The sequence below is a fragment of the Bufo bufo genome, chromosome 6 (genome assembly GCF_905171765.1).
Source record: "Bufo bufo chromosome 6, aBufBuf1.1, whole genome shotgun sequence".
NCBI lineage: Eukaryota > Metazoa > Chordata > Amphibia > Anura > Bufonidae > Bufo > Bufo bufo.
Window position 1 is genome coordinate 63,253,152 of NC_053394.1, and position 110,365 is coordinate 63,363,516.

At 44.3% G+C, this 110,365-nt stretch overlaps 1 protein-coding gene across 1 annotated transcript; it reads left to right on the forward strand.

The window, feature by feature from the left end:
• The first annotated feature begins 294 nt into the window (after positions 1-294).
• LGI1 (leucine rich glioma inactivated 1) lies at positions 295-98,404 on the forward strand. Its single transcript, XM_040437710.1, has 8 exons — positions 295-494; positions 733-804; positions 33,184-33,255; positions 33,988-34,059; positions 68,646-68,717; positions 87,384-87,553; positions 97,324-97,488; positions 97,584-98,404. Exons 1-8 carry the CDS (start codon positions 295-297, stop codon positions 98,402-98,404), a joined length of 1,644 nt encoding a protein of 547 aa, XP_040293644.1.
• Positions 98,405-110,365: the final 11,961 nt, after the last annotated feature.

Sequence of the window (110,365 nt, forward strand, 5' to 3'; positions counted from 1 at the left end):
GAGCTTGATATTTACATGGCAATGCATGTATCCCTTGTTCTCTCCCTTATTGCCGGGCAGTTGGATATTCCCCATCTCGCAGCACAGCACTAGTCTCTCCTCTGCACACACTACACACACACACAGCATACAGATAAAGCTGCAGGTTCCTCCAAGCCAACCCAGCGGCTGAGAAGAAGAAGACAGCCTAGGGGACAAGCCGAGACCCTTGTGTTGGCCTTACAAAAGACCACAGCTGCTGTTCATGGTTTGGGATATCCGTCTTACTGGCTGCAGTCAGAAATTACCTGGAGGATGGGGAATGGCACCAGGCTACATAGAAGATTTGCTCTATTCTATTGCATTTCGGTTGGTCTCCTATTGATAAATGAGATTGAAGGGAGAAGACCGAGCAAGTCAAAATGCCCAACCTGGTGCACCTGTACCAAAGACAATGCCTTATGCGAAAACGCCAAGACTATTCCTCGCACCTTCCTTCCTGATGTTATCTCACTGTAAGGGCTGTAAGCATTTTTTTCTTCCTGTACAGGGTTTCTGTATGAGGTGCTATAGGCACGCAGCGATGTGTCATGCATGCTGCCTTGCACATTGTATTAGAAGCTGGTTTTAGGTTATTGTTGGCTTTTTCGTGATGCATTTTGAATCTAGATTGTGCTACTGCTATTGTTTATTGCTATGGTCTTTTTGCGCCTTTTTTTTTACATGACATGTCTACCTATGTGTTTTTTGCAGGTCCTTTGTCAGGTCTGAATTTACAGAAATCCCAGAGGGGAGCTTTTCACATATTCCATCTCTGCAGCTCCTGTAAGCAAGGTTTATTTCCTATATCCCAAGGCTACTTGTGTGTGTTGTATATGATGATGTGAATGCGGTCACCTGTTTAATGGGCGCTCGTTTTGTTTTGTAGAGAAAATTGCCCTACTGCAAAGCGACCGAGACCTTGTCTTTTCCTTTAATTGAAGGCACATATAATTACATTGAGTGCATTGACTACACAGCGTTCTGCAGATCTCTAGGCTGGGAAGGAGGTGCTGGGAGGCTGAGTATTTAAGTCTGAGCAATGCAGCAAACATACATGCTATCGAGACTCTCTGCATGTCCATTTGTCTTCTCTATATGCTGTCCTTATAGACCTCTATTGAGAGTCTTTGTGCATTTGTCATATAGTTTTTATTTGGCCGTGATCATTTAAACAATTTTTCATACTTCCCGTAGATTCAGGTAGTCAGATGTAGACAAGTCAGGACTACATCATGTATCATTGTACAATTTTTGTTAGTTTTGTCGTAAGTGCCAATTTTGTATATTGTATATATTTTTCTGCACAATCCTATTGAAGTGAAGAGACATGATCGCCACATATGTGGTTACTGGGTCACAATGCATAGGTGCCCATGCCACGTGGCAATTCAGCCTGACCTATAATATAGGTTTAGGTGTCGCACGCCGGCCCACAGCTGGAGAGGATGGCAGTGATGGCTGCAGCAATGAGGGTGGTTGTAGTTCTCACAGTGGCTAAATACCCTCCTCCAGCACTTCTGTAGGCTGGAGGGGCGCAATGCCTCTTCCCCTTGGGGGAACACCCTGCTTGTTGGTGGCTAGGGTGCCCTTAATGTTAGGTGGACAGGAAGCTGGGTGCAAGACAGGAGAGAAGGTGTAGGGCCGGTGGATGGTTATAATGAAAAAAATCTCTGTTGAATAGATGATGGAGGTTGTAGTACAAACACTAGCAGTATGAGCAGTTCTAAAGTATATAACACAGCGGGTTTCTCCCAAAGGCTGTATATAGGAGATAGCAGCAATGATGGTCTACCCCTGAGTATCTTTCTATATACCATGCAATCTTCCTAAGTTGACCAATGTGTGAGGTTCACTTCCTAGAACAGGTGGCCATTTTGCCAAGAAGGGAGGAAAATTTATATTTTCAGAAAGTTGAGGACCAATTTAAGGTCATGCCGAACTGAGACAGTAAGGTAAATGCACGTTTATGGCAATAGACTTTACTGCTTGTGGTAAAGGTTAAAGGAGTTGGCCAGTTTATATTACCAGCTGCACATATGCTGGGAACAGAACATGCGTTATTAAACTATCGGCCCTGAATATCTATGTTTATCTGTTGCGCTGTGAACATGGCTGCAGATGGAGGATCTATCCCCTGTATAAATGAATGGAGGCCGCTGATGGATGAGAACCTCCATTGTCAGCTATGTTCCCTGTGCAGCGCCAATACGCAGGTTACTAGCTGCATGCATGTGCTTTTCCCAGAATATGTACACCTAGCAATATAAACTGGCCAACCCCTTTAACCTTAACCACAAGCAGTAAAGTCTATTGCCATAAATGTGCGTTTACCTTACTGTCTCAGTTCGGTATAGCCTTAAATTGGTCCTCAACTTTATGGAAATATTTGTTTTCTTGTCTCCTTGGTAAAGTTGTTTTTCTGGCAACTTTCCACTCATAGAAATGGTGTTTTCCTGGAAAAGGCTTCTGTTTCGGTCTACTTTTCAACATCACATACAAGCAGGTCTTGTCTATTGCCTGTTCAGAAGCAGGCCCTCAACTAACTAACCAGGGGATCATAGGACCAGCCGACTACTAATGACTGCCAATTAATGTCTTTGTAACCATATATAACCTTTTGGGATACATAGTGCACTACACATCTCATTAAACACATTAACAGCTTGTAGAGTGTGACATTAAGCCTTTAGCGGTGATCCAGTGAGTCACTGCATAGTCATTAGGCAACCATATTACAGACGGTATTAGTTATCGTTACAGAGGTTGTCTGATTTGCATGCAAACCTCTCCATTGCCCACAAATGTGGTGAAATAATAAAATAACATATACTCATAAAATTTCCCCTTTATGCCATTGTGTTAATGGAAAATACAAAACACACATGCAGTAATATGTTGTATGAAGAAAACTACATTGACGCAAACCATAGTACTAAAGCTGTTGCATCTTGCATATTCCTTTCAGAACTGGCTGGTTGGATTTAGGGCCTGTTCACATAATGATTATCCTTTTTAAATAACCCTCGATCATTTTTTGGAATGTATCTGTCAATAAATCCATAGGTTTTCCATAGTGTGGCTACTACAATCACGGTTAAAAGCCTCCGTCCATCCCCACTGAAAAGTTTCCGTCACAATACTTTTTTTCAACAGGGTAGAAAGAATGAGACTGCCTCATTTTTCGGTCCAGAAGGATCAATTTTTAATGGCAAAGTTTCAAAACACTGGAAAAACTTTGGGGGGGTGTTTATTATTTTTGGTCTGTTTGGAGTTAGGTTTAAGACTGTTTTTGGATTTCTTTCATGCTCCAAATAATAGGTTTGGCGCATGGTGGTATTCATTTTTACGCAATTAGAAAAGTGGTTGATGACATATTGATGTTGTGTACGCTAGGCGTATGAAATTACGCCGGGGGGACTGGTGTGGCGATGCAATGTTTTTGTGACGTTTTAAAATTGTTGCACTAAATATATTAAACTGTTGTATATTTAAACATAATCTAAATCCCACGTCACATTTGAAACCGGCACAGGATACCAAATGTTGCAAATTTTTTAGCAAAACCAAGCATACGCCAAAATGCGCGTCAAATTTCCCCAAAAAAACAGACGTACCACATTTGCTAAATGTCCCTACTGGACTCCTAAACACAGAAAGAGCTGGGATTTAAATTAAATAATTTTGAGTCATACTGAATGTCCACACATGAACACCATTTTTTGTATTCTAATTAGGTCCAGTATTCTGTGCATATTAAATTTATCATTCATTTTTATTGGAACCCATTTTTTTCTGATACACTGTTCCAAAATCCCTGTACAGCCACAGATTTAAAGGAGTTTTCTGGGTCTTACATATGGGTTTCCTATCCTGTAGATAGTTTACCAACATCCCAGTGCTAACCACTGAGCTACCATGCAGCCCCCATAGATCATCAATATGTAAGTCCCAGAAAACCCCTTTAAATGATGAAATTCTGCTGTCTGTCACAAGAGTATGTAGGAAGCACCTAAACTCCACATACTGGTGGCTGAAGGTAGCCATTTTTTTTATATTTAAAGGGAACCTGTCACCGGGATTTTGTGTATAGAGCTGAGGACATGGATTGCTAGATCACCGCTAGCACATCTGCAATACCCAGTCCCCATAGCTCTGCGTGCTTTTATTGTGTAAAAAAACGATTTGATACATATGCAAATTAACCAGAGATGAGTCCTGTACATGAGATGAGTCGGGGACAGGACTCATCTGAGGTTAATTTGCATATGTATCAAATCATTTATTTTTTACACAATAAAAGCACACAGAGCTATGGGGACTGGGTATTGCGGATGTGCTAGCGGCCATCTAGCAACCCATGTCCTCAGCTCTATACACAAAATACCGGTGACAGGTTCCCTTTAAATCTATATGAATGAAGGGAATGTGAAGTGTGAAATATATTGAGACCCATGCCTAATATAGATCCTCTCAAAATCAGAAACATTAGCAGAAATAGAAGGTGAATGATCAGGTCACCAATGTAAAATGGAGTCTTAGGCCCCTTGCAGACGAGCGTGTCCGGATTAGATCCGGATGCATCCCGGTGCATTGCGGCAAACCCGCGCGAGTAGGAACGCAATTGCAGTCAGTTTTGACTGCGATTGCGTTCCGATGTTCAGTTTTTTTTTTTCAGTGTTTTGCACGCGCGTGATAAAAAACTGACTGTGGTACCCAGACCCGAACTTCTTCACAGAAGTTCAGGTTTGGGTTAGTTGTAGTGTAGATTGTACTATTTCCCCTTATAACATGGTTATAAGGGAAAATAATAGCATTCTTAATACAGAATGCATAGTACAATAGGGCTGGAGGGGTTAAAAAAATAATAATAATAATTTAACTCCCCTTAATCCACTTGTTCGCGCAGCCGGCATCTCTTCTGTCTTGTTCTGTGAGGAATAGGACCTTTGATGACGTCACTACGCTCATCACATGGTCAGTCACATGATCCATCACTATGGTGATGGATCATGTGACGGACCATGTGATGAACGCAGTGACGTCATCAAAGGTCCTATTGCTCACAGATGAAGACAGAAGAGATGCCGGCTGCGCGAACAAGTGGATTAAGGTGAGTTAAATTATTATTTCTTTTTTTTTAACCCCTCCAACGCTGTTTTACTTAGCATTCTGTATTCAGAATGCTATTATTTTCCCTTATAACCATGTTATAAGAGAAAATAATAATGATCGGGTCTCCATCCCGATCGTCACCTAGCAATCGTGCGTGAAAATCGCACCGCATCCGCACATTCATTTCTATGGGGCCTGCGTTCTGTGAAAAACGCACAAAGAGGAGCATGCTGGGATTTTCACGCAACGCACAAGTGATGCGTGAAAATCACCGCTCATGTGCACAGCCCCATAGAAATGAATGGGTCCGGATTCAGTGCGGGTGCAATGCGTTCACCTCACGCATTGCACCTGCGCGGAAAACTCGCCCGTGTGAAAGGGGCCTTAGTGATTCTACCCTCTGATAGTGAAGCTTTAGATGGGTCTTTAATGGAAAACTCTTTATATTTCCTTATGTGCGGGTCCTAATCATATAGTGTCCAAAGAATGAAGACGAGCAATAATGTCTATCTCAGAGAGTTTTTACTACTTCCCTTTAGAAAACCTGCATTATGGTTGAATAGGGTCTCCGAACAGGCTCTGAGCTTTGGCTTAGGGCCCTTCGCTGTACCCCTATCTGCCTCTGATTTCATACAGAGACATATGTAGTTTTTTGTTGTTGTGTTCATGCTCCTGTTTGGAAGCTCAAAAAAGAAAAAAAGTAGCAGCACTTACGAATCTATAGCAAAAAGTCTCTATGGTGGTGGTGCCCGCAGTGTTGGATACCAGTCTGCAGTATCCCCAAATCATCCAGAATAAATCAAAAATAAAACTGCAGCACTCGTCGGTCTTCCATTCATGCTAGTTTATTCATCAAAAATTGCGACTTTTCGACCTCCCGGTCCTACTCAAGCAAACCTGGTTTGCTTGAGAAAGACCAGGAGGTCGAAACGTCGCAATTTCTGGTGAATAAACCAGCATGAATTGAAGACCGACGAGTGCTGCAGTTTTATTTTTGATTTATCCTGTTTGGAAGCACTACATAATAACGCTGTGCCATATGGTGGCTCCACATGGTGTTCCTGTGGCTTTGTGTGTCGTTGTACAGGCTAATTGCACATGGCACTGATATGTACAGTACAGACCAAAAGTTTGGACACACCTTCTCATTCAAAGAGTTTTCTTTATTTTCAAGACTATGAAGGCATCAAAACTATGAATTATATACATAACAAACAAGTGTGAAACAACTGAATATATGTCATATTCTAGGTTCTTCAAAGTAGCCACCTTTTGCTTTGATTACTGCTTTGCACACTCTTGGCATTCTCTTGATGAGCTTCAAGAGGTAGTCCCCTGAAATGGTCTTCCAACAGTCTTGAAGGAGTTCCCAGAGATGCTTAGCACTTGTTGGCCCTTTTGCCTTCACTCTGCGGTCCAGCTCACCCCAAACCATCTCGATTGGGTTCAGGTCCGGTGACTGTGGAGGCCAGGTCATCTGGCGCAGCACCCCATCACTCTCCTTCATGGTCAAATAGCCCTTATTTTCAAAGTTTTCCCAATTTTTCGGCTGACTGACTGACCTTCATTTCTTAAAGTAATGATGGCCACTCGTTTTTCTTTACTTAGCTGCTTTTTTCTTGCCATAATACAAATTCTAACAGTCTATGGCCTCATGCACACGACCGTTGTGTGCATCCGTGGCTGTTGTTCCGTTTTCCGTGATTTTCGGCGGACCCATTGAGTTTCAATGGGTCCGTTGAAAACTCGGAAAATGCACTGTTGTTCATCCGTGGCCGTGATCCGTGTTTCCTGTCCGTCAAAAAAATAAGACCTGTCCTATTTTTTTGACGGACAACGGTTCCTGGACCCATTCAAGTCAATGGGTCCGTGAAAAAACATGGATGCACACAAGATTGGCATCCGCGTCCGTGATCATTGGCAACTTTCACACAGACGGATCCGCAGATCCGTCTGCATAAAAGCTTTTTCAGATATGAGTTTTCACTTCGTGAAAACTCATATCTGACAGTATATTCTAACACAGAGGCGTTCCCATAGTGATGGGGACGCTTCAAGTTAGAATATACTGAGAACTGTGTACAGGACTGCCCCCTGCTGCCTGGCAGAACCCGATCTTTTACAGGGGGCTGTGATCCGCACAATTAACCCCTCAGGTGCCGCACCTAAAGGGTTAATTGTGCGTATCATAGCCCCCTGTAAGAGATCAGGTCCTGCCAGGCAGGAGGGGGCAGACCCCCTCCCTCCCCAATATTATATTCATTGGTGGCCAGTGCGGCCTCCCCTCTCCCACCCCCCCTAGTTAAAATCACGTTCCGAATCCGCCATCATTGGTGGCCAGTGCGGCCTCACATCTCCCCCCCCTAGTTAAAATCACGTTCCGAATCCGCCATCATTGGTGGCCAGTGCGGCCTCACCTCTCCCCCTTCCTAGTTAAAATCATGTTCCCCCATCATTGGTGGCAGTGGAGAGTTCTGATCGGAGTCCCAGTTTAATTGCTGGGGCTCCGATCGGTAACCATGGCAACCAGGACGCTACTGCAGTCCTGGTTGCCATGGTTACTTAGCAATTTTTAGAAGCATTATACTTACCTGCGAGCTGCGATGTCTGTGACCGGCCGGGCGCTCCTCCTACTGGTAAGTGACAGGTCTGTGCTATAGGCAATGCGCCGCACACACCTTTCACTTACCAGTAGGAGGAGCGCCCGGCCAGTCACAGACATCGCAGCTCGCAGGTAAGTATAATGCTTCTAAAAATTGCTAAGTAACCATGGCAAACCAGGACTGCAGTAGCGTCCTGGTTGCCATGGTTACCGATCGGAGCCCCAACGATTAAACTGGGACTCCGATCGGAACTCTCCACTGCCACCAATGATGGGGGAACGTGATTTTAACTAGGGGGGGGGAGATGTGAGGCCGCACTGGCCACCAATGATGGGGGATTCGGAACGTGATTTTAACTAGGGGAGGGGGAGATGTGAGGCCGCACTGGCCACCAATGATGGGGGATTCGGAACGTGATTTTAACTGGGGGGGGGGATGTGAGGCCGCACTGGCCACCAATGAATATAATATTGGGGAGGGAGGGGTCTGCCCCCTCCTGCCTGGCAGGACCTGATCTCTTACAGGGGCTATGATACGCACAATTAACCCTTTAGGTGCGGCACCTGAGGGGTTAATTGTGCAGATCACAGCCCCCTGTAAAAGATCGGGTGCTGCCAGGCAGCAGGGGGCAGTCCTGTACACAGTTCTTTTAGTATATTCTAACCTGAAGCGTCCCCATCACTATGGGAACGCCTCTGTGTTAGAATATACTGTCGGATATGAGTTTCACGATCTAACTCAAATCCGATGGTATATTCTAACATAGAGGCGTTCCCATGGTGATGGGGACGCTTCAAGTTAAAATATACCATCGGATTGGAGAAAACTCCGATCCTATGGTATATTAACTCCTGACTTTACATTGAAAGTCAATGGGGGACGGATCCGTTTGCAATTGCGCCATATTGTGTCAACGTCAAACGGATCCGTCCACATTGACTTGCATTGATCCGTATGGCTTCGCACGGCCAGGCGGACACCAAAACGACCTTTTTTTCATGTCCGTGGATCCTCCAAAAATTAAGGAAGACCCACGGATGAAAAAACGGTCACGGAATACGGACCAACGGAACCCCGTTTTGCGGACCGTGAAAAAATACTGTCGTGTGCATGAGGCCTATTTAGTAGGACTATTAGCTGTGTATCCACCTGACTTCTCCACAACGCAACTGATGGTCCCAACCCCATTTATAAGGCAAGAAATCCCACTTATTAAACCTGACAGGGCACACCTGTGAAGTGAAAACCATTTCAGGGGACTACCTCTTGAAGCTCATTAAGAGAATGCCAAGAGTGTGCAAAGCAGTAATCAAAGCAAAAGGTGGCTACTTTGAAGAACCTAGAATATGACATAATTTCAGTTGTTTCACACTTGTTTGGTATGTATATAATTCCACATGTGTTAATTCATAGTTTTGATGCCTTCAGTGTGAATCTACAATTTTCATAGTCATGAAAATAAAGAAAACTCTTTGAATGAGAAGGTGTGTCCAAACTTTTGGTCTGTACTGTATATGAGCACTGATATAATGGACAACATCTGCATGGTTTCTCTTCCAATGTCTTTTATCCCCCAGTCTTTTATAACCTCTATAACTACAATACTAGGAAGTACAGCAGACTGTACCTAAGGAACTTATGCTGATGGCAGCCTTTTATCCCATCTGTAAAAGGCACATGGAACCAATTGGAAAGAGATAATGCATTTTAAGTGGATGAGTAAAATGGAAGGATCTAGAAGATACACTAACATCACTTTACAGCAATTATAGGCTGATACTTGAGGAATAATATTAAGATCAATTAAAGAAAAAATCCTTTCAGTTCTTCATAACTCTATATCCGGTCTTCCTAACTTTTCTGCACTGGAGCCTCAGCAAAGAGAACAGAGTGATGTCTAGTTCTCACCATGGTTGAAGTCTGTATAACATTAAACACTGCTTTTGGCCACACTGCACATGTGAATACACAATAAAAAAAAAGATGATAAAAAGTTTGTAAATGGTTGGTTGGTTTATAGAGTTCATAAAAAAAAGTTGTTGAGTTCAAAGCAGGAAAAATGGGCAAGCGTAAGCATCTCATAGATCGGAGAAGGACCAAATTGTGATGGCTAGATGACTGGGTCAGAGCTTCTCCAAAACTGCAGGTCTTGTGGAGTGATTCTGCTATGCTGTGGTTGTAGATGTTCAAGGAAGGACAACTGGTGAACTCGCGACATGGTCATGGGCCCCTGAGTCTCATTGATGCTTGTGGCTAGTGAAGGTTAGCTTGTCTGGTCTGATTCCACAGAAGTTGGCCATGATAGAAAGGTGTCGCAAGACAGCTTGGGCTGCTTTAAAGTCATGGCTGATTGGTATACAATCCACTGAGTCCCTGAATTATCAACAGAGGATAATCTGAAGTTTGTCTTCAAATTTGACTATTTGGGTAAAGGTAACTGTCTATTAGCCAAATTTATAAAAGTACACAGCACTTGTAAAGTTCAGCAAAGGACAAACTATTATAATGTGACTTATTTTCATCCATCACAGCTACAGCAGGTCGGGCGTGGAGTCCAATTTTTGATAAACAAGGCGAAAAAGCAATGTACTCCACAGGAACACCCACAAAGCTGGATTTCTGAAGTTGACTTAGCAGGAGCAACAAATAACTTTGTCCTGTCACAGACTATTGATAAATTTCTCTTCCAAGTAAAGCGACAGAAGAGTTGCCACTGGTGGCATGTGTGCCATGACCGAGACCCCTGAATTGCTGCTGGATTTTTTTGCCATTCACAGATTGCAGTCATGGCACATGTGCAATTCTTGCTGCGACCCCATTTATTTCTATGGGATCACCACTACACTGCGATGCCCCTGCAATCTTTGGTGCGATAGTTGTCACATGACCAGTGTCGCCGTGTAGCCGTACCCTGGGTCCATACACATGATTTTGGTCTAGCTTGTTTTGTGCAGTAAAAAGCCATGCATCGAAACCGCTTGCATTTTTTTTTCAGTTCACATGTGTTTTTTATAGCTTCCCCCCCCTCAACTGTTTGCAGGGACACGTAGCTGTAGGAAGCTCCATTCCCGAGTTATGATAATTGTTCTTGATATGCAAATTAGACCTTTGGCCCATCGAGGACGTCGGCATTGTTTTTGTTGCACCCGAGCTCCACTCCCTTCTGTTGCCAGTCCACAGAAATGAGTGGAACCTGGGTGTAATATGAGGAATGTGGATGCCCTCAATGCACCAAAGGTCTAATTTGCATAATAAATATAACTAATTATCAAATTATCATAACTTGGGAACGGATCCTCCGATCAACAATAGAAAAACAGTGTTTCAATCAGGCGAACCACAGCTATGTGTCTATGCAAAGAGTTTGTTAGGGAGGTCTCTGTGAGACAGATTTGCTGTAAGGTCCATCTAGGTGTCACCAGTTAGGGGGGTGTCCCTACACTGTATGACACTGGCAGCACTGATTGGATAGTGTCAGACTATGCTCACTCCCCCAACTGGTAACACCCAGATGGACCTTAAAGGGGTTTTCTGGGAGAAAAATATTGATGACCTATTTTCAGTATAGCTCATCAATATTATATCAGTCATGGGGTTCAACTCCTAACCATCTCCCATGATTACTTGTTAGAGAGCTGTAGCTTCTTCCTAAGCTACTGACATCACGCTCATTGATCACATGGCATAGGTGCAGCTCAGTCCCATTCAAGTGAATGGGTCTGATCTGCAATACCAAGCACAGTGCTGTCCATTGTATAGTGGCTGTGCTTTGTATTGCAGGTATGTCTGTGAAGGTTCTCATTTATCCAGGTCATGGTATATCTGTAAAGAATAAATCAAGGCAACTCGACGTACTGTAGATTTCTTGAAAACGTTTCACTCGTTCTTCCAACGAGCTTTCTCAATTCAGAGTGACTGTACAAAGAATTATACCATGCTGGGTATAATTACCAGATGTTGATTCAGTTACATATTTATTCTCAGAGAATTCTTGTCCAGTCACTCAGAATTGAGAAAGCTCATTGGAAGAACGAGTGAAACGTTTTCAAGAAATCTACAGTAAGTCCAGTTGCCTTGATTTATTCTTTACAGATATTGCAGGTATGGTATGCTGTGACTAGGGATGAACGAATCGACTTTGGATGAAACATCCGAAGTCGATTCGCATAAAACTTTGGTCCAATACTGTACGGAGCAAGCACACCGTACAGTATTAGAATGTATTGGCTCAGATGAGCCAGAGTTATTACTTCACAAAGTCTCGCATCACTTCGAGTAATAACTTCATAGATTAATTTTTACTGCAAAAAAACTATTTCCCGAACTCTGGTTCGGTTCCAAGTGGTACATGCACACTCATGCACATTTCAAAAATGAACATGAATTAACACAGACAGATGTTTTCAAGTTTTGCCTACAGTTGGGGTTAAAAAATAAAAAAATCACTAGAAAACTATGATAACCAGAGTCCAGATCACTTCATAGTCTGCCATGAACTACGTCCATCTGCCACGGCAATGCACCCTCAGGACTTGAAAAATATTCTTCAAAGAGGTCCATGAAGGGTCTGGTCCAATCCTCCAGATGAAGAATATGTACCAGGTTCTAATAAATCAAGTTCTGAGGGAGCATCATGAATCCTGACAAATCCTGCTTGAATAACCCGGGTGCCATCTCTAAGGATGACAGTAATACTCTCCACTTGTGTGTAAGTATTCCAAACGCACACTCAACATACCGACGGGCTCTACTCAGCCGATAGTTGAAGATACGCCTGCTGTCATCCAGGTTGCGTCTGGGGAAGGGGCGCATGACATGTGGTGCCAAAGCAAACCCTTCATCAGCCACAATTACAAATGGAGCCGGTGGTCCCGCAGAACCTGGCAGTCTTCTGGGTTCTGGGAGGGCTAGTTGGTTGGCTTGAAGTCTCTCACACATTTTAGAAGAACTGAAAATGCGCATATCTGCAGTGCTTCCATAGGCCCCGATATCAACAATTATAAATCTTGTAAGTACTGTCAGCCAAGGCCAAAAGCACTAAAGAAAAATATTGTTTATAATTGTAGTACCGGGACCCTGAGTGAGGCGGCTTCTTAGCACGTATGTGTTTGCCATCCAGTGCCCCGAAGCAGTTTGGAAACTGCGCTTCAACGTAAAAACCCACAGCTATTCGGATCCAATCCTCATGCTTGGGCACTGGCATCACCGCTTCCCGGAGTCACTGTCAAATCACATCACAGGTTTGATGAACTATGAGAAATAGTTGAGACTCCCAGCAGGAACTCAAAATGCAGAGATGCAAATGAATTTCCAGTTGCCAAAAATCTGGAAAAAAATGAAAATCTGGAAAAAAATAAAATAAAAAAAATTACTGCTACACAGAAATACTCTCACACCAAAAATACACACCAAATCTAAATATGCACATTATTACATTGTAGCTACACTATCACACATATTGCAATTAGCAAAAATAGTAAAATTTAATAATTTGCACACTCGCCAAAAAGAAAATAATTTACAAAATACATACTTCAATGTCACGATGAGCCGTTCCTCAGGAGAAACGCAGCGCCTCATATTTGGGTCCTGGTATGTGAGGACAGGGCGCAGAGTCGCTAACAAAAAGTCGAAGCTGTTCACAGACATACGACAAAACCCATGAAATTTCTCAGGATGCTGTCGCAAATCCATGTACAGCGTGTGGAAATGACCCTTCCTGCGCTGCTGAGAAACAATTGGGTGAACCCAATGCCTCCTCCTCGGTTCCACGTTCAGCATAGTTGGCTGCTGCAACTGTTGCCGAGAAAGCAGCCAGCACAAGAGAACCATTTCCTCCGAATCGTCAGCCATGATACAACAGATAACAGTAGCCAGAAACCAATGTCGGACAAACAGAGGATTCCAACTAAGCTCTCAATGCTGCATAAAATGGAGTAACAACAATCACATGACCAAGTTATATAGGGGGAGTGAAAAAGGGGATGTGTCCAAAAATTATTACCAAGTTCCTGTTTCCGATCTGCAAAAAACAGATGGCATACCGAAACCGTACGGAGATTTTTTAGCGGAAATATGGAACGGAAACGCTATGGATACAAAAAAACAGAACAACGGATCCGTGAAGTATGGACCGCAAAATACATACGGTCGTGTGCTTGAGGCCTGAAGAGGTTTACTAATGATCATATAAAACGTTTTATCTCTTGATATTTTGTGAAAATCTTGAATATGGGATTTAGTTTTGGGCGCCACATACTATAAAGGATTTAGGAGAGCTAGGAAGGGTTCAGAGATGGACGACCAGATTAATAAATAGGATGGAAGGTCTTTTTCAGACCTCCTGCACATGACTGCATCCATTTTGCAGTCTGCAAAAATGTGGATCAAACACAACAAAAAGCATGGTTGTGTGCATGAGTGGCTTAAAATGTTAGATTTGTTCTGCATGGAAAAATGATGCCTTTGAGGTACCCTTTTTATACGTATAAATACATGTGTGGTCAGTACAAAGAACTGGTACATGATTTATTAATTCCAAGGACCAAGAAACATTCTTTACATGTGGAGGAAAGCCGATCTACACATCAATTTCGGAAAGCAATCTTAAGGCCTCTTTCACATGGGCGTCGCGTGTGAGGGCCGGATATGATGCGGGTGCGTCGCGGGAAAATCGTGCGATTTTGCCTGCGAGTGGGGTGAGTTTTATGTGATTGCGTTGCGTTATTCAGTTTTTTTTTGAGAACAAAGTAAATAAGGGATGGAGGGGTTAAAAAAATAAATAATTTAAACTCCCCTCATCCACTTGTTCGCGCAGCCCGGCTTGTCTTCTTTCTTCTTCTTTGAGGACCTGGGAGAAAAGGACCTTTGGTGACGTCACTGCGCTCACCACATGGCCCCTCACCATGGTGATGGACCATGTGACAGACCATGTGATGAGCGTAGTGACGTCACCAAAGGTCCTTTTCTCCCAGGTCCTCAAAGAAGAAGAAAGAAGACAAGCCGGGCTGCGCGAACAAGTGGATGAGGCGAGTTTAATTTATTTATTTATTTATTTTTTAACCCCTCCATCCCTAATTTACTTAGCATAACCATGTTATAAGGGAAAATAATAAAGATCGGGTCCCCATCCCGATCGTCTCCTAGCAACCATGAGTGAAAATCGCACCGCATCCGCACTTGCTTGCGATTTTCACTCAGCCCTATTCATTTCTTTGGGGCATGCGTTGCGTGAAAAATGCACAATATAGAGCATGCTTCAATTTTCACGCAACGCACAAGTTATGCGTGAAAATCACCGCTCATGTGCACAGCCCCATAGAAATGAATGGGTCCGGATTCAGTGCGGGTGCAATGCGTTCACCTCACGCATTACACCCGCACGGAAAACTCGCCCGTATGAAAGGGGCCTTACAGTTAGAGTAGTCAAACTATGGATCATCCTACCCCAAGAGGCAGTAATGGCAGGTTCTATGTCAGAGATTCTTATCTAACAGAAAATGGCATTAAAAGTTTTAATTAATCTAATTTGTGCCGTATAACTGATCTGAGGTTGAACTTGATGGACATGTAAAATACATATTGAGCAATGGTCATCTCCTAAAGTTTGCATTAGGAGACCATATTTATTGTGGGGTCTGCAAATTGTAGATCCACAAAATACGAATACCATCCGTGTCATATCTGTATTTGACTTCAGTGGGTCTATGGTTTGCATTGCATTTTGCAGCCAATTAAAGGACATGTTCTATCGCTTTGTGGAACGGACATATGGATGCGGGAAAGCACTGATCACCTGTGTGCTTTCCGCATCCGTTTGTCCTATCCGCAAAAGGATAGACTATGGGGGGCATTTACAAACAGATACATGCCACTTCTTTGGAGTATATCTGTCGCAGATTGCGGTCCAAAGGTTATTTGCGCTGCAATCTGCAACTTTTTCCGCTTTTCTGCTGCTCACGTGAGGTCTAAGAAAGGGGGAGTGGGTGGGTGGGTAAAAGGGTGGGCCGGCAGCCCCATCTCATTTATCATTTTCTACGCCTGTTTTAGGCATAAAAAAATGGTTTAAATCTTCTCCAGCAAATGAGTCAATGAAGACACTGGGGAACATTTATCAATAATGGCGTAATTTGCGCAATTTTTTTTTCTAACTTCACAAGACAAAAGTGGTGATTTATTTCACCTCATATCAAAAGGTGCACGCCACTTGTAAAATGTGACTTTAAGTATCAACTTGATTATCCGCCTATTTCTCTTGATTTGTGACTTGATTTTAAAACCAATACCACTAAAATGAGACTTTTTTTTAACTGAAATGCGCCATTTCAGCCACCCCTGTCCAGGCCACACTTGGGACTTTTGAAACATATTTGCGACATTTCCAGTGGTAAATTGCGACTTTTGTCTCAGACTCGGGCCTTTTTTATTATTGTTTTGTTGAATGACAATTTACTGACAGAATCCTGCTCCTTCGCTCATTTATATCGCACTGTTTTAATTCCTACGTTTCACTTGTTCCCACTACAGGTTGGTTTTTGTTTTCATAAATGCGATATTCTGACAAAAAGTCGCATATTTATGTCATTAATGCGACTTTTTACACAAACCACCACCACATAAGCTGGCTTAATTGTCCGGAACGATTTGAGCCATTTCTGCCCATAAGAGGATGATAAATGAGGCGTAATATGCGCCAATTTGATAGCCCCGCCTGCTTTGACATTTATAACTAATTTCTGATGCGGTGCATTCTTTATGGTGAAAATTGTGGAGTAAACAGCTTATATATCTGGCAAAACGCCATTCTTTTTGGTGCCTTTTATTCCATAATTCTGGTGCAACATGCTTAATAAATGCCCCCCAATGGGTCTGCAAAAAAGTGTGGACGGTACATGGGTCGCATCTGCTGTGTGCATGAGGCCATATATGTATATTTTGCAATCATGTACTGACACAGGAAGGTCCCTAGCCATATATATAGCCATATATATTGTGGCACTGAGCTGTTTATTATGTTGTCCATGGATACAATGGTGTCCAATGCAGAGGTCGGGGCAAAGGGCTATGAGGTCACATAGCAACAATCTGTCTGATGCTATGTATAGAGAGAGACTTTAGAAGAAACACACCACAAAAACAAAAAAAAACCTAATAACTGATCTGTATGATTACAGTGGTAATATCAGGGGCAGTCATAGAAGAAAACAAAGACGTTACATTGAAATGCGATCCATACATTACAATATATTGGCAAAGCATACTTCAAACTAGAAAAGCTACAATTTCTGGGGAAATTGTGTGAAGTGTTCTTGCCTCCACCAGTAGTCTACAACTGGAGTGGCTGGAGTAACTGGGTGGAGTGGCTGGAGTAACTGTGGAAAAGTTGGACTGGGCAGAGTAACTTTATGGAGTGGGCAGAGTAACTGTGTAGAGTGTTTGGAGTGAGTAAAGATAGTAAGCATTACACTAACCAATTGATTGATCAAATTTAAAAAGTGCACATGACAAGCTTGATAGAGTGAGAAATGCATTTAAACTTCAATTTATTTATATAGCACATTTAATTGCAATGTTGTTGCCCAAAGTGCTTCACAGTTACATTAAAACATACATTTATAAAAACAGCAGCCGATTTGTGTAGGTGGGCTTGAAAATGAGGGAGTGGTGGCAGTTTGGAAATCATGTCCTGATTTTTCAGCTCACACTCTAGCTTTTGTCACTCTGCTGACTGCTCACACACCTGGGTTCCTATGGCAACTCACTCTACAGCAAGGGCAGAGAAGAGCGGTTAAAAACAAACTGCTCCAACTTGCTCACTTCACTGGCGGTTGCCATCTTTAAACGGTTGTAGTTTAAAAATTATAAATCCTACAGCGAAGAGCTTTATATTGTGAAAATCACAACACCCAGACCTACATTTTGATGCATAGTATGTCTCTGAAATATAAAAAATGAAGGCACAGTCGCAGTTTAGAAATTGCCCTTCAAATTTGAGGTGACTAGAGTGGAGATTCAATGAATGTCAATGGGCGGCATGAGTTGCAAACAAATGGTCATATTGTGAAAACTATCAGGACTATTGCTTAGCCGTGTCAGCAGGGATAGCTGAACGTTTTGATATAAGATTTGTGTAGGTGGGCTTGAAAATGAGGGAGTGGTGGCAGTTTAGAAATCATGTCCTGATTTTTCAGCTCACACTCTAGCTTTTGTCAGCTCCGACTGTTTTGAACATTCCGCCATTCATTCCTATGGGACCAATTCCACCACAAAAACACTGATATTTTGTGAACCATTCGGCGAAACGTTCCATAAAGTAATAGCACACCAATCGGGAACAATCTGCACGTTTCGGTATATTACTGTCTATGTAGTGTAAAAACTGTGGGAGGAGTTAGGGTGGTAAATTTGGCTATAATAATAAGAATATATATGTGAGATAACAGTAAGTGGTCTTGCCATGCAAGAACACTTAATTAGGGAGGGGAGTTTGGGAGTTAGGGTGTGACCCTACGGTATGGCTGATCGCATGCATGCAAATTATGCCCACCTGCAGCAATCGATGGCCACAGAAATTTGTAGCAAACTTGTGCCACCAATGGCTGCCATGGGGCGTGGCTCGACTACATTCAGTCAGCCGCACTGTGGGGGTCACACCCTTATGAAAAGAGGTTAAAGGGGTTGTGAAAGAATAGAAGAGATGGAAAAAAATGACTTACAGTATCTGCTTCCTGGCATCAACTCCACGCTCCTTCTCCTCCAGGCTTGCGATGCCCCATTGGGCTCCCTCGATGTCAACATCCAGTTTGACAGGCAATCACTGGCCACGGCAGTGACCGGCTCCTCTTATGTCCGTGCTCTCCAACCTGTGGCTCTCCAGCTGTTGCAAAACTAAAACTCCCATCATGCCCTGATAGACACAGGCTCATGATGGGAGCCCTTCAGATGAACATGTATTACAAACAAAAATAGATAAAAATGGTAAAATCAGCCCATATTCTGCTCATAAAACATTACTGCACCCCTGCTGGTAGCCTCTTCCGATCAGCTGTTATAAAGCTGCTCTCAGCTCCTGGGAATAGACCATCAATATTAAAATCTCAAAAAACCCTTTAAGGCATGGGATCTAATATGCTTACCGGCATAGTAAAACTCTGCCAAGCAATCACTTGGTCCGCAGCTGTTTTTCTGACTAACATAGGTTATCTGAATGACTTGTAGTTATATGGTAAGAGGAAATAAGTGGCGCTTAGCCAACTCTGTTGCCACCTATTGTGGTGGAATAGAAAGCGATGGGTTAAAATATAACCTGCAGAATTGCTCCAAAGGACAGTTTTACACGAGCATATACAGTCTGTGAAATACACTCCATGTGACAGCAATGGGGCTAATCCATGGGCAAAAACCATGCCCAGTTTCCGGTGGTGTCCACGAGGAAACCACTCCAAGTCCGAGCCTGTCCTTTCTTAGTGTGGACTGGAAATCCATATGAAAATAACCCATGGTGGTATGGGAAAAGTGTTGAGTCCCACGGACAACTATAGCACATCTGTTACATGTGCACTTGGCAGCTGAAGGTATCTGTGTTAGTCCCATGTTCATATGTGCCCGCATTGCTGTAAAATCGATGTGTTAATATATGTAAATGAGCCTCTAGGAGCAACGGGGGCGTTGCCGTTACTCCTAGAGGATCTGCTCTCTGCAACTGCAATGCCCTCTGCACTTTGACAGGTCCAGGTGTGATAATGTTTTCACTGCCTGGCTCTGCCAATCAAAGTGCAGAGGGCACAGCGGTTGCAGAGAGAGCAGAGCTGCTAGGTGTAATGGCAACCCCCCATTGCTCCTAGAGGCTCATTTGCATATATTAATATTAAAACATCATATTTCTCAGCAATGCGGACACATATGAACATGGGGCCAACACAGATGCCTTCTGCTGCCAAGTGCACATGTAACAGGTCAGACAGTGTCATAGGTACAAACCTTTTAAGTCATCATACGTCCTGGAAAACCCCTTTAAATTCCAGTTAATTCCTTTGATTTACCGTTTAATTTTTATTTTTGTGATGTAAAACCATTGGAAAACATTGCCAATAAAAGATGCCGCCATATCAGACCAACGTGCCATCTCATGTATCGAATGAATAATCTTTTTTCATAAAGCTGAATCATGTTCTTTGAAATACTGAGCTCCTGGGGTTCAACAATTGTATTAGGACACAGAAAACACGCAGCTCCGGCCATGTGGAGAAGTAAATCTCCGCGTGCCTCATGTTGTGCCTTAAGGATAACATCCCGATTGTGCTGTAAATTTCCTAACATTTCGAGACGGTTGCTAGGCAGCTGCCGAGGTGATTAGAAAGCCCAGCATGAAAGAGCGGGAAGAAACTCTACATCGGCGAGAACAAGGGACTACTTCAGATGTGTCCTAGATCTGTAGAAATATACATTACCGGGTGCATGTTCCTCCAATGTTTAATAGAATAAATTTAGCAGGCGGACTAGTTTCTAGGGGAAGAGATGTCTAGCAACACCTAGAAAAAGCTGTAGTTGCCAACAAGTATCCATAGCAACCAATCTTCTTTTAAAGTATGTTTTTAATAACTGTTAAAGGGGTTGTCTGGATTAGAAAACAAATAAAAAATCTGATTTAGATACACTATTAGGGAATATAGGATCTCCTCTATACAGGATCCTCATCTTTTTAACCAGAGTGGAGAGTGGCGATGAGGAGCATCACTCTCTCTGGAGGACCTAACACATCCATGCTTAAAGAGGTTTTCTGAGATCTTTTTTTTCTGATGACCTACCCTCTGGATCTGATTGGTGGGGGTCCGACTCCCAACACCCCCGCCGATTAGCTGTTTGAGAAAGCATCAGCGCCGCCACCTTCTAGCAGCTTTTCCTAGGCCATGTGACATCATGTTCATCGACCACATGGCCTAGTCACAGCTCAGCCCCATTGAAATGAATGGGGCTGAGCGGGATACCAACCACAGCCGCTATACGAGTGATGACTAACCTCCAGCACTCCAACTGTGGTGAAACTACGACTCCCAGCATGCTCCATTCATTTCTTGGGGATTGTAGTTTTATCACAGCTGGGGTGCCGGAGGTTAGCCATCACAGCGCTATACAATGTACTGCTTGGTGAGCAGGTAAAACCACCACGGAGCTAATGTGAGAACTGGTGCCTTCTCAAACAGCTGATGTACAGGGGTCCCGGGTGTCGGACCCCACTGATCAGATACTGATGACATATTTAGAGCATAGTTCATCAGTAAAAAGATCTCAGAAAACCTTTTAAAGTTGCTGTGCAATGCTTGGATATTGATGACTTATCCTTGGGATTGGTCAACAGTATCAGATTGGCAGAGGGTTCAAACAACCGGCACCTGGCCGTGAGGAGGGTGTAATTACACTGCACCACTGCTACGATCTAGACAGCAAGCAGGTTAGAGGACATGTGTGAAGAAGTGTGCCAGGTGTCAGACCCCCGATGATCTGAAGTTGATGGCCTGGCCTGAGGATAGGCTATCAATATTAGGATCCAGGGTAACCCTTTAAAGTCAAATCTTTCCATCTATGTCGTTTTTTTCTTATGAAGCATGACATCCCTTCAGATGAACATGTATTACAAACAAAAATAGATAAAAAAAATTTAAATCAGCACACATTCTGCTCATAAAACATTACTGCCTGATATGAATATGTTGGATCTGAATGAAAGAAGCTGAGATCTGTTTAATATGATCTGTTCTATACACAGCAGTCTGCTGAGCGTGCAGCTGGATAACATCTGTTTACAGGGTAACAAGGATTGTAAAGTTCAGTAGTGATAGCACAGGTAGGCCAGAGTAAACTTCTGCCTCTACATAGCAACGGTCCACAAGCCAAACATTAGCCACCGTCCATATATATTCTACTACGTCATGTTAACCACCTCAGCCCCCTTAGCTTAAACACCCTTAATGACCAGGCCACTTTTTACACTTCTGCACTACACTACTTTGACCGTTTATTGCTCGGTCATACAACTTACCACCCAAATGAATTTTACCTCCTTTTCTTCTCACTAATAGAGCTTTCATTTGGTGGTATTTCATTGCTGCTGACATTTTTACTTTTTTTGTTATTAATCGAAATTTAACGATTTTTTTTGCAAAAAAATGACATTTTTCACTTTCAGTTGTAAAATTTTGCAAAAAAAACCACATCCATATATAAATTTTTCTCTAAATTTATTGTTCTACATGTCTTTGATAAAAAAAAAATGTTTGGGTAAAAAAAAAAATGGTTTGGGTAAAAGTTATAGCGTTTACAAACTATGGTACAAAAATGTGAATTTCCGCTTTTTGAAGCAGCTCTGACTTTCTGAGCACCTGTCATGTTTCCTGAGGTTCTACAATGGCCAGACAGTACAAACACCCCACAAATTACCCCATTTCAGAAAGTAGACACCCTAAGGTATTCGCTGATGGGCATAGTGAGTTCATAGAACTTTTTTTATTTTTTGTCACAAGTTAGCGGAAAATGATGATCAAATGGGGTCACTTGTTGGGTAGTTATACTGCCCTGGCATTCTAGGGGCCCAAATGTGTGGTAAGTAGTTTGAAATCAAAATCCGTAAAAAATGGCCGGTGAAATCCGAAAGGTGCTCTTTGGAATGTGGGCCCCTTTGCCCAACTAGGCTGCAAAAAAGTGTCACACATGTGGTATCTCCGTACTCAGGAGAAGTTGGGCAATGTGTTTTGGGGTGTCATTTTACATATACCCATGCTGGGTGAGATAAATATCTCGGTCAAATGCCAACTTTGTATAAAAAAAATGGGAAAAGTTGTCTTTTGCCAAGAAATTTCTCTCACCCAGCATGGTTATATGTAAAATGACACCCCAAAACACATTGCCCAACTTCTCCTGAGTACGGAGATACCACATGTGTGACACTTTTTTGCAGCCTAGGTGGGCAAAGGGGCCCACATTCCAAAGAGCACCTTTCGGATTTCACCGGCCATTTTTTTACAGATTTTGATTTCAAACTACTTACAAAAACATTAGGGCCCCTAGAATGCCATGGCAGTATAACTACCCCACAAGTGACCCCATTTTGGAAAGAAGACACCCCAAGGTATTCCGTGAGGGGCATGGCGAGTTCCTAGAATTTGTAATTTTTTGTCACAAGTTAGCGGAAAATTATGATTTTTTTTTTCTTACAAAGTCTCATATTCCACTAACTTGTGACAAAAAATAAAAACTTCCATGAACTCACTATGCCCATCACGAAATACCTTGGGGTGTCTTCTTTCCAAAATGGGGTCACTTGTGCGGTAGTTATACTGCCCTGGCATTTTAGGGGCCCAAATGCGTGCAAAGTAGTTTGAAATCAAAATCTGTAAAAAATGGCCGGTGAAATCCGAAAGGTGCTCTTTGGAATGTGGGCCCCTTTGCCCACCTAGGCTGCAAAAAAGTGTCACACATCTGGTATTGCCGTACTCAGGAGAAGTTGGGCAATGTGTTTTGGGGTGTCTTTTTACATATACCCATGCTGGGTGAGATAAATATCTCGGCAAGTGAATACCTTGGGGTGTCTTCTTTCCAAAATGGGGTCACATGGGGGGTATTTATACTGCCCTGGCATTCTAGGGGCCCTAAAGCGTGAGAAGAAGTCTGGAATCTAAATGTCTAAAAATTTTTACGCATTTGGATTCCGTGAGGGGTATGGTGAGTTCATGTGAGATTTTATTTTTTGACACAAGTTAGTGGAATATAAGACTTTGTAAGAAAAAAATAATAATTTCCGCTAACTTGGGCCAAAAAAATGTCTGAATGGAGCCTTACAGGGGGGTGATCAATGACAGGGGGGTGATCAATGACAGGGGGGTGATCAGGGAGTCTATATGGGGTGATCACCCCCCTGTCATTGATCACCCCCCTATAACGCTCCATTCAGATGTCCGTATGTGTTTTGCGGATCCGATCCATGTATCCGTGGATCCGTAAAAAACATACGGACATCTAAATGTAGCCTTACAGGGGGTGATCAATGGCAGGGGGGTGATCAGGGAGTCTATATGGGGTGATCACCCCCCTATAAGGCTCCATTCAGATGTCCGTATGTGTTTTGCGGATCCGATCCATGTATCAATGGATCCTTAAAAAACCATACGGACGTCTGAATCTGAATGGAGCCTTACAGGGGGGTGATCAATGACAGGGGGGTGATCAATGACAGGGGGGTGATTAGGGAGTCTATATGGGGTGATCACCTCCGTCATTGATCACCCCCCTGTAAGGCTCCATTCAGATGTCCGTACGTGTTTTGCGGATCCGATCCATGTATCAGTGGATCCGTAAAAATCATACGGACCTCTGAATAGAGCCTTACAGGGGGGTGATCAATGACAGGGGGGTGATCAGGGAGTCTATATGGGGTGATCAGGGGTGATCAGTGGTTCATAAGGGGTTATTAAGTGACGGGGGGGGGGTGTAGTGTAGTGTAGTGGTGTTTGGTGCTACTTTACTGAGCTGCCTGTGTCCTCTGGTGGTCGATCCAAACAAAAGGGACCACCAGAGGACCAGGTAGCAGGTATATTAGACGCTGTTATCCGCTGTTATCCGCTGTTATCCGCTGGCAGGCTGGAGATCCACTCGCTTACCTTCCGTTCCTGTGAACGCGCACGCCTGTGTGCGCGCGTTTGCAGGAAATCTTGCGTCCCGCGAGATGACGCACGGATGCGTCCAGGAGGAATGAATCAACCACCTTCCGGACGCATCCGTGCGTTAGGCGGTGGTTAAACAGACACTCATTGAAAATTTTTTAATAAATAATGCACCAGAAGGAGTTGTTGGAATCTAATGAAACCTTGTATGTGTGAATGTAATTATGATAGATGTAAGTTATGTAGGAAGGTACAAGGGGTTGTCATTGATGGTAGGTATGTGTCACCGAGGTTCCTGGCCGGTATTTTCATGTGTCAGATGCAGATAAGGCTGATTGACACTTTTGCTATTTAGTATGGCTGTAAATAGCTGATCCTTGACGGCTCTTATTGGGAGTAATCAAAGTGCTGGGTGGGTGACTACTCCCCACGTTCCAGGCCGGGTTTTGACAGCACCTGGCTATCCTTAAAAAGGCAGCTGGGCTCAGTAGCAGGGAACGCCCTGTGTGTTGCGATCTGAGCCCTGTGCTAGGCTGAAAAGCTGAGACGTGTGTGTTGGGAGAGCAGGCCACCTAAAGCCTGCATTTAGACTGCTGGAGGCAGAACTGCCGACAAGGTGACGTTTTTGTTATGCATGAACTTTCTCCTCGGTGTGAACAAATACCAACCCTGCAAAGAATGTTTTTTGTTTGACCTTATGTGTGAATAAACACGGACATTTGAATTACGAACTTGTACTTTGCCTCTGTACTGCAACCGCTTATCCCAACTACCAGAGCGAATCCCACAGTTATTACAGTATTAGAGCAAAAGGTGAAGTTGTTGGGGAAAACTGTACAATTGAAAGGAGGCTCTAGGACCCTATTGGGCACCTCTAGCCTGGATACAAGATGAGGTATGGTTGGACATGGAGGCATACAGGTTCTGTATGGTAATCTGCGGCACATTTGCCCACAGACGTTACAGCTGGGCCTGTAGATCCTATGCACTCAAATTGACGAAGCTGGAGTCCCAGCTGCTCTCATAGATTCTTGATTGGAGATAAATCTAGAGACCGGGCAGCCAAGGAGGTGTTGTGGATTAGACATTTCTGGGAAATCCTTGCTGTGTGTGGTAGAACATTAGCCTACTATTTATGCCTTTTAATCCTACATGATGTGTCTAAGGGTCCATTCACACGTCCACACGGACACCGGCAATGTGCGTTCCGCATTTTGCGGACAGCACATTGCTGGCACTCTCATAGAAAATGCCTTTTCTTGTCCGCAATTGTGGACAAGAATAGGACATGTTCTATTTTTTTGCGGATCCGGAAGTGCAGACAGCACATTCCAGCCCCATTAAAAATGAATGGGTCCGCACTTGTTCCGCAAAATTGCGGAACGGGTGCAGACTCCATTTTGCGGACGTGTGAATGGACCCTAAATGTAATACTGATACATTGTAATGTATTATTGATAAAACTAATAAAAAAAAAGTTTTGTAAAGAAATTTACCCGGTGGAAGCCCTGCCATGAGAGGCAACACATGTTGCCGCAGGTTGTCCTGCACATATCACTGAGCTGTTAGTGTCCCTTGTATCACTACTAGGGGTGACTGACTGTCCTAAGTGATGACTCCCCAGATCATCACATCAGCAGTTGGGTCAGTGTGTCGCTCCACAGCAAAGGTAGGATTGAGGTGTTCACCATGAGGTCTGCTAAGCCCATGGAAATGGTCCGGGCAGGAACAGAGATGTATAATGAAGAAGCCACCTGTGTCTGAATGGTGGACAACAAAACTGTGGAAGCTGCTCATGCTTGTCGGTGGATCAAACGATCTGCTCCACTAGTGGTCTTCTGAGCCCTCATGTAAACACTGCTCCTAACACCTCCTAAGAGGTAGGACAGAATGGCCTAGATGGGGGGAAATTAATTGAAATAACCATTGTCCTTCCTTCAGTCCAATAATGTGCCCCCTCTCAAAGTCTTCCAGTTGGACAAAATGTCTCTGTATGTCATAGCGGCATGTCTAACAGTCAACTATTTCTCACCGAGGTACAATACCTAAAAGTAACCCCTGAGAGTCTTTTTATAGGTCAGTGGTAGAAGCACTTTTACACCCTCCTGTGGAAAGACCCAGTGTCTAATCAGACCTCACCTGTAATCATTTACACATCTGCCTGAGACAACTGCATGCCGTTTTGCAGCAATCTGACACTTCTATCTGTGTGCATTATATTTTGGTCAATGAGTGTAAATCTCCTAAAATTTTAAAGAGTATTTCTTCCTAAATTTTTAAAAAAAAAGTACCACCAGGGTTGATTTTAGCACTATCTCATGGATTATCTCCCAGCTTACCTATACTTCTGAATGGCATGAATAGGTAGTGGGAATGGTCGAGGGATCAAGTCACATCTTGGAAGGACTCTCTTAAATGTGCATCTTTCTCTGGTGTTGATTTGACTGATGATTTTCCCTATCACTGATGGCATATTCAACCGTTTTTAAGATCTTCCAGATTAGCAAGAAAATGTAGATGTTACAGACGTTGTTGCAGCCTCAACCACACAGCATTGTCTGGGGACCTCATACCACCCTTTTGAATGTAAAGTAGTGAGCCTGTATGTTCTACCAAACATTGGGAAAAGCAAACCACTTCCAACACATTTCACAGTACCTGCGGGCTGTAATATACCCTTGAATTATGGACCCTGTCCATGTCAGTTTTTCTTCTGGAGTGTTACTAGCTTTTATGCTGCAATGTGTTTGTAAAATGGGTCATTTCTGGCCTGAACCTTTCTGGCTACATGACATGATGCTAAAGTCCATCAACATTGTGTGAAAGAAGGATAGGAAGGGGCGCATCCATGATTCGTCCGCTACCTCTCGGTATTGCAATAGATAGAAACAAAAAAGTAACTAAATACAGTGGTATTAATTGGTTCCAGAATGACCATTATCTGCATTTCCGGAGAGCGCCGCCGATCTTCTGGTCCACAGCTCCGGAAAAAAATAGAGCATGTCCTATTCTTGACTGCAATTGCGGACAAGAATAGGCATTTCTATGGGGGTGCCGGGCGGGTGTATTGCGGATCCGCAATGCACTACGGACGTGTGAATGGACCCTAAATAGTATTACTACCCAGAGTGATTAGAAGCCCCTTCTGAGACATTATTTTGTTGGAGGAGCTGTGTACAGAAAGTAAGGCTACTTTCACATTAGCGTTTTCAATTCCGCTATTAAGATCTATCATAGGATCTCAATAGCGGAAGAAAACGGTTAAGTTCATTGTCAATAGGGACAAAATTGAACTGAACGAATGCATTCTGTTCCAATTGGTTGTGCTCCCATCGCGGACAGAATAACGCTGATAGCAGCGTTTTTCTGTCCGCGATGTAGTGTGGAGCAAGACGGATCTGTCCTGGCACAATGTAAGTCAATGGGGACAGATCAGTTTTCTCTGACAATAGAAAATGGATCCTTACCCCATTGACTTTCAATGGTGTTCATGACGGATCCGTCATGGCCATAGAAGATATAATACAACAGGATCCGTTCATGACGGATGCATGCGGTTGTATTATGGTAACGGAAGCGTTTTGGCAGATCCATGACGGATCCGCAAAAAACACTAATGTGAAAGTAGCCTAACACTCCTACATATGTGGTGGGATTGTTGTAGGGTAAGAAAATTTGACCTAGCCCCTGACACTAGCTTTGTTAGATATGGGAATGTATAAAGTAATTGGGTGGGAGAGTTGGATAGTTGCAAGTATCTGAACAGTGGCCATTAAAGGAATGGAAAAATGATAAAAGAAGATGCACCATTAGTGACGTAGTAAGATTAGTAAATACCTTTCTGCTATACGAATTTTGGCTACAGGGAAACGGTAAAGATACTAAAATTGTTAAGTTCCAAGAGAGGTGGAGCGAGTAGAGCAACTGATAAAACCTACTTAAATAGGTGGTCTCAGTTATTAAATATGGGCAATATAGAAAAAAATATAGGTGAAATGAGATGGAGGGAAGGTTTACAATTTTCTTCTCTATTCTTTATCTATTCTTTCTTTTTGTGTTTTTTTCTTTTTTTGTCTCTCTTGTTCTATTTCTCTAAGTTGAATACGGTTGATATGATATCAATTGACAGTGTAAATATACAACATAATATAAAAAAAAAAAAAAAAGGTGTATGGCCAGCTTTAGAAAGACCCACTGCAAGAAGATGTTGTCAGTTGAGACAATGTTAAAGCAGCAGATCCTTCTTCTAGGTTGGTTTCACTTAGGGCTCATTCAGACATGTGTTTTGTGGTCCTCAAATCGCGGATCCGCAAAACATGGATACCGGCCGTGTGCGTTCTGCATTTCTGCTGGATCTGAACAAACAGGTGTAGATCTTTACCTTATTATACCTTATGTCTGTGGAGGCTCCAATCCTGGTTTTGGCTCCCAATCACTGATGGAAATCTCTGAACAAAACATTGATGTGAGAATAACACATGACAGACACATTGCAACTCATCCGTTTGATATTCTACTTTATTAACTTAAGAATAGAGGATGATTTTTTTGGAGAATTAAGCATGGCGGGAGTTTGCAATGTACTCTAAATCGAAATTTTAAGATCCCAGTGCAGTGGTGGCGAACCTATGGCACGGGTGGCAGAGGTGGCACTCAGAGCCCTCTCTGTGGGCACCCGCACCCTGGAAAAAGTCTATGGTCTACCAATATGCCTTAGACTTTTCCTGCCATTCATCAGCGCAGGGCGCACTATGAACTGCACAGGTAGCTTACTGAATGTAGGCAGACTTTATAGCTTAATGATAAAATACATGGAGGATATACTATATTGGACTGTTGTATTCAGGGTAAATTGCCGTGTTGGCACTTTGCGATAAATAAGTGGGTTTTGGGTTGCATTTTGGGCACTCGGGCTCTGAAAGCCATCACTGTCCTAGTGCAATTTGTGCTTTAGAGAGTTACTGGAAAGGTTCTTTGTACATCAATAGCAACGGCGCCACCTTAAGACAAATCAAACAATACAATAGTGGAGAGTAGAGTCATAATACTAGCTGTTTTTTAAATACATTATTTATAGTGATAACGTATGTTATGAGTCACTAATATCTGAAGGACTCATATTGGCCCCCACCCTTACTGCAGCCACAATTTATGCATCCCTCCTAAAGCATACACATGCATGCTATAGCCAATTTATAGGGTTACTCTAGCAAAAGGAGAACTTTCCAACTCCATGTGGATGGATTACTGCAAGTAAGCATAAGGGCACAATATGCTGGCTCATTGAGTGCCAATATCTTCATATTGTATAATGGCTACCCATTGTCTCTACCCATTGATTGCTCATAGTTTAAAGGGGGTTATCCAGGACTCAGGTGTCTTCTTAGGCCAGTGATGTCATGTTTATCGGTCACATGTCCTATCTGCAGCTCAGTCTCATTCAAGTGAATGGGCCTGGGTTGCAATTCCAAGCACAGCCGCTATACAATGTACCGCCTTGTGCTCATCCGAATGCTGCAGCCACTTGAAACAGTGCATTGATGGGAATGCCGAAAGCTGGACCCCCACGATCAGATATTGATGACTTTCTGAGTAAGGATGAGCGAATTAGTTCTACTTGTTCGGAATTCATTCCGATTTCTTCTAAAAGTTTGGATTCAGACGCAAATCGCATATTTTAATTCGACTGGCATGAGAAAAGATTAGCATTCTTTTCTTTTTTGGAATAAAAGTTAATTTTAATATCTTTCCCAGAAAGCCAAATGTATGCAAATTAGTTTGCCTGGCAAAAAAAGAAAAGAGGGGATCCTATCTAATGCCAGAAGAATTAAGATATGCAATTTGCACATACTCTTCCTAAAAACCAAGATTAGTATCACCTGGCATACAATACTCATGCATATTTTTAGTCTCCCTAATGACAAAGAGCACCCCCACAAAGCCAGTCAACCAAGTAAGGCACATTTTTCTTGAGACATTCTGGTTCTCTTATCCTTCTAGAAAGAGGACTAGTTTGTATGTTTCATTGTGAGAAGCGTAAGTTTTGTGGAATGTTCTAGTTCTCTTGTTTCAGTTGAATATTATTTTGGAGGTGTCTGGTTCGTCTGAAGTTAATTGTGTGAAAAATTGCGAAATTCAATTGCTCATTCTTAAAGGGGTTGTGTACATTTGCTATACTGATGATATATGCTCAGGTAAGGAGGAAGGAGCAGTCTCATTGACATGAATTAGGACACTTGCTTGCTGCTGCACGGCAAGTAGGAAAACAGTAAGGAGAGCACAGCACCCGTAGCTGCGTTTGGTTATCTTCACACAGCCGATTGGCAGGGGTGCTTTCTAGCCTTTTAAAAATGTTTATGTAGCAAAGCTAGGAAAATAGCTAAGGTCGCCTCCTATCTTCAACTAGGTCAAAAACCTTTTATCAGAGCAAATCAGATGGGAACAGCTTTTCTATTTGCAAGGCCTTAGGGGGAACCTCTGGGTGGGTACTATTTCCATTATGAAAACCAGATGATATATACGTGATGACTAGGGATGAGCGAATTGACTTCCAAGGTACCACTTGGAACCGAACTAGAGTTCGGGAAATGTTTTTTTACAGTAGAAATTGATTTATGAAATTATGCGAAGTCTCGAGAGACTTCGCAAAGTAATAACTTCGGCTCATAGGAGACAATACATTCTAATACTGTACGGAGCGCTTGCTCCGTACAGTATTCAAACAAAGTATTATGCGAATCGACTTCGGATGTTTCATTCACTCATCCCTAGTGATGACTATTGTAGGCTAGACAACTCTCCTCTTGATGTCTAGGGGAAAATATATGCAAATTATCATGGCTAACATCAGATAGACTTAGGAATGCTTATTTAAATATATTTCCCAGAAACTTAGAGGGGCATTGCCTGGCCTACTGTACTCCACATACTAGGGGTTCTTCATCATGAGAAAGAGTACCCCTTAGATAATGCATATATATGGTCAAGAAACACAGTTTAGTAAACTTAGAATCATTACTGCAGTCCCCGCTTCTATGCAAGTCCTGTGCTGTCTTGACACAACAGAAAACACTAGGAAAGTCCTGCTCAGCCAATGTATTTCATGCCAAACCTATGAAGTTCAGTATCCATATTTCACTATTGTATTCCATTTCTCAGAGACCATGCAGAACAAAATAAATTGTTACATGCAAAACATATATGTCACCTGAATATGTATGACGGTTCTTATCACTAACCCAATGGCAGATGTTAAGGGGGGAAAAAAAAGTGTCAGGCAGTGGGATTTCACCTGAGGCGGCTTTCTCTCCATTCTCATTCGCAGCACAGACATGATTAGCGGATCTGACCGTGCATGTGTATGGGGAGAGCGGGAGAGAATGAGCGTTTGTCCGACAGTTATCTCATGTGGACGACTCGCTTAAAGATGGCTATATTAGATTAATGTCCGCTGAACCTGCCTATTTCGGTGGACTTGTCAACCGTCTAATGGGTATGGGGGCCTCCCCACTCTCTCTCAACAGCCAATGTCTGCGAAATAAGGGTCAGTGTATTTCAACATGTCTGATCCTTTTTCTCTTAGGCAGCTAGGCTGTCATCAGAGGTGTCTGACAGTGGCTTACTTCCCTCTTCCTATTCAGGAGAGTGCTCAAATGCATGTCTGACCGCTATCTGAAATGTATGGCCAGCTTAAAGTGTAACGGTCGTTTCAGTTTATTTTTAGTAATGTGTAGGGACAGGGATGTTAAACAATTTTTGCAATATACTTTATTAAGGAAAGATTTTTTTGTTCTACAAAACAGGGTGTAAAGAGTCTTTTTAGCAAAGCTCTAACAGTATTACTAAGAAGAGTCTGTCTTCAGTTCTGTCGGTGTGTAACATACAGGAGCTCCCAGCCGCCTCTTGTGATTACCCCAGCCCTGACTGTGTACATGTGCTCCAGTGGCATAGCTAGAACTGACTGGGCTTCACAGCAAATTTTTGAACACGGCCCCCCGAATGCACACCTCAAACTGGACCCCCCCCCCCCAAAAAAAAATATATATTTTAAATTGCCTCTCTTCTCGTCCTGTGGCGCTTTCGCTCTTCGTGCAGCACTGTGTCTAGGCATGCACTACACTGTGACCTGACATCGCACAGTGTTAGGTCATAGACCGCTCCTGCGCACACTACGTCCCTTTCTGAAACTGTGCGCTGCCAGGACTTAGTGCAGCACAGGTACCTGTGAGTGGTGAGTAATACCAGTGCTAGGACTAGGAGCACTATACTCGCCACTCCCTGGGCCCTGAAAATAAATCCATATGTTCTCCACCTGGGACCCTTTCTAAATTTTGGCCCCGTAACAGCCGCTTACCCAGCTTCCATGGTAGCTACACCCCTGATGCGCCCCATCACTGCCGATCATCCTGCTTATCTGACTTGATACACACAAGCATCTTTAGCGCTCAATAAAATACTGACGACTGAAGAGAGACTCCCTTTATTAGCGCTGTTAGAGCTTTACTAGGAAGACTCCTTCTTAAACTGAAATGCCAGTTACACTTCAAAGCCCAGCAACAGCTATAGTCTAGGCCGATTACAACAGTGGCATTCCCAGCAATGCGATGTATTAGCTAAAAATCTAAATTTCTGAAAGATGTAACAAATACTCTAATACCTGCTATTAACACAACCTTCCCTTTTTAACTCATTTGTGTGACGATCTAATCCTACTTTTCTGCAAATTAATTTTGATTTTATTATTAAACCACTGTCTCTTCCTTGTCCTAATTGTATGTGTTATACTTACGCAGACTGTTCACCTCAAACACTTTTGATGCAATCAGTGATGATGCATTTACTGGTCTTCCTCACCTAGAGTACTTGTAAGTATCAGCACCAACCCATTGCTGTCATTACCACTCACGGAACAGCATTATTTGCCGAGAATGAGCAGGACTGCATTCAGTCTTCATGTCTTATTTATTACCGCTCTTTAAATTTTCATGCGCAGCAGAATCTGTAACTTATAATAAAAAAATCTAAACTTTTGCATAGAATGAGCCATTGAGCATGTGTTCCTGCTAATTCTATATCCTGTCTATGTCATACCTTATATACACGAGTTATTTTGTGTTGATTTTAGGGAATTTCTGTTATGATGCATGGTTCCTGTCTGAATCCTTGTTCTTTGCATCGCCCTATACCCCATGACGGTACCCTTGTGATTGATTTGTATGTTTACCCCTGGAACCTCTATAACACTCACAAACGTCTTATTTCTAACATGCAAATAGGGTGTTAATATCAAAAGACTTTACATCCATATGTTCTGAATTCATACAAGGTTGAGTGCTCAGGCTGAGGGATGGTAATGGGCTGGGGGAAGGGTGGCTATTGATTGGACCTAGAGGGTAAATGTTCCCCGGGCTTTTCCTATTATCCTTTAGTGCTGCAATTAATGAATCATCAATTCATAAAGCCATTACTGTAAATGTCTTTGCGTGCAAGGAACATTACTAGACCACATGTTCCCTATGGGTTTCAGGCAAAAAAGATGCCATGGCTTCCCTGATAAAGTCTCGCCACATAACCAATCTTCTGATTTGTTTTTGCAGGTTCATAGAAAACAACAAAATAAAATCAATTTCAAGAAATGCTTTTCGCGGATTGAAGTCTTTGATTCACTTGTAAGTACTGAACTAATAGGTCGGGGGTTATTCAGATATCCAGTTTTAACATGTTTTCAGATCTTTTATTTGATTTCCTCAAATAATAATCCACATGTGTTTTAATAAAAAATTGGACATTAAGGCCTCTTTCACACGAGCGTGTCCGGATAAGGTCCGGTAGCGTTGCGGCAAACCCGCACGAGTAGGTACGCAATTGCAGTCAGTTTTGACTGCGATTGCGTTCCGTTGTTCAGTTTTTATCGCGCGGGTGCAATGCATTTTGCACGCGCGTGATAAAAAACAGACTGTGGTACCCAGACCCGAACTTCTTCACAGAAGTTCAGGTTTGGGTTCAAGGTTGTGTAGATTCTATTATTTTCCCGTATAACATGGTTATAAGGGAAAATAATAGCATTCTGAATACAGAATGCATAGTACGATAGGACTGGAGGGGTTAAAAACAAAATAAAAAAATATGTAACTCACCTTAATTCACTTGTTTGCGCAGCCGGCATCTCTTCTGTCTTGTTTTGTGAGGAATAGGACCTTTGATGACGTCACTACCCTCATCACATGGTCCGTCACATGATCTTTTACCATGGTGATGGATCATGTGACGGACCATGTGATGAACGTAGTGACGTCATCAAAGGTCCTATTCCTCACAAAACAAGACAGAAGAGATGCCGGCTGTGCGAACAAGTGAATTAAGGTGAGTTAAAAAATTTTTTTTTTTTTTTTTTATTGTACTATGTATTCTGTATTCAGAATGCTATTATTTTCCCTTGTAACCATGTTATGAGGGAAAATAATGAAGATCGAGTCCCCATCCCGATCATCTCCTAGCAACCGTGCGTTAAAATCGCACCGCATCCGCACTTGCTTGCGATTTTCACGCAGCCCCATTCACTTCTATGGGGCCTGCGTTGCGTGAAAAACGCACAAAATAGAGCATGCTGTGATTTTCACGCAACGCACAAGTGATGCGTGAAAATCACCGCTCATGTGCACAGCCCCATAGAATGAATGGGTCCGGATTCAGTGCGGGTGCAATGCATTCAACTCACGCATTGCACCCGCGCGGAAAACTCGCCCGTGTGAAAGGGGCCTAAAGGGGTTATCCAATATCAATAACTGCCGCCCCACCTCCACAGGTAATATACTCACCTGGGTCCCCGTACCGCTGCCACCGATTCTCCCCGTGCACGGATGAAAACATCCGGTGTCCAGGGGAGCAGCCAATAGCAGGCGGGGACGAGCCTCCCTAGCATTGCGGGTGACGCTAGGGAGGCTCGTCCCCGCCTGCCATTGGCTGCTGTAAAACGGCTAGGGCAGCGCTAAAGCCCCCCCATCAGAGCTGGTGACATCACCGGGAACACTGCTAGGCAGAAGCCTCCGCCTAGCACTGTAATAACAAACAAAAAAGCTGGGTTGCGCAGGGCAAGGGCTTTTTTTGTTTATATTATTACACTGCTAGGTGGAGGCTTCTGCCTAGCAGTGTTCCCGGTGATGTCACCAGCTCTGATGGGGGGGCTTTAGCGCTGCCCTAGCTGTTCAACGCAATTCAGTGCAGGGCAAAGGAGAGCATCGGAGCATGAAATGCTCTGATACTCATATCAGAGGGGCCGGAGGAGTGAAGATGGGGCTATGTCCAGGTTCAGCTCTGAACCTGGACAACCCCTTTAAATAAAAACTCTATTACAAAAGAAGCAATAAACTATAACTACTATAAACAGTGATTAAACTAGAAAAAAAAAAAAGAGATTTATCAAAAATGGAGCAAAGGAAAACTGTCTTTGTTGCCCATAGCAACCAGATTCCAGCTTTCATTTTCCAAATGAGCTCTGAAAAAATGAAAGGTGGAGTCTGAGTGGCTGTTATGTCAACTAAGCCAGTTTCTCTTTACACCCGTTTTGATAAATCTCCCCCAAAAGACTTTGTCAAACTTTAAGTGAAAGTAAAGCCCCCACACTCTTGGAGCAATATGATTTCTCTCTAGTTTCTGGTAAATCTCCTTTTCAAAATTAAAGTGGGTTTTATCTGATTAAAATAAAAAGTCCCTTTTTTTTTTTTTTTACAGAATTAGTGCTGCACCTTACCATGGACTGTTTCTAGTAATGCCACTTAGCTCCATTAAAGTGAATTAGGCTAAACTGCAATGCCACATACAACCTGCGTACAGGTGTGGCACTGTTTTTTGCAGAAAGCAGCCATCTCTATGTATATAACTTCTCATGTTATCAAGGATGCTGAGATATTCTTTAAGGGGTTTTCCAACATGACACTATTGATTGCGTATCCTTAGGACAGGCCATCAATATCACATCTGTGGGGGTGTGACCCTCAGCACCCCTATTGATAAGCTGTTTGAAGCAGCAGCTTCAAAGACAAAAGACAGGCCATTCATGTTGTCTCATAATCCCTTTAAAGGGAGCCTGTCACCACGTACCTCCCTATCAAACTAAATAGTAACATAGCTGAAGTTCACCTGATTAAAAAACTGTTTTTCTTTTGTTGATCTGAGGCTTCGCTCCCAAGTTAATATACTTTTTCTAAATATGCAAATTAGACATTTGGTGCAATGACGACATCACCATTGCTCTTCTTGCACTCAAGCTCCACCCCTTTGTGGCCTGCCACTCCCTCGCTGCTATGATTGACAGGGACAGGCAGTGCCAAAGCAGCGAGAGAGTGAAAGGAGTGGAGCTTGGGTGCAACAAGAGCAATGGTGATGTCGTCATTGCACCAAATGTCTAATTTGCATATTAAGAAAAAAAGTATCATAACTTAAGAACGGAGACTCAGATCAACAAAAGAAAAACAGGTGAACTAGAGCGAGGTGTCTAGTTAGATAGTGGTCTACTTATAAGTTAAAGGGGTTATCAGTGACAAAAAAATGCCTCCATATGCCCTGGCCCCTCACACCGAATCTATTTACCTGGCTCCGTGCACCGCTCATGGTCCCCGCCACAACTGCTTCCCCCTATGTGCGAAAACATCCGGTGTCGGGGGGGCGGGGGACAGCCAATGGCAGGCGGCGACGAACAGCCCCCCCTGCTTCTGCTTTCAGTGCATCTCCTCTCCTATTGCTGAAATCTCACACTGTTCAGTGCAAACTACATCTTATCTTTATCCTTATGCTGGGTTGGTGGAGACTAAGGGGGTCATTTATTAAGACCGGCGTTTTAGACGCCAGTCTTAATACCTCTTTAACTGGTGGTGGATGCGCCAAATTTATGTAGAGGCTCCGACCATTACATAACTTTGGCGTATCCACACCACCTGTCTAAATCTACGCCAGCTCCCTTGCTGGCATAGGTTTAGGCTGGGTTCACACCTGAGCGTTTTAAAGCGCGTTCCTACACGCTGTAAAACGCTCAACAGGCAAAAACCAATGTTTCCCTATGGGCATGGTTCTCACCTTCATCTTTACGAACCCGCTGTAAAACGCCCTACGCCCCAAGAAGTACAGGAGCTTCTTTGGGGTGTATTGTCGCGCGTAACACCTCTGTTTTTCATTGTACGCCTCTGTGGTCAATAGCAAGAACGCGCGTACGACGCGCGTTTTCAAAATACAAAAACTCCCCACAATACGCCAGATAAAAAATATCAATATCAAATACGCTCAGGTCTGAACCCAGCCTTAGACCATTTTCTACATTTATGGCTACTTTCACACCAGCGGCAGCCTTCTCCGGCAGGTGAACAGCCTGCCGGATCCGTGCTGCCGCTAGTGCACGTGTGCCGCCGGAGGTCCACTCCAGCCCCATTGACTATAGAGAGGCGGCCAGAATACAACTGCGACATGTCGTAGCTTTATTCCGGCCACCTATCGTCATGTTTGCCGTGCTGCTGCCGGAACTCCGGCCCGCCCCCATTATAGTCAATGGCGCCGAAGCGGACCTCCGGCGGCACGCGTGCCCTAGCCGTTCACCCGCCGGAACAGCCTGCCGCTAGTGTGAAACTAGCCTTAAACAGGCATACAAAATGATAAATGATACAGGCCTGATGTCCACCCCGCCTTCCCCACCCACGCCTTCTTTTTTTATACCTGGCGCGAGCATTGAAGACTTGCAAATATATGGCATATATCTGTTAGTAAATGCCCCCCTAAGTTTTGCTTATGAATACAGCACAGTCTTAGGCCTCCTGCACACGACAGTTTTTTTTCTTCTTCTGTTTACGGGCCATTTTTTGCGTTTCGTATACGAAACCATTCATTTCAATGGTTCCACAAAAAAAACGGAATGTACTCCGTATGCATTTTGTTTCCTTATTTCCATTCCATTGAAATATATAACATGTCCTATTATTGCCCGCAAATCACGTTCTGTGGCTCCATTCAAGTCAATGGGTCCGCAAAGAAAAAAGGAACACATATGGAAACGCATCCAAATGTCTTTCGTATCCGCTCCGTTTTTGCGGAACCATCTATTGAAAATGTTATGCCCAGCCCAAAATGTAATTACTGTATATGCCATACGGAAAAACGGAACAGAAACAAAAAAAAATGAACGGATCCGTGAAAAACGGACCGCAAAACACTGAAAAAGCCATACGGTCGTGTGCAATAGGTCTTAAATACATTTAGATTTTTAAAATGCTCCTTTTAATAGCTGGCTTGAAAACTTTTGAAAAGTATTATACAGCCATTCTAACATGAATTTTCATAGTAAGTTCACCAGCCTCAGCAGGTCTAAGTGATCTGTTTAATAATGTATGCAGTCTGAATTGTGAAACCTGGTGACAGATCTTTAACTTCTTCAACTAGAAGGCCTCTTGCACACGAACGTTTTTTTTTCCGTTTACATCCTGTCTTTTGCGTTCCGTATACGGAACCATTAATTTCAATGGGTCCAGAAAAAAAAAAAAAAGAAGGAAGGTATTCATTCCGTTTTTCCGTTCAAAGATAGAACATGTCCTATTATTGTCCACATAACGGACAAGGATAGTACTGTTCTATCAGGGGCCAGCTGTTCCGTTCCGCAAAAAACAATGCACACGAACGTCATCCGTATTTATTGCGGATCCATTTTTTTGCGGACCTCAAAATACTGAAAAAGCCATACGGTCGTGTGCAATAGGCCGAAGTAGTAGTGCTTTTCTAGGCTGAGGCCTCTTGCACACGAACTTGAATGGGTTCGCAATCACAGAGATATGGAACGGAAGCATGGATCGGAACCTGATGGAAGAACTACGGAGTGCTTCCGTGGTGTTTGCCCGTGCCTCCACACCACAAAAAATAAATAAAATATAGAACTTGTTCTATTTTTTTGGGGTGCGGACGGATCATGGACCCATTCAAGTAGAATGGGTCTCGATCTGTCCTGGCCGCCGCACAGACGTTGCCCGTGCATTGGGGACCTCACATTGCGGTTCCCATTGCACCGAACGGATGCACAACGTTCGCATGCAAGAGGCCCGAGTATGAGGTCTCCCAAGAACATGCTGATGAGGAGTCATGTGCCAGCTGGTTAAGGTCATAAATGGGGGAATCACAGCAAGTCTTTAAGGGTCAAGAGAATAAAATGATAACCTTTTCATGTATAAAGCATACAAAATACTCTGTAAGAACTTTGAAAGACTTTGGTGGTCATGTATTAAGACCGGTGTTTTAGACGCCGGCCTTAATATCCCCCATAGCTGGCGGTGGATCCGTCAGAGTTACGTAGATGTGCTGGCCTCAACACAACTTCAGCGGATCCAACTCCGCTTCTAAATGTAAGACCGCTTCCTTGTTGTATTACATTTAGACAATTTCTACGCCTAAAACAGGCATAGAAAATGATGACAGGGGCCTGACACTTTTTTAGACCTGGCGTGAGAGGTGAAAAGTTGCAGATTGCGACGCCAAGGATCTTTGTGCCGCAATCTGCCCAATATAGGCCTCATGCACACGGCCGTTGTTTTGGTCCGCATCCGAGCTGCAGTTTTGGCGGCTCGGGTGTGGACCCATTCACTTCAATAGGGCCCACAAAAGATGTGGACAGCACTCCGTGGGCTGTCTGCATCCGTTGCTCCGTTCCGTAGTCTGCAAAAAAAAGATATAACATGTCCTTTTCCTGTCCGCGCTTTGCGGACAAGAATAGTCAGTTATATTAAAGGCTGTCCGTGCCGTTCCGCAAAATTGTGGAATGCACATGGACGCCATCCGTGTTTTGCGGATCCGCGGACCGCAAAACACACAACGGTCGTGTGCATGAGGCCATAGGCGCATTTCTGGTTAGTAAATTACCTCCTTAAGGTCTGGGCCATACCAACATCAGCCACCTGTGTGACGTCACACAGCAATGATGCATCTTATTAACTTAAAGGGGTTCTCCAGGATTTTGATATTGCTGGCCTATCCTGGGGACAGGTCATCAAAATTAGATCAGCAGGAGTCTGATGCTTTTGAAGAGGCCATGGTGCTCTGTGAGAACTCAGGTCTCTTCCTACGCCATGAGACGTCACCGCACATCAGTTACGTGGCCTAGGCGCAGCTCAGTCCCATTCAAGTGAATGGGTCTGAGCTGCAATACCAAGCACAGACACTATACAATGTATGGCGCTGTGCTTGGTAAGCTGCGAGGAGGCCGCAGTACTCAGAGCTCTGGTGAGTGCAGCATCCTCTTCAAACCGCTGACCGGTGGGGGTACTGGGAGTCGGACCCCTGGCCAATTTGATATTGATGACCTATCCTGAGGATAGACTATCAATATGAAAATCCCAGATATCCTGTTTTTAAAGGAAAATTCTCGGAAAAGGGATATACTACCTATGGTAGAGCCTTAAAGGGGTTTTCCCCATCTCAGGCAATGGGAACATACCGCAAGGCCCAGTTGTCTAATAGGTGCAGGTCCCAGCGCAACCAGAGCCCCTAAAGTTGTGGAGGACGCACAGTGCAGGCCCAGCCGCCATCCATTAATTTCTATGGATCCAGAGCACTGGGAGCTGTGACCGTGTAAGCGTGGTGTGCTCCCATTCAATACTATGGGGAGAGCGCTTGGTGGTGGCTGGACCTGGGGGAACCTGGGGTCCTCTGGCCAGCACCTTCCCCGCTCCGTTCAGGTGCGGGTCCCAGAGGTGGGACCCGCATCTACCAGAAAATGGGAGCATATCCATAGCGAACCTGGGAATACCCCTTTAAGAGATGGTGTATACCATACTGCAATAAAATCTGTATCATCTGCAAACTGTCATAAAGGCCCGTCGAGCAGCTTCATGTCTGTGATATACGACGGCTGGAAGAAAAACAATGGCATTTTGTATTGGTTGCGAATACGTCTGACTCCAGGAAGGACTGCTCCACTAGAATCCCAGATTTATTTCAAGGTGACTTGTCCAATAGGATTGCTCTCATTATCTGGCTGCAGCTGCAGGAGAAAAAACATTTGGTTGTATTTAGCATTGTTGGAATTTTGCATTTTTTTCCCCCCCTAAAGATCCAAAAAGTTCATTAATTTTCAAAACAAATCCACATAGAGCGCAACTCTTGGCTGAACTGTGCAACACATTGTCCGGCTCCATGTATATTTAGTTACGATGACACTGACATCTCTCATGATCCAAGGATATTTCAACAAAGGCAGCGCGATCTCGTGGAAGGCGGAGAACTATGCATGTGGGAGAATAATACAGTAGTTTATTTTGTGACATTTGCCCACTTAGAAGGAAAAAAAATCCAGCAAAGCAATAAGTGGGTGATAGAATGCGTTTCACTTCTCAGAGCCTTGAGGTGATAGAAACAAGATGCATAGGGACAAGATACTCTGTCCTCATAAGGGGGCATTCACATGACTGTGTGCGCTTTGCGGACTGCAAACCGCGGATACGATAAGACGCAGACATCGGCCATGTGCATCCAGCATTTTCCCCTTCTTCAGGTTGGGCCCTATGTTCCAAATGTCTATTAGGCCTCATGCACATGACCGTTGTTGTGTTCCGTGTCCGTTGTTCCGTTTTCCGTGATTTTCTGCGGACCCATTAACTTTCAATGGGTCCGTTGAAAACTCGGATAATGCACCGTTTGTCATCCGCGTCCGTGATCCGTGTTTCCAGTCCGTCAAAAAAATAGGACCTGTCCTATTTTTTTCACGGACAACGGTTCGCGGACCCATTCAAGTCAATGGGTCCGTGAAAAAGCACGGAGGCACACAAGATTGTCATCCGTGTCCGTTTTTTTCCTATCATTTGCAAGGCAACCTTGACTTAGATTTTTTTTTCACTTTTCATGTCTGGTGATCCTCCAAAAATCAAGGAAGACACACGGAAACAAAAACGGAAACGGATCACGGAACAACGGAACAACTTTTTGCGGACCGCAAAAAAATACTGTCGTGTGCATGAGGCCTTAATGTCAGCAAAATGGACAAGAAAAGGCATTTTGTATATATTTTTTTTAATGTATTGATCTGGACACAGTAGTGTGAATGGGCCCTGAGGGCTCATGCAAACAACCATGTGCCGGCTGGACTCGTAATGTGGCCCGCAAACAGCGGGTCTGCAGTATTCAGGCCCCAGCCCTTTTTGCACCCATTACTTGATGGGCAGTGGCGTCGCTACAGGGGGGCAAGGGGGGGCAATTGCCCCCCCTATGTTATTCTTTGCCCCCCGGGTGCACCCCCGCTGATTCCCCAAAGCAGCTGCTCTGCCTCTTGAGCCCCAATGGCCGGTGAATACCAATGAGCGCTTCCATTATGGAAGCGCTCATTAATACCGAAGGACCAGGAAGCGGTAAACACTCTGTACTTACCGCTTCCTGGTCCTCGGCTGTCGGCTGTGAGGGCGCTCTGTGACTTCACACTGTGTGTGCCAGTTCAGAGCACAGTCGACTGAGGAGAAAGAAAATTGCAGGCGGCGTCCAGGAGCAGGAGAGGTAAGTGTTTTTTATTTTATAAAAAAATTAGGCTGCTGGGGGCATAATAGGGGCTAATGAGAGGCATAATGGGGGCTAATTAGAGACATATTGGGGGCTAATTAGACTCATAATGGGGACTAATTAGACTATTAGAGGCATAATGGGGCTAATGAGGCATATGGGAGCTAATGAGGCATATGGGGGCTAATGAGGCATATGGGGGCTAATGAGGCATATGGGGGCTAATGAGGCATATGGGGGCTAATGAGGCATATGGGGGCTAATGAGAGGCACAATGGGGGCTAATGAGAGGCACAATGGGGGCTAATGAGAGGCACAATGGGGGCTAATTAGACTATTAGAGGCATAATGGGAGCAAATGAGGCATATGGGAGCTAATGAGGCATATGGGAGCTAATGAGGCATATGGGAGCTAATGAGGCATATGGGGGCTAATGAGAGGCATAATAGGGGCTAATGAGAGGCATATGGGAGCTAATGAGGCATATGGGAGCTAATGAGGCATATGGGAGCTAATGAGGCATAATGGCTTATAATGGGGGCTAATGAGGCATAAGGGCTGATATGGGGGTGATGAGAGGCATAATGGGGGATAATAAGAGGCATAATGGGGCTAATGAGGCATAAGGGCTGATATGTGAGCTAATGAGAGGCATGGGGGCTGACATGGGGGTGATGAGAGGCATAATGGGGGCTAATAAGAGGAATAATGGGGGCTAATAAGGCATAAGGGCTTATAATGCGGGCTAATGAGGCATAAGGGCTAATATGGGGGCTAATGAGAGGCATGGGGGCTGATATGGGGGTGATGAGAGGCATAATGGGGGCTAATAAGAGGCATAATGGGGGCTAATGAGGCATAAGGGATAATATGGGGGCTAATGAGAGGCATTGGGGCTGATATGGGGGCTAATGAGAGGCATTGGGGCTGATATGGGGGCTAATAAGAGGAATAATGGGGGCTAATGAGGCATAAGGGCTAATATGGGGGTGATAAGAGGCATAATTGGGGCTAATAAGAGGCATAATGGGGGCTAATAAGAGGCATAATGGGGGCTAATGAGGCATAAGGGATAATATGGGGGCTAATGAGAGGCATTGGGGCTGATATGGGGGCTAATGAGAGGCATAATGGGGGCTAATAAGAGGAATAATGGGGGCTAATAAGAAATAAGGGCTTATAATGCGGGCTAATGAGGCATAATTGGGGCTAATAAGAGGCATAATGGGGGCTAATGAGGAATAAGGGCTTATAATGGGGGCTAATGAGGCATAAGGGCTGATATGGGAGTGATGAGAGGCATAATGGGGGCTAATAAGAGGCATAATGGGGGCTAATGAGGAATAAGGGCTTATAATGGGGCTAATGAGAGGCATAATAACAGTATCATCCACAGATGCCCCCATAACAGTGTGTCTTCCACAGATCCACCATAACAGTACGCCTGCGCACTGACGAGAGACAGAAATAAGGGGAAAGAATCAGCGGAAGCAAGCAGAGGACGGCACAGCAGACGACTGAATAGCTTCTTTTGTAAGTAAATTGTTTTATTATAAATGTATCCCTGCATACCGCAATTCTCTCGTATTTTGTAATCTTATTTATATATACTTATTTTGTTTTTGCCCCCCCATTTTTGACTGTGGTATCTTTGTGCCCCCTATATATTGTTCCTAGAGTCGCCACTGTTGATGGGCCCACAATCCAGAAGGTCTGGTGCGGAATGGAGGCATGAGACCCCATGGAAGCACTACGGAGTGCTTCATTGGGTTTTCTCTCTGTACCGCGAAAAAATAGTGAATGCACTACTTTTTTGTGGTGCAGACGGATCACAGACCCATTCAAGTTGAATGGGTCTGGATCCGTCTGTGGAATCCACACAGATGTTGCCCGTGCATTGGGGACAGCAAATTGCAGTCCCCAATACATGGAACAGCCATGTGCATGAGGCCTAAGGCTGAAGTTAAACTATTGCAGTATGACAGCCATAGTCTATAGGAATACATGCATCTTCCTGTGAGGTTTTGTGGCCTGAAAAAAAAAAAAAAAAAAAAAAAAAAAAAAAAAATTATAATTCAAGAACAAATGTTAGCAGTCGAGCCCAAAAGTCCGGGTTGTCCCCCAAGATTAATAAATCAGATGATTTCTGATTGTAATGCTAATGTAATGAAAAGCCAAACTAACATCCAGAAAATGCGGCGTACTACACACACTTTGTGCAAGCCGTCACACTCTGAACACCCTTGAAGGCCGGGGTACTCTTCACCCGCTTCCAGCAGGACAGGGGACTTTGGCAGAGCCCTTCCCTGGTGTCAGTAGCAGGGCGGCTGGTGGCTGGGCACACCGGCCGCAGTTGGGCAAAAAAACCCAAAGTAAATACCGTGACACTGAAGCAATGGTCATTGGTCAATAGAGTCAATAACCAGAGAAACCACTCACCAGATAGCTTCAGATCCAGAGCCAGGAAGTGACTGAATAATCAGCAGTGAGTGGGGGGAAAAGACCAGGTTCAAATATCCCTCCACAGACCACCTGACACTGCTGAGGTCACACCCAATTTCCACCCTCAGCCCAGGGAAGCACAGGTGAGGGCTGAGAGTGTGCAGAGGAAGGAACCTCCCACCACATGTCCAAGTCAGGAGACATGACGTCACCGAAAGAGAAGACATCATCGGCGCAGGCGCACTGAGGGAGTTCTGAGGAGGCGAGCCTCCTTATCTCAGAGCGCCTGCGCCGAATCAACACAGGCGCGCGATTTTTGAAATGCTGACAGGGCTGGCCGGAGGAGGAGATCGCGGCTGGCCCTGTCAATCAACAGAAGGAGGGGGCGGTTTTCTGCAGCTGCTACCAGCAAGTAGACGCCCTACTTGCTGGTAGAAAGGTAATTAACATATCATAAAAGTTAGTTTTTTGCAAAATCTACTGAACGAAAATTATTAATAACATAAGGTATAGCAATATCGCATGATAGGGATTCTAAGTACAAAAAAAATCTGTTTAGTGGGGTGACAGAAGCCCTTTAACCGCCTCCGGACCGCCTAACGCAGGATCGCGTTCCGGAGGCGGCAGCCCTGCGCAGAGTCACGCATATACGCGTCATCTCGCGAGACGCGAGATTTCGCTCAAAGCCGGCCCGTGCATGCGCATCGCGGGCCGGCAAAAGTTAGAGGGGGGTCGCGTCATCAGCTTGCCAGCCAATGATCGTCGCTGGCAGGCTGATGATTTTTAAAAAATCTAATCAAAAGCCAGATAACACATTATATTTGTAAATATGATGTGTTAAATGGCTTCTCTGCTCCTCTGCTGGTCCTTTTCATCGGTTGGTTCCAGCAGAGGAGCAGACATCACAGTGAGTAGCACCAAACACTACACCTTAGCCCCAGATCACCCCCATCACCCGAATTAACCCCTTGATCACCCCTTGATCGCCCCTGTCAATCACCTAGTGAAAGGAAAAAAGTGATCAGTGTAAACTGTCACATTTTTTTCCCACTAGTATTGACTGATAGGTTTTAGGATAGTTTAGGCCCCTTGGTTAGGTAGTTAGCGTCAGTTAGCGCCCAGCCCACCGCACCGCAGTCACTTATTCGCTAGCGTATCGCTAATCAGCATTTGTTCTTTTATAGTATCTGTAAGTGATCAAAACTGATCACAGTCAGATCTATAATTGTATTTGTGGTCAAGGCTACGGCCGAGCTCGTGCCTGAACGTGCCGAACCTGACAGAGGAAAACCACCATGCCTACCTGATATGGCTGGAGAGGTGCCCTTAGCCATGCCGCGGGTAAGCCTAAAAGGGGGCATATCCTGATGAGTATAAAAGAGAAAAGGGGAGGGTGGGTGGGGCACCAGAAACGCACGCAAATGGGGAGAGGGCATGCCTCCTTTTAAGGGCGCCTACGCCCCTCCCACAAATGCAGGCTGACATGTCAGCCTTAACCTACTTGTGGTCAAGGCTACGGCCGAGCTCGTGCCTGAACGTGCCGAACCTGACAGAGGAAAACCACCATGCCTACCTGATATGGCTGGAGAGGTGCCCTTAGCCATGCCGCGGGTAAGCCTAAAAGGGGGCAAAAAGACAAACAGGTAGGGAGGAAAAACTTTTATTGGCAGTGAACCGAATTACAAAACCAACTTGTGGAAAGCCTGGGATATCTCGACCTGGGGGTTAGGTATGTATCGTGTGAAGCATGAGGAGCGCCAGCGACCCATTTTTCGGATGATGTGGCCGGGGACATTGTGTTTTGAAGCTGCGGATGCAGCTCCAATGCGGAATGAGTGCCCTGAAATGGCCTTGGGGTCGAAACCCCAACCCATAGCCAGAGTGCGGACGTGTGAGATAAATTGCGAAGCGGTGAGGGCTGCGGCCTGAAACGGGAGCAATGGTTGGTCAGGGGCGGAGTCCCCCAGAGCCGACAGCAGATGCTTGAGTACCTGGACCGGGCACCATGCGTTGGCAGAAGGGAAGAAATCCACCTCCACTGGTGGACCTACCTGCGAGGTTTTGGAAGTAAGGAGGTGCAGGGAGAAATGGTCGTGGTGCCAGACTAGTTGACCCCTGGTGAGGCCTTTGGACCTAGCTGAAGTGCGGGTGACTTCGCCGGGTCTTAAGAACCCATAGAAACTAAGGTACATGGCAGCCTTGATGACTGTGCTGGGAAGGAGCCCAAAAGGAAGACTATCTAGGGAGGTTGAAAGTTTCCTAAATAGTTCCCCAGATACGGGCTGCCTGCTCGGGATGGCTGTGATACTACTTTTCTGAACCCCCCTAAGGGTTGCCCTGACTGCTTGTGATAGAAAAACCGACCTGCTTTCGGGGTCTTCCAACATGGAAAAATGTTGGACTCCGGCCAAATACAACTTAATGGTGTTGAAGGACAGCTTGAGATCGAAATGACAGAAGGCTATGAAAGCTGTGATGTACGTGGTTTTGTTGGTGTCTTGACTTGGGTGTAGGCCCCTGAACCTGTTGAAGGTGTTCCAGGCGGTCCTGTAGTTCCTGGCAGTGTTGTGAGACAAAGACTTCTGCATCAATGTTTTTGCTGAATTAATAAAAAGGTTTAATCCAACACTAGCAATTGGTACGTCGGAGGAGGAAGCCCCACACGGTCTGCCTCTGGCATGACCTGGAAGAAAGTTTCGTAATTAAAACGAGATAGGGCATCTGCGGCCACATTGTGAACCCCCTGGATGTGCTTGCATGCTACGTGGAAATTGTACACCAGCGAGAGCCAGACCAGCCTGCGGACGAATGACATGATCTGGGGTGACTGAGACCTGCCCTTGGTGATGATGTCCACCACTGTTTGATTATCAGTGATGAACGCCACAGAAGAGTTGGCCCACTGGCTGCCCCACACCTGGGCTGCCGCCACGACTGGGTAGAACTCCAGCAAAGGGGATGACTGCAAAGCGCCTCTGGCTGTTGATACCTCGGGTGGCCAAGGGCCCGCGAACCATTGGTTCCCACAGATCGCCGCGAACCTCCCGGAGGCGGCGGCGTCCGAGAAAATCAAGGTGGACTCTGGTCCTAGCCGAGGAACAAACAACGAGACTCCGTTCCAAGAGGCCAGGAAGTTCTCCCACATGGACAGGTCGGCCATGGCTTGGGCGTCTAAGGTGACGAGGCTGTCCTGCTCTGGGGCTGAGGGGAGCAATTGGAGAAGCCTGGACATGAAGGCCCTGCCCTGGGGCATGACTTTGGTGGCAAAGTTGAGCATGCCTAAAAGGGACTGCAACTCGACCTTGGTGCAGGTCCTGCAGCCCGCCGCAGTTGAAATGGCTGCCTTGATCTTTGCCAATTTCTCGGCTGGAAGCCTGGCCTCCATCTTCCCTGTATCTAGCGTTATGCCTAGGAAGGTGATTACCGTGGCGGGCCCTTCGGTTTTTGAAGCTGCCACCGGAACGTTGAGTCGGCCGAACAGTTGCAGCAGAGCCTGGAGTTTGCAAGGCTGGCGGTCTGGGCTTTCGATGATGAGAAAATCATCCAGGTAGTGGATGGTCATAGGGCAATCGCAGTGGTTGACCAGGATCCAATGCAATGCCTGAGCGAACTGGTCGAACAGCCAGGGACTGCTCTTGGACCCGAACGTCAGGCGATTGGCAAAGAAGTACTGATCTTGCCACTTGATGCCATAGAACCCCCAGAGCCGTGGATGAATGGGCAGCAGCTTGAAGGCGTCGGCGATATCTGCCTTTGCCAACCACGCCCCCCGACCTACTTGGAGGATCAGCTGTATGGCCTCGTCTATGGTGGCGTAGCTCATGGAGAACTCCTCAGAAGGCACTAAGGAGTTAAGACTGGGTACACTGGAGCCATGAGGCGCCGACAAGTCATAGATTAAACGTTTTTTATTTGTGAACTGCTTGGTCACAATACCGATAGGGTTGATCCTCCAGAGGTCGAACGGAATGAAGGGGAAGGGGCCGATGAGAAACCCCTTCTCCAACTCTGATTTGATCAGGGTCCCCACCGGCTTAGGGTCCCTGCTTGCTGACAGTAGATTGGGCCCTTCCCAGGAAGTTTGTGGGAGAGCTACTAGCCCCGTGTGGAACCCGGTGGTGAACCCGGAGACCAGGAACTGCACCCAATGCGGCCTGTGGTGCTCGCGCAACAGGGACTCTAACAAGACCACGTTGACCCCGCTTAGTCAGGATGGCCTTGTTCTTTGAGGACACGCCGTCTGCGGGTGAGCCCTGAAACAGCCTGCGCAGACGTGGAGAGCCCTGCACTTGTTGTAATAACAAGCCTCCTGGTTAAAATTATTGCAGACCTGGCTGTTGCCCAGGAAAACTATTGGCCGGCCTAACTTATCCGTGGTAGCGCCAGGTCGTTGGAGGGACCCGGTGCTACTACGGAGGGATCTGCCCTGGGATGTGGAGGGACCTGAGTTGGGGCACCAATCCGACGAGTGAGTAATGGACTGGCATGACGTACATGCCGGTGCCCTGAGGCACGCGAAATGTCGACAAAAAAGCTCCATGTCCATAACCGCCCAGTTCGTGAGGTGCTGGAATTGGACCAGCGAGGCGGCGGCTTTAGCTGAGAACGAACGATGATAATCGTAAAAAGCCTGCCCACCGTACTTGTGGCCCAAATCCGTGACCCTGTATAGGTAAGTGTCCAACTCTTCCCGCCTCTCAGGGTGGACGGAGCAGATGACGTCCCTGTATAAGCTAAACGCCAGGACGAACTCCGTGGGGGTTAGCTTCCTGTTGAGGCGGGGGTCCCTTGCTTTGAGGACGATGGACATGTCGCCGCAAGCAATGGTCTTGCTCTCTACTGTGTCATGGGTTGCTATCAAGATAGACGCCAGGTTGACGTCCTTGCCCTCTAAAATGTCCTTCTTGATGTTGCTGGGGATAAAGTGGGCCGGAGCTACCTCGGGTGCGCCAAGAACCCTACCTGGGGGAACCAACCCTGCCGCGGGGGCAACCGGCAATGGAGAGGCGACACGCTCGGATGACAGTCCCTGGTGAGACTCAACTGCCAGGAGTCTGGACTGCACGTCTGAGACTGAGGAGGCAATAGTGTTCATCATGGCGTGCAGTTGTGTCAGAGACACTTGCAGAGTGGACATGGAGACTTGCTCCAAGTCCTGGGCTGCTGGCTCCGCCGTGAGTAGCCTGAATAGTTCGGCTTTCCGGGCGGAAGCGGGGTGTTGGATCCCTCTTCTGTTAAGCTCCGCGATTAACTTAGCGATCGTCCAACTCCTCAGTGATGAGGAGCTGGGCCGCTCGGATGCGGGTGTCTCCGGGATGGACAGGGCTTCCTCGATATTGGAAATCTGCGACATATCGTGGCTGTGAGATGATAAACAAAAAGTTAACATCTGAGCTGGAGACCCCACGTGACAGAACGACGACACCCGAGCCGTGAATGGTGATGAAGAGCGAACTGGGGCGGCCGAGTGCCTAGAGCTATGAAGGGGGTACTACTGTGGAAGACCTTACCAACCTAAAAGTGAAAACAAGACGTAAGCGCTACGAGGACGTGGCCATTGACAGGGGAGTAAACACATGGAAAGAACACCAAACCTGGGGTCGTACCGTAGAAAATAATATCGATCGAACCTGAAAAACAATGATAGCGACAAAGAATAGTGATTAACCGCATGATCCTGACCTGTAACCGGTAATGGAAAACGTAAAACCGGCAGCGTGACGGGGAATAAAAACATGGGAGAAACGTAAGCCTGACGACGTGACAGGCAACAGACGGGGTACAGTAGATACGTAAGCCTGAAGCGTAACAGGCGACAATTGGAAAAACGTAAGCCTGAAGCGTGACAGGCAGCATGACATATATTAAAACGTGAACCGGAGAGGAACCGGCAAGAGAAAAGGAAAAACGTAAGCCCGCAGACGTGGCGGGCAACAGACATGAAATAACAAGTGAGCCTGCAAACGGAAAACAGACAGCAAACATGAGAATAAGCCCCTTTTTTTTTTTTTTTTTTTTATCTGATTGTCCCTGACCCCGGCTCTGACGAAACTGAAACGTGAGCCTGAAGCGCGACCGGGAACCGGTATGGTATGGGAGAAAAACGTAAGCCCGTAGCGCCAAGGGCAATGAGATGACAAGTAATACGTAAACCTAACACAAAATAGGCCCCAAACATGGCGGAGCATGATATGACATGGAACAAATAAGTATTTACCGAACAACGTCCGTAGATGCGGCAGAGCAGAATGGCGGTGTTCGCAGCGGGTGGAATTTGTTGAGAACCTTGGCAGACGATGGATGGCAAGCACGGCAGAGTAACCAGAGTCTGCAACAATAACCAGTAGCGTGAGGGGGGCGGGGGGGGGGGGGTGGCCCCTGCTACGCCATTGTACGACCCTGAACCAGGGAACTGCGTGTCCCTGTGAACTGATGAGACTGTGTTTGTGGGAGCTGAGGTGTGAGGTAGCGGAACCGCTGCCGTGGGGTGTGGAGGGTTGACTGGTCTGCTGCTTAGCAAGACAGAGGAGGGCACGTGGGAGCTAGCGGTGTGCCATGACCCTGGCAAGCAGCTATAATATGTGTGTGCTGGCGAGGGCCTGTGATGGGGCTTATTGTGTAGAACCAGTGTGTGTAAACCAAGCTTTTTTTTTTTTTTTTTTAAATAACTTTATTGCTGGTGAACAGCAGCCGGCCGCCGGCCAGTGGCTGCGTGGAAAGAAGCGGCACCCCTGGGTCTAGACAGACCCGCCCGTGGGGAGAGCGCCAGGACCAGCCAGACGAGGGGGGTTTGAGCTGCTGTGGCGGCCGGAGCCAGGACGAGAGCCCGACAGCAGAGGCCGGCCGGGACGCAAGCTCCGTTGTCAAGGCAACGGAAGCGCTGCCGGCGTCCCGCGAGATCTGCTCAGGGCGGCACCTGAGCAAGGACGAGCCGGGCGTACCAACCGGGATGTGAGGTGAGTGGCGAGCGGAGCGGACCGGACCGGACCGGGGGGGGTCGGGGGGGGGGGGTCGGTGGGAGGTTGATTGGACACGCCGGAGAGGGGTGCGGCGGAGCGTGAAACTTACCCCGACAGCTGAGCGGGAAGCGATGGAGGGGAACCCTCGGCAAACTTACCTGCACAGCAGCACAGCAGGACGGGGCGTGACGTCAGGCGGGAAAAGGCACCAGAAACGCACGCAAATGGGGAGAGGGCATGCCTCCTTTTAAGGGCGCCTACGCCCCTCCCACAAATGCAGGCTGACATGTCAGCCTTAACCTACTAGTGTCACCTTAGCTCGCCCTCCACCCAAAATGCAGTGTTTGCCCGATCAGGCCTGATCGGTCGCCCACACGTGCGTTCACCCACGCCCGCCCCGCCGCAGTGACAAAAAATTAATTTTTTTTGATCACTGCACAATCACTTTACAAGCGCTGCGGCGATAAAAAAATATGTTTTGATATTTTTTATCAATCGCAGCGGCCTCCGGTACTTCGCTAGCCTCCCCTTTGTAAGACAGGCTTGCTTTTTTTCTTGGGTAGTCTCAGGGAATACCCCTAAATTTAGTAGTCCAAAATGTCAAACGGGGTATTCTTCTGAAGAGGCCTACAGGATTCTGACCCAGTCGGATGAGGAATGGGAACCCTCATCTGACGAATCTAGCGGGTCAGAATATGAACCTGTAGAAAGCAGTGGCAGTCTGACCCAAAGTTCGGACGAGGAGGTTGAGGTCTCTGATAGCACCAGGCGTACCCGGCCCCGTGTCGCTAGACCACAGGTTGTGCAGGATCCGTTTCAAGGGCAGCAGAGTGGGGCTGGCGCTGTCGGATCACGTGGTGAGGCATACACCAGCAGCGCAGCCCTCCCTGGACCTAGTACCAGCACTGCCGTACAACATGGTGAAGTGGCGAGCACCAGAAGGGCAGTTGAAGCTGGTACGGTGGCACGTGCAGTAGTCACCCCGTCGCAGCCACCGCACAGACAGGCCCGTAAAGCCCCTAGAGTCCCTGAGGTGCTGGCAAACCCTGATTGGCAGTCACCAACTTCAGCCGCACCTGTCTGGAGTTCGGGTTGAGACAGCTCAGATCGGTTCGGCCCTGGGATTTTTTGAGCTGTTCTTGACTGCGGAGCTCTTGGACAATGTCGTGGCAGAAACAAATCGGTATGCCACTCAATTTATAGCCGCCAACCCGGGAAGCTATTATGCCCAGTCCAAGTTTCCGAAATTAAAATTTTTCTGGGTCTTCTCCTGAACATGGGTCTAACCAAAAAGCATGAATTGCGGTCATATTGGTCCACGAACCCGATTCATCACATGCCCATGTTCTCTGCTGCTATGTCCAGGGCACGTTTTGAGACCATCCTGCGTTTCCTGCACTTTAGCGACAACAGCACCTCCCGTCCCAGATGCCCCCCAGCTTTTGACCGGCTCCACAAAATTCGGCCCCTCATAGACCACTTCAACCAGAAATTTGCAGATTTGTATACCCCTGAGCAAAACATCTGCGTAGACGAGTCCCTAATACATTTTACCGGGCGCCTTGGCTTCAAACAATACATCCCAAGCAAGCGCGCCCAGTATGGGGTCAAATTGTATAAGCTCTGTGAAAGGGCCACAGGCTATACCCACAAATTTCGGATCTATGAGGGAAAAGATCAGACCCTGGAGCCGGTCGGTTGCCCTGACTACCTGGGGAGCAGTGGGAAGACAGTCTGGGACTTGGTGTCACCCTTATTTGGCAAGGGGTACCATCTTTATGTGGACAATTTTTACACAAGTGTGCCCCTCTTCAGGCATTTGTTCCTAGAACAGATTGGCTGCTGTGGCACCGTGCGACCTAGTCGCCGGGGCTTCCCCCAACGGCTCGTTACCACCCGTCTTGCAAGGGGGGAGAGGGCTGCCTTGTGTAACGAAGAACTGCTCGCGGTGAAATGGAGAGACAAGCGTGACGTTTACATGCTCTCCTCCATTCACGCAGAAACGACAATACAAATTGAAAGGGCAACCCGTGTCATTGAAAAGCCCCTCAGTCCACGACTATAATGCGCTCATGGGAGGGGTGGACTTCAATGACCAGATGTTGGCTCCCTATTTAGTTTCCCGACGCACCAGACGCTGGTATAAGAAGGTGTCTGTATATTTGATTCAATTGGCGATGTACAATAGTTTTGTTCTCTACAGTAAGGCAGGGAGAACGGGATCCTTCCTCAAATTTGAGGAAGAGATCATCGCGAACCTCCTGTCTCCAGGAGGTTCCGTGGCCCCAACCACCAGTGTAGTTAGCCGTCTACACGAGCGACATTTCCCCAGTGTCGTTCCTGGTACCTCAACCCAACCGTCACCCCGAAAAAGATGTCGTGTCTGTAGCAGGAGTGGAATAAGGCGTGACACCCGCTATTTCTGTCCTGACTGCGCTGACCACCCTGCCCTATGCTTTGGAGAGTGTTTCCGGAAGTACCACACACAGGTACACTTAGCATAGGGATTGCATCTCACAGGACAGGCACACAGGGCTATTAGGGCCCTTTTACTCTCAGCTGCTGCAAACCTCTCCTTTCACCTGGGATAAAGTGCATAATGTACTTCGCCACATCTTTGGGCGATTTGCGCTTTGCACATTGTCCCATGGGGAAGGAGAGGTTTGTCCTATAAAGGTAATTAAAAAAAATAAAAAATCACCGGTAAGCAAAAAAGTTAACGTTCAGTTCAAAAGTTTATATGTTCTGTTCAAAAGTTATTATAAAGTTAAGAAAATTATTGCGTTGCGGCCTGGTTTTTTGGCAAAGACTTTGTATATAAAAAATAAAAAATCCCGGCAATGATTTATTCATCCACATCGATTGATGAGAATGGAGAAATCGGGTTTGCCAGGGCATAGGAGCTAAGTGGGTATGGATGTTGGGCGGAGCTCCTATGTCCTGGCAGACGCCTTTCCCCTCCTTTTTTTTTTTGGGCAGAGATTTTTTCATCCACATTGATCCATGCGAATGAAGAAATCTGTGCCGTTCATTTTTTCTTTAAGCCCAGAGGCTGAACGGAAAAAAAAATATTTCATTACCCGTATGCTCAATATAAGGAGAATAGCAGAAACTCCTAATGCTGGCCATACATGTAATGATTGCGGAGACCCTCAAATGCCAGGGCAGTACAAACACCCCACAAATGACCCCATTTTGGAAAGAAGACACCCCAAGGTATTCCGTGAGGGGCATATTGAGTCCATGAAAGATTGAAATTTTTGTCCCAAGTTAGCGGAAAAGGAGACTTTGTGAGAAAAAAACTAAAAAAAAACAATTTCCGCTAACTTGTGGCAATTTTTTTTTTCTATGAACCTGCCATGCCCCTCATTGAATACCTTGGGGTGTCTTCTTTCCAAAATGGGGTCACATGTGGGGTATTTATACTGCCCTGGCATTTTAGGGGCCCTAAAGAGTGAGAAGAAGTCGGGGATCCAAATGTCTAAAAATAACCCCCTAAAAGGAATGTGGGCCCCTTTGCGCATCTAGGCTGCAAAAAAGTGTCACACATGTGGTATCGCTGTACTTAGGAGAAGTTGGGCAATGTGTTTTGGGGTCTCATTTTACATATACCCATGCTGGGTGAGAGAAATATCTCGGTCAAATGCCAACTTTGTATAAAAAAATGGGAAAAGTTGTTTTTGCCGAGATATTTATCTCACCCAGCATGGGTATATGTAAAATGACACCCCAAAACACATTGCCCAACTTCTCCTGAGTACGGAGATACCACATGTGTGACACTTTTTTGCAGCCTAGGTGGGCAAAGGGGCCCACATTCCAAAGAGCACCTTTCGGATTTCACCGGCCATTTTTTACAGATTTTGATTTCAAACTACTTACCACACATTAGGGCCCCTAGAATGCTAGGGCAGTATAACTACCCCACAAGTGACCCCATTTTGGAAAGAAGGCACCCCAAGGTATTCTGTGAGGGGCATGGCGAGTTCCTAGAATTTTTTATTTTTTGTCACAAGTTAGCGGAAAATGATGATTTGTTCTTTTTTTTTTTTTCTTACAAAGTCTCATATTTCACTAACTTGTGACAAAAAATAAAAACTTCCATGAACTCACTATGCCCATCAGCGAATACCTTGGGGTGTCTTTTTTCCAAAATGAGGTCACTTGTGGGGTAGTTATACTGCCCTGGCATTCTAGGGGCCCTAATGTGTGGTAAGTAGTTTGAAATCAAAATCTGTAAAAAATGGCCGGTGAAATCCGAAAGGTGCTCTTTGGAATGTGGGCCCCTTTGCCCACCTAGGCTGCAAAAAAAAGTCACACATGTGGTATCTCCGTACTCAGGAGAAGTCGGGCAATGTGTTTTGGGGTGTCATTTTACATATACCCATGCTGGGGGAGAGAAATATCTTGGCAAAAGACAAATTTTCCCATTTTTTTTATACAAAGTTGGCATTTGACCAAGATATTTATCTCACCCAGCATGGGTATATGTAAAATGACACCCCAAAACACATTGCCCAACTTCTCCTGAGTACAGAGATACCACATGTGTGACTTTTTTTTGCAGCCTAGGTGGGCAAAGGGGCCCACATTCCAAAGAGCACCTTTCGGATTTCACCGGCCATTTTTTACAGATTTTGATTTCAAACTACTTACCACACATTAGGGCCCCTAGAATGCTAGGGCAGTATAACTACCCCACAAATGACCCCATTTTGGAAAGAAGGCACCCCAAGGTATTCTGTGAGGGGCATGGCGAGTTCCTAGAATTTTTTATTTTTTGTCACAAGTTAGCGGAAAATGATGATTTGTTCTTTTTTTTTTTTTCTTACAAAGTCTCATATTTCACTAACTTGTGACAAAAAATAAAAACTTCCATGAACTCACTATGCCCATCAGCGAATACCTTGGGGTGTCTTCTTTCCAAAATGGGGTCACTTGTGGGGTAGTTATACTGCCCTGGCATTCTAGGGGCCCTAATGTGTGGTAAGTAGTTTGAAATCAAAATCTGTAAAAAATGGCCGGTGAAATCCGAAAGGTGCTCTTTGGAATGTGGGCCCCTTTGCCCACCTATGCTGCAAAAAAAAGTCACACATGTGGTATCTCCGTACTCAGGAGAAGTCGGGCAATGTGTTTTGGGGTGTCATTTTACATATACCCATGCTGGGGGAGAGAAATATCTTGGCAAAAGACAAATTTTCCCATTTTTTTTATACAAAGTTGGCATTTGACCAAGATATTTATCTCACCCAGCATGGGTATAACTACCCCACAAGTGACCCCATTTTGGAAAGAAGACACCCCAAGGTATTCCGTGAGGGGCATGGCGAGTTCCTAGAATTTTTTATTTTTTGTCACAAGTTAGTGGAATATGAGACTTGTAATAAAAAAATAAAAAAAATCATCATTTTCCGCTAACTTGTGACAAAAAATAAAAAGTTCTATGAACTCACTATGCCCATCAGCGAATACCTTAGGGTGTCTACTTTCCGAAATGGGGTCATTTGTGGGGTGTTTGTACTGTCTGGGCATTGTAGAACCTCAGGAAACATGACAGGTGCTCAGAAAGTCAGAGCTGCTTCAAAAAGCGGAAATTCACATTTTTGTACCATAGTTTGTAAACGCTATAACTTTTACCCAAACCATTTTTTTTTTTTACCCAAACATTTTTTTTTTATCAAAGACATGTAGAACAATAAATTTAGAGAAAAATTTATATATGGATGTCATTTTTTTTGCGAAATTTTACAACTGAAAGTGAAAAATGTCATTTTTTTGCAAAAAAATCGTTAAATTTCGATTAATAACAAAAAAAGTAAAAATGTCAGCAGCAATAAAATACCACCAAATGAAAGCTCTATTAGTAAGAAGAAAAGGAGGTAAAATTCATTTGGGTGGTAAGTTGCATGACCGAGCAATAAACGGTGAAAGTAGTGTAGGTCAGAAGTGTAAAAAGTGGCCTGGTCATTAAGGGTGTTTAAGGTAGGGGGGCTGAGGTGGTTAAAGGGAGGCAGAGAAAGAAGGAGCAGCACACATTTGCACAGGGAGGCTTGGGTCTGCCCTCAGTGCACTTAACTTCAAATCTGCATACAGATTAACCTTTTCTCCAGAGTGAAGCAATGATCACTAAGTGAAGGATATCACTATTACAAGACAGTGTTTCCTGGTTTAACAGCGAAATTCCCAGTAACAATTTCCCTTTAAATATAGATAGTGACATGGAAATCTCCAATTTAAAAACTAAAGGGATACATGGACCTTTATCACACCCAGGCCCTTTTGCACTTGTGCCCTACCCATTGTATCATCTCAGTGACTGATACCAGTGGAGATACCCTGTATGTGCTAGCTCCCTCTGCTGGCTAAAATAATATTTGAATTCCCTTGGACTAAATATAGCAGTTCTATTAATGGCATGGCTGTCAAATCTGTGCCTAGGTGCCAGTCTAGGAACTGTGCCAAGTATATTCCCAGTGTAACTTTACAGTCATTAACTTACCCTGTATTAATAGGAGGTCTGGCTGGCAATGTCCACAGTTTAAAAATGTAGTAACAGGAGCAGGAAAGCTGGGCACATACAGAATATACTTACTTTTCACCGCTCTTGACTTCAGTACACAGATTAGACATTCCACCGCTTAAATACCTAAAGCTCATTCTTGGCTGCTAATACGAGTGGCCGGCGTGATATATCCCTTACCTGTGCAGACATGGAAAATATATTAACGTTCTGTAAGTAAAATAAAGTAAAACCTGCGTGAATGGCCTTAAAGGGGTTTTCCAAATGTTTCATACTGATGACCTATCCTTGGGATGGATCATCAATATGACATTGGTGGGGGTCTGACACCCGGCACCCCCCGTGATCAGCTGTTCAAAGAGGCTCCAGAGCTCCTCCTCGCAACTTACCAAGCATAGTGCCATACCTTGTATAGTGGCTGTGCTTGGTATTGCCTAGGGTAAATCATTAGGAGTCTGCCGCCTCTTCAAGCAGCTGATCGGTGGGGGTGCCAGGAGTAGGACCTCCACCGATCAGATACTGATAGGTCATCAGTATAAAACACTCACGCTTTAAGGCTAGAGACGCAGATTCGGCAATGTCTGGCCACTTAGCAGCTCCAGGCCAACATGTGTTTTCACTGCAAATCAGCACCTTGTTCAAATGACTGTTCATGTCTACTCAGTTTTGGCAGGTAGACAGCAATTTAACTTGGGTGGGCAGCGGCCATCGCATGTGTTTACCCTTAGGGTGCTGCCACGCGTGATTCATGTTTTTAGAAGCCAAAATCTTGTGTGGATCATAAAAGTAGAGAGGAAAAAGCAAAGAACAGATAATATCTTGCCTTATTTCTTAATTTACTCCTGGTTTTGGCTTTGAAAACCTCATTATAAAGCCTGCACGTGTGGTGTACCCTAAGGCCTCTTTCACACGGGCGAGTTTTCCGCGCGGGTGCATTGGGTGAAAAGAACGCATAGCAGCCGCACTGAATCCTGACCCATTCATTTCAATGGGTCTGTGTACATGAACGTTTTATTTTACGCATCAGTTCTGCGTTGCATGAAAAACGTAGCATGTTCTATATTTAGCGTTTTCCACGCAGCCCTGGCTTCGTGGAAGTAAAAGGGGCTTCAGTGAAAAACGCATTGCATCCGGAAGCAAGTCCGGACGCAATGCTTTTTTAAAGATGGTTGCTAGGGGATGTTGTTTGTAAACCTTCAGTTTTTTATCACGCACGTGAAAAACGCATCAAAACGCATTACACCCGCGAGGAAAACACTGAAAAACTGAACGCAATCGCAGACAAAACTGACTGAACTTGCTTACAAAATGGTGCGAGTTTCACTGAACGCATCCTGAACGTATCCAGAGCCAATCCGTCACGCTCGTGTGAAAGAGGCCTAAGGTTGCTGTCATGATCAGGCCACGGGGGGCACTCTGGCATTCACAGCAAACGTGGCCTTGGATGTGATTGTAAGGTCTAACTCCGCTTCCACCCTCGCTTTCCAACTAGCCCAACGAATTAGGCCACTAAGGAGGGAAGCGACCCCCAAACACGCCAAAGATGTACTTAGAGGATGAGGGCATGTTTACAGCAGCAAGGAACAACCTTTTAAATTTAAGATTTAATATATAAAAAGTTACAGTGCTAAAAAGTTACAAAAAGATGACAAAAAGACATACAAATAAGCAAATAGTACAGAAATAAAAGGGATAATAATGAATCGCCTACCAATTAGATCAGTGAGAGACCCACACTGTGAGAACAGCTGAAAGTTGACCAGACTTAGGGCTCTTTCACACTTGCGTTCTTTTCTTCCGGCATAGAGTTCCGTCGTCGGGGCTCTATGCCGGAAGAATCCTGATCAGTTTTATCCTAATGCATTCTGATCGGAGTGAAATCCGTTCAGGATGCATCAGGATGTCTTCAGTTCCGGAACGGAACGTTTTTTGGCCGGAGAAAATACCGCAGCATGCTGCGCTTTTTGCTCCAGCCAAAAATCCTGAAGACTTGCCGCAAGGCCGGATCCGGAATTAATGCCCATTGAAAGGCATTGATCCGGATCCGGCCTTAAGCTAAACGTCGTTTCGGCCCATTGCCGGATCCGACGTTTTAGCTTTTTCTGAATAGTTACCATGGCTGCCGGGACGCTAAAGTCCTGTTTTCCATGGTAAAGTGTAGCGGGGAGCGGGGGAGCAGCATACTTGCCGTCCGTGCGGCTCCCGGGGCGATTCAGAGTGACGTCAGGGCGCCCCAAGCGCATGGATCACGTGATCGCATGGCACGTCATCCATGCGCATGGGGCGCTCTGACGTCATTCTGGAGCGCCCCGGGAGCCGCGCGGACTGTAAGTATACCGCTCCCCGCTCCTACTATGGCAACCAGGACTTTAATAGCGTCCTGGCTGCCATAGTAACACTGAAAGCATTTTGAAGACGGATCCGTCTTCAAATGCTTTCAGTACACTTGCGTTTTTCCTGATCCGGCGTGTAATTCCGGCAGGTGGAGTACACAACGGATCCGGACAACGCAAGTGTGAAAGAGGCCTTAGGCCTCTTTCACACGAGCGTGACAGATTAGGTCCGTATGCGTTCAGTGAAACTCGCACCATTTTGCAAGCAAGTTCAGTCAGTTTTGCCTGCGATTGCGTTCAGTTGTTCAGTTTTTTCCACGCGGGTGCAATGCGTTTTGATGCGTTTTTCACGTGCGTGATAAAAAACTGAAGGTTTACAAACAACATCTCCTAGCAACCATCAGTGAAAAACGTACTGCTTCCGGATGCAATGCGTTTTTCACTGAAGCCCCATTCACTTCTATGGGGCCCGGACTGCGTGAATAACGCAGAATATGGCTACATGCACACAACCGTTGTGTGTTTTGCGGTCTGCAAATCGCGGATCCGCAAAACACGGATGGCGTCTGTGCGCGTTCCGCAATTTGCGGAACAGCACGCACAGCCTTTAATATAACTGACAAGAATAGGACAGGTTATATTTTCTTTGCGGACCACGGAACGAAGCAACGGATGCGGACAGCACAGTTGAAGTGAATGGGTCAGGATTCAGTGTGGGTGCTATGCGTTCTCTTCACACATCGCACCCGCTTATGTGAAAGAGGTCTGGCAATTTCTGGTGAGCCGCATGCAGATCCCGCTGCCAGGGCCGCATCATGTACAGACAGCTTTAGCCATTCAGGCCTAGCAGTGTGAATTTAGGATTATAGAAGGGCCATTATGCCCACCACAATGGAAGAGCAGGGTCATTCTACTAGTAGGTGGCCACCTAGAGGTAGTTTTTAGACATAACAGATATGCCAAAAATGTCAATCAGTGGGAAAACTCATTAACCACCTCAGCCCCCAGTGCTTAAACACCCTGAAAGACCAGGCCACTTTTTACACTTCTGACCTACACTACTTTCACCGTTTATTGCTCGGTCATGCAACTTACCACCCAAATGAATTTTACCTCCTTTTCTTCTCACTAATAGAGCTTTCATTTGGTGGTATTTCATTGCTGCTGACATTTTTACTTTTTTTGTTATTAATCGAAATTTAACGATTTTTTTGCAAAAAAATGACATTTTTCACTTTCAGTTGTAAAATTTTGCAAAAAAAACGACATCCATATAGAAATTTTGCTCTAAATTTATAGTTCTACATGTCTTTGATAAAAAAAAAATGTTTGGGTAAAAAAAAAATGGTTTGGGTAAAAGTTATAGCGTTTACAAACTATGGTACAAAAATGTGAATTTCCGCTTTTTGAAGCAGCTCTGACTTTCTGAGCACCTGTCATGTTTCCTGAGGTTCTACAATGCCCAGACAGTACAAACACCCCACAAATGACCCCATTTCTGAAAGTACACACCCTAAGGTATTCGCTGATGGGCATAGTGAGTTCATAGAACTTTTTATTTTTTGTCACAAGTTAGCGGAAAATGATGATTTTTTTTTTTTTTTTTTCCTTACAAAGTCTCATATTCCACTAACTTGTGACAAAAAATAAAAAGTTCTATGAACTCACTATGCCCATCAGCGAATACCTTGGGGTCTCTTCTTTCCAAAATGGGGTCATTTGTGGGGTAGTTATACTGCCCTGGCATTCTAGGGGCCCAAATGTGTGGTAAGGAGTTTGAAATCAAATTCTGTAAAAAATGACGAGTGAAATCCGAAAGGTGCTCTTTGGAATATGGGCCCCTTTGCCCACCTAGGCTGCAAAAAAGTGTCACACATCTGGTATCTCCGTACTCAGGAGAAGGTGGGGAATGTGTTTTGGGGTGTCATTTTATATATACCCATGCTGGGTGAGAGAAATATCTTGGCAAAAGACAACTTTTCCCATTTTTTTATACAAAGTTGTCATTTGACCAAGATATTTATCTCACCCAGCATGGGTATATGTAAAAAGACACCCCAAAACACATTCCTCAACTTCTCCTGAGTACGGGGATACCAGATGTGTGACACTTTTTTTGCAGCCTAGGTGGGCAAAGGGGCCCATATTCCAAAGAGCACCTTTCGGATTTCACTCCTCATTTTTTCCTGAATTTGATTTCAAACTCCTTACCACACATTTGGGCCCCTAGAATACCAGGGCAGTATAACTACCCCACAAGTGACCCCATTTTGGAAAGAAGACACCCCAAGGTATTCCGTGAGGGGCATGGCGAGTTCCTAGAATTTTTTATTTTTTGTCACAAGTTAGTGGAAAATGATGATTTTTTTTTTTTTTTTTTTTTTTCATACAAAGTCTCATATTCCACAAACTTGTGACAAAAAATAAAAACTTCCATGAACTCACTATGCCCATCAGCGAATACCTTGGGGTCTCTTCTTTCCAAAATGGGGTCACTTGTGGGGTAGTTATACTGCCCTGGCATTCTAGGGGCCCAAATGTGTGGTAAGTAGGTAAATGACCTGTGAAATCCGAAAGGTGCTCTTTGGAATGTGGGCCCCTTTGCCCACCTAGGCTGCAAAAAAGTGTCACACATCTGGTATCTCCGTATTCAGGAGAAGTTGAGGAATGTGTTTTGGGGTGTCTTTTTACATATACCCATGCTGGGTGAGATAAATATCTTGGTCAAATGCCAACTTTGTATAAAAAAATGGGAAAAGTTGTCTTTTGCCAAGATATTTCTCTCACCCAGCATGGGTATATGTAAAATGACACCCCAAAACACATTCCCCAACTTCTCCCGATTACGGAGATACCAGATGTGTGACACTTTTTTGCAGCCGAGGTGGGCAAAGGGGCCCATATTCAAAAGAGCACCTTTCGGATTTCACAGGTCATTTTTTACAGAATTTGATTTCAAACTCCTTACCACACATTTGGGCCCCTAGAATGCCAGGGCAGTATAACTACCCCACAAGTGACCCCATTTTGGAAAGAAGAGACCCCAAGGTATTCGCTGATGGGCAAAGTGAGTTCATGGAAGTTTTTATTTTTTGTCACAAGTTAGTGGAATATGAGACTTTGTATGAAAAAAAATAAAAAATAAAAAAATAAGCATTTTCCACTAACTTGTGACAAAAAATAAAAAATTCTAGGAACTCGCCATGCCCCTCACGGAATACCTTGGGGTGTCTTCTTTCCAAAATGGGGTCACTTGTGGGGTAGTTATACTGCCCTGGCATTTTCCAGGGGCCCTAATGTGTGGTAAGTAGGTAAATGACCTGTGAAATCCTAAAGGTGCTCTTTGGAATATGGGCCCCTTTGCCCACCTAGGCTGCAAAAAAGTGTCACACATGTGGTATCGCCGTATTCAGGAGAAGTTGGGGAATGTGTTTTGGGGTGTCATTTTACATATGCCCATGCTGGGTGAGAGAAATATCTTGGCAAAAGACAACTTTTCCCATTTTTTTATACAAAGTTGGCATTTGACCAAGATATTTCTCTCACCCAGCATGGGTATATGTAAAATGACACCCCAAAACACATTCCCCAACTTCTCCTGAGTACGGCGATACCAGATGTGTGACACTTTTTTGCAGCCTAGATGCGCAAAGGTGCCCAAATTCCTTTTAGGAGGGCATTTTTAGACATTTGGATACCAGACTTCTTCTCACGCTTTGGGGCCCCTAGAATGCCAGGGCAGTATAAATACCCCACATGTGACCCCATTTTGGAAAGAAGACACCCCAAGGTATTCAATGAGGGGCATGGCGAGTTCATAGAAATTTTTTTTTTTTGGCACAAGTTAGCGGAAATTGATATTATTAATTTTTTTCTCACAAAGTCTCCCGTTCCGCTAACTTGGGACAAAAATTTCAATCTTTCATGGACTCAATATGCCCCTCACGGAATACCTGGGGGTGTCTTCTTTCCGAAATGGGGTCACATGTGGGGTATTTATACTGCCCTGGCATTCTAGGGGCCCTAAAGCGTGAGAAGAAGTCTGGAATATAAATGTCTAAAAAATTTTACGCATTTGGATTCCGTGAGGGGTATGGTGAGTTCATGTGAGATTTTATTTTTTGACACAAGTTAGTGGAATATGAGACTTTGTAAGAAAAAAAAAAAAAAATTCCGCTAACTTGGGCCAAAAAAATATCTGAATGGAGCCTTACAGAGGGGTGATCAATGACAGGGGGGGGGTGATCAATGACAGGGGGGTGATCAATGACAGGGGGGTGATCAATGACAGGGGGGTGATCAATGACAGGGGGGTGATCAGGGAGTCTATATGGGGTGATAACCACAGTCATTGATCACGCCCGTGTAAGGCTTCATTCAGACGTCCGGATGCGTTTTGCGGATCCGATCCATCTATCAGTGCATCCGTAAAAATCATGCGGACATCTGAATGGAGCTTTACAGGGGGGTAATCAATGACAGGGGGGTGATCAATGACAGGGGGGTGATCAGGGAGTCTATATGGGGTGATCACCACAGTCATTGATCATGCCCCTGTAAGGCTTCATTCAGACGTCCGGATGCGTTTTGCGGATCCGATCCATCTATCAGTGCATCCGTAAAAATCATGCGGACATCTGAATGGAGCTTTACAGGGGGGTAATCAATGACAGGGGGGTGATCAATGACAGGGGGGTGATCAGGGAGTCTATATGGGGTGATCACCACAGTCATTGATCATGCCCCTGTAAGGCTTCATTCAGACGTCCGGATGCGTTTTGCGGATCGGATCCATCTATCAGTGCATCCGTAAAAATCATGCGGACATCTGAATGGAGCTTTACAGGGGGGTAATCAATGACAGGGGGGTGATCACCACAGTCATTGATCATGCCCCTGTAAGGCTTCATTCAGACGTCCGGATGCGTTTTGCGGATCGGATCCATCTATCAGTGCATCCGTAAAAATCATGCGGACATCTGAATGGAGCTTTACAGGGGGGTAATCAATGACAGGGGGGTGATCACCACAGTCATTGATCATGCCCCTGTAAGGCTTCATTCAGACGACCGGATGCGTTTTGCGGATCCGATCCATGTATCAGTGCATCCGTAAAAATCATGCGGACATCTGAATGGAGCTTTACAGGGGGGTGATCAGGGAGTCTATATGGGGTGATCACCACAGTCATTGATCATGCCCCTGTAAGGCTTCATTCAGACGTCCGGATGCGTTTTGCGGATCCGATCCATCTATCAGTGCATCCGTAAAAATCATGCGGACATCTGAATGGAGCTTTACAGGGGGGTAATCAATGACAGGGGGGTGATCAGGGAGTCTATATGGGGTGATCACCACAGTCATTGATCATGCCCCTGTAAGGCTTCATTCAGACGTCCGGATGCGTTTTGCGGATCCGATCCATCTATCAGTGCATCCGTAAAAATCATGCGGACATCTGAATGGAGCTTTACAGGGGGGTAATCAATGACAGGGGGGTGATCACCACAGTCATTGATCATGCCCCTGTAAGGCTTCATTCAGACGACCGGATGCGTTTTGCGGATCCGATCCATGTATCAGTGCATCCGTAAAAATCATGCGGACATCTGAATGGAGCTTTACAGGGGGGTAATCAATGACAGGGGGGTGATCAATGACAGGGGGGTGATCAGGGAGTCTATATGGGGTGATCACCACAGTCATTGATCACGCCCATGTAAGGCTTCATTCAGACGTCCGGATGCGTTTTGCGGATCCGATCCATCTATCAGTGGATCCGTAAAAATCATGCGGACGTCTGAATGGAGCTTTACAGGGGGTTGATCAATGACAGGGGGGTAATCAATGACAGGGGGGTGATCAGGGAGTCTATATGGGGTGATCAGGGGTGATTAGGGGTGATCAGGGGCTAATAAGGGGTTAATAAGTGACGGGGGGGGGGTGTAGTGTAGTGTAGTGGTGCTTGGTGCTACTTTACTGAGCTACCTGTGTCCTCTGGTGGTCGATCCAAACAAAGGGGACCACCAGAGGACCAGGTAGCAGGTATATTAGACGCTGTTATCAAAACAGCGTCTAATATACCTGTTAGGGGTTAAAAAAATCACATCTCCAGCATGCCAGCGAACGATCGCCGCTGGCAGGCTGGAGATCAACTCTCTTACCTTCCGTTCCTGTGAGCGCGCGCGCCTGTGTGCGCGCGTTCACAGGAAATCTCGCGTCTCGCGAGATGACGCGTATATGCGTGACTGTGCGCAGCGCTGCCACCTCCGGAACGCGATCCTGCGTTAGGCGGTCCGGAGGTGGTTAATATCAAAAATGCACATTAAAATCAACATGTAATAATGGATTATGGTGCACCTCGTACTAATTGTACTAAAATGTGGCTCAGTTTTGCATAATTAGGTGCAACTAGGTTTAGAAAAATTGTATTAATCCAGCCTGAAAAAAGGGTGTGAATTACCAAAAAAATGGGCATGACTTCTCAATAAAGGGGTGTGGCCTAATATGCAACATTTAGCTCCAAAATTCTGGCAAAAAAATTCTGTCTCAAAGTAAGCCTACCATTGGTGGACAAATGTGTCTACACCTGCACCAGATTTATCATCCAGCCTGAGCCCCTGTGATAAATCTGGTGCAGGTCTAGACAGTCTGTAAGCTGACGTCGTCTACAGGATTAGTAAATCCGCACTACTGCCTATGTGCAAGGGGCATAACCATCTTCAACTGAAATCATTCTGCATGGCACGAAAGAGAAGCTGTCATTGCAATGGTCAGTGTGTCCTGGAAGCTCACATGCACTGGTCAGTTTATTCCCAGAAGACAGGTGACCATGGAATAATACTATCATTAGATGTCCTTCTCTAGTAAAATGATAATGACACTTACCTTATTAAGCTGATACAAACTTAATGGAAAATGTATTATTTAATGCTTATCAAATGTATCATGTAGTTAAAGGGGTTGTCCCTCGAAAAATATTCTACAGTTTTCAAGGCAGCATCTGGATCTGAGTACTTTTGCAATTGCATGTAATTAAAAAATTTGTATAGCTACGGAGTTATTCAATAAAATGTTTCTGTATAGCGCCAATAATTTTCTTATTTCTTTGACCTGCTCACTGAGATGGCCGCACATGCTCAGTTTTATCCTTCAACTGCCTCCTGAGCTGTGATAGGGAGAGCATGGACACGCCCCCTGAGCTGCGATAGGGAGAGCTGAGACACGCCCCCTGAGCTGCAGCAGAAAAGACACTCCCCTTGAGCTGTCAGCTTGATATAAATCTAGCAGAGCAATGACTGGGGAGATCTCTGGATCCATGTGAGGCACAGGGCTGGTTCTAGCTTTGTTAGAGACTGTAATGTACTATATGATGTCTATATAATATATTTTCATTTTTTATATTAGTTATGGGATAATGCCTTTAAGTAAATTGTATTGCTGAGCGTGTGGCCTCTTATATAAAGCTACCATTGTGCCTGTATTACAGGAGCCTGGCCAATAATAACCTGCAGTCACTTCCAAAAGATGTCTTCAAGGGGCTGGACTCGCTAACAAACGTGTAAGATAAGATTTTAAGTGTTTCTTATGATTGCAATGCATTAAAAAGGGTAGATGATTGCAGCAAATGTACTATGCATATCTATAAGTATGTTTGTATATGTGTGTATATTTATACTGTATTTACTTATTTATATATCCCTGTCTGACTGTATTTATGTCGGCCTGTATGTATGCAACACTCCAATTCAAGTGAAAAATGGTGGACTTATTAACTCACAAGCATGGGTGAATCAATAACAGGATGAATAAAGAAGTCCACCAGTTTTTCACTGTAATTGGAGTGCTGCCTCTTTTTTCCATTTTTTCAATTTGTTGGTTCCTGGTCCGTGATCTTTAGAGGGATTGCACCCGCCATTTTTTCAGTGTGCTGCTTATCTTTTTCTATTGCACTATACACACATTTATGTGTGTGTGTATATATTTATATATATATATATAATAGAAAAACAAACAGCAGCCCTCTATAGGTATGCCAGGTGCAAATCCCGCAATGATTCCCGGACCAGGAACAGTAAACTAGAAACGATGAAAAGAGGGCAGCACTCCTGAAATCCACAGAAAAGGTTTTTCTTTATTCACCCATGTGATGCACCCAACTTTTCTAACCATTTTTTGTCAGTGCCGCCATTCTTCTATAATATACAGTATATATATACATACAGGTGAAACTCGAAAAATTAGAATATCGTGCAAAGTTCATTTATTTCAGTAATGCACCTTAAAAGGTTAAACTAACATATGAGACTCATTACATGCAAAGCGAGATATTTCAAGCCTTTATTTGTTATAATTTGGATGATTATGGCTTACAGCTTATGAAACCCCAAAGTCACACTTTTGAGGTACCCTTTGCTCAGGGGATATGGATTAGGGTACTTTCACACTTGCGTTGTTTGATTCCGGCGGGCAGTTCTGATCAGGCAAACTGTATGCAAATGCATAAATTTTTTCTGACTGATCAGACATTTTTCAGACTGATCAGGATCCTGATCAGTCTGAAAAATGCCTGATCAGTCAGAAAAATGCATTGCAATACCGGATCCGTTTTTCCGGTGTCATCAGGCAAAACGGATCCGGTATTTATTTTCTTCTCATTTTTAAAGGTCTGCGCATGCGCAGACCGGAAGGACGGATCCGGCGTTCCGGCACTAATACATTCCTATAGAAAAAAATGCCGGATCCGGCATTCAGGCAAGTCTTCAGTTTTTTTCGCCGGAGATAAAACCGTAGCATGCTACGGTTTTCTCCTTTGTCTGATCAATCAAAATGACTGAACTGAAGACATACATCCTGATGCATCTTGAACGGAATGGTCTCCATTCAGAATGTATGTGGATATGCCTGATCAGTTATTTTCCGCTATAGAGCCCCTGTGACGGAACTCTATGCCGGAAAAGGAAAACGCTAATGTGAAAGTAGCCTTAATTAGCTGACTAGAATGTGACAATTTGAGCCTAGAATATTGAACCTTTTCACAAAATTCAAATTTTAAGCTGCATTAATGCAATTCCTTTTCATTTGCATTACTGAAATAAATGGACTTTTGCACGATATTAAAATTTTTCTAGTTTCACCTGTACTATATATACTAGCAGAAGGACCCGGCTTCGCACGGGTATATTTAATCTATTTCATTTAATGTTTGTGTGTGTCAATAAAAGATATAGATGGTATCCACTATAACAGTGACATCCACAGCCCCCCACCCCTTAACACTGACCCCCCCCCCCCCCCAGTGCTCAGTCTCCTTAAAATGGGACCTCCACAGCTTCCCACCCCTTAACTTTGACCTTTACAGCAGCCTGCCCCTTTAACAGTGAGTTCCACAGCACCCCACCCCCCTTGACAGTGACCTTCACAGGGGTCACCCCCTTAACAGTGATCTCTACAGCACCTGCCCCTTAACACTGACTATAGGTTACAGTCCCCTTAACTGACCTCCACCATTCCTGGCCCTCTTGACAGAGACCTCCACAGCAACTGCCCCTTTAACAGTGACTGCCACAGTACCTCACTCCCTTAACAGTAACCTCCACTGTACCCCGCCCCTTTAACAGTGACCTCCACAGAGCTCCGTTCCCTTAAAATGTGACTTCCACAACACCCTACCCCCTTAACAGTAACCTCTACAGCACACCGCCCCTTAACACTGACCTCCATAGCAGACCGTTCCCTTAACTGTAACCTCCGCCGTTTTCTGCCCCCTCAACAGAGACCTCCACAGTGCCCGCCCCTTTAACAGTGACCTCCAAAGCATTCCGCCCACTTAACAGTGACCTCCACAGTGGCTGCCCCTTTATTAGTGACCTCCACAGTACTCCATCTCCCTGATAGTGATTTCCACAACACTCCGTCCCCTTAACAGTGGCCTCTACAGTAATTAGCCCCTTAACTGTGACCTCCACAGCAGCCTGCCCCTAAGGTAGCCAGAGGTCCGGTTTTAGGACGGGCAGTCCGGCTTTCAGACTCCCTGTCCTCCGTCCGACGCAGGGCCTGGACGGACACAGGGATGTCCTTTTGACCAGCTCACTCTCAGACAGCAGCACTGCAGCTGACCGAAGCTGATTTTTACCTTCATTTTTTTCAATCCCCGTCGGCTGCGGAGTGATAGGGGGTGTAGCCTAACCGGGTCAGGGTGGGGCTCAGCGGGACCTGGTGGCGTTTTATTTTTATTTTTTAAACTCGTTTTATTGAAGTTTAACAAGATAGGCAAGTTACAGCAGGACAAAGCAGGGGTAAATCTCACGCAGGGGATACATTGACATCATGATATATCTCTAGAATCTTGCATCGGACATGAAGAGAGATCCATTCTTGGTCAGAGATAAGAGAACAATAGATATAATGAAGCAACAATCTAGAGCACGGGATCCACACATTATTATACAGCAGGCGTATGAGCAATATCGGCCACAGAGTACATGCATGCATTGTGTACAGTTAAAGAAGATGAACACCACTCTCCCCACACCTTATGAAACTTTTGTGGGCATTTTCTGTGAATAAATACTATTTTTTCCATACTCACAGCGTGGTTGACCAGTGATTTCCATTGGCCTAGTGTGGGTGCTCTATCAGCCATCCACCTTATAGCAATGGCTTTTCTAGCAAAGAATCGAGTCTCACTTAAGAATACCCTGTGGTGATGTCCCCAAATCTCCTCATCTAATATACCCAAAACACAAACTTTAGGGCAGAGCGGTAGTGCAGTGGGAACCATAGTTGTCAACACCTCTATTACTGCTCTCCAGAAGCCTTTTAAGTACATGCAATCCCACATGAGGTGCCAAAAATCAGCGTTAACCTGCGAGCACCTATGGCATCTATTGTGTGATATCCTGCCATTTTGTGCAGTCTAGTGGGCGTAAGGTAACTTCTGTGCAAAATAAACAGCTGAATCAACCTGTTATTAATTGATGGAGAGACCTTCACCGGAGCCATCAAGGCTTCATCCCAGTCATCAGCCGTCAGAGAAGGTATTGAGTTTTTCCACTTTCCCTCGACAGCAAGAGGGTTCAGCAGCATTCGATTATTGAGCAGGTGCGTATAAAGCACAGAAATGATATCCCTCGGGCCCTGTGATCTTAGAACACCTATTAAAGGGTATTTTGAAATTTTTCGTTCTCTATCCCCAAATTGAGCTGTTAACGCGTGCCTCAGTTGCAGATATCTAAAGAAAAAATTCTGAGGTAACTCGAATTTCTCCTGCATCTGCGAAAAGGAACACAGAGTGCCCCCGACATATACAGTAGATCTCTCAGGGTGAGGACCCCATGGGATTTCCACAGATTCACTCCTTCCAATTCTCTCAGATGAGCAAACATGGGATTATCCCATATTGGAATATCATCCGGGAGATCCCTAAACGATTGCATCTTGGCAGCACTCCATACCTGGTGAGACAATTTATGTATAGGGAGCAAGCGTGTAGGGACGGAACGTGACTCTTCCAACAATGGCCACAGGGAGGACATGTGTAAATATTCCCTAAGATAATATTCCGCATTTGGTAATTCTGATGTTGAGATCCAGGGAGTTAAGAATTTCAACTGATCAGCCAGGTAATATGGGACGAAATCAGGCAGGGCGGCTCCCCCCTCTAGCTTAGATCTCTGCAGAACTTTAAGAGAAAGTTTCTGTCTAGACTCTCGCCAGATAAAATCAGCCACCAATGAATGAATGCGACCAAAGATTCCTTGTGGTACCGGTGTGCATGCATGTGGCAGGAGGTATAGCCCCTTAGACAAAAAAATCATTATGACCAGACTTTATTTCCCCATGGTTGATAACGGTAGGGGGGCAGGGTTTTTAAGTCCGTCTTTTGAGGATAGCCTGAATGGCCACCCTACCTGCCCCCTGAACTGTGACCTCCACAGCACTCCGCTCCCTTAACAGTGTCATTCACAGCACCCTGCCCCCTTAAAGATGACCTACAGCAGTGAAGAAAAATGGCTGGGTTGTTATAGAAATCTGGTGTAAAACTGTGTGTATGTAGAGACTAAGGACCTGCGAGCTTCTATTGGCTAATGCAGGTCGTGTGATGTGCCATATTTGCATTTTTTGGAAATATCTCAGAAACAGTACGTGCTAGAGAGCTGAGACCTGGTCTAAAACCTTCCCGGACACCTGGTGTACCTATATACCAAATGTCGTGATTGTAAATGCGACGGTGCGGATTCCTTTAGCGCACATACATACATACACACACTTTATATATTAGATTACATTACACTGTATTATATTACATTACACTGTATTATATTGTATATTACATTAAACTGTATTATATTATATTATATATTACATTAAACTGTATTATATTATACATTAAATTACACTGTATTATATTATATTATATATTACATTAAACTGTATTATATTATATATTAGCTGAAGGACCTGGCGTCGCACAGGTATATTTCATCTATTTAATTTAATGTTTGTGTGTGTCGTTAAAAGATATCGACAGTACCCCCCATAACAGTGACCTCTACAGCACCCCGCCCCTTTAACAGTGAACTCCACAGTCCCCCACCCCTTAACACTGACCCTCTCCACAGTGCCCCGCCACTTTAAAATGGGACCTCCACAGCAGCCCATCCCCTTAACTTTTACCTTCGCAGCAGCCCGCCCCTTTAACAGTGAGTTTCACAGCACCCCACTCCTTTGACAGTGACCTCTTCAGGGGCCCGCCCCTTAACAGTGACCTCCACAGTACCCCGCTGCCTTAACAGTGACTTCACAGTACCCTGCTGCCTTAACAATGACCTCCACCTCAGTTGCCCCTTTAATAGTGGCCCCTGCCCCCTTAACAGTAACCTCCACGGCGTCTGCCCCTTTAACAGTGAACTCCACAGTGGCCTGCCCCCTTAACAGTAACATCCACAGCGAACGCCTCTGTAACATTGACCTCCACAGCGCCCTGCCCCTTTAATGCTAGGGGTACACAATGACGTGTCGCGCAACATTTTGTCTCAACAATTTTTATAATGATAGGCTATGGTGTCGCACTGCGACATGCTGTGACTGCAACACGACAGTTGCAAAAAATCTATTTTTCTGCGACTGTCGCGTCGCAGCCGCAGCGTATCACATGTCGCAGTGCAACACCATAGACTATCATTATAAAAATTGTCGCACGACATTGGTGCGACTCAATGTCGAACGACACATGTAGCAGTGTAGTTGTGCCCTATATGTCGTCGTGTAGCCCTAGCCCAGGGGCGTAACTACCATAGCGGCAAAGACCAGGCGACTGCTATGGGGCCCAGGGCAAGAGTGGGCCTAGTCTTAGTTGGGATTATCTCCTCTTCCACTGGAGATAGACTCTACCCTCTAAAGGAACAACTTTTAGCAAATGAGGCAGTGGAAAAATGGCCCAAGGGCCATTGAAAAGGGTTTAGGCAGAAACCCTTTTGTCCTGTGTGGGGGGCCTGGTTTGATCCTTGCTATGGGGGCCCTTACTTCTCTATGTATGCCACTGCCCTAGCCTAAAGCTGACCTACAGCAGTGAAGAAAAATGGCTGGGTTGTTATGGAAACCTGGAGTAAAACTGTGTGTATGTAGAGACTAAAGGCCTGCGAGCTTCTATTGGCTGATAAGGGACATGTGACCGTGTGTATGGCAGTTGGGATATGAAGAGAAAGACTTGCAGGCTTGTATTGGCTAATGCAGGACATTTTTTGGGAATATCTCAGGAACGGTATGTCCTAGAGAGCTGAGACCCCACAAGATTTCTTTCCAGGTAGCAAGGGATCTGTATACCAACTTTCATTGAAATTGATGGTTGAGTTTATGAGTGATCGCGGAACATACATATACACATATATACGTCCTTCTTTATACAGTATATATATACTGTATATACACTATATATAGTGTGTGTATATATATATATATGCACTATATCAATAAGTGAAATGAAAAAAAGAAGTGAAATATACAGTACAGACCAAAAGTTTGGACACACCTTCTCATTCAAAGAGTTTTCTTTATTTTCATGACTATGAAAATTGTAGATTCACACTGAAGGCATCAAAACTATGAATTAACACATATGGAATTATATACATAACAAACAAGTGTGAAACAACTGAAAATATGTCATATTCTAGGTTCTTCAAAGTAGCCACCTTTTGCTTTGATTACTGCTTTGCACACTCTTGGCATTCTCTTGATGAGCTTCAAGAGTTAGTCCCCTGAAATGGTTTTCACTTCACAGGTGTGCCCTGTCAGGTTTAATAAGTGGGATTTCTTGCCTTATAAATGGGGTTGGGACCATCAGTTGCGTTGAGGAGAAGTCAGGTGGATACACAGCTGATAGTCCTACTGAATAGACTGTTAGAATTTGTATTATGGCAAGAAAAAAGCAGCTAAGTAAAGAAAAACGAGTGGCCATCATTACTTTAAGAAATGAAGGTCAGTCAGTCAGCCGAAAAATTGGGAAAACTTTGAAAGTAAGGGCTATTTGACCATGAAGGAGAGTGATGGGGTGCTGCGCCAGATGACCTGGCCTCCACAGTCACCGGACCTGAACCCAATCGAGATGGTTTGGGGTGAGCTGGACCACAGAGTGAAGGCAAAAGGGCCAACAAGTGCTAAGCATCTCTGGGAACTCCTTCAAGACTGTTGGAAGACCATTTCAGGGGACTACCTCTTGAAGCTCATCAAGAGAATGCCAAGAGTGTGCAAAGCAGTAATCAAAGCAAAAGGTGGCTACTTTGAAGAACCTAGAATATGACATATTTTCAGTTGTTTCACACTTGTTTGTTATGTATATAATTCCACATGTGTTAATTCATAGTTTTGATGCCTTCATAATCATGAAAATAAAGAAAACTCTTTGAATGAGAAGGTGTGTCCAAACTTTTGGTCTGTACTGTATATATATATATATATATATATATATATATATATATATATAATCTGTCTGCATATGTGTATGTGTGTACGCATAAAAAAAATATCATATTGTTAATGGCACTCAAACAGTACTGGAACACAGATGGACTGAGCTGTTTGGCCAATAATGCCCAGGGGTAGCTTTCACCATTATAAGCACTTCCCAGGGGAAGGCAACTCAACAGATACCTGATAATTAGGGCTAATGCACACGAACATGTGTGCTCCGTGCCCGTGCTGTGAACAGCAAATTGCGTTCATATGCACCTCATCTGCTGATGTGGACCCATTCATTTGAATGGGTCCGGGATCCACCAGAGATGGTCTGCACCGCAAAAAAATAGAACATGTTCTATTTTTTTGTGGTACGGAGGCACGGCCCGAAATACCACGGAATCGCTTTGTAGTTATTCTGTGGACATCCGATCCGTGCCTCCGCTCCATATCTTGCGGATTATGAACCCCTTCAAGTCAAGTGCACACCGCTGGTGCCCTTATATCGCGGACCCGCCATTACCTGAGGTCTAAAAAAATGGGGCCCAGTAGTAAACCCTTGTCTGAGGCCGTCTGCTATTGCTGTAGATAACTCTGACATAGATCTTCTGGTGTATTCATTGGTGACATTTCAGATGAGTAAAGACCTTACCAATTCCAACGGTGAGGAGCCTGCAAGGTTCTCTAATGCACTTACCATACATATCACTTCCAATTATCATTCAAAAAAGTGTTTCTACAGGGAGGAACAAAAATACCAAACTTCAAAAAAGCTAAATTTAGCCAACTAAGAGAGGCCATAGGCCTAACTAACTGGGACAAGGTCCTCAAAAATAAAAATACAGCCACAAAATGGGATATCTTTAAAAACATCCTAAAATCTCATTGTGAGAGGTACATACCGTATGGGAATAAAAGGTTAAGGAACAAAAAGAAACCAATGTGGATAAATAGAACTGTAAAGAAAGCAATAAATGACAAAAAGAAAGCATAAAATCACTAAAACAGGAGTGTAGCACGGAAGCACTGAAAAACTATAAGGAAAAAAATAGAACATGTAAAAAACAAATAAAAGCGGCCAAACTAGAGACCGAGAGATTAATTGCCAAAGAGAGTAAAACTAACCCTAAAATGTTCTTCAATTATATAAATGTTAAAAAGTATAAATCTGAAGGTGTCGGCCCTTTAAAGAATAATGAGGGGGGAGTCACAGAGAGCGACGAGGAGAAAGCAAAGCTGTTAAATATTTTTTTCTCCAATGTATTCACTGAGGAAAATAAACTGTCAGATGACATGCAGAATGTAAAAATAAATTCCCCATTAAAAGTGTCCTGTCTGACCCAGGAAGAAGTACATCAGCGACTTAAAAAGATCAAAATAGACAAATCGCCAGGACCGGATGGCATACACCCCCGTATCCTAAGGGAAATAAGTAATGTCATAGCTAGACCCTTATTTCTGATATTTGCAGATTCTATACTGACAGGGAATGTCCCACAGGATTGGCGCATGGCAAATGTGGTGCCAATATTCAAAAAGGGTCCAAAACCAGAGCCTGGAAACTATAGGCCGGTAAGTTTAACATCTGTTGTGGGTAAACTGTTTGAAGGTTTTCTGAGAGATGCTATCTTAGAGCATCTCAACGGAAATAAGCAAATAACACCATATCAGCATGGCTTCGTGAGGGATCGGTCATGCCAAACTAATTTAATCAGTTTCTATGAGGAGGTAAGTTCTAGACTTGACAGCGGCGAATCAATGGATGTCGTATATCTTGACTTCTCCAAAGCATTTGACACTGTACCACATAAAAGGTTAGTATATAAAATGAGAATGCTCGGACTGGGAGAAAACGTCTGTATGTGGGTAAGTAACTGGCTCAATGATAGAAAACAGAGGGTGGTTATTAATGGTACATACTCAGATTGGGTCACTGTCACTAGTGGGGTACCTCAGGGGTCAGTATTGGGCCCTATTCTCTTCAATATATTTATTAATGATCTTGTAGAAGGCTTGCACAGTAAAATAGAAATTTTCAGAGATGACACTAAACTGTGTAAAGTAATTAACACTGAAGAGGACAGTATACTACTACAGAGGGATCTGGATAGATTGGAGTCTTGGGCAAATAAGTGGCAGATGAGGTTTAACACTGACAAATGTAAAGTTATGCACATGGGAAGGAATAATGCAAGTCACCCGTACATACTAAATGGTAAAAGACTCGGTAACACTGACATGGAAAAGGATCTAGGAATTTTAATGAACAGCAAACTAAGCTGCAAAAACCAGTGTCAGGCAGCTGCTGCCAAGGCCAATAAGATAATGGGTTGCATCAGAAGGGGCATAGATGCCCATGATAAGAACATAGTCCTACCACTTTACAAATCGCTAGTCAGACCACACATGGAGTACTGTGTACAGTTCTGGGTGGTGATGGTGAGTACAATAAAGGAATTCAAGCGGGGCCTGGATGTGTTTCTGGAGTGTAATAATATTACAGGCTATGGCTACTAGAGAGGGGTCGTTTATCCAGGGAGTTATTCTGATTGCCTGATTGGAGTCGGGAAGGAATTTTTATTCCCCTAAAGTGGGGAAAATTGGCTTCTACCTCACAGGGTTTTTTGCCTTCCTCTGGATCAACTTGCAGGTTAACAGGCCGAACTGTATGGACAAATGTCTTTTTTCGGCCTTATGTACTATGTTACTGGTGGCGGCACCGGTAGTGGAGGTGCCATTAATTTCTAGTCTGAATACAGTAAGCAGTTAGGATCAAATACTGACGCTCTTTGCGGCTGCTGTCTGCTCCAGATCACCGACGAGGCTTCTCTTATTAATTTAAATTCTAAACCAGTAAAAGATGATGGAGGTAATATTATTGATCCACATTCCAGTATTTTAGTCTTTATTGTATTATGTGCAGGATTTATGACAAATACAGAATAGAAAATGTGAAATTTTCTATTCTGTATTTGTCATAAATCCTGCACATAATTCAATGAAGACTAAAATACTGGAATGTGGATCAATAATATTACCTCCAATTTGCTGTCCATAGGTGAGATTCTGACAAGGTAAGGCTACTTTCACACTAGCGTTCGGAGCGGATCCGTCTGATGTTTCATCAGACGGATCCGCTCCGATAATGCAGACGTTCGCATCCGTTCAGAACGGATGCGTCTGCATTAAAACTTAGAAAATTTTCTAAGTGTGAAAGTTGTCTGAGCGGATCCGTTCAGACTTTACATTGAAAGTCAATGGGGAACGGATCCGCTTGAAGATTGAGCCATATTGTGTCATCTTCAAGCGGATCCGTCCCCATTGACTTCCATTATAAGTGTGGACGGATCCGCTCGCCTCCGCACGGCCAGGCGGACACCCGAACGCTGCAAGCAGCGTTCAGGTGTCCGCTCACTGAGCGGAGCGGAGGCTGAACGCTGGCAGGCGGATGCATTCTCAGTGGATCCGCCTCCACTGAGAATGCATTGGGGCCAGACGGATGCGTTCGGGGCCGCTCGTGAGCCCCTTCAAACGGTGCGCACGAGCGGACACCCGAACGCTAGTGTGAAAGTAGCCTAAATTTCAAACATTTGCTCACCTCTAAAGCTGCTCACACCTATAACAGTAAGGGTCCATTCACACGTCCGCAATTCCGTTCCGCATTTTGCGGAACGGAATTGCAGACCCATTCATTTCTATGGGGCAGCACGATGTGCTGCCCGGATCCAGATTTGCGGATCCGCACTTCCGGGTCAGCAATTCCGATCCCGAAAAAAATAGAACATGTCCTATTCTTGTCCGCAATTGCGGACAAGAAAAGGCATTTTCTATGAGAATGCCGGCGATGTGCGGTCCGCAAAATGCGGAACGCACATGGCCGATGTCCGTGTTTTGAGGATCCACGGATTCGTAAAACACACACGGATGTGTGAATGCACTCTAAGGTCGCCTGAACGAGCCGGGGTGTGAGGGCTACAGACATTACCATCAAGCTGTCCCGAGTGGCGCTCACAATCTAAGTTCCCTATCACTATGTCTTTGGAGCGTGGGAGGAAACCGGAGAACCCAGAGGAAACCTACACAAACACGGGGAGAACATACAAACTCCATGCAGATGTTGTCCTTGGTCGGATTCAAACCCAGGACCCCAGCGCTGCAAGGCACCAGTGCTAGCCACTAGGAGAAATACCTGTTGTTTTCCCAATTTTTCTCATTTTAAATCACTTTCTATGGGTGGGCAGCAGCTCATCCCATGTGACCATCAAGCAACTGCATCTCCCAGGAGTGCATTGTAGTCTTAACAATTACATGGACATATGAACCAGTGTCTAGGAAGACGTCCACCATTTATACATAGAAACCAGTGTGGTTTTATCTCCTTTTCTAGAGAGAGATACAGGTACAGTATATATTTTTATGAATTTAGAAGTAAGGATGAATGAATCTAAGACGTCTGGGCTGCTTCACCCGCTTCTCTATGCCAGCTCTAAGCTACTGGGCATCTCAGTCCACCAGTAAATGTAGGAGAAGGCGGACCAGAATTTGGGACACAGGATAAACAGCAGGGGGCAATAACAGAAAGTGTACATAAAAATAGATAGTTTCTGATTGCATGTATTTTGCAGTCATAGCTCATTGGAAATGCCCTATTTATCGCACAGCAATACTTTTCATGGGATAACCCCTTTAGCTATCATTGAATAAATTGGGGGAGATTTATCAAACTGGTGTAAAGTAGAACTGGCTTATTTGCCCATAGCAACCAATCAGATTCCACCTTTCAATTCTCACAGCTCCTTTGGACAATGAAAGGTGGAATCTGATTGGTTGCTATGGGCAACAAAGCCAGTTCTACTTTACACCAGTTTGATAAATCTCCCCCATTGTGTATTAGGTCACATATTATCTCCTGTATGGTCGTTGGGGTCACTTATTGAGCATGAACAACCTACAATGTCCTCATCAATAAAAAAAAATGACAATGTGAACCCAAGATTCCTATCAAAGATACCAATCAGAAAAATCATAAAAGAAATTCCCATATAGTTCATAAGAAAATATCAAAACTTATTTGAAATATGCAGTATTCTAAAAGTTCATAAAAAATACAAAAGGAGAGAAAGAGACTCATTAGATGGAAAAGCAAATACGGAAAAATAGCTGGGCGTGTAAAGAATATATACATATTAGAGAGAAGGAAGACCTATAAACGAACACAGAGTTGATAAGCTATAAAAATATTATTTATTGAAGTACATGATTAAAACATACAAAGGGAGACGACAGACAAAGCCATAATTGAAAAAGGTGCGGTACAGTCCTGGAGAGTTTATGGGAGAGTTTATGAAGTCCTAGGAGAGTTTAGGAAGTACAAAAGTATGATAAAACAAGTGACCCAACAATGGAGCCTACAGACAAGATTCTACTGCCTAAAGTATGTATGTACATATAGATGTCTTAATCAGTGAGAGCAGAAGGTGCCATCAATTATAAAGTGCAAACTGCGAAATAAGCAGTAAAAGATAGCAGCTCTGCAAGTACGTAAATCACTGGTTAAATAGACATCTATTTGGTAAGGTGCAATAGATACCATAATAAAGTGCATGTGCAAGCCACAAACAAGTGGCAAAAAAGCATGGTAAGTACTTATTCAAAAGGCTCAACAAATGGTGGTATATTTGTTGAGCCTTTTGAATAAGTACTTAGGGCTCTTTCACACCTGCGTTATTGTCTTCCGGCATAGAGTTCCGTCGTCGGGGCTCTATGCCGGAAGAATCCTGATCAGGATTATCCTAATGCATTCTGAATGGAGAGTAATCCGTTCAGGATGCATCAGGATGTCTTCAGTTCCGGTACGGAACGTTTGTTGGCCGGAGAAAATACCGCAGCATGCTGCGCTTTTTGCTCCGGCCAAAAATCCGGAACACTTGCCGCAAGGCCGGATCCGGAATTAATGCCCATTGGAAGGCATTGATCCGGATCCGGCCTTAAGCTAAACGTCGTTTCGGCGCATTGCCGGAGCCGACATTTAGCTTTTTCAGAGTGGTTACCATGGCTGCCGGGACGCTAAAGTCCTGACAGCCATGGTAAGTGTAGCGGGGAGCGGGGGAGCAGTGTACTTACCGTCCGTGCGGCTCCCCGGGCGCTCCAGAGTGACGTCAGGGCGCCCCAAGCGCATGGATCACGTGATCGCATGGATCACGTCATCCATGCGCATGGGGCGCTCTGACGTCATTCTGGAGCGCCCCGGGAGCCGCACGGACTGTAAGTATACCGCTCCCCCGCTCCCCGCTCCTACTATGGCAACCAGGACTTTAATAGCGTCCTGGGTGCCATAGTAACACTGAAAGCATTTGGAAGACGGTTCCGTCTTCAAATGCTTTCAGTACACTTGCGTTTTTCCGGATCCGGAGTGTAATTCCGGCAAGTGGAGTACACGCCGGATCCGGACAACGCAAGTGTGAAAGAGGCCTTACCATGCTTTTTTGCCACTTGTTTGTGGCTTGCACATGCACTTTATTATGGTATCTATTGCACCTTACCAAATAGATGTCTATTTAACCAGTGATTTACGTACTTGCAGAGCTGCTATCTTTTACTGCTTATTTCGCAGTTTGCACTTTATAATTGATGGCACCTTCTGCTCTCACTGATTAAGACATCTATATGTACATACATACTTTAGGCAGTAGAATCTTGTCTGTAGGCTCCATTGTTGGGTCACTTGTTTTATCATACTTTTGTACTTCCTAAACTCTCCAGGACTGTACCGCACCTTTTTCAATTATGGATTTGTCTGTCGTCTCCCTTTGTATGTTTTAATCATGTACTTCAATAAATAATATTTTTATAGCTTATCAACTCTCAGTGTTCGTTTATAGGTCTTCCAAGTTATTTCTGAGTTAGCTCTTTTTGCTGAGGGGCTTTTTTGCCACTTTGTTGCTTTACGCATCCCTTTATGTAACCTATCTTGTATCTAACTCATATTAGAGAGAAGGTCTACAGTGTAATGCCTCTCTCGTTATCCCACCTCTAAACTAGATTATAACCTGTCCAGCTGAGGTTGGGGTGCACCTCACTGGGCCTTCCTAAGTAATAATGTACAGTACAGACCAAAAGTTTGGACACACCTTCTCATTCAAAGAGTTTTCTTTATTTTCATAACTATGAAGGCATCAAAACTATGAATTAACACATGTGGAATTATATACATAACAAACAAGTGTGAAACAACTGAAAATATGTCATATTCTAGGTTCTTCAAAGTAGCCACCTTTTGCTTTGATTACTGCTTTGCACACTCTTGGCATTCTCTTGATGAGCTTCAAGAGGTAGTCCCCTGAAATGGTTTTCACTTCACAGGTGTGCCCTGTCAGGTTTAATAAGTGGGATTTCTTGCCTTACAAATGGGGTTGGGAACATCAGTTGCGTTGAGGAGAAGTCAGGTGGATACACAGCTGATAGTCCTACTGAATAGACTGTTAGAATTTGTATTATGGCAAGAAAAAAGCAGCTAAGTAAAGAAAAACGAGTGGCCATCATTACTTTAAGAAATGAAGGTCAGTCAGTCATCCGAAAAATTGGGAAAACTTTGAAAGTAAGGGCTATTTGACCATGAAGGAGAGTGATGGGGTGCTGCGCCAGATGACCTGGCCTCCACAGTCACCGGACCTGAACCCAATCGAGATGGTTTGGGGTGAGCTGGACCGCAGAGTGAAGGCAAAAGGGCCAACAAGTGCTAAGCATCTCTGGGAACTCCTTCAAGACTGTTGGAAGACCATTTCAGGGGACTACCTCTTGAAGCTCATCAAGAGAACGCCAAGAGTGTGCAAAGCAGTAATCAAAGCAAAAGGTGGCTACTTTGAAGAACCTAGAATATGACATATTTTCAGTTGTTTCACACTTGTTTGTTATGTATATAATTCCACATGTGTCAATTCATAGTTTTGATGCCTTCATAGTCATGAAAATAAAGAAAACTCTTTGAATGAGAAGGTGTGTCCAAACTTTTGGTCTGTACTGTACATGTAGATCTCCAAAATCCAAGGATAAGGCCTCATGCACACCACCGTATGTGTTTTGCGGCCGCAAATTGGGGATCCGCAAAAAAAACGGATGACGTCCTATATGGTATCCGTATTTTTTGCATATCCGTTTTTTTTGCAGATCGATTGTAATAATGCTTATCCTTGTCCGCAAACTAGAAAAAAATAGGACATGCACTATTTTTTTTGCGGGGCAACGGAACAGACATACTGATGCGGACAGTACACGGTGTGCTGTCCGCGTTTTTTGTGGACCCATCGAAATTAATGAAACAAACAACGTTCGTGTGCATGTAGCCTAACAATGATAAAAAGTCAGATATACATACCCCGCGACATGACAGTTCATACTTAGCCCCAAGCTCTGGCTCCTCAATGTGCGCCTCACCTTCGTCAGGAGGTGATAGCATTAGAAAGAGCAGGGTTTATATAGAGACCTAAGGAGGTCTGTGTATCCTGTGTCCATGCTTGTACGGGTGTGAATTCCCCATGATAGTGCTCCCCATCTGAGGCTGCTTATATAAAGTTATCCTCTATCCACAGGATAAGGGCTATTAGATTGGTGGGCGGTCTTACTGCTAGGACACCAACCGATCATGAGAATGGGGGCCCCGTAACCTGTAGAGCCCTTTTAAAATGAATAGGGCAGCCAGTTGGGCATGCAAACTGCCGCTCCATTTGTTTCTATGGAAATTCTGGAGATAACAAAGCGGCTCGGCTATGTCTGGAACATTCAAAGAAAGTTAATTTCAGAAGGTTCCACAGGGTACGGTGTCCTCTTTCTCACGATCGGAGAGGTTCCCAGCTGTAGGACCTCCACTGATCTAATAGTTATCCCCTATCCTGTGAATAGGATAGGAGATAACTTTATATAACTGGAATACCCCCCTTTAAATGTTGCCCAGTGCCCAAAGCCTTCCAATATTCATGGCACTGAGAGCGGCAGCCTCCTATATTCTAGCACTATTCCTGGCTGGCTAACACAAGTTAAACTTCTATATTATCCATGGACAGTTTTCTGTAGACTTGTACAGGGTGTATTAGGGTGTTGCACCTGCTCCTAGAGGCTCAGTTCGCCCACCTCTTTCCACTCCCTTCTACTCTTGATTGACAGGGCCATGCCAGAGTTTTTCTCCTCCTGCTGGCCCTGTCTGCTGGGGACATCTCGCACCTGCGCCGTCCAGTTCAGTATTCGGCGCAGGCGCAGTGAGGGAAGGACGCTTGACGGCTGTCGGCTTCCTCACTGCGACGTATTCGGCCGGTGGGAGGAGACCAACGCTGGCCTGGCCCTGTCAATCAAGAGTAGAAGGGAGTGGAAAGAGGTGGGCGAACGGAGCCTCTAGGAGCAAGTTCAATGCCCCCTGCCACCCCCTGCTCCTAGAGGCTAATTTGCATATAATAAAAGTTATAATTGCACAAAAACAGGGGCACACTGAAAAAAAAGAATAGCAGAGTAAAATTCAGGTGACATTTGCACATGTATAATGTCAGCCTGTTTAATAGTGAAAAGTGTGGTGACAGAAACCTTTTAAGGTAGCTCCCATTGCTACCTTAAAATATAATAGTACTCCCTACTGTCTACAGGGGTGGATTGGCTATAGACCCTACAGGGAATTTTCACTATGAGCTGATGTTCAGGGGGCCGCCTGATCCCTCCTCACTACCGCTGGCCAGGTATATAATGATCTGATGACAGTGGGAGCATCAGGTACTTCTCTACCTTGCCGGGGCCCATAGTTGTCCTCCTGAATTCACCCTTCCCTTAACTAAACATCTAATAGGGTCATTTATCAAACTGGTGTAAATTAGAACTGACTCCACCTTTCATTTTTGACTGCTCCCTTGGAAAATGAAAGGTGGAATCTGGTTGCTATGGCAAGCCAGTTCTAATTTACACCAGTTTTATAAATGACCCCATACGTGCCTCTATGGAAGCCACACGTTGACTGCACACAGGTCTCTTCTGGGAACTTTTTATTTTTTGTGAGATCTAATACTAGTTTAAGGGTATGGCCAATCGGGCCAAACTTCCACAGTGGAATTTACTTTGTGGATTTTGCAGCCATTCTGCTGCAAAATCCATTCCAAATCCACTACAAAATGTTGCAGTGAATTTGCTATGGAATTCTACTGTGAAGGATGAAATCTACTGTGAAAATTGACATGCTGTGGGATGTTAAAGGGTCACTGAGTTTTCATAAAATGGTTCATGTGTCATAGAGACAGATCAAAGTTTTTGATCGGTGGGGATCGAGGAGAGAACAGCTCCCATATCACAATTTCTCTCTTCTCTCTGCAGGGGATGGAATCAAGACGGGCCCATAGACTTCTATTGAGTCCATCTTGCTTCCTCTTCTGCAGCAAGAGAGCGCGATATGTGAGCGCTTCTATCTCTTCATTCTAGCTTCGGTCATCATCGGTGGTGGTAGGAGTGCTGAGACACCCACTGATAAAAATCTTGGATATGTCTCTATGAAAATTTTTATGAAAACTCTGCGATCCTTTAAACTCTCATCCACTTTGCATGTACTGTAATACGCTTTTCCACACACAGTTGTGAATATCTGTAGCATATCTACCACGCTATGGACACCTTCGGGAGCAATTTTGTTTATTATTGCATTGTACTCATTTTGAGCAAAAAATATATATTTTTTCAATTGGTCTTTATTAAAAAATGTTGAGCCCTTTTCTCTGTACAGCCTTGGGATTCTCTAATAGCATGTTGTCTGTTTTCCGTCAGGCAGCTCAGCTAACAGCTCCTTATATCTGATCTCTGACCTTCTAAATACTTATTTTAGCTCCATTCTTATATTACTGTTAAGAATGTGGCTTAAATAAGTGTTTATGACTTTTTAGTAACCTAAAGATAAGGGTTATTAGATTACTGGCACAAAGTGAAAGTACAATTCACACAAATAGACAGTTAACCCTTTGTGACAGAACGGCTGAATATTTTTAATAACGACCAATTGAATCATTAAAAAATTGTGTACATTTGCCAACATCTATTGGGCCTTTGGGGGATACATGATCAACTTGGTAGACATACTCCAACTGTAGCGCTAACAGTGGCCCCACATATACCTCGAACCCAACCTGACTACCAGTAGGGAGACTTCCTGATTATTTCTTCATGTCAGTCTGTAGACATCATCAGGATCACTAGGGTTTTCGGTTTTCTGTTGCCTGCAATTTTCATGATGTTTCCTTTTATATTGCAGAGACCTAAGGGGCAATTCCTTTCATTGTGACTGCAAATTAAAATGGCTGGTAGAATGGCTTGATAAAACCAATGCAACAGTGGAGCAGATTTATTGTGAAAGCCCTCCCGAATATAAAGGACGCAAAATCAACAGCCTGTCCGCTAAAGATTTTGATTGCATAACTACAGGTAAATGTGACCAGAAATAAAAGGGCATCATTTATTGAATAATGTGGACAGGAGCGCATGTGTTTTATTGTTTTAGATGTGTTAACTATTTTATCTGAAAAAACTTTTATCTACAATATATAGACGGTACAACAGCAGATGAATGTTTTATGTGACGGCAGGAATATAATGAAGCTTCGGTGCTTGGGCTGAAAATGTCCCATAAATTAAAATGTCTGTATACCCCATATTAAAGGGGTTGTGCCAAATCTTCAAGTAATCCCCTATTCATAGAATGTGGAAAACCTAACTGTTTCATGGGAGTCTGACCACTGGGATCCCCACTGATCCTGCGAATAGGGGTTTGGTTCCCGTGTCCTGATGGAGCAGTGGGCTTAGCATGCACCTTGCTGCTTCATTTATTCTTTATGGGACTACTATACTTGGCTATCTCCGGCAGTCGCGTAGCAAAGGAATGGCGAGGCAGGGGACATGCTCGGCCTGCCCTCCATCAGGATGGGGAATCGGACACCCATTCTTGGTATCAGTTGGGGTCCCATCAGTTGGACTGGAAAACTTTGCACAACCCCTTTCAACCACAGAAGGATATATCTATACATTCTACTCTCTTCTATTGTGAAATTCTGCCTATCTAGCCTCCAGATGTCACAGCAGAGGGATAATAAACACAGTGATGTCACAGTACAGGGATAATAAACACAGTGATGTCATAGTACAAGGATAATAAACACAGTGATGTCACAGTACAGGGATAATAATCACAGTGATGTCACAGCACAGGGATAATAAACACAGTGATGTCACAGTACAGAGATAATAAACACAGTGATGTCACAGTGCAGGGATAATAAACACAGTGATGTCACAGTACAGGATAATAAACACAGTGATGTCACAGTACAGGGATAATAATCACAGTGATGTCACAGCACAGGGATAATAAACACAGTGATGTCACAGTACAGAGATAATAAACACAGTGATGTCACAGTGCAGGGATAATAAACACAGTGATGTCACAGTACAGGATAATAAACACAGTGATGTCACAGTACAGGATAATAAACACAGTGATGTCACAGTGCAGGGATAATAAACACAGTGATATCACAGTACAGGATAATAAACACAGTGATGTCACAGTACAGGGATAATAAACACAGTGATGTCACAGTGCAGGGATAACAAACACAGTGATGTCACAGTACAGGATAATAAACACAGTGATGTCACAGTACAGGATAATAAACACAGTGATGTCACAGTACAGGGATAATAAACACAGTGATATCACAGTACAGGATAATAAACACAGTGATATCACAGTACAGGATAATAAACACAGTGATGTCACAGTACAGGGATAATAAGCACAGTGATGTCACAGTACAGGGATAATAATCACAGTGATGTCACAGCACAGGGATAATAAGCACAATGATGTCACAGTACAGGGATAATAAACACAGTGATGTTACAGTACAGGGATAATAAACACAGTGATGTCACAGTACAGAGATAATAAACACAGTGATGTCACAGTACAGGGATAATAAACACAATGATGTCACAGTACAGGATAATAAACACAGTGATGTTACAGTACAGGATAATAAACACAGTGATGTCACAGTACAGGGATAATAAACACAGTGATGTCACAGTACAGGGATAATAAGCACAATGATGTCACAGTACAGGGATAATAAACACAGTGATGTTACAGTACAGGGATAATAAACGCAGTGATATCACAGTACAGGATAATAAACACAGTGATGTCACAGTGCAGGGATAATAAACACAGTGATATCACAGTACAGGATAATAAACACAGTGATGTCACAGTACAGGGATAATAAACACAGTGATGTCACAGTACAGGATAATAAACACAGTGATGTCACAGTACAGGGATAATAAACACAGTGATATCACAGTACAGGATAATAAACACAGTGATGTCACAGTACAGGATAATAAACACAGTGATGTCACAGTACAGGGATAATAAACACAGTGATGTCACAGTACAGGGATAATAAACAGTGATATCACAGTACAGGATAATAAACACACTGATGTCACAGTACAGACATAATAAACACAGTGATGTCACAGTACAGGATAATAAACACAATGATGTCAAAGGATTATAAAACAAAAAAATCACAACACTCAGGTTATGATTAGGGATGAGCGAATCGACTTTGGATGAAACATCCGAAGTCAATTCGCATAAAACTTTGTTTCAATACGAGCGCTCCGTTCAGTATTAGAATGTATTGTCTCCTATGAGCCGAAGTTATTACTTTGCGAAGACTTCACATAATAACTTCATAAATTGATTTATACTGTAAAAAGCCATTTCACTAACTCGGGTTCGGTTACAAGGTCCAACTTGGAACCGAACCCGAGTTCTGGAAATGTTTTTTTGAAGTCTAAATCAATTTTTGAAGTTATTATGTGAAGTCTCACATAATACTACTTGGAATCGAACCCGAGTTAGGTAGTTTAGCGTGATAAATACAAATACCGAGTGCAACACAGATCTCAGGGGTGAAAATAAAGCACAAACTGCTCCAAAACGGCATGTATCTCCACCACTCCTTTAAATAATACATTGCCCAATCTCTAAAAAGATTATAACTTTTAGCAAAATATCCAGGGATCTTCCAAGTGCTGATTAGCTAGAAATGCTCACAGGATTTAGGTAATGCTGATAATGCATGTTTTTCAAATGTCACAATAAAGATTTGTAATTTCACATTAACATGTCAGATTAAAGGTTCTCATGCCAAAGCAAAGATTTTCCAAGATTGTCCTGGAGTCAACATCAGAGGACAGTTTTACAGCATAGTTGTAATGTGTTTTTATTGCTGTTCTTCACTTTCTTAGCCAATTTAGTACCTTAGAAAGCAGCTTTATTTCAACACACTCTATAGACCAAATGCAGTATCCTTAGAATAGGTCATCAATATGTAAAACCCCTTTACGCTGGGTTCACACCGGAGTGTTCTGAAAGGAGCGCTCTGTATGCGCGATTGTACGGGCGTTTACAATCGCGCATACAGAGACAAGCAAACACACATTGTCGCGCGTTCCCAAAAGTCTATGTACGGGAACGCGCGACAAATGCCCGAAAAAACGCTCATGTACTTGTTTGAGCGTCGGGCGTTTTACAGCGCGATCGTACGCGCTGTAAAACGCCCAGGTGAGAACCATTCCCATAGGGAAGCATTGGTTTCTCCTTGTTGGGCGTTTTACAGCGCTTAGGAACGCGCTGTAAAACGCTCAGGTGTGAACTGAGAGTTAATGTAAGAATCTGATAGCCCAGTTGTCTGCAATAGCTGATGAATAATTTGTGGAATCACACAAGACTGGGCAAATATTACAAAGCAGAAGAGGAGATTCCATTGCGTGAATTACAGTACAGTACTCTATTTTACATTTTTTTATCTATAATTTTATATACTGAATTTTTGATAATCCAGCACCTATTCCTGTTCGCACTGGCATCATAGCTTCGACTGAAAGCCATGACACTGTGTCAGTTTAGAATGGTGACCGACAGGTCTGTGTTTTGACAAGGTTTCTGTCATTTTGATGGTACGAATACTGCTGCATGCTGTCAGGGGTGCACCACCAATGAGGCGAGGTGAGGCAATTGCCTCAGGCAGCACCAGATAGGGGCTAGAGGGGGGCAGCGGAAGGCGGATTAGGCTACTTTCACACTAGCGTTTTAGTTTTCCGGTATTGAGATCCGTCATAGGGGCTCTATACAGGAAAAAAACGCTTCAGTTTTGTCCCCATTCATTGTCAATGGGGACAAAACTGAACTGAACAAAACGGAACGCTCCAAAATGCATTCCGTTCCGTTTAGTTGCGTTCCCATACCGGAGCGCAAACCGCAACATGTTGTATTTTGCTTTCCGTCCTGGGATGCGGAGCAAGACGGATCCGGCATGACTACCAATGCAAGTCAATGGGTACGGATCCGTTTTCTCTGCCACAATAGAAAACGGATCCGTCCCCCATAGCCTTATCTGTTTCTGCAGTATAGTATTGGGAAGCACAGTGGGCACAGTATGTGGCGCTGTATTACCCTGTATGTATTTTCCAAGTATGTCTTTAAGGGTCCATTCACACGTCCGCAAAATGGGTCCGCATCCGTTCCGCAATTTTGCGGAACGGGTGCAGACCCATTCATTTTCAATGGGGCCAGAATGTGCTGTCCGCATCCGCATTTGCGGATCCGCATCCGTATTTGCAGATCCGCACTTCCGCATCCGTGCTTCCGTTTCTGCAAAAAAATAGAACATGTTCTAGCATTTTCTTTTATAGTGCCAGCGATGTGCGGTCCGCAAATTGCAGAATGCACATTGCCAGTATCCGTGTCCAAATTGCGGATCCGCAGAACACTTACAGGCGTGTGAATGGACCCTAAGGGCTCATGCACACGACAGTATGGCTTTTTCAGTGTTTTGCGGTCTGTTTTTTACGGATCCGTTGTTCCATTTTTTGTTTCCGTTGTGTTTTAGTTTCCTTTTTGTTCTGTTTTTCCGTATGCCATGTACAGTATACAGTAATTACATAGAAAAATTGGGCTGGGCATAACATTTTCAATAGATGGTTCAGCAAAAACGGAACGGATACGGAAGACATACGGATGCATTTCCGTATGTGTTCCGTTTTTTTTGCGGACCCGTTGGCTTGAATGGAGCCAAGCACCGTGATTTGCGGACAAGAATAGGACATGTTCTATCTTTTCACGGTACGGAAATACTGAAACGGAATGCACACGGAGACACTTCTGTTTTTTTTTGCTGAACCATTGAAATGAATGGTTCAGTATATACACTCACCTAAAGAATCATTAGGAACACCATACTAATACGGTGTTGGACCCCCTTTTGCCTTCAGAACTGCCTTAATTCTACGTGGCATTGATTCAACAAGGTGTTGATAGCATTCTTTAGAAATGTTGGCCCATATTGATAGGATAGCATCTTGCAGTTGATGGAGATTTGAGGGATGCACATCCAGGGCACGAAGCTCCCGTTCCACCACATCCCAAAGATGCTCTATTGGGTTGAGATCTGGTGACTGTGGGGGCCATTTTAGTACAGTGAACTCATTGTCATGTTCAAGAAACCAATTTTCCAGTCTTCAACAGTCCAATTTTTGTGAGCTCGTGCAAATTGTAGCCTCTTTTTCCTATTTGTAGCGGAGATGAGTGGTACCCGGTGGGGTCTTCTGCTGTTGTAGCCCATCCGCCTCAAGGTTGTGCGTGTTGTGGCTTCACAAATGCTTTGCTGCATACCTCGGTTGTAACGAGTGGTTATTTCAGTCAACGTTGCTCTTCTATCAGCTTGAATCAGTCGGCCCATTCTCCTCTGACCTCTAGCATCCACAAGGCATTTTTGCCCACAGGACTGCCGCATACTGGATGTTTTTCCCTTTTCACACCATTCTTTGTAAACCCTAGAAATGGTTGTGCGTGAAAATCCCAGTAAGGCCTCTTTCACACTTGCGTTGTCCGGATCCATCGTGTACTCCATTTGCCGGAATTACACGCCGGATCCGGAAAAACGCAAGTGAACTGAAAGCATTTGAAGACGGATCCGTCTTCAAAATGCGTTCAGTGTTACTATGGCACCCAGGACGCTATTAAAGTCCTGGTTGCCATAGTAGGAGCGGGGAGCGGGGGAGCGGTATATTTACAGTCCGTGCGGCTCCCGGGGCGCTCCAGAATGACGTCAGAGCGCCCCATGCGCATGGATGACGTGTCCATGTGATCACGTCACCCATGCGCGTGGGGGCGCCCTGACGTCACTCTGAAGCGCCCCGGGAGCCGCACGGACGGTAAGTATGCTGCTCCTCCGCTCCCCACTACACTTTACCATGGCTGCCAGGACTTTAGCGTCCTTGCAGCCATGGTAACCACTCTGAAAAAGCTAAAAGTCGGATCCGGTAATGCGCCGAAACGACGTTTAGCTTAAGGCCGGATCCGGATCAATGCCTTTCAATGGGCATTAATTCCGGATCCGGCCTTGCGGCAAGTGTTCAGGATTTTTGGCCGGAGCAAAAAGCGCAGCATGCTGCGGTATTTTCTCCGGCCAAAAAACGTTCCAGTCCGGAACTGAAGACATCCTGATGCATCCTGAACGGATTTCTCTCCATTCAGAATGCATTAGGATAAAACTGATCAGGATTCTTCCGGCATAGAGCCCCGACGACGGAACTCTATGCCGGAAGAAAAGAACGCAGGTGTGAAAGAGCCCTAAGTGAGCAGATTGTGAAATACTCAGACCGGCCCGCCTGGCACCAACAACCATGCCACGCTCAAAATTGCTTAAATCACCTTTCTTTCCCATTCTGACCTTCAGTTTGGAGTTCAGGAGATTGTCTTGACCAGGACCACCCCCCTAAATGCATTGAAGCAACTGCCATGTGATTGGTTGACTAGATAATTGTATTAATGAGAAATAGAACAGGTGTTCCTAATAATTCTTTAGGTGAGTGTATACCGCATACTGAACTGAAGAAAAAAAACAGCCAGTATACTGAACGCAAAATACTGTCGTGTGCATGAGCCCTTACAGTAGGGCTGGAGGGAAGGGGTTAGGTTAACAAATTGACATTGGGGGGGTTCCGGCGCAGTTTGCGCACCCCTGCTTGCTGACAAAAGAGACAGAATCTTTGACAGAACCTCTGACAGAGGCTCGTAGCACAAGTGTGAACAGAGCATTAAACCTAATTTATGTTGACTAATACAAAGTGTTCCAAATTAATTCCTTTCGTTTTTCCATACTGACCTTGACTTTCTCCGTATCATATTTTCATTACTGTAATGACTATATAAACGGCTGTTTGAATTCATATAAACTGGTAGACAGACAGACAGATAATATTATATAATAATATAAATTCATATAATCATCTGTACAATACTTAGAATACAAGTCAACCGGGTGTCACCTATACAGACACTGAACCAGCAGGGGGCGGCGGTGAGTTTGTAGCTAAAACTAAATCTGCAGATTTCCGGAATCACTGAGTGAATATGAAAAGATTATAGCACATAAATCAGGATCAGTAAAGACATGCAGTTTCAGAACTTTTGATTAATATATGCAGATTATATCCCGATATTGACTGTAGAATGATCTTCAATAATGCAGTAATATAATAACATAGGTTGTTAGGCTGAAAACAGACATCTCTCCATTCTGTTTAACCTGTTATCCTGCAAAGTTAATCCCAGAGGAAGGTAAAAAAAAAAAAACATAAGGTAGTAACCAACTTTCCTCATTTTAGGAAAAATCTACTTCCTAGATCCAAATCAGGCAATCAGATAACTCCCTGGATCCCTGACCCCTCTCTAGTAGCTATAGCCTGTAATATTATTAAGCTCCAGAAATACATCCAGGCCCCTCTTAAACTCTTTTAGTGAACTCACCATCACCACCTCCTCAGACAGAGAGCTCCATAGTCTCACTGCTCTTACCGTAAAGAATCCTCTTCTATGTTTGTGTACAAACCTTCTTTCCTCCAGACGCAGAGGATGTTCCCTCGTCACAGTCACAGTCCTGGGGATAAATAGCTGATGGGAGAGATCTCTGTACTGACCCCTGATATATTTATACATAGTAATTAGATCTCCCCTACTTTCACACTAGTGTTTCTATTTTCCGGTATTGAGATCCGTCATAGGTGCTGAATACCATAGAAAAATGCTTCCATTTTGTCCCCATTCATTGTCAATGGGGACAAAATGAAACTGAACAGAACGGAACGCTCCAAAATGCATTCCGTTCCGTTTGGTTGCGTTCTCGTACTGGAGAGAAAACTGCTGCATGCTGCGGTTTTCTTTCCGTCATGGGAGTAAAACCCACAATGCCACAATCCAAGTCAGTGGGGGTGGATCAGTTTAACTCTGACCCTATCTGACACAATAGAAAACGGATCCGTTCCCCATTAACTTTCAATGAAGTTTGTGACGCATCCGTCTTGGCAATGTTAAAGATAATACAACCGGATCCGTTCATAATGGATGCAGACAGTTGTATTATCAGCAACGGAAGTGTTTTTGCTGAACCCTGCCCAATCCAGCAAAAACGCTAGTGTGAAAGTAGCCTTACTTGTCTTTTTTATAAACTGAATAACCCTAATTTTGATAATCTTTCAGGGTACTGTAGTTGCCCCATTCCAGTTATTACTTTAGTTGCCCTCCTCTGAACCCTCTGCGGCTCTGCTATGTCTGCCTTGTTCACAGGAGCCCAGAACTGTACACAGTACTCCATGTGTGGTCTGATGATTTGTAAAGTGGTAGGACTATGTTCTCATCACGGGCATCTATGCCCCCCTTTGATGCAACCCATTATCTTATTGGCCTTGGCAGCAGCTGCCTGACACAGAAAAAAAGACAATGCAGAAGCATTCTGCAAACACAAATAAAGTACAATAATGCCGTAATTCTAGAAAACATTCTGGTGGTAAGAATGCATTTATTTAGCAAATTTGAGATTCTTGGCAAATACATTTTGTACAAAATTATTTGGGTCCGTCTGCCAAACGTCAAGGTGATCTCTATAAGACGGGAACCTAACACTAAATCCTACCTGTTATGTGCCTTAATGGCCACCATAAAATTCAGGGAGTGCAGGTTCCACATGCTTGCTGGGTCCACTTCTGCTTTTTACCATTTTTGGTGCCATAACGGCCTCCATTAAATCCAGGGATGCAGGTACCAACATGCATGCTGAGCCCATTGTATACTTCTCCTGGTGCCAAATGGCTTCCAATAAATACAATGAGAGCAGGCTACAGCTTTATACTTACTCTAATCAAAATCAGCCCATGGGCCAGACAGGCCAATCACGGGTGCAAGACGAACTGGAGTCTGCCACACCTCCAGAACCAGTACAACTGCAAAAAAAGGGGAAGAATCTCAAGATTCTCAAATTTGCAAAGTAAGCGTAGCATTAGCACCAGAATCTTTTCTATAATGTTTTTTTTCGATGTGTGGATTCACCTACATACCATAGTAAGAGCAGGTCAATCAGTGTGAGGAGACTTGGACACAGGCCTCTCACCCAGTTAAGCCAGTTCTCTCTGCTCTGCACTGATGAAGGGCAATCACCCTGAAACAGCTGTCTGCAGATGAGGTGCTGGCTTATTTAATATTTCATAGAATAGCTGCCTTACATCTGGTGGCTTTAGAGGCAGAGCTTGTTAAGAGCACATTTGCATCACTTCTCTCATAGTAAGAGCAGGGATGTCAAACTCATGGCCCTACAGCTGTTGCAAAACTCCAACTTCCATCATGCCTGGGCAGCCTACAGCTGTCACAGCATTCTGGGAGTTCTAGTTTTGCAACAGCTAGAGGGCCACGAGCGTGACATCCCTGACATAGAGGGAGACCATGCTATTGTGTCCTTGGAGAGACATAGTCCCATACTCTGTTACTGGATGGCCAGAACTTCTGCAAGACTTCTCTCCCCAGACCCCAGAGGAACTATTAGCAGAACAAAATAGTACAGTGCTGGCTAAAGGATCATGGAAAGGGAAAGGGAAGACAAAATATCAGACTCTTCTGTTTTGGCAAGCAAAACCTGGCACCACAATGAGGGGTGGGGGGTGGCAATCTTTATGTATGCTGTAGCCACTGGAAAACGTAAAACATGACTATATAATGTTGTTGTAAGAAGATATACGTGACACCTACTGTATATTAAAAATTAATCACAAAACATTGTGTATTACAGAATTTGCCTTGTACAAATCCTTGCCCTACCAGTCCCTGTCTGTGGACACCTTTACCTATATGAATGATGAGTACGTGGTCATTGCTCAACCGTTTACTGGCAAATGTGTCTTCTTGGAGTGGGATCATGTGGAAATGTCCTTCAGGAATTATGACAACATCACAGGTATTACTGATGACCAGCTAATGATAAAATACTGTATATCGATGTGTAAGTGCTCATCATGGGTCCCTAAACCAAGTTTTTTTTTGTTATCCTAGGCACATCTACTGTGGTCTGCAAACCCATAGTCATTGAGAAGCAGCTCTATGTGATAGTGGCCCAACTGTTTGGTGGCTCTCATATTTACAAGAGAGATATTTTTGCAAACAAGTTTATCAAGATCCAAGACATTGAAGTTATTAAGATCAGGAAGCCCAATGACATTGAGACTTTTAGGATAGATGACAACTGGTATTTTGTGGTTGCTGATAGCTCGAAAGCTGGTTGTACAACCATCTACAAGTGGAATGGAAATGGCTTTTATTCTCACCAGTCTGTACATATGTGGTATCGAGATACAGATGTGGAGTACCTTGAGATTGCCAACAAGCCACATCTCATTCTTTCTAGCAGCTCGCAACGCCCAATTATTTACCAGTGGAACAAGAAGTACAACAACTTCTCAAAGCATGCTGAGATACCAGACACAGAAGATGTGTATGCCGTCAAACACTTTTCTGCCAAGGATGATGTCTACCTCTGCCTAACGAGATTCATTGGAGATTCCAGGGTCATCAAATGGGAAGGAGGTTCAGTCATTTCAGATATTCAAAGGATGCCTTCTCGCGGCTCTATGGTTTTCCAGCCTTTACAGATTAACAACCACAAATATGCTATCCTGGGCAGTGATTATTCCTTCACCCAGGTGTTTCATTGGGATGTGGAGAAAGGAAAATTTGTGAAATTTCAAGAGTTAAACATCCAAGCCCCCAGGTCGTTCACACATGTGTCCATAGACAAACACGACTTCCTGTTTGCTTCGAGTTTTAAGGGGGCTACACAAATATATGAACATGTTATAATTGACCTGAGCGCATGACCACTGAAAATCTAATGCATTAGAGACGTTCTAACCAGGACAGTATGAACTAAATGCATGATAACTATCTCTTGACATAATTCTGGATGACCGGCTTCAAAAGCTAGGAAGGCCAGAACAGAAGCATTGCTTGTTTCTTCTTCATTACTTTGTCATGTATAGTGGTTTTGAGAGTTGTACTTTTTCTATAAAAAAAAAACTAAAATCTTGATAGTTGACTGCCCTTTCCATTAACAATTTGTACATATTTGTGCATATGTCCATCTGAAAAGAGATATATAATGATAATTTTCTGTTTATTTATTCACCCGATGAAGACAAAACTGCCAAATAAAATGTTTACATTTTGTGTCTTCCATGTTACAAATTCATTTCGCTGCTTTATTAGAGAACATAGGAGGCGGGTTCAATTTATTGACCCCCGCCGTCCCCCACCCCAGGCTTCTACTCCTAGTCTATATTACTAAATTCCAGTATAGTTGACACTACTACAGTACTTGATGGATTACAAATAGATGGAATTAAACCCATAGCAAAAGAATGTATACTTTAGGGGTTGTCTCATCACAGAAAGACCTGATACTACCAACAGATCTGCAGTGTATCTCATAGAGGGCTTCTCCATTGTGGTAGACCACAGGCATGCTTTATGCTTTTTAACTTTGGCTAGCGGAGGTTTTTTTTCATTTTTTCATTTTCATTTTTCTTACCTATTTTCGTGAGCCATAACTTTTTTATTTAACTGGTCACATAGCTGTATGAGGGCTATTTTTTTGCGGGACAAGTTGTACTTTCTAATACTACCATTAATTATGGCATAAAATGTTGTGGGGTGGAATTGGAAAAAAAACGCAATCCCTCCACTGTTTTACGGGTTTTGTACCCACAGCGTTTTGTTTAAGGCAAAACTGACCCATGCCCCTCATTCTCTGAGTCAGTACGATTACAACGATACCCCATATGTGGAGGTTCCTTATATCTAAATAGTGTAAAAATAAATTTAAACTTTGAGAATTTTTTTTTTTATCACCATATTCTGACCCCCATAACTTTTTTATACTTATGTCTACTGAGCTGTTTAGGGGCTCATTTTTTGCGGAACAATCTGTACTTTTAATTGATACCATTTTGGAGTATGCTTGACTTTTTGATCACATATTATTACTTTTTTTGGGTAAGAGAAGCAATGAAAAAATGGCAAATCGGCCATTTTGACCCTTTTTTTTCATTACGCCGTTCGCCGTATTGAAATATTTTTTTCTATTTTATTAGTATGGGCATTTTCGGTGGCAGTGATACCCATGACGTTTATATTTATTGTTATTCAGGTATTTATTTTTTAATTATACAGAAAAGGGGGTGATTCAAACTTTTATATATTTTTTTAATATATTTTTTAAAAAAATTTTTGTGATCATTATGTCCCTCATATATGAGCTTATTACATTTTTTTTTTTATTATTATTAGCTTATTTTGCTCACTTTTTCTCATTTCTTATCCTGGCCTGCCATCTGGTGTCCAAAATAAGAATTGCAGTTTGAATACTGTTAGCCTACTCAGTAAGGCTACCAGTATTCAGCACAACTACCTATGCCCGGATTGGACACACGGGGCATAGGTATCTTCCGGGTTTTTGCGCATTTTGGTGCCGTGATCTCACTTGATCACGACATCTAAAGCATTTAATTACCGCGATCGGTGTTTACGCATCGCACCAGCGCCGTACATGTATAGCGATGGTAGCCTAAGGGTTAAAGGGCATCTGTCAGCAGCTTTGTACCTATGACACTGGCTGACCTGTTACATGTGCACTTGGCAGCTGAAGACATCTGTGTTGGTCCCATGTTCAAATGTGCCCGCATTGCTGAGAAAAATGAAGTCTTAATATATGCAAATGAGCCTCTAGGTGCAACGGGGGCGTTGCCGTTACACCTAAAGTTTCTGCTCTCTCTGCAACATCCCCACCCTCTCTACTTTCATTGACAGTGCCAGGCAGTGTTGCGTGACAGTAGCAGAGTCTCTAGAGTCTTATTTGCAAAGATTAAAAGTTTTATATTAAAAAAATATTCTTAGCATTGGGGGCACATATGAATATGGGACCAACACAGATGCCTTCAGCTGCTCATGCAAGAGGCCAGGTACATACTGCAGGTACAAATCTGCTGACAGATGCCCGTTAATAGAATTTCAACTTGGAAGTGTGACGTTCCGTCTGTCATGACATGCACTGCTGCAGCCATTCCCTGGCCTCAGTGGTCATGTGACACTTGGGGCCATTGAATTGCCACAGCTTTGCACATCATGACGGATGGGACATTACACTTCTGGCCTACAGGAAACTGAAAGCAGTAGGGGCAGGACCCTCAGAGATGGAATTTAGGGGGCAATTTCTTATTCTCATTGCAAGGGCCCCGACAAATCATTACTTATACTAGAAACTGGCATAACAAATGGCTGAATCTATGGCAACTCTGAGCTGTGCTAGATTTCATCCCAGCTCACAGAGAGCTGGAGGACGCAGGTCATTTACGACAAGGCCATCTAATTCATAAATGACATGCCGCATGTTGTTGAGGAGATTGCTGCATGTAATAGCAGGCGGTCTCCTCCGCTAGCGAGCAGGCGATTGTCGGGAGGGAATCACTTTCTGCGTGATTGATTGGCAGAAAACTAATATTTATTTTTTATTATCTACAAATTTAATTTAATTCAGAACCCTAATTTCCCACAGCGCACAATCTGATACATTCTGACGTCGATGCATAGAGCATAAGCAATGGCTGACAAAGTACAGTTTTTGAAGTCAGAACATTTTACTCCACTCCTCACAGGATCTCTCAAGCCAAGAGAAAAAGTATAGTCGGAGACATGTACAGTGTCTTTTAGATCTTTGTTTCAGTTGTTTCTGTGATGTAGTGAAATATAATTACACGCACTTCATACGTTTCAAAGGCTTTTATCGACAATTACATGACATTTATGCAAAGAGTCAGTATTTGCAGTGTTGGCCCTTCTTTTTCAGGACCTCTGCAATTCGACTGGGCATGCTCTCAATCAACTTCTGGGCCAATTCCTGACTGATAGCAACCCATTCTTTCATAATCACTTCTTGGAGTTTGTCAGAATTAGTGGGTTTATGTTTGTCCACCCGCCTATTGAGGATTGACCACAAGTTCTCAATGGGATTAAGATCTGGGGAGTTTCCAGTCCATGGACCCAAAATGTCAACGTTTTGGTCTCCGAGCCACTTCGCTATCACTTTTGCCTTATGGCACGGTGCTCCATCGTGCTGGAAAATGCATTGTTCTTCACCAAACTGTTGTTGGATTGTTGGAAGAAGTTGCTGTTGGAGGGTGTTTTGGTACCATTCTTCATTCACGGCTGTGTTTTTGGGCAAAATTGCGAGTGAGCCCACTCCCTTGGATGAGAAGCAACCTCACACATGAATGGTCTCAGGATGCTTTACTGTTGGCATGACACAGGACTGATGGTAGCGCTCACCTTTTCTTCTCCGGACAAGCCTTTTTCAAGATGCCCCAAACAATCGGAAAGAGGCTTCATCGGAGAATATGACTTTGCCCCAGTCCTCAGCAGTCCATTCACCATACTTTCTGCAGAAGATCAATCTGTCCCTGATGTTTTTTTTGGAGAGAAGTGGCTTCTTTGCTGCCCTTCTTGACACCAGGCCATCTTCCAAAAGTCTTCGCCTCCCTGTGCGTGCAGATGCGCTCACACCTGCCTGCTGCCATTCCTGAGCAAGCTCTGCACTGGTGGCACTCCGATCCCGCAGCTGAATCCTCTTTAGGAGACGATCCTGGCGCTTGCTGGACTTTCTTGGACGCCCTGAAGCCTTCTTAACAAGAATTGAACCTCTTTCCTTGAAGTTCTTGATGATCCTATAAATTGTTGATTGAGGTGCAATCTAAGGGCTCTTTCACACCTGCGTTGTTGTCTTCCGGCATAGAGTTCCGTCGTCGGGGCTCTATGCCGGAAGAATCCTGATCAGGATTATCCTAATGCATTCTGAATGGAGAGAAATCCGTTCAGGATGCATCAGGATGTCTTCAGTTCCGGAACGGAACGTTTTTTGGCCGGAGAAAATACCGCAGCATGCTGCGCTTTTTGCTCCGGTCAAAAATCCGGAACACTTGCCGCAAGGCCGGATCCGGAATTAATGCCCATTGAAAGGCATCAATCCGGATCCGGCCTTAAGCTAAACGTCGTTTCGGCGCATTGCCGCATCCGACATTTAGCTTTTTCAGAGTGGTTACCATGGCTGCCGGGACGCTAAAGTCCTGGCAGCCATGGTAAAGTGTAGTGGGGAGCGGGGAGCAGTGTACTTACCGTCCGTGCGGCTCCCCGGGCGCTCCAGAGTGACGTCAGGGCGCCCCAAGCGCATGGATCACGTGATCACATGGATCACGTCATCCATGCGCATGGGGCGCTCTGACGTCACTCTGGAGCGCCCCGGGAGCCGCACGGACTGTAAGTATACCGCTCCCCCGCTCCCCACTACTACTATGGCAACCAGGACTTTAATAGCGTCCTGGGTGCCATAGTAACACTGAACGCATTTGGAAGACGGTTCCGTCTTCAAATGCTTTCAGTACACTTGCGTTTTTCCGGATCCGGAGTGTAATTCCGGCAAGTGGAGTACATGCCGGATCCGGATAACGCAAGTGTGAAAGAGGCCTTAGTAGCCACAATATCCTTGTCTGTGAAGCCATTTTTATGCAACGCAATGATGGCTGCACGCATTTCTTTGCAGGTCACCATGGTTAACAATGGAAGAACAATGATTTCAAGCATCACCCTCCTTTTAACATGTCAAGTCTGCCATTTTAACCCAATCAGCCTGACATAATGATCTCCAGCCTTGTGCTCGTCAACATTCTCACCTGAGTTAACAAGACGATTACTGAAATGATCTCAGCAGGTCCTTTAATGACAGCAATGAAATGCAGTGGAAAGGTTTTTTGGGGATTAAGTTAATTTTCATGGCAAAGAAGGACTATGCAATTCATCTGATCACTCTTCATAACATTCTGGAGTATATGCAAATTGCTATTATAAAAACTTAAGCAGCAACTTTTCCAATTTCCAATATTTATGTAATTCTCAAAACTTTTGGCCACAACTGTATGTTGGGAAATTACTCATAATGCAAAAGTGATCAACTTTGTTTAATAGAGCCTGCCAGCTGTTGCCAAACTACGACCTGTGACTGTCAGGGCATGCTTGGATTTGTCCGTTTGCAAGAGCTGGAGACACCTGTTACCCGTCAGTAGTACAGAACCCGTAGGGGAGGAGCAGTGAGCAGATTACAGGGGAAACTCGAAAAATGAGAATATCGTGCAAAGTTCATTTATTTCAGTAATGCAACTTAAAAGGTGAAACTAATATATGAGATAGACTCATTACATGCAAAGCGAGATATTTCAAGCCTTTATTTGGTATAATTTGGATGATTATGTCTTACAGCTTATGAAACCCCAAAGTCACAATCTCAGGTCCCCTTTGCTCAGGGGGTATGGGTTAATCAGCTGACTAGAGGGTGACACTTTGAGCCTAGAATATTTTACCTTTTCACAATATTCTAATTTTTAGCTGCATTAATGCAATTCCTTTTAAAAGGAGTCTGTCACCTCCATATGGCCATATACAGCGCTTACATTGTCCTGTCGCACACCTATACAGGAATGTAACGGTACCTTTGTCTTTTTCTTTACACTTGCAGAAGCTGGAAAAACGTACTTTGATTCATATGCAAATGAGCCCTCGCAAGGGGCGGCGTTCAGTGTGTAGGAGCCCAGGCTGCTCTGCCTTCTTTCATTGTTTCCCCGCCCCCAGCCTCTTCCTTTGCCCGCCCTCCTATTCCCTTTCGTAATCCTTCGGTCCGGCTGAGATCCTGCACCTACGCACTGCCTCGCTGGAGCATGCGCACTGCGTTGCCCATTGTGGGCATGGCATCGCTTTAACTACTGCGCATGCCCTGGCAAACGCCGCATTGCCGCTGGTTTCGCGCCGGCGCATGCGCAGTAGTTTAAGCGATGTCGTGCCAAAAATGGGCATCGCAGTGCGCATCCCCCGGCCCGGCGACGCAGTGGACCGAAGGATGACGCAAGGGAATAGGAGGGCGGGCAAGGGAAGAGGCTGGGGAGGAGCATCGCTGAAAGAAGGCAGAGCAGCCTGGGCTCCTACACACTGAACGCCGCCCCCTGCGAGGGCTCATTTGCATATGAATCAAAGTTAGTTTTTCCAGCTTCTGCAAGTGTAAAAGAAAAAAACAAAGGTACCATTACAATCCTGTATAGGTGTGCGATAGGACAACGTAAGCGCTGTATATGGCCATATAGTGGGGACAGACTCCCTTTAAGTTGCATTGCTGAAATAAATGAACTTTCGCAAGATATTCTAATTTTTCGAGTTTCACCTTTACATTGTCTGAGGAAGGTGAAAAGTCACCTAGCAAGAAATCAGCAGCGCCTTTACACAGGAAAAACAAAATAATTAACCATTTCCTCTACAGGTAGCATGAAATGTTAATGTACGATAACGTTTTTCTAAACGACAGTACTTCCTATGCTGCATAAAGTACACGAACAGCAATGACTGGTTCTTCAGGTGGTCCCTGACCAGTGCCAATTACGGTACCCAAAATTAGCAGATTTGATTATTCTTTTATTCATTTTTTTTTTTCAGTTGAAAATATGCATTTTTGTTTGAGAAAGTCTATATTCATTTATAGGCCTTTCCTTCCTATGTAAGTTTGTATGGAAAAAGGCGTTGCTGCTCCCCACAAAACATGAATGTCATATAGATCGTCTTGACCTGAAATAGTGAATGGCAAAAAAGGTAGCAGGTTCATCCTCTAGATCATTGGTGGCACGGGTGCCAGTGGCGGCACTCAGAGCCCTCTCTGTGGGCACCCGCGCCCTGGAAATAGTCTATGGTGTACCGCTACGCCTTAGACTTTACCTGCCATTCATCAGCGCAGGGCGCACTATGAACAGCACAGGCAGCGCACTGAATGTAGGCAGGCTATTATAGCTAAATGATAAAGTGCATGGAGGATACACTATACTGGACTGTAGTATTCAGGGTGAACTGCCGTGTTGGCACTTTGCGATAAATAAGTGGGTTTTGGGTTACAGTTTGGGCACTCGGTCTATAAAAGGTTCGCCATCACTGGTCTAGATTGTGAAAGGTTCATGGAGGAAATGCATTTAGAGAAAACTACAGCTTAGAGGTAAATGTTCTGGAAGCGGCCGCTGTGACTCACTGCACCATGATGTAAGCGTCTCTTCACACATGGCAATTCACATTCACATGCTTCAATCATTTGACTTTCCGTATGACTCAGCAAGGAAACGTGTAGCAGCAATATATGTGTAACAGCACTAGTTATAAAACATGTCCCAATCTCAGAAAAGAATAGGCATCTCCACAATAGTCCTAGTAGCGGGCAGCACTCCGGTAGCGGGCACCACTCCGGCCTCCAGCGGATCTTTATTACACCCAATACAAGTGCCACGTTTCAGCTCTCTCAATGGAGCCTTTGTCTAGCAGTGAACACACATTTAATAAGGCTTCGTTCACACCAGCATTCAGCCTTTCCGTTATAGGAGCAGGAGAACAGAAAGGACGGATTGGGCACATAACGGAGCCGAACGGAGCCTACAGACCCCATAGACTATAATGGGGTCCGTTAGGTTTACGCTGGAGCGGAGATGAAAGTAGTACATGCAGGACTTTTGTCTCCGCTCCAAAATCATCTTCTGAGCGTAAACCTAACGGACCCCATTGTAGTCTATAGGGTCTGTAGGCTCCGTCCGGCTCAGTTATGTGCCCAATCCGTCCTTTCCGTTCTCCTGCTCCTATAACGGAAAGGCTGAAGGATGGTGCGAACTCAGCCGAAGGCTATGCATTAAGGTTCACATGATTGTATTCAATTGGTGCATAAACATGATCCCATAAAAAAATAACGACTGTGATTAAAAATCATCATTAAATCCAGTGTACTACATGATTATATACATATCAAGTGTCCCATAATAGTATAAATGCGCAGTTACTGTGATTAGCGGCAGATGAGCGAATATACTTTATTACGAATCCGCAGGCGCAACCTTAAAGGGGTTTTCTGAGACTTTATAACCGGTGACCAATCTTAAGGATAAGTGATCGGTATCTGATTGGCGGGGATCGGACCCCTAGGACCCCCGCTGGTCAGCTATTTGAGAAGCCGCGGCACAGAGGGGTGTTAACCAGTTTGGGGAGGGGGGGGGGGCCTGCACAATCTGACTCTATCCAATCAGTGTTGCCATTTTCAGACTGTGCAGGTACACCCCCCCCCAACTGGTTACCGCCCCTCTGTACCCTTACTGCAGACTGCTAGTAATTCCTTCATAACTTCTAGTAGTAATAATAGAGGAATGGCACAACATAGAGACATAAGAATAGATGCCCCAGAACTGTTATTATATAGGGAGTGTCAGGAGTGGTGACAGGTCCTCGTTACATGGTTTTTGTGGGACAAGGCTGGGACATAAAGAACGCAAAGTCGCACTGCGACATCGCATTGAATGATTGTCATTTAGGCTTGTGATGTGACATGGTCCGACTTTCACATCATAAACCACAAAGCAAGTTGTGTGCAACCTGTTCTATTAGAGAAATCTTCATTCATGCTTCAAAATGTTTCTCTGTTTATAACCACTTAAGGACCACAGGTTTATACCCCCCTAAAGACCAGGCCCTTTTTTACAAATCGGCACTACACTACTTTCACCGTTTATTGCTCGGTCATGCAACTTACCACCCAAATGAATTTTACCTCCTTTTCTTCTCACTAATAGAGCTTTCATTTGGTGGTATTTCATTGCTGCTGACATTTTTACTTTTTTTGTTATTAATCGAAACTTAACGATTTTTTTGCAAAAAAATGACATTTTTCACTTTCAGTTGTAAAATTTTGCAAAAAAAACGAGATCCATATAGAAATTTTGCTCTAAATTTATAGTTCTACATGTCTTTGATAAAAAAAAAATGTTTGGGTAAAAAAAAAAATGGTTTGGGTAAAAGTTATAGCGTTTACAAACTATGGTACAAAAATGTGAATTTCCGCTTTTTGAAGCAGCTCTGACTTTCTGAGCACCTGTCATGTTTCCTGAGGTTCTACAATGGCCAGACAGTACAAACACCCCACAAATGACCCCATTTCGGAAAGTACACACCCTAAGGTATTCGCTGATGGGCATAGTGAGTTCATAGAACTTTTTATTTTTTGTCACAAGTTAGCGGAAAATGATGATTTTTTTTTTTTTTTTCTTACAAAGTCTCATATTCCACTAACTTGTGACAAAAAATAAAAACTTCTATGAACTCACTATGCCCATCACGAAATACCTTGGGGTCTCTTCTTTCCAAAATGGGGTCACTTGTTGGGTAGTTATACTGCCCTGGCATTCTAGGGGCCCAAATGTGTGGTAAGGAGTTTGAAATCAAATTCTGTAAAAAATGACCTGTGAAATCCGAAAGGTGCTCTTTGGAATATGGGCCCCTTTGCCCACCTAGGCTGCAAAAAAGTGTCACACATCTGGTATCTCTGTATTCAGGAGAAGTTGAGGAATGTGTTTTGTGGTGTCATTTTACATATACCCATGCTGGGTGAGATAAATATCTTGGTCAAATGCCAACTTTGTATAAAAAAATGGGAAAAGTTGTCTTTTGCCAAGATATTTCTCTCACCCAGCATGGGTATATGTAAAATGACACCCCAAAACACATTCCCCACCTTCTCCTGAGTACGGCAATACCAGATGTGTGACACTTTTTTGCAGCCTAGGTGGGCAAAGGGGCCCATATTACAAAGAGCACCTTTCGGATTTCACAGGTCATTTTTTACAGAATTTGATTTCAAACTCCTTACCACACATTCTGGCCCCTAGAATGCCAGGGCAGTATAACTACCCCACAAGTGACCCCATTTTGGAAAGAAGACACCCCAAGGTATTCCGTGAGGGGCATGGCAAGTTCCTAGAATTTTTTATTTTTTGTCACAAGTTAGTGGAAAATGATGATTTTTTTTTTTTTTTCATACAAAGTCTCATATTCCACTAACTTGTGACAAAAAATAAAAACTTCCATGAACTCACTATGCCCATCAGCGAATACCTTGGGGTCTCTTCTTTCCAAAATGGGGTCACTTGTGGGGTAGTTATACTGCCCTGGCATTCTAGGGGCCCGAATGTGTGGTAAGGAGTTTGAAATCAAATTCTGTAAAAAATGACCTGTTAAATCCGAAAGGTGCTCTTTGGAATATGGGCCCCTTTGCCCACCTAGGCTGCAAAAAAGTGTCACACATCTGGTATCTCTGTATTCAGGAGAAGTTGAGGAATGTGTTTTGGGGTGTCATTTTACATATACCCATGCTGGGCGAGATAAATATCTTGGTCAAATGCCAACTTTGTATAAAAAAATGGGAAAAGTTGTCTTTTGCCAAGATATTTCTCTCACCCAGCAGGGGTATATGTAAAATGACACCCCAAAACACATTCCCCACCTTCTCCTGAGTACGGGGATACCAGATGTGTGACACTTTTTTTGCAGCCTAGGTGGGCAAAGGGGCCCATATTCCAAAGAGCACCTTTCGGATTTCACAGGTCATTTTTTACAGAATTTGATTTCAAACTCCTTACCACACATTTGGGCCCCTAGAATGCCAGGGCAGTATAACTACCCCACAAGTGACCCCATTTTGGAAAGAAGAGACCCAAAGGTATTCGCTGATGGGCATAGTGAGTTCATGGAAGTTTTTATTTTTTGTCACAAGTTAGTGGAATATGAGACTTTGTATGAAAAAAAAAAAAAAAAAAAATCAGCATTTTCCACTAACTTGTGACAAAAAATAAAAAATTCTAGGAACTCGCCATGCCCCTCACGGAATACCTTGGGGTGTCTTCTTTCCAAAATGGGGTCACTTGTGGGGTAGTTATACTGCCCTGGCATTTTCCAGGGGCCCTAATGTGTGGTAAGTAGGTAAATGACCTGTGAAATCCTAAAGGTGCTCTTTGGAATATGGGCCCCTTTGCCCACCTAGGCTGCAAAAAAGTGTCACACATGTGGTATCGCCGTATTCTGGAGAAGTTGGGGAATGTGTTTTGGGGTGTCATTTTACATATACCCTTGCTGGGTGAGAGAAATATCTTTTCCCATTTTTTTATACAAAGTTGGCATTTGACCAAGATATTTCTCTCACCCAGCATGGGTATATGTAAAATGACACCCCAAAACACATTCCCCAACTTCTCCTGAGTACGGCGATACCAGATGTGTGACACTTTTTTGCAGCCTAGATGCGCAAAGGTGCCCAAATTCCTTTTAGGAGGGCATTTTTAGACATTTGGATACCAGACTTCTTCTCACGCTTTGGGGCCCCTAGAATGCCAGGGCAGTATAAATACCCCACATGTGACCCCATTTTGGAAAGAAGACACCCCAAGGTATTCAATGAGGGGCATGGCGAGTTCATAGAAATTTATTTTTTTTGGCACAAGTTAGCGGAAATTGATATTTTTAATTTTTTTCTCACAAAGTCTCCCGTTCCGCTAACTTGGGACAAAAATTTCAATCTTTCATGGACTCAATATGCCCCTCACGGAATACCTGGGGGTGTCTTCTTTCCGAAATGGGGTCACATGTGGGGTATTTATACTGCCCTGGCATTCTAGGGGCCCTAAAGCGTGAGAAGAAGTCTGGAATATAAATGTCTAAAAAATTTTACGCATTTGGATTCCGTGAGGGGTATGGTGAGTTCATGTGAGATTTTATTTTTTGACACAAGTTAGTGGAATATAAGACTTTGTAAGAAAAAAATAATAATAATTCCGCTAACTTGGGCCAAAAAAATGTCTGAATGGAGCCTTACAGAGGGGTGATCAATGACAGGGGGGTGATCA

What these genes read in the sequence shown, in the direction of transcription:
- LGI1 (XM_040437710.1), top strand. Translation starts at nt 295, where the DNA reads ATGGGGAATGGCACCAGGCTACATAGAAGATTTGCTCTATTCTATTGC. An exon ending in CTTCCTCACCTAGAGTACTT is followed by an intron (nt 33,256 to 33,987) that starts GTAAGTATCAGC and finishes TTGTTTTTGCAG; the next exon opens with GTTCATAGAAAACAACAAAA. An exon ending in CTGGACTCGCTAACAAACGT is followed by an intron (nt 68,718 to 87,383) that starts GTAAGATAAGAT and finishes TTTATATTGCAG; the next exon opens with AGACCTAAGGGGCAATTCCT.